At 46.1% G+C, this 141,739-nt stretch overlaps 9 protein-coding genes, 1 long non-coding RNA gene and 1 pseudogene across 23 annotated transcripts; 5 read left to right on the forward strand and 6 right to left on the reverse strand.

Annotated features, from left to right (window-relative positions):
• Window positions 1–32,014: 32,014 nt before the first annotated feature.
• Window positions 32,015–34,904, forward strand: LOC136472545 (lysine histidine transporter 1-like). Of its 9 annotated transcripts, none has more exons than XM_066470242.1 (8): window positions 32,015–32,124; window positions 32,256–32,458; window positions 32,549–32,941; window positions 33,043–33,439; window positions 33,593–33,702; window positions 33,799–33,890; window positions 34,039–34,107; window positions 34,207–34,904. In XM_066470242.1, exons 2-8 carry the CDS (start codon window positions 32,406–32,408, stop codon window positions 34,344–34,346), a joined length of 1,254 nt encoding a protein of 417 aa, XP_066326339.1. In that variant the 5' UTR covers window positions 32,015–32,124; window positions 32,256–32,405; the 3' UTR covers window positions 34,347–34,904. The 9 variants fall into 9 exon arrangements, with proteins under 9 accessions (XP_066326339.1, XP_066326341.1, XP_066326342.1 ...); XM_066470244.1 differs by having other exon boundaries at window positions 32,256–32,443; window positions 34,207–34,903; XM_066470245.1 differs by having other exon boundaries at window positions 32,256–32,408; window positions 34,207–34,903.
• A 12,800-nt stretch (window positions 34,905–47,704) lies between these two features.
• On the forward strand, window positions 47,705–50,894 carry LOC136476659 (lysine histidine transporter 2-like). The gene is made up of 6 exons (XM_066474581.1): window positions 47,705–48,004; window positions 48,774–48,997; window positions 49,113–50,011; window positions 50,122–50,213; window positions 50,344–50,412; window positions 50,530–50,894. The coding sequence occupies exons 1-6, from the start codon at window positions 47,744–47,746 to the stop codon at window positions 50,650–50,652; spliced, it is 1,668 nt and encodes a 555-aa protein (XP_066330678.1). The 5' UTR covers window positions 47,705–47,743; the 3' UTR covers window positions 50,653–50,894.
• Window positions 50,895–51,612: 718 nt separating this feature from the next.
• LOC136476658 (transcription factor GTE9-like) lies at window positions 51,613–58,254 on the reverse strand. The gene is made up of 10 exons (XM_066474580.1): window positions 56,336–58,254; window positions 56,211–56,259; window positions 55,980–56,135; window positions 54,404–54,474; window positions 54,210–54,249; window positions 53,083–53,151; window positions 52,868–52,989; window positions 52,710–52,776; window positions 52,506–52,648; window positions 51,613–52,417 (listed from the first exon to the last, which is right to left on the reverse strand). The coding sequence occupies exons 1-10, from the start codon at window positions 57,719–57,721 to the stop codon at window positions 52,181–52,183; spliced, it is 2,340 nt and encodes a 779-aa protein (XP_066330677.1). The 5' UTR covers window positions 57,722–58,254; the 3' UTR covers window positions 51,613–52,180.
• A 5,466-nt stretch (window positions 58,255–63,720) lies between these two features.
• On the reverse strand, window positions 63,721–71,836 carry LOC136472547 (uncharacterized). The gene is made up of 4 exons (XM_066470251.1): window positions 71,536–71,836; window positions 70,716–71,091; window positions 64,737–65,085; window positions 63,721–64,657 (listed from the first exon to the last, which is right to left on the reverse strand). The coding sequence occupies exons 2-3, from the start codon at window positions 71,082–71,084 to the stop codon at window positions 64,795–64,797; spliced, it is 660 nt and encodes a 219-aa protein (XP_066326348.1). The 5' UTR covers window positions 71,085–71,091; window positions 71,536–71,836; the 3' UTR covers window positions 63,721–64,657; window positions 64,737–64,794.
• LOC136472548 (uncharacterized) lies at window positions 69,407–70,698 on the reverse strand. Its single transcript, XR_010762376.1, has 3 exons — window positions 70,011–70,698; window positions 69,714–69,924; window positions 69,407–69,629 (listed from the first exon to the last, which is right to left on the reverse strand). It is a non-coding gene; the product is annotated as an uncharacterized lncRNA (long non-coding RNA).
• Window positions 71,837–72,453: 617 nt separating the features above from the next.
• On the forward strand, window positions 72,454–74,976 carry LOC136472549 (uncharacterized). The gene is made up of 5 exons (XM_066470253.1): window positions 72,454–72,774; window positions 72,883–73,039; window positions 73,914–73,964; window positions 74,300–74,392; window positions 74,628–74,976. The coding sequence occupies exons 1-5, from the start codon at window positions 72,635–72,637 to the stop codon at window positions 74,697–74,699; spliced, it is 513 nt and encodes a 170-aa protein (XP_066326350.1). The 5' UTR covers window positions 72,454–72,634; the 3' UTR covers window positions 74,700–74,976.
• Window positions 74,977–77,213: 2,237 nt separating this feature from the next.
• LOC136472550 (protein CHLOROPLAST J-LIKE DOMAIN 1, chloroplastic-like) lies at window positions 77,214–81,650 on the reverse strand. The gene is made up of 10 exons (XM_066470254.1): window positions 81,401–81,650; window positions 81,186–81,294; window positions 81,002–81,106; window positions 80,828–80,905; window positions 80,281–80,336; window positions 79,835–79,892; window positions 79,140–79,265; window positions 78,634–78,729; window positions 78,435–78,506; window positions 77,214–77,783 (listed from the first exon to the last, which is right to left on the reverse strand). The coding sequence occupies exons 1-10, from the start codon at window positions 81,529–81,531 to the stop codon at window positions 77,718–77,720; spliced, it is 897 nt and encodes a 298-aa protein (XP_066326351.1). The 5' UTR covers window positions 81,532–81,650; the 3' UTR covers window positions 77,214–77,717.
• Window positions 81,651–95,107: 13,457 nt separating this feature from the next.
• LOC136469367 (uncharacterized) lies at window positions 95,108–95,981 on the forward strand. Its single transcript, XM_066467583.1, has 2 exons — window positions 95,108–95,883; window positions 95,960–95,981. Exons 1-2 carry the CDS (start codon window positions 95,108–95,110, stop codon window positions 95,979–95,981), a joined length of 798 nt encoding a protein of 265 aa, XP_066323680.1.
• Window positions 95,982–97,094: 1,113 nt separating this feature from the next.
• LOC136472551 (pre-mRNA-splicing factor SLU7) lies at window positions 97,095–101,188 on the forward strand. The gene is made up of 9 exons (XM_066470255.1): window positions 97,095–97,252; window positions 97,538–97,701; window positions 97,803–97,915; window positions 98,123–98,533; window positions 98,652–98,787; window positions 98,900–99,199; window positions 99,972–100,188; window positions 100,650–100,753; window positions 100,844–101,188. The coding sequence occupies exons 1-9, from the start codon at window positions 97,237–97,239 to the stop codon at window positions 100,997–100,999; spliced, it is 1,617 nt and encodes a 538-aa protein (XP_066326352.1). The 5' UTR covers window positions 97,095–97,236; the 3' UTR covers window positions 101,000–101,188.
• A 2,422-nt stretch (window positions 101,189–103,610) lies between these two features.
• On the reverse strand, window positions 103,611–104,809 carry LOC136472552 (uncharacterized; annotated as a pseudogene).
• A 30,755-nt stretch (window positions 104,810–135,564) lies between these two features.
• On the reverse strand, window positions 135,565–140,883 carry LOC136476660 (disease resistance protein RPM1-like). 6 transcript variants are annotated; one of them, XM_066474587.1, is made up of 5 exons: window positions 140,637–140,883; window positions 140,434–140,502; window positions 140,189–140,249; window positions 137,076–139,884; window positions 135,565–135,974 (listed from the first exon to the last, which is right to left on the reverse strand). In XM_066474587.1, exon 4 carries the CDS (start codon window positions 139,798–139,800, stop codon window positions 137,077–137,079), a length of 2,724 nt encoding a protein of 907 aa, XP_066330684.1. In that variant the 5' UTR covers window positions 139,801–139,884; window positions 140,189–140,249; window positions 140,434–140,502; window positions 140,637–140,883; the 3' UTR covers window positions 135,565–135,974; window position 137,076. The 6 variants fall into 6 exon arrangements, with proteins under 6 accessions (XP_066330684.1, XP_066330681.1, XP_066330683.1 ...); XM_066474584.1 differs by having other exon boundaries at window positions 140,189–140,316; XM_066474586.1 differs by having other exon boundaries at window positions 140,189–140,355.
• Between the last annotated feature and the right edge of the window lie 856 nt (window positions 140,884–141,739).

The raw sequence follows: 141,739 nt of genomic DNA on the forward strand, positions 1-141,739 counted from the left end.
CACATCACTACGAACACACTGTCGCGAGAGGCACGCTAATCGAAGCTACAGTCCACAAATATATAATGGGATTCATGAGGCTCAAAAGGCTGACACTGGTTTAACTATGATTAGCTTTTAATGAGTCATCTTTTAGCAATTGGGTGGCAACAAGTTTATTCACAAGCCCACATAAACACATGATCAGGTAAACATGAATAATGAATAGCAAAAACAATAATCATTAGTGAGCATCTTTATCATCAGTGTTCATCATCTATTCCGTAAGGGTTGTAAGGCCGCTCGTGACCATGAACACGGCTGTTATAACTATTTTAAACTCTGCAGAGGTTGTACACTTTCATTATGAGTTGTGATTTACCCTTTCACTCGAGGTTGTGAGCCTCTTAACCCCCTACCAAGGAAGGTCGGCAAGGTTCACTATGAATCTTTTCAAAGGTTCGTCTAACAAGTTAGGGCCGCTAGGTTTCCCCATCAATAAGCATGAACTCCCCTCCAAGGAGTGATTGACAAAAGGTTTAAGAATCCAAAATGCACTCAACGCGGTAGACAGCGAATTGACAACGGTGAGCACCGAGATGGCGGCACAGGGATGGCGGGGAGCAGGGCTGGATCTTTGGTCTTGGTGAGTTCCAAAAGTGGCAGCGGTTGGTGCTAGGCGAAGCTAGGGTTAGGGAATAGGGGTTGCAGCATGTGCGCGACCGCTATTTATTAGGCCAGGCTGCTTGAGGCGCACACTAAGGCGAAGAGACAGGGGTGCGGTGGATTCCTTCGATGGTGTTGGAGTACGGTGCGACGATGACTCAAGGTAGGAGAAGCCGATGACAAGTGGGCCTGGGCTATCAGGGACAGAGAAGGAGAAGAGGGCACCAGTGCCAGTGGCTGAGTAGGTCGAGCGCGTGGGGAGAGGGCAGAGCAGCTGCTGCAGTGGGCCTGGTGCGGTGGGCCGACGAGAGAGAGAGGGAAAGCGGCAGCCAGGCCGACTAGCTAGGGAATGGGCCAGTGGCAGTAGGCCATACCAGAGAGAGGAGAGCAGCGGGCCAGGCCAGGGGAAGGGAAATAGGCCTTCGGGCTAAATTGAAGAAGAAGGTGATTTTCCATTTTCTTTTCTAATTTCAAAACAAAATTCAAATATAAACCAAATCAAATTTCAAATATTATTTCAAATATACCTTCAATTCAAAAATAGGATAACAACTCTTGGTAGGTTTTCAAAAATGAATTTTATAACTTTTTAAACTCTTTTATTTTCCTATTATTTTTTTCTTTTCTTTTATTTCAAAGCCATTTTCAAACTCTTTTCAGAAGCGATTTGAATTTATTTTGAATTTTGGATTCAACCACTCATTGCAATAAATCGAATGCACCAGCATGTATGCACATCCATGTTCCTACTCCTTATGATGAATTTTAATTTAATGTAAATTATTATTTTTCCTATGTTTTTATGAGCACAAAAATACAAAATTAACTCAATTTACATCTTTTAAAAAAACAAATTTTAGGGTGTTACAATTCTACCCCCCTTAAGATGAATCTCGTCTACGAGATTTGGAAGACGTCGACTAGGAGTAGAGATACTACGTGTTTGGATTCTTCTTTACTTTGCATACATGTTAACCTTACTCCAAGTATCTTGCTCTACTAATTCCAAAATTTTGACAGGTACTCCAAACACCCTTCAAGTAACTCCAATCATTAGGCCACCTTCCCTTTTTAGTCCATACTATCAATTCTCTTTCTTAAAATATCCACCTTCCAATAGAGTCTTCTTACTTTCTTGGTCTTAAGTAGGTTCTATTACCAACTTTAAAACATTAATGACTATATATGCTTAGGTTAAGTTGCTCAACTCCCAAACACAATTCTTAATCCATGGTGTTGTTCGAATCTTCTTAGCATAACTCTCCTTTGCTAAGGGCATCGGCAATGACTTTTGCTTCTCTAAGTGATAGCACTTTTCCAAGTGAGAGCTAGAGAGCATAACTGAACTTCATATGGCACCTTGAGCATTTGGACCCTTAGTTGGATAGTTTGCATAGGCGTGATCATCTATCTTATTGATCTCCTCCAAAGGGGTTTGTTCCTCTACATTGACATCTGAAAACTCACAGTCCACTTTACTTTATTCACATGACACCTTCTAGTAGGTCATTCTCGTCTTCCTTAGGTGCAGGTTGAACACCCTCATACTCGATTCTTTCTCCTAACGGTGTTGTGAGAAGCACCGAACATTAGGCATACTTAATCACTCCTTTACAAGCAGATAACCATCCCTTTCCAAGGATAACATCAATGTCCATTAACTCCAAAACTATAAGGTTTGCCTCGAAGTTCTTCCCTTTTATGTTAAGACTAACTTTTGGTCATATGCGGTTTGCCTTCTTTTCTCCTCCTAGAGAGTTAATTATTAGGGTTTCCTCATTGGAAGCATAGTTATCTTATGTTATTCCACATATTCCCTAGAGATGAATGAATGTGATGCACTGGGGTCAAACAACACCATAGCAGTGTCTGAGCTTACTGTAATCAAACCATAAATGACCACCTTAGCTCCATGAGTGGTAATTAGATCCACATTGTTCAACCTGCCTTGAATGTAGTTTCGCTTTAACTTATTGCCTTGCACCTGCTCCTTATGGACATTCTATTTTGGCTCCTGCCGCTGTTGATTCTGGCTTTGATTACTCTCAGTAAACTTCTCAAGACAATCGTTCTTATAGGGTTCAATCTCCCCACAATCATAACCTTCCTCACTAGTAGAAGTATTTGTCATTATCAAGGTGATAGTGGGAGATGACAAACATGGCTCTTAAGAGCTAAAATGCTGCACTTCATCACTAGGTTGATGATACTGATCTTGATCATTACTTCCAAGCAGATTCATAGGGTGTGACTGATATTCTTGTTGTGTAGCGGAACAGAGACGAGTATTTCTTAATTGGCATTGAAGGTCACGCTTTCTCTTCTTCTCTTCCATCTCTCGACGCTTGTCCTTAGTTACAATTGCTCTATCCACCAATGTTTGATAGTCAGCATACACAACGGTCATTAGCTGTAGTTGCAAACCATCATTCAGTCTCTTCAAAAAGTGTTTTTCTTCTTAGCATCACTATCCACCTCTTTTGGAGCATAGCGTGACAATTGAGTGAACCGGTTACGATACTCACACATTGACATAGATCCTTGCTTCAAGTTGAGGAACTCTTCTTGCTTAAGTTCTACCTCACCTAATGGGATATGGTAGGACCTAAAATTCTCCTTGAATTCCTGCCAGGTGATAGCAGGAGCATTGTTGGGACGCCCATACTCAAATGACTCTCACCAATCTTGGGCAGTTCTTTGTAGTTGATCGGAAGCATAAAGCACCTTTTCATGGTCATCACACTGAGCTATGTCCAATTGTCGCTCCACAGCTCTAAGCTAGTCATCGACTTCTTGTGGTTCGCTTGTATTAGAGAATGTCGGTGGGTGTCCCTTCATAAATTCACCATGCTTGTCAATAGGTGGCGCTTGATGCGGGTTGTTCAACACACTTTGAGCAATAGTCTATAATAATTGAGTCTGCATCATCAAAGCTTGCTCTATAGATGGGGAATTGGATGGTGGTGGATTAGAATTGGTAGGATTCCTTCCAGCACCTTGTGAAGCACTTCTCCTGGTAGCAACCATCTATTTTGAACATATATGAATTAGGACTCAGTCATTCGTAGCATTCTTAAATGTAGCTTTAAGAGATAGCAAGATAGGATTGATAGTATGAGAGACAAGACAAGACCCCCACCACAGAGATAATTGATGCTTCCAAATGAATAACTAGAACGTATGAAACTTCATCTTGCTAATTCTTTAACTTGGCTATCCCCTTAAGATGAGATCAAACAGGGTAGCTTGCACCTTCTTCTAGATGGATCAACCAGCATAAGGGCATCCTAACATCCCAAAGAAACTCATGTGCAAAGGTGTGAACAGACAACTCAATTTCACTCGCGGGACAGAAAAATGGCAGCACAGTAAAACAGTTGTAACTCTCATTATTTTAATCCAATGAAGTTGTAGCTTATACCATTGGAAAGCTTATAAAATTCTCCACAATTTCCTTATAGAACACTTTTCCAAATTTTGCAGTACAGGTAGTTGAAAACAGTGCATAACAGAAACTGCTCCAGCTTTTAAACAACACATGTGTATCGTCTTGTGATTTTCATAACTCCATAACGAAAATAGCTATAAGGGTCATTCTTATGGTCAGAGAAAGATATTGAAGTCTACTATTGTCCAGAATTTTTTCATGACTTTTGGTCCTAAAAAACAGAGATATAAGCCAAAGAGTGCAGGCTGCTCTGAAAAGACTGGATAGAGGAAATAGGAGAAACTAAAACCCAACTATATATTGCACTGATCCTTATACCTTAGGCCTATAAACTAAATGAAATTATGGACAAACCCCATAAGATCATTGCATTCATTACAAAGATCCAACACAAGCATAAGCATAATGACAATTCAACAAAACAATAAAGGTGCACAACTCAATCATTGACTTGACTTGCGATACTAACATTTTTATTACATAAAGGGCACAAACTCCTACTCCTTAACTAAGGTGTGGCCACGAGGGCATCTAGGGCAACATCCCTTGCATGTTAGTAAGGTCAACACATCCTCCACTTCGTTGATCTTGGATAGTCTGTCATGACTCCTTCATTCGTCATCCTCATCAAATGCTTCTTTTGGGTTGGGCATCACTAACACTTACTGGTGGCAACCCTATAATGATCTGACTCTGGTCACTTCCATGGTGTAATTGTTGATTATTCCATGGGAAAATTTAGCATAATGTCCTTCTTGTTGGCAATGATAACACACGATCTTAGCTTGACCTTTTGTGATGTCATACTCCACAGAATTGTTGCTTAGTGTGTTGTCAACTTGCTGACTCTGAAGGTTCATCTTTGTTTGACTGGACCGCTTTCTAGCTCGCTTGATCTTTCAGGGTTGAAACTCCTTATAGGTGATTGTCCACCTATCTATGCATACCTCATGTGAAGCAGTCTTAGCTTGAGAAGCATCTAACTCTTTAAAGTTTGAATTTATCTAACTAGGGATTAGAGCTGGATGTGACAATGTAGTAGAACTCAAATGTTGGTCACTTCCCAATACTGGCTCTAGTGAGATCGCCTTCCTCTTCATATCCACATTGGCTTCACAACCTAGGTTCACCTTGACTTCCTTCTTAGTTGGATTGTTTCGAAGATAAGGAAAACCATAATGTTCACAATAATGACATTGATACTGACTTCCGAGCGTATTTCTACCAGCACCTTCATTGGACTTTATTTTCTTTCAAGCTTCTACCACTTGTCTCTTCACTGGTCCCTTTGGTATGTTGGTTTGACCTGTGGCAAGCACTGTTGAGAACTCCCATGTTGAGTCATTCCTTCTAATACTTGTTGTTGCATAGCTAAAAGCTTCTCCTTGTCGAATGCAGTCAAGGACAATGTAGCTTGGTCCTCCTGACCTCTGATGCTGGTGGTCTCCTCGTTACGACCCATCTATTTAGACGAAGAGAGAGAGGATTGAGAATAGAGACAAGGTTTTCATAATAGAATAGAGGCCGAAGTGAGCATAACCTTTAGCAAATAACAAGGTTGGAGAGAATGCAAGAACTAAGTAGAGATGAAAGCATGCTAATATGTCTAGTTCTAACTAGGCTTTCGTCCTACAGTCAATATTGCTCTAATACCACTTTGTAGCACCCGGTTTTAAGAACAAAACCAGATACGCACCATATGTGAGCCTAGGAAGTCAAATCTCACATATAGCTACAAATAAGGGGTAATATCAAAAGACAATGCTCAATATAATGTAGTATTACAAGAGATATAACCTTAGACTACAAACAATGGAAAGACAACTCCGATCTTCAGGTGGAGACTCCAATTCCACAGGGACAACTGACTGGTTGATCACAAGCCTAATTCCTCCAAACTCGAGCAATCTGGTACCCATCCAAGATTTTTATCCAAATAATTGAAAAATAAAGCAAGTGTAAGTATATGTCGTACTAAACAAATATATCATGGGGTTCATCAGACTTAAAAGGCTGACACTAGTTTAACTGCGATTAGCTTTTAATGAGTCATCTTTTAGCAATTGTGTGACAACAAGTTTATTCACAAGCCCACATAAACACATGATTAGGTAAACATGAATAATGAATAGCAAAAACAATAATCATTAGTGAGCATTTTTATCATCAGTGTTCATCATCTATTCTGTAAGGGTTGTAAGGTCGCTCGTGACCATGAGCACGGCTGTTATAACTATTTTAAACTCAGCAGAGGTTGTACACTTTCATTATGAGTTGTGATTTACCCTTTCACCCGAGGACGCGAGCCTCTTAACCCCCTACCAAGGAAGGTCGGCAAGGTTCACTATGAGGCTTCTCAAAGGTTCGTCTAACAAGTTAGGGCCGCTAGGTTTCCCCATCAATAAGCATGAACTCCCCTCCAAGGAGTGACTGACAAAAGGTTTAAGAATCCAAAATGCACTCAACTCGGTAGGCAAAGGTCATACCTGACGGAGCCCCTCTTGTGCCATAAAGGTAACCACTAACAAGCTAGAAGAGGTCCTCATACTGAGCTAAAGCCAGAGCCATGTAGCCCTCATAGTTGTACTGTAAGTCCTGGATGATCACTTACAAATAAGTCCTTAGGAAGAGGAATCTAGAGCACCATAATAATAGCCCAATGCTCTAGCCCCCTTGATTCCATGTTGCTAAAAACATCTTTTAGTGTTAATTGCATATATCATTAGTCAAATTACAAGATCATGGTTCCAGTTGAGCACTAGCATTATACTACCCAATGCAATACAACATAGGTGATAAGGAATCCAGGATATCAAATAGCTAAGAAAATTTGCTACGGTTGCCAAGGCAGGCACATGCATATGATTAAAATGGTATTAAGGTGAATAGGACAATAAGGATGATCCCATGCTATACTTGCCATAAAACACCGATCCTTTGGTAAGCTTTAATCTTCAACGTCCTTCTTCTTCTTCTTGATCACCACGTATATCTCACCGACTGGACATAATCATAGAACACCACACAAACATCCATACACATACATGCATAGCATACAATTACATCTACATTAGAACAGTACACCAATCATAGAAAAATAAGTAAAAGAGTTTGAAATATGATTCTACGCATCACTATGAACACACAGTCGTGAGAGGCACGCTAATCGGAGCTACAGTGAATAAGGTACAACTACCGATAGATTTGCTTTTATTCAAGAATTAGGAAAACTACAAACTCCATTTATTTTAATTATAAAACATATATAAGATACTCTAGAGAATTATCTAAATTGTATTAAGTCAAATTTAGATTCAAATATGAAAATCAGAGTAGAATAAATCATATTTTATTTATAAATCTAGTTGCATGGTTATTAATCAAGTTAGGATTTAAGCCATGAAATTCTAGAACTCTTGATATGAAAAACATTATTACTAATGCATAGATTACGTCTTTACGAATCTAATGCAACTTGAATGGGTCAAATCGGAGTTAAAATGGAGAAACTACGCATAAAATAAGATCAATGGAAATTCTATAAATATTTGGAATCAATTTCGTATTAAAAGCCAAATTTAAAATGCCAAATGGACGTGGCCTCATTTTTGGAAAAACACAAGGGACAAAACAGATAAATCAAGAGCATATTTTGAATTATTTCTGAAAGGAAGTGGACGGAGGGTTAATTTCATAGAAACTCGGGGTCTCTTTAGAGAAAAAAATTTGTAGTTGTCGGCGCTGACCAGGTCGACGCCGACATGGCACCACGTGGCAGCTAGGTGCCAGACTCCAATTGGCTGGCTCATGGTGAACTGCTTGCATGGCCTGCTGACTGGTCTGGTGGACTCGATCTTTACTGTTCTTACGGACCAGATCGAAGGGGTACGGCTCGTTCTAATCATGGCTGTTGACAATGGATCGAACGACAGAGGGGATTTGGGGAGGAAGAGGTCATCGGGGCGGCGGTATCCACGACAGCAGCCATTGCCGACGGCGAGGAAGGTCACCGATGTTCATGGATCTACCTAACCAGAGCATCTTGCGCAATATCAAGAGCACAGGGAGATAGAGCGGGCAACAAGGAGCACGCTCAGGGGGTCAGTGAGGGCAGCTAAAGCGCAGAGGCGATCCAGTGCTCAAGATGGCGGCTCGGCTGCAGCGGCGCAACTTCGGTGAACATGTGTGCTCAATCAGAGAGTAAGAGGGTGAGGGAGATTGATACTGGCATGATCCTTACCTCAGCGTGAAGCTTGACAGATGGCAAATTGACAACGGCGAGCACTGAGACGGTGGCATAAGGATGGCGGGCGGCGGGGCTGGATCTCTGGTCTTGGTGAGATCCAAAAGTGGCGTCGGCTGGCGCTAGGCGAAGCTAGGGTTAAGGAATAGGGTTGCGGCAAGTGCACGACCGCTATTTATGAGGTCGGGCTGCTTGAGGCGCACGCCAAGGCAAAGAGATGGGGGCACGGCGGATTCCTTCGACGGCGTTGGAGTACGGCGCGACGACGACTTGAGGTAGGAGAATCCGATGACAAGCGAGCCTAGGCTATCAAGGACAAAGAAGAAAAAGAGGGCACCGGTGCCGACGGCTGAGAGGGCCGAGTGCGCGGGGAGAGGGCAGAGCAGCTGCTGCAGCGGGCCTGGTGCAGTGAGCCAACGGGAGAGAGACGGAAAGCGGCAGCCAGCCCGACCGGCTAGGAAATGGGCCAGTAGCAGCAGGACAGATCAGAGAGAGGAGAGCAGTGGGCCAGGCCTGAAGGGGAAGGGAAATATAACTTGGGGCTAAATTGAAGAAGGTGATTTTCCATTTTCTTTTCTTATTTCAAAATGAAATTCAAATATAAACCAAATCGAATTTGAAATATACCTTCGATTAAAAAATAGGATAAGAACTCTTGGTAGGTTTTCAAAAATAAATTTAACAACTTTTTAAACTCTTTTATTTTCTAATTCTTTTTTCTTTTCTTTTATTTCAAAGCCATTTTCAAACTGTTTTCAGAAGCGATTTGAATTCATTTTGAATTTTGGATTGAACCACTCATTGCAATAAATCAAATGCACCGACATGTATGCATATGCATGTTGCTACTCCTTATGATGAATTTTAATTTAATGTAAATTATTATTTTTCCTATGTTTTTATGAGCACAAAAATACAAAATTAACTCAATTTACATCTCTTAAAAAACAAATTTTAGGGTGTTACACTTATATAGTGATCATCATCATTAGTAAGTAGGAATACATATGCTCCATCTTACCATATATTGTTCTTCATTAGTCAAAGATTTTTGACACATGTTGAAAACAGAAATATGGTCTAATAACTTGGTGGCATGGTGCAACACACCTACAAGGGAAATGCCATCAATAATCGATTAATCCATTAGAGCAGTTGTTCCATTAGGAACCGGCTCAGAGCTACGAGGCCACATTATCTAGGGTCCTATTTGTAAAATCCGAGGACTCATTTAAAATTCCAAGCCTTACCAAGGGAGTATATGAAAACATATATCCCCTCCAATAAATAGAGCCCTAGGGCTTGGAGAGGAGGGAGGACTCTTGGTCATTCACTCTCTTGCCCACTCCTCTCCTCTCCACTCTCTTCGTCTAGGGGATACCTAATAACAAGTATCATAGTAGTGTAGAAAAAAATAAAATAGTTAATGTACTGATATCATAAGTTTGAAAATTATTTTTTGATAGTGAAAAATTTGCAAACCATTGTGCAATTTAATACTTTATTTAGACAGTTATATAATTACTTGAGAAGCATAGATGTGGGGTGATGAGCCACATAACTCTACCAATCGCTCCAAGAAAACGAGCCACACACCACACATATTTTCATGACCACTTGGGTTGTCACGATAATTCTATGTTTAAAAAAACAAGATAATTTATTTCACACCATATGGATGTCACAAAAAATATATAAAATTTGAATGTGTGTAGCTCCCATCCTGCAGAATGAATTAGAGTGTAAAAGAATTAATCAATCATATATCAAAATTATGAACAAAGAGATGTACAAGTGTCAGTTCATTACCTTATCACCACAAGAATTATAGGAGAATAAAAGAATTACCTTATCACCACAGTAGCCCAACCAAGGAGAATAAAATAGAGCACTACAGGTTGCCACAGTACTCCAACAAAGAAACAGAGCACTACAAGTAATAAGATGACCACATATATAGGAAAACTAGACAAATCTGCTGATGAACAGTCCCAAAAGTAAAACACCCATACGAAATAACCCCAAGTACTTACTGAAACAAAGATGCCACCAGAATAAAGTGTCGTCCCCACTGCGGCTCTTCCTTCTGAGCCTCCACACACGTATGATACTGAAAAAATAGACCTCATTGTAATATTATATTGTCTTTACTAATAGAGTAATAGTATGTATAGATGAAGTCATTAATCTTACGCTGGCACCGCGAGAATCACATATATGATTGATGAAATAAGAATAATTGATCATGCCCCAAGTTTGGTAGAGTTGCAAGCAACTGTACGGACATCACTACAACAATAATTTTTAATTCAAAATTTAGCATTTCCATGTGACATCCAAGGATTTAAATAGTGGGCCAAATATCCATTATTTCAGTCATTCATTTAATTAACATACTTATTGTTGCAATCAACATTCATTTTTATCCAGCATTCAACAAATAAACAACTCAACAATTTTTTTCTTCAATACCCAAGAGAGTTGTGTATCATTGTATTAAGAGAGGAAAAAACGGTCACATACAATTATACCCCCTACTCCGGACCGAGCTGTAGGAGGGTGTTGAAACAAAGTTTTTCTAACCGTTTCACTCTGGGTGAGACCTGACCAATGCTCTAACCACCTACCTACCATGTCGCTAGAGCTGAACCTAAGGCATCAAGCTTCCGTGCACCCGCAAGACACCACAAGTGGTGTTTATCGCCAAAGGCACGCAACAGGTCATTATGTTGGGACTGGTACCCTCAAAGACGCAGGCATTCCTGTGCTTCCAAATCAACCATGCACACATGACCACAACTCAATAATTTTGAATGGTTCATTATATCATTTATCAAGGTAATAAAGGTGACAATGATGAAGTATAGATTATATTAAGTTAAAGTAAAAACATAACATTTTTCTCTGGCAGGGTTAGGGGCACTAAAAGATTTCGTGGCTAAACAAAATAGTGATCTTTAGTAGTGCTAAAGAGTCCTTAGCTAAATAGCAAACAATTGATTATAACTTAATGGCATGCCCTTTGAAAAAGCTATAGAAATGCTATATTTGGATATTTAAAACAATAGTGACATTGATAATTTATCACTGTAAACCAAGTCCAAACTATTTTTTCTTAAAGATATACTAAAGTTTGAAAGTTATCAAAACATGTCATGGATCCTTGATAGTGGTCGCTGTCTCGACAAACATATCATTGGTTGTACCACCGGTAGAAATGCCAACACAAAGTGAACCATCAAGATCTTATCGCTAAAAAGAATAGTGCAACAGAATATAGTTCAGAAATATATGTTACCAATTTGACTAACCAACACATTATTATTCCAAGAAAAGAAAAATAAAGTAAAAAAATATAGTTCAACCAAATGTCCAAACATTCAGGATAATAAATGACAATGTGCACACTAGTTAATAATTACGTGAGCATGATTTTTTTGCTTTTCGTAACATTATTGATGGATAATAATCATTCTTATCTATACTTATTGCTTTGAGTTGAACTACGAGCTTGTGCCACTATTTTACACATATACGTGTTATATGCACATGTGCGCTCCACGTTAAAGCTGAACCCTAGAATGAAAACCTTGCATTCACACCTTAAAAGTTTAATGAAATCGACTGGAACTTGCTAAAAATGACTCATTATAATATACTGCAATTTTGTGCAGACTAAAAAGACTATATCCATATGTGGGACCGACATAAAAAGCCGGACCTTAAAATTAGGACCCTCACATTTACACTTAAATATTCGAGCAAAATTGGTTAAAATATTTTAGATGACTTGGTACAATAGTAGGCTATTTTGTGCATATTGGTGCGGCTACATTCAAATGTGGGTCCCACATTAAAGTTGCACCCACAATTTAACACCCGTCTTCACTCCTTAAATTTTCATGAAATTGACTCAAATTATTTGGAGATGACTCGTTATAATGGGTGACTATAGACCATAGAACTAAAATATCACATTCACATTTTAAAATTTTATTGAAATTAAATAAAATTTGTTGCAGATGATTCAATATAGCAATCGGTACTTTGTGCATATTAAATGCAGTAGTATCAACATGTGTGTCACACATTAGAAATCCAAAACTAAACAGAACTTTGTGTCATCAAATCTAATCATTTCTACTTACAGATTGGGTTAAAGACTTACCCATAGATAATCCAATGCCTATACCCTACCCTATCCATTTGTAGTGGATTAAAAAAATATCCGTACCCCATCCAAATAAGATGGATAATATTTTGATTGTGGATAATGGGTACCGTACACACCAATAGCCCAATAGGTATACTAGGTAGCTCTATCCACCATCTCCCTGAGATTACTTCTGGATCTCCTTTAAGAGAGTCTCGACTTGGTTCCTCAATCGTTTGGGCTTCTCCCCCCCCCCCCCCCCCCCCCCCCCCCCCCCCCCCCAAAGACTCCTGACAAGCAGGAGGCTTGCTGGAGTACTTCGACAAATCATCATCATGGATATAGAATCACTCCTAATGGCATCCCCTATTTGATGATATAAAAGGAATATAGAAATATTCCCTTGTCAACCTCAACTGAATATTCACTCCACCAACCATTGTTGGGTTGACCTCATCTGGTAAAATCCAAGTAGTTAAAAGCTTCAACCAAATGGCGAAGTGGGGCTCAGAACCCAAATAGCATTCACACAAGTCGACCAATAGCATTCACACAAGTTGACGAATGTTGACATATGAAAATCCAATTTGGGTTCAAGTGATGTGTCTTTATCCCATAAGAACGAACAAGATCGTGGAAGAAGGAATGCCATGACATCGAAAATACATGCTCAAAGAAGGAGGTAAATACGATGGATACATCAATACTGGAGGAAGGGAAACACTCCTCAAATTTGGCATGCCACCTGGGGAGCTCCTTGGGTTACAAGATCCCATCCTTAAACACTCAAAGGTGGCACTCCTCCATAACCATAGAGGTTATCCAATGACTCATGGGGTCAATCAACTTCTCCCCAAATGGCAAGCACCCAACCTTCGACAAGGACGTTTTTTCCACCATAGGCATCCGGCGGTAGATAAAAGGTTAGGGATTTAGCCTTAATTTGAGAAATGTGGTGATAGATTAAGGAAAAGAATAGTGGGATTGCGAGTGATGGTGACTAGTTTAGGGTTCCTACACTGGCAGAGCATGTGAAGAAGACGAAGGATCGAGAAATTGGAAAAGGGGTGTGACGCAGTGCTCTCTTCCCTATCTTAAAATGGGTACGATGGAAATGGGCCCTAGTCGTTCAACTTTAAGCCGACGAATGCGCAAGGATTGAGCTGTTGTCCCATGAAGGGATTCTACAACCAGCTCAATATTAATAGAGTAATTGTGGCATGATGTCAATCAAATGCTTGCTGGGTTACTCAGAGAACATCGATGCTACAATATGTAACCAAGTTTCAACTCAGACTCTTAGGAGTGCTCTCTATACAAAACTTGGGTGACTCTTAATCTACTCAAAGAGAGATGACGCATGTTGGAATTATTAGCTCTGGCAAAGAAGGTCAGCAAATGATGCACAGGGAATCAGGTGGGTAGCACATGGGTCACAGATTTATACTAGTTTAGGTACGCGGCCCGAGTGGAGAGTAGATCTCTCTTATCTCGTATGCTATGTGTTTACAAGGGGCGTTGATGGCTATTGGAGCCAAATAAGGTTATGTATTGGGAAGATGTCTTGTGATACTGATCAAGGGCTCCCCACCCCTCCTTATATAGTCCATGTAGTGGGGTTATATATAGATAGAGTCCCAATCGGTTTAAAAAAGGTTTCCTAATTCGTTATAAGGAAATCTAGTTGGATAGAGTTGGCTTCCAAGTATATCTTGATATGCCTTGTCCTCCAAATAGATGAGGTACCACGTCAGGGTTGGGCTTCTCGTGTAGCCTACTCAGTGGACCCCATCCTATTTGGGTGCAGAGGTTGTCTACAGCTGAACCAAACCACCAGCACTAGCCAACCGGACACGGTAACATCACGAGCGATGCAACGCGAAACTATCGCCTAAAATCTCAGTCGTTTTCAGGCATATGAAGTGTAGAAAAAGTGTAAAATTTATTATGACCAGCCATATTAAAATTCCCCTCGGCACCCCCATGGAAAAGTACCTTGCAGCGCATGGAAAAGGAAGGGTGCGGCAAGGAAGAGCCGCCTGATGAGATTTGAAAATATTATTTTTTTCTATATTAATTAATTCAAAAAAATCTAAAAATGAATGACTCATATTTATTTGAGTTATTATCTCCTAATAAGTAAAGGAGTATATCATAGCATTGTCCTACCCAAAATTACATTTTTTTTAAACAGGGGTAGTACACAACAATTTATGTTATTTTTTTGTTAAAATCCTTACCAAAACTGTAAAATTAATGTATAAACCTTTGTAGCCAAACTGCAAACCTATGCAATTTGCGAGCCGGGTTGGACCGAAAAAAAACCTAGCTGTTTCGATCCAAAAAAAATCTTGTCTACAACCGTCCACTAGACGAGTTGGGTCGGCTTAGGACGAGAAAAAAATTTCTAAGTAGCAGAACCTGTGTCCAGGCCTGTCCACTAAGGCTTGTGTGCTAGGCTACGAATGAACTCGGTTGAGCCAGACCGAATTTGCTAAGGTCTACAAAACATGAGTAAAACCGTAAAGAACTAACAAAAGTGAGAACAAATCCACAAAGGCAAAGTGGTCTTTCATCTCTAAATTGACATTGTTAAAATGCTATAACAGAGTAGGAGTAAAATTTGCCTTCGTGTTCAAATAACAAGGGCCAAAACATAAAGTTCAAAAGTGAGGTCAAAATCATCATATCATAACATATAAAAGTGAAAGTATATGCATAACACCCCGGAAACCCCAAACACCCCGGGATGCTACTAAACTTCACAAAACATTAACCGCACATAAGAAATAAAGATTTTGGCAGCACCTTCTTGTATTTATAAACAACACGGAATCAAGATACATAGATAACCAAAGAAGCACCAAACTAGAATTGAAGAACAACCTAACAAAAAAATATGGGCTACTCCAACAAGAGTAAGTTTAAAGACCGTACTTTTGACATTCGTTCTTAAGTCTAATAAACAAAACTAAATTATTAAGCTTTTAAATAGGAAGTCTCCAAATGTGGAAATGTGAAACGTGCAGCTAATCCCCTTCCCTTCCAAGCAAGTATCAAGTACCTGGACTGAGTAAAGAAGGGTGAGATGAAACATCTTAGCAAGCAAATTTGTTTTGACAAGCTATTTAAACCTCAAGTTGAATTAAACAACAATTTAACATGGAGTTCCACTTATAGAATAAACAAGATATATAATATCAATATAAAATGAATGACTTCCAATTTTGAACATAGCTAGATAATAGAGCTTCATAATAACATAGACATATCACTTTAATGTACTTCGTGAATGCATATGAATGCAATGCAAAATGTCTCATGCCTGCACACCCAAAAAGGTGTGGAACTGCATCGTCCCATGATGTTGTACCGGTACGGTCGTGACCATAGGTCAACGACATAACTTCCAATGCACATGAATGATGCAATGTACATGGCATGCTGCAATAAAACCACATAAACCACCAATGATACTTTGACTTCATCTTCAAGGGTATGGATTAACCACATATGCCAATATGGAATAATAGCAACACCAAAGATAGATAATTAAGATATCCATGAAATAAGATCAAATGGACAAAGATCACAAAGTTTGGTCATTTTATTGGTATGCCATTATTATAAACATTATGGTGTAGGTGATGAAAATAGCAAGCCAAAATGGTAGCAAACCACTGCTACATTCACTTCCCTCTTTACAGAAGATCATAAAGGCACTAGTGATGCTCCGAAGCACTACAACCTATTGTGCAACATACAACTCAGTACATAAACTCCAAATATTACTTACAAACAACAAACAAAGCGCTCCTATGTTCAACCAAGAACCAGCAAAGACATCCCCCGTTTTCTATAACGGAAGATTAAAAGAAACTGAACAATACAGCCCACCACACTGATCCTCCTATTGCAGTCAGTCCATTTGTTATTTTAATAACTATTTTTATATAACAGAGAAAACCATGATTGAGAACACTAAAAACATCTACATAAAATTCTCTACTGACTTCGGTATTCACCGCGAAATTTAATTTGGTCATCTACTATTTTAATTTCCAGCTGCAAAGTAACCATCTAATCCTGAACCAATCCACCACTTCGAAATTCCTTATGCCCTGACGTATTACCCTTAACTGCTCTTCTAACACTGCTGGAATATAAAATATAATTAGCAATACTCCAGACTGTTGAACCCCTAATTCAATCTTTAACTGAAGCATAAAGAAAAGAAGATTAAATCCAATTAACACTGATTGGATTAAACAGCCACGTATCCAGTCTAACGAATTAAAAGCTGTAGGTTTCTGACACAACTCATCCCTCACTTCCAGAAGCAGCAGAGCAACCAACGCCAAGAAAAACTTGGGCCTTATTTAGATTGGGGTTAGAAATTAGTATTTGACACTGTAGCATTTTTGTTTGTATTTGACAATTATTGTCCTAGGCTCAAAAGATTCGTCTCGTAATTTACAATCAAACTATGTAATTAGTTATTTTTTTATCTACATTTAATATTTCATGCATGTGTCTAAAGATTTAATGTGATGGAGAGAGAGTGAAAAAACTTACAATCTAAACGAGGGGTGTTCACGCTGATAGCAGCGACAAGGAGACCAACCTCCCAACGACGACAGACCCAAGCGATGCTCCTCGAGGAGGCGAGAACGCATTTGAATGGAGCGATCTGTTATTAGCGCCGGCAACAATGAAGATGTGGGTTACGTACGTTTACACCTCTTCGTTTCCCCTTCTTCAGGTTGGACTGTAATTAGGCCTTTCTTTCCTCTACTCTAAGCCCACTAAGCCCAAAAGACATTAAGTTAATTAATTTTTTTCGGGGATGTTACAATATGTGAATGCCGAGGCTCCAAAAAATTGCTTAAACAGAATTTGTCCAATCAAACTCACCGTTTCATTGATGTGGTCGACACACTATCGTGGATTTGTGGTTCGTGTGCCCGACATGCGAAAGAAAAAAAAATTACACACGCAGTGAATTAGCTATAGACCAAGGTCGGTCATGTGAATTTTTATATCATTAAAAAATGTGTGTTGCACGGGTATTTTGTCAAGAAAAGATGGAATTGGAAAACAAAAAAAATTGAAAACAGAGATGTCGGTGTTTCGGACCGGGGGTCCTCAACCAACCAGTGAATTTGAACTGCGTGTTCCCAATCCCGGATGGTGATGCAAACAGACACAGGGCTTATACTGGTTCGGGCAATTCGTGCCCTACGTCCAATCTGAGAGATCGATCTTGTATTCCTTGCACCGAAGTGCTTGTAGTAGGGGGGTTACAAGCCAGGTGAGAGAGAGAGCTAGTCCGAGGTCTCGGCGTAGAGTGGTGCGGGCTGCTTGAGACGCTGCTCTCAGGCAGCGGGGGAGCGTGCGTGAATTGAGTGAGTGCGTTTTCCCGTGAGGGTCGGCCTGGTCCCCTTTTTTTAGAAACGGCCCTGGCTGCTTCCTTTTATAGCCGCAAGGAGGGAGCCAGGAGTACATGAGAGAGCTACATGTGGAGCCTTAGCGAGGAAGGAAGATCTAGTACTGTGGCCTATTCCTGTAGCAGCACAGTGTCAGGAATGGCAATTGGTACTTGATCACTGGTGCGTCATGCCGGCCATGCCCGGGGCTGTTGAAGTCGTAGGGGTCCTCGTTGACGTCTAGTCAGCATGGCCTCCGCTGTAGGTGACATGCCGTGCCTTGTGAATTTTTGACTTGGTGGCGCGCCGGGGCCTGGCAGGTGTTTGTGGCTGACTGCGCAGAGGCCTGGGAGGTGACCTGAGTATGATGCGGGGGCCTCGGTGGTCAGCGTCGTACCCGGTTTAGGTGGAAAAGTGCAGGGCATGTGGCCACAGGGCATGGTAACCCCTGCACCGTCAGTAAGGGATGGTAAAAAGGAGATTTGACCGTTGTCCCATCGCTCTTGTTGCTGTACCCTGCTGGTCGTGGCTGACGTAGTGGGTGCATTCAGGCGCATTAAATGGATGGGACAGCCTGCCAGAGGGACGGCCTCGGCGAGACGGCCTCGGCGGGGCGAATCGGAGAATCGACTGAGGCCTCGGCGAGAGGGCCTCGGCGGGGCGAATCGGAGAATCGGCCTCGGCGAGAGGGCCTCGGCGGGGCGAATCGGAGAATCGGTCTCGGCGAGAGGGCCTCGGCGAGGAGGCCTCGGCGGGGCGAATCGGAGAATCGGCCTCGGCGAGGGGGCCTCGGCGAGACGGCCTCGGCGGGGCGAATCGGAGAATCGGCTGAGGCCTCGTGGTTGTCCTTCGGCTTTGATATTTGTAAGGTCTAAGCAATTTTTCGGTTCTTGCTTAGGGTACCCCTTTTTATAGTATCCAACAAGAGAAAACTAGAGAACATAAAAAAAAGAAATGAGGGACAAACGTGACCAAGGGAAATTGAACTGTTTGACCCATAGAGCAAGTCACTAGGCGCTGTTATAAATAGCACGAAGAAAGCAAGGAAGAAATCTTCCAAGTTTGTTATTGGGGTGGAGACCTTCGGTGCGCCATCCTTTTTCGCCTATTCGAATCGTCACGCCATTACTATTAAGGTATGATTTGCTTTGATCGGCATTCGGTTCTCCATGCTTGAAAACCGACACCAAAGCCGAACACCAAAGCAATTAGAACCTGCAACCGAAACAGACAACCAAAAAAAAACGATAATTCGACTAGGTTCTCGGTTCTTGGCCCTCGTTTAGTTCTCAACTTTGGCACTATGTAAAAAAAAGATTCTCGTCATATCAAACTTGCGGTATATGCATGGAATACTAAAAGTAGACGAAATTAAAAACTAATTGCACAGTTTAGTTGTACTTTGCGAGACGAATATTTTGAGCCTAATTAGTCAACAGTTGGACAATTATTACCAAATATAAACGAAATGCTACGATAGAAAATCTGGCACTATGCAAACTTTGCACATCCAAATTCCGGCCAACTAAACGCGCCCTTGGTTCAAAAGTGCCTAGCCCTACCAAGCAGTTCTCAAAAGTTTCCAAAGATCCGAAAGATACACCATAAAGTGGTCCACTGGCCCCGAAAATATACTCTAGGAGGTTCCTGAAGGTACGCCACACCTTTGATTTTGATTTAAGTTGATGTACGTAATATATAAGTGGTCTAATTCTCCTGGTCATAAGGGTTGAATCCGATGCTTATATTTCTTTATCTTAAAAAATCTGCAGAGAAGTCAAAGTCGCCGTGGAGGAAGACTTGCCTGCAGTCGGAAGTCTCCATGCAAATTCCCATGCGAACCAGCACGGTATAATGATAAACAAAGTACAGTGGCATTCACTATTTCATTCACCCAGCTACTCATTCGGTACAAGCTTGAATGAGTAAACTGAGGAAACTAGCAGCGGTAATGCTCCAATTAAAATGTCCGCAACAGATGGACGCTTCACTCCGCTTGCTCCTGCACTCAGTCTCTCGCTTCCTCCTTCCTTCCACGCTCGCGCCCCGCGTCTACCCCGACGCACGGCCATGCTTGCCTCCCTAGCCGGCGGCGGCGTGCTTCCCTACCCGACGTCTTCCTCCCCCACCCCGGCGCCACCCCGGCGCCACGTCCTCACCCACCAGGAGCGTCCAACATCCACGGATCTGGTGGCCCTCTCCTACCCCAGCGAGATCTATGGAGGTGACGCGGCGATGTTGCAGGGGAGTGGGCGGCTCTACCCCACCCCGACGCGGCGCCCTCCCCTCCCCCGGCTGAGCCCTCTCACCCTAGTGACCGAGCTCCCCCTCACCCCGGCGGCCGGAATCGACCGGCCAGTCTTCCCCTCCCCTATATATGTTGCATATGTATGTTTCAAGTGTTTCAGGCATTTCAGATAAATGTTGCATTTATTTTATATGGATGTTGCAAAAGTAGATCGGGGGATGTTGCACATGTTGCATATGTTGTAATTGTTTCAGAGGCATATTGCAAGCGTATGTTTCGAGTGTTTCAGATGTTTCAGATGTATGTTTCATCTATTTTTCCGGAAGCATGTTGTAAGTGTATTTATCTGGATGTTGCATATGTTTCACACGTATATTGCATGTGTTTTATTTGGATGCTTACGTATGGTTGCAATGGTTTTCAAGTGCAGTTTAGGTATTTTTTTAAGTGTTTCAGAAGCATGTTTTAAGTGTTTCAACCGCCTTCAGACGTATGTTAGAACTGTTGTATTTAGATATTTTAAAAGTAGATCGAGTGTTGCATCTCTCCTCCCCACCTTCTGTTGCATCGTCTCTCCTGACGCCGGCAGGGCATCCATATGACGCCACGGCTGGGTCCTTCCAAATCAGAGGCACCGCACGCCCTTCCCTTCTTGTTGCTCGGGCGGCTCAGGCCCCTGTACAGCGCGAAACAGAGTATAGCACGCGGGCGTCCTGTCTAGACATCTGGACGCTAGTACTTCCAAACTAGCAGTAAAGACAGGTTGCTTTAAGCATGATTGACGTTAGCAAGTCATGAATTAACAAGACGTGTTTTTTGACTTCAATCTCCGGGTACAATATGAAACGGGACGTCTGACCAGATCACCGCGCCTCAGCCGCACAAATTTAATTTCCTCGCCTATTCGAGTTATTATTTCCAAATCCCGCGCCTATTTGTGACGTTTCATCATGTAGGTAAGCTCTACGAAATTTGCCAGGGAAACGAAGATACTGCTTGAAAACTGAGCTACCTAGATTGACCGCGTGATAGGCATGTCCGCGCTCGCCCGGACCATCCGATCGATAGGCTGGCTGGCTGGACTCCCCGGGTCGTCCTCGGCAAGTGCATCAGCTGAGCTGGAGTCGCCTGACACCTCGCTTTCACTTGCACAGTTGCACTTCCATTAATCAAGGAAGACTTCAACTCTCCGCTACATCCTTCTGCTCCGATCTCGCGCGCGCGCGCTCTCTCTCTCCATTGCTAGCTAAAGGCGGCTCGGTGGCATCTGTCGCCGTCAAGCTGAGGCGCACGGACCGGTGTTTCGAACAGTCGATTAGTAAATTAGTATATTACGTGTCTAACTCAGATGGTATGATAAAATGACATGAGGATTATACTAGTTTGGGCCGAATATTCCTACGTTTAGTTTTGGGCTGCTCGTGTTACCAACACTGAGTTTGTAGTAGGGGTTACAAACTGACAAGAGAGGAAGGAGCTCTCCCAAGTCTCTGTGGTTTGATTGCTCGATGCTTCTACTGCTCGATTTATCGATCGATCGATCTTTTTTTCTAGACGGTGCACTGTCTTCCTTTTTATAGACCAAGGGGGGAGAACAGGATATCAGAGACCGAGAGAATGGAAGAGGGAAAAAAGAAAAAGAAATAAGGCTCCCGGAGGTGTGCCGTCCTTCTCTTTGTGAGTCCCGCTAACCCTATAGATCGTGGTGGCAGCGGCGTTGCACCGGGGTCCTGTTGGCCGCTGCAACATACGTGCAGGTTTCGTGCGCCGTTCTTATCTTCCATCCCATCCGAGTGGACGGAATGGTCAAAGAGTCCCCTAACAGAGGCCATAAGGGGGCTGGCAGTATAGTGTCAGTTAACTGACGCCGGTCGACTGACGTTGGACGGTGGTCAGGTAGGGAGTTGGCAGCACAGTGCTGGCCTATTGACACGGTGGGCGACGTGAGTCTCCCAGCATGGCCCGATGCGACCGCCAGTCGCATCAGGACGCGCCCGAGACGTGCTCTCGGGCATGCGCCTCCACGCCGTAGTGGTTGAAGCGGTTCGGGTCACACCCTGGGCCCACTCCTTTTGTTCGGTAGCAAATCCGACCCCCGGAGAACCGGTGGGGCGGAAATCTCGCCTTGGGGGCCGGGCGAGACAGAATCCAACCCTCGGGGGTCAAACGAGGCGGAGCCCTCCTCGTGGGACTGGAGGAGTCGGAGCCCGTGCCCTGGGATCGGAGGAGTCGGAGCCCACGCCTTGGGGTCGAACGAGGTGGAAACCTTGTCCTCGAAGTCGGACGAGGCGTGGCCCGACCCCTAGGAGTCGGACGAGGCTGTAGTTGCATTCTTAACCATCAGATGTGGCAACGTGATACTCATTAATCCTTTGGCTCGGATACTCGGGTATAGATATCAGACAGTAGCCCTCGAGCCTTTGGAGGAGTGAGACACTCCTGCAAAGGCTTTTTGCGATCCGTCGCTTGAGGGCGCATGGGAGTACTGTTCGTTATTGTCGCTTTGCACGATGGCGAGCTGTGTATGAGCACTGGCTCCAGATTCTGGACAAGGACCAGCCTCATAGGGATATTGTGCCATTGTCTTGCGCTCAGGCACTTTTGCTGTGCAACCACGGGCGTGTGCTGTAGCGCCCTGGATGGTACCTTGTCTCCCCGGCCATAAATAGAGCTACCTCTGCCTCAGAAGCTATCATGGCTCGAGTTATAGCGCTAGTTGGTTTGAGGCTCTTGCTTTTCGCCAGGGGTGACTTTGCTCACTCCTGATGCCAAAAGATTTCTTGTAAAGGATATCCCAAGCTCCTTCCCTCTAAAGCCTCTCCGGGCATGTTTGGAGGCCACGATGCTAGAAGATCTCTTGTAAGGAGAGACCATCGTGCGTCTCGAATGAGCCCCTATCCTAGATTTTGGATCAGAGAACGGAGAGAGGGAGGAGAGCATTGGAGTGGGAGAACAAGGATCTTGGCTCCCTTGTTTCGCTTCGTGCCCCGAGGCGCGGAGCATGCTCTAGGATTTCAAGCCTAGGGCTTGTGTTTTTAGCTTAATGAAAGCTTGTATTCGCTTTGTTGCTCCTGTGGCCATTGTGCCGTGGAGGCGGATTGTTATTGGAACTTCAACGTCTTTTCCCTTCATACTGCATAGGGTAATCGGGTAGGATTTAGGCGCCCAGCCTCCATGAGGAGGACTGGCAAAGGCCGCAGAGGCACGCTGAGCAGACATAGGATCCCATGCTCCTGAGCCCGTGGCCGACTAGGGAGTCAGTCCGAGGCTGAGCATTTCAGTACTTATCCTTGGGCCACGGACTCTTATCTCTTTCGGTCTGGGTGTTTGCCCATGTATGTTCCGACAGCAACCAGTACGGCCGGTCGGTTTCTCGAGTGGGGATCAGGCGGCCCGAGCCCCCGAGCCTCTAGGGGTTGGTCGGGGTCGGTCGCCTGGTTTCTTGCGTCACTCTATCCATGGTTTCCGAAATCGGAGGTGACTCATCATTTGTCTACGACCACGTGTTTGGTCTCTTTGCGATGCCGAGCCCCTGAGCCCCCACGCGTAGCAGGGGTTCGGTCGGGGGGTTGGTTCATCTTGTGATCGCCGTCCCTCACACGTCCATTTGCTAGAACAAAGGGGCTGAGCTATGCCGTGCTTTCCTCGCTGGACAGAGCACGGTGCTTGGTGAGTTATTAACGGGCTTGTTCGAGTGGAGCCCCGGCATCCCCTTCGTGGGGGCCTGGTTCAAGATCAGCTAGTGACTGACTCTAGATTCTTGGCGGCCGGTCTATATAGTTCTCGGATCTGTTCGACCGGTCCGAGGGCTCGATGCCTTTCTTTGGAGAAAAACCATGGACCTTGCATCATCCAAAACTCAAAACGAGGGTTGGGACATCCGTGTTGCTTCATGTGCCTCGGGTATTGGCCGCTAGTGGGCTCGTCCTAAACCTCCCCTCACTCTAGGGTGCCCTGGAGCGGCCGTGAACCCACTGGTGGGCCAGCCTTCGAACTCCTGGGCGTTAATGGGTCGTGGGAGTGTTTTTAGCTCCGTGTCCCACTTACCTACAGCGGCTCGTCGCCTTTGAAGGTGAACCATTGCCCGACGGATCCTTTATGGGGAAGATTTGGATAGGCATGCGCTCGTCTCTCGAGGCAGCGATGCGACTGATGTGGCATGGAACAGTGAGGGCACAACCCCTGAAGGAAGCAGATCTGGTGAGGCATGGGGCGCATTAATTTAGGCGGATGGTTCGCCCCTCGCCCATTCCACCCTTACCTTATAAACGAAGCCGTTTCTCCCCAGCCTCCGCACGCGTAGCCGCATCTTTGCCCCTCCAATCTTTCTGTGTTTCACTCTCAAGTTCTAACCTTCGTTCCCCTATTTTCGCTTCGCCACCGGAAAAGTTCTCGCTCTCTAGCCCTACGCCATCGCCAGATCTTCTGCATCGCCATCCCCATTCCTCGATGGAGCCATGGCTTCGCTCTGACGTTCTCCACGTGTGCATGGAGGGTCTAGTTAAGAAGGGCCTTCCCCACGCAAGGACTGCGGTGATGGAGTGGATTGTACCTAGTGGCGAGGATGAGCCATCACCGTCCAATGGCTACATCGTCTCCTTCGTCCCCTTCCACGAGCGTGGGTTAGCGACTCCTCCCCACCGATTCCTCTGAGGGCTGCTGCACTACTACGAGCTTGAGCTACAGCATCTGAATTCCAATGGGATTCAGCACATCTCGGCCTTCATCATGCTGTGTGAGGGGTATCTAGGGATCTAGCCCCACTTTGAGCTGTGGAAGCACTTCTTCACCGTCGAGCTGCAGAAGAAGGAGAGGAAGAAGTCAAACCTAGCGGTGCCGACGGGATGTGCGAGCATACGCCTTCGAGGCAACCGGTCATCAAAGTACATGTCCATCCCATTGTCGAAGTCCAACAAGGGGTGGCATAAGCTCTGGTTCTACCTAAGGAACGATGATGCCACCCCCTATAGATCTTCACCGGCCACCTAATCGGGGAGGCACCTAACGTGTGGAGGTACGGGCCCGTTGTGAAGGAGCAGAAGTGGCTCGGTGACCTTCTCAAAGCCATCGCGACTCTGAAGGGATGCGGTCTTTGCAGGACCAGTGTCATCGGAGCATACCACGTCAGGAGGCTGGCGCCGCTGATGGCGCGTGCTCTTCCGATGTACAAGATGACACCGGATTCTGAGCCCAAAGGGACGGTGATGGTCGCCGGTGAGGCCCTCAGCATCGACAAAATGGCACAACGCATCAAGGAGGAGATGGAGTGCCCAACGGATCCATCGATGGATCTCGCCCTAGTGTACCCGGTCCCGGGGCATCCTGCGATGCAGCCAGACATGGGTTTCATCGAACTGGTAAGTCTTCTTTGAGTTTCTTTCCTTGGCCGACCGTCCTCTGTTCTCAGATTCTAAGCACCAGGATTTGCAGCCCGACCTCTTCGCCCATGAGTCTGACCTGCCACTTCCAGAGGACGCAGCCAGGAGGGCGGTGAACCACACCACGACTAAGGCGGTGAAGGCGAAGAAGCAGCAGAAGAAGGCGAAGAAGGAGTGAGCAAAGCTGCAGCATGGAAAGTGCCGGCAAGGCTCGGAGAAGAGCGACGATGATGAGGAGGAGGAAGAGGAGGAGGATGAGTCTAACCCCAACATCCCATGGGGCACGCTTGTGCGCAAGGATGAGCAGGCTGACACGGGGTAGGCCAACATGACCCCGATTCTGCAGCACGCCCTAGCGCAAACTGAAGAGGATGCGCCTCAAAGATCAGCAGGGGGACGCGCCCCCGAGGTCAGAGGAGCAAGTCCGCCCCACTCCGACCGACCCCATCAGGGGATCGAAGCGGCCAATTGCCGACGTGGCAGAGTCGGAGTCGAGCGATTAGCCCCCAAAATGTTCTCGAATAATGGCATCCAGGTGAGTTAATGACTTCTTCGCCCTTTCGTTGTGTTCTTGGATTTCGTCATGTGACGTTGGTGCTTTTCGTAGGACCAGCCCCAGCAACCTCCTGGCGTTGGCGCTGTAGAAGATCCTAGCACATCGGCCAATCCCCTAGGAGCCGACTGGCGTGGTGCTGGGGGCGCATCATGATGGCACCGAGGTAGACACGGCGTCGCCTGAGGAAGCAGGGGAGGTGGAGGCGGAGGCACCGATTGTGCCAGAGGAGGTGCTCGTGGAATCGGTGCCCGCGTCGGTCGACGCGCCCAAGGTGGGGTAGATGGGAGGAGGTGCGGCCGAGGTGTCCCCTATAGACACGGCGATGGCTCAGACTTCGGCGCCTGAGTTGCCAGCCTCCTCTACCATCAGAGGGTCCGCTCCTAAGGGTGTGCTAGTGACAGAGGAGGTATCATCGACTCCCATCAGGCCGACGCCGACGATTGCGACGGCCGACCCCTCAGTTGGGGCTGGGCCCTCCTAGTCCCTTGTCTGGCCGGGCGATGATCCACTTGCATGGGGAAGAAACCAGCTCCATTGGGCCAGGCGACTGGACCTGAGTGACTTGGTGTTCATCCTCGATGACCCAGCGGAGGTGAAGGACTGGATGAGCGTGGGCTTAGGACTTGAGTCCATACTCTGCTCTTTGATCGACGCGTTGGGGGTGTTGAAGGATGGCATCGCCCCAGCTGGCCAGGTTTGTCATGTCTTCATGTTTTCTACTTTCGAGCCCTGTTTATATAATTTAAACCTATTTTTTTTCATAGTCCCTTGTGATGCGCAGTTGGGAGAAGTCCCTATTCCTCCATTGTGAGAGGGAGGTCTAGGGGCTTGCTACCAAAGTGTCACGGCTGCAGGAGGAGGTGGCAAACCTCCAAACCAAGGAATGGGAAGCCCGTCAACACGTCGACGAGGCCAAGGACAAGCTCAAGGTTGTGGTCGCCAAGGCCGGGGAAGATGTCGTGGAGCTTGGACAACTCCACCCGACCCTTGACCTTGCCCGTCAAGAGAGCGCTGACGCTCGGCGCGCACTAAAAAATGAGCAGAAGTTGAAGGAAGAAGCTGAGGACCTAGCCGCCGCCTTGGGCGGGGATGTTGGTGTGCCTCAGAGGGAGAAGACAGTCCTCGAGGAGCAAGTGAAAAGTGATTCTCTAGTTACCTTTTTGCTTGTCGTTTGCCGTTGGTTTTTTTACGCTCTTTGATGTTTGGCTTAGGCAGTCCTACAGAGCCAACTCTCCGAGGTGCGGGGTCAACTCTAGTCAGAGAGCGACGACCACGACACCTTGCGCGCTGCCGTCAGGTTGGTCTTCAACGACCTCAGGGTTGCCCCGGCCGTGGAGACGAGCTCGCTCGCAGTCTGGGTTACCTAGATACCAGATCGGGCACGCGCACTCGCAAGGGAGGCCCTGTACACCAGAGTCCATCATGCGTTCACCATTGCCCGCTCCCACTACATTAACATCGACCAACCAGTGATCAGTGAGGGCTTCGCGCCTAGCTACACTGACGGCGAGCTAGATAAAATTGAGAAGGAAGCGGCTCCCCCAGCGTAGGACCTGGCGGAGAAGGTCAGAGAAGAAATCTTGCCCAAGGATGTTTAGTTAGATAGCTGACTCCGGTGTCGGTCTTTTTGTAAAGACTTTTATTATGGTCGAAAACATTGTTTGGCTTTATATATATATATATATATATATATATATATATATATATATATATATATATATATATATAAAGTTTGTTGTGATCCGACCCTTGTTTTATGTTAAGGCATTAGAAACTTAAGTTGCGAGCGACTAAGTAATGATCACGCCTGTGAGCAAGCAATGTCGTAGCCGTCGGGGCGTAGGCTTTTTGCATTCTGACCAGTTTTACTCATCGTTAGTTTTTGGCAACTCTTATTTCTAGGTATTGTCATAAAAAAGAAGGGTCGGATGGGAAAATATTTCTGAGTATACGTACTCCTATCAGCCCCCGAGTAAAACCTGACCACAGGTAGTTGCTGGGGTCATGTGTTACTAAAGACTGATCAGATCAGAAGTGAACCCGATAGGAGATAACATTTTTTGGTTTTTGCAGAAACATTACTTAGTTTGATAAGCATATTGGAAGCTTTGGATCGGGAAGACTAAGGGTAAAAGCGACGTAGCTGCTCGATATTCTAGGCGTTGGTGATGGCTTTGCCGTCATCGGTCTTGAGCTTATAGGTGTCGGGTTGGAGTACTTCTGCGATGATGTACGATCCTTCCCACGGCGTCGAAAGCTTGTGGCGATTTTTGTTGCTCTGGATGTGGTGAAGGACTAAATCACCTACGCCGAAGGCGTGACCCCACATGTGTCCGCTATGGTACCGTCATAGCACCTGCTGGTATTTGGCCAAACAGAGCAGGGCGATGCCGCGTGCTTCATCAAGCAGGTCCATGGCGTCTTTCAAAGATTCTTTGTTTCCCTACTCATTGTAGGCCTTGACCCATGGCGCTCCATAGTCGAGGTCAGTTGGGAGGATGGCTTCGGAGCCATAGACCATGAAAAATGGCATGTAATCGGTTGCCCGGCTACTGGATGCCCTTAGGCTCTAGAGTACCGAGGGGAGCTCCGTGACCCACCGTCCACCAGCTTTGTTGAGCCGATTGAAGATCCTGGGCCTGAGGCCATGGAGGACCATGTCATTTGCGCGCTCGACCTGCCTATTTGTGCGGGGGTGCACTATGGCAGCCCAATCAACGCGGATGTGGTGGTTGTCGCAGAACTGGAGGAATTTCTTCCCTATGAACTGTGTGCCATTGTTAGTTATGATGGAATTTGGGACCCCGAATCGGTGGATGATGACCGTGAAGAACAACATGGCCTGCTCGGATTTTATCACGGTGATCGGCCGAGCCCCTATCCACTTCGTGAACTTGTCCACGGCGATAAGTAAGTGCGTAAAGCCCCTGGGCGCCCTCTTAAGGGGCCCTACCAGGTCGAGCCCCCAGACCACGATCGGCCATGTGATGGGGATCGTCTGGAGTGCTTGGGCCGGTAGGTGAGTTTGCCGAGCGAAGTACTGGCATCCTTTGCATGTGCGTATGACCTGCTCGGCATTGGCCACCATGGTTGACCAGTAGAAACCTTGTCGAAATGTGTTTCTGAGCAAGGTTCTAAGTGCGGGGTGATGTCCACAGACTCCTCCATGGATGTCTTCCAGCAGGTCCTTCTCCTGCTCGGTGGGGATGCAATGCTATAGGATTTCAGTGTGGCTGCGCTTGTAGAGCTCCCCTTTGATGACGACGAAGGACATGGCACGACGTGCGAGCCATCGGGCCTCTGTCTTGTCAGCATGGAGCACCTCATGGAGGAGGCAATCAAGATAAAGTGTTCTCTAGTCAATCGGAGGGTCGGGCTCCACCACTGGGTCTTTGACGAGTTCCATGACCTCGGGGTCAGATGGAACTGAGGGTCGGTTAGCCCCCGAGCCTAGAACTGGTGGCTCATTGCCGGTCTATTCTGGTTCCTTATATCGGACCGAGGGCTTGTGTAGGTCACTAACGAAGATGTCGGTGGGGACCGGCTCTCGGATCGATGCCATCTTTGCTAATGTGTCGGCTGCTTCATTGAGCCACAAACCGGGGTTTATTTCCCCAGAGTATTTCAAGATGTTAGTCGGCGGGCGGTATCGGGGCGGGAGCGCCGCCTTGAGGATATGCCAACTGAAAGCCTAGGCCCCATTGGTTTGGGGTAATGACTTCGGTCCTCCTCGCGGTCGTAGCACCCACTGTAGCGAGGGTGGTAGCCATGGTCGGCTGCCTCCTCTCTATCACCCTATGCATGCCTTCGGGCATTTAGGGTGAGCTGAGCATCATGGTCATAGTCGAGATGCCCTTGGATCGGGGTCATGGCGGGCCTTTCGCCACCCTACGGTGACGGCGCCTTTTGGACGGATATGTCCCTGGTGCAACATCTCGAGGACGCGCGCTAGCTAGCATCGACCTCGCATCATCGAGACATCACGCTCTCTGCCTGCTACACCGCTGCTCGCTCAAGCAATGTCGTATCTCCCGATGAGCTCAGCGCTCATCGAGCGTTGTGGGCTCTGGCATGCCTCGGATCATAGCCGCCACCATGGCTATGTTCTGATTGGTGCAGGCAAAGTGTGGGAGGCCATCATTGTCCTCGATGATGCTCCTGTGTATGTCGCAGGCCACGGCAGATGTGTGCCCACCGTCCGCGTGGTGAGTGATATCGTGCTCGAGCTCCGCTTGCTCCTGCTCCAGCTGGAGCCACGCGTCCTCGAGCTCCTTTTGCCATGCCCGCAACTGCTCCATGCGCAAGGCCCTTGCGTCCCCCTCGGCCTCATCGTCCTGGCCATTCGGGGGAGTGGCTTCCCGACCGTGGACACCTTTGTCGTGCACATCATGGATTTCTGCCACGAAGCACTCGCGCGAGAGGTGGAGGCTCCCCTCGCCGGAGTTGAAATCAGAAACGGTCTCGGAGCCTTTCGCTATCAGGTCATAGAAGGACTCCGAAACATAATCCGTCACGCCCAAGAACTCGCTGTTCACGGCGGACGGACGTAGGTCACTCCTGGGAGTGTGGGTTCCTAGGGTGTGCAGCCGTAGCTCCCCGAGGGTCTCGATGACCGCATCGAGACTAACGGCCTAAGGCGGTGTGGCGGGGTCGTTAGTCCGCGCCAGTTCTCCCTCAGTGGAGACGATGAAGTCTAGGCTCCTGAAATGCATGTGCGTGCCCGGGACCCAGCTCGCACCGTGGTTAGCCATCCACAGCCTAGTGGTGTCGACGTGACGCGCAAAGAACCCCTACCTAGCACACCAACTGTAGGTGTTTCGAATAGCCGACTAGTAAATTTGTATATTGCGCGTCTGACCCGGATAGTATGCTAAGAGGACACGAGGATTATACTGGTTCGAGCCGAATGTCCCTACGTCTAGTTTCAGGTTGCTCGTGTTACTAGCACTGAGTTTGTAGTAGGGGGTTACAAACTGGCGAGAGTGGAAGGAGACCCCAAGTCTCTGTGGTTTGATTGCTCGATGCTTCTACTGCTCAATCTATCGATCGATCGATCTTTTTTCTGAATGGTGCCCTGCCTTTCCTTTTATAGACCAAGGGGAGAGAACAGGATACCAGAGACCGAGAGAAGGGAAGAGGAAAAAAAGAAAAAGAAATAAGGCTCCTGGGGTTGTGTCGTCCTCCTCTTCGTGTGGGCCCCGCTGACCCTGTAGATCGTGGTGGCAGCGGCGTCGCACCGGGGTCCTGTTGGCCGCTGCATCATATGTGCGGGCATCGTGCGCCGTTCTTGTCTTCCATCCCATCTGAGCGGACGGAATGGTCAAAGGGTCCCACAGAGTCCATACGGGGGGCTGGCGGTACAGTGTCAGTCAACTGACGCTGGTCGACTGATGTTGGATGGTGGTCAGGCAGGGAGTTGGTAGCACAGTGTTGGCCTGTTGACGCGGTGGGCGACGTGAGTCTCCCAGCATGGCCCGATGCGACCGCCAGTCGCATCAGGACGCGCCCAAGACGTGCTCCCGGGCGTGTGCGTCCATGCCGTAGTGGTTGAAGCGGTTCAGGTCCTACCCTGGGGCCACTCCTTTTGTCCGGACCCCCAGGGAACGGGCGAGGCGGAAATCTCGCCCTAGGGGCCGGCGAGACGGAATCCAACCCTCGGGGGTCGGACGAGGCGGAGCCCTCCCCGTGGGACCGGACGAGTCGGAGCCCGTGCCCTGAGGTCGGAGGAGTCGGAGCCCACGCCTTGGGGTAGGACGAGGCGGAAACCTCGTCCTCGGAGTCGGAGCCCACGCCTTGGGGTCGGACGAGGCGGAAACCTCGTCCTCGAAGTCAGAGCCCACGTCCTGGGGTCAGACGAGGCGGAAACCTCGTCCTCGGAGTCGGATGAGGCGTGGTCCGGCCCCTGAGGTCAGACGAGGCCGCAGTTGCGTCCTTAACCATCAGATGAGGCGACGTGACGCTCATTAATCGTTTGGCTTATATAGATCTCCGACACATCCACAGCCCGCCGACTGTTCTCCGGACAAGGTGCGTCATATATTTGCAAATTAAAGATCCTTGTTACAAAGATTTGTGGAATAAATTAATGGAAGATAAAACTCGAGATCAATCTGCTTGTGTCTTGCTTGGTGATGACTGATGAAACTAGATCTCTGCAGCTCGCCAGCGTCCCTCTTACACCCAGAGGGCGCCCGGACTCGCAGGAAGGCCGGTGGCCCGCGCAGGAGAAGGCCATCGACGACTGGCTTCCCATCAACGCGAGGAGGAACGCCAAGTGGTGGTACTCCGCCTTCCACAATGTCACCGCCATGGTCGGCGCCGGCGTTCTCGGCCTTCCCTACGCCATGTCCGAGCTCGGCTGGTGCCTCCGTGCCATGACCATATCTACCTTCATGGCGATCGTGTTCTGAATACTGATCGATTCAGTCATCGATTTTCCCATGTTTCGCAGGGAGGTTGGCATCGCGGTGCTGCTCCTGTCATGGATCATCACGCTCTACACGCTGTGGCAGATGGTGGAGATGCACGAGATGGTCCCTGGCAAGCGCTTTGACCGGTACCACGAGCTCGGCCAGCACGCGTTCGGCGAGAAGCTAGGCATCTGGATCGTCGCGCCGCAGCAGCTGGTGGTGGAGGTGGGGCTCAACATCGTCTACATGGTCACCGGCGGCCAGTCCCTGCAGAAGTTCCACGACGTTATCTGCGACGACAAGTGCAAGAGCAAGGACATCAAGCTCCCCTACTTTATCATGATCTTCGCCTCCTGCCACTTCGTGCTCTCCCAGCTCCCCAACTTCCACTCCATCTCCGGCGTCTCCCTCGCCGCTGCCGTCATGTCGCTTTGGTATACAGTTTGTATTATTTCTTTCACTGCACGTTTACTTCGTTCGTCTCTGCCAAGCATCAAGATCACTGATATGGCGCATGAACGCCTCATGGGCATAGCAGCTATTCAACCATAGCATGGATCGCGTCGGTGCAGAAGGGGAAGCCGGCGGACGTGCACTACGGCCTGCGCTCGACGACGACGCCGGGGAAGGTGTTCGGCTTCTTCGGCGCGCTCGGGGACGTGGCGTTCGCGTACGCCGGGCACAACGTGGTGCTGCAGATCCAGGCCACCATCCCGTCGATGTCGGACAAGCCGTCCAAGAAGCCCATGTGGAAGGGCGTCGTCGTCGCCTACATCATCGTCGCCGTGTGCTACTTCCCTGCCGCGCTCGTCTGCTACTGGGCCTTCGGCAACGGCGTCGACGAGAACATCCTTGTCACCCTCAGGAAACCCAAGTGGCTCATCGCCCTCGCCAACATGATGGTTGTCGTTCATCTCATTGGCAGCTACCAGGTATATATATCTATATATACATATTTCTCTAGACTAGATAATATATGAAATAATTAAAGATATCCTAGCCTCTAATTCAAAAAATGCATACATACATATATGTTTTTCCACAAGTCTTGGTGGTATGGACAGTGATTGTGGTTGTTGGCTCAGGTATATGCGATGCCGGTGTTTGACATGATAGAGACGGTGCTGGTCCGGAAGTTTGGGTTCCGTCCAAGCCTGATGCTCCGTCTCATTGCCCGGAGTGTACGTCTATGTCGGTAATGGCTCTACCATCTGAACTCTGAACCAAAGTCTTCAGTCTGAACTCAGAAGGTCTGAAAACCAGACTGATGAGTTGCAACCTGTACGTGCAGGGTTCACAGTGTTCGTAGCCATCACCTTCCCGTTCTTCAGTGCACTGCTCAGCTTCTTTGGCGGATTTGCCTTCACACCGACGACGTATTTTGTAAGCTCCCATTGATCCATTTACCTTTTTTTTCTTCCTTTTTGCTGCTACAATAGTTTCTTGCAATATCTTTGTCGTCAAAATGTATATATAATCAAGTGCAGAAATGTGACATGAGAGTTGACTAATTCATGCTTGTTTCTGACAGCTTCCTTGCATCATGTGGCTCACAATATACAAACCCAAAACTTTCAGCATCTCATGGTTTACCAACTGGGTAAGAACAAGTGGATAATCCAAGACTATTTTTCTCCCTTCAGTAGAATGGACGTATCTTCTTAGTATAACCACTATCTTTGTTGTCCATGTTCCTCAGATCTGCATTGTCCTAGGTGTTTTGCTGATGGTACTGTCACCGATCGGTGGACTTCGGCAGATCATCTTGAGAGCCAAGACATACTACTTCTACCAGTAAACATGATTAATTCAACACAAAACCCAAGGTTTGTGTCGTAGTTAACAAATGTTCGACATGTCCCAAGTTTTGAATGAGACTTAACGTTTATCTCCATCTTGGCAAAAGAAAAACTCGATTTGGGTTATGCCTTCCCAAGCTTTTGTCATGCAACAAGATGGCATGTGTCATATTCAAAGCTTTGTTCCTGCTCGTGACGATGTTGGTTGTTAACCTAGGAGTTTGTTTTGTGATATCATATACATGTGTATATCTTGTTTGTATATATTCTAGGAAAGAGTTAGCTTATTTGTGCATTATTAGGGAGAATGAGTGAGGTGGTTTGTATTTCTTTCATCCATAGTTCATTGATAGTTCCTAATTAATATCACATTACAATTCAAACAACCTTTATGTATACTAGTCCATCAATCCATGCTTCTGAACGGGCCAATAATGTCAAGAAACAATTGTAAGAAGTTCATGGGTAAATTTAAGGACCATGCCTAATCAAATTTTTTGACATTGTTCTATTGTTCATATATATTTCAACGCAACACTCATGTTGTCATCTTGTAATCTTTTTCGGTTGTGACAGGATTTACTTATCAACTGTCCTGTATGTTTTTCCTTCAAATCATAGTTTTCCTCATTAAGTATCACTCCCCCATGCATGTAAATGTGTTTTTCTCAAAAACACAGTATAATACACATGTCTACGCTGCACACATGACCTCATGGACATACATACACATCCTACCCCAATATATGCCTCCGAGGTACCAACCGCTTAAACCTTGAGATTGGCAAAGTGGTGGCACTCATTATGCACACAATCTTACCTTTATATTTGAATTTCATACTAATACTATTGATTATATTTCATAACCCCGACATGTTTCACTCTAGATTTGATTTTGTCTTATGGTGTATAATCGGGAAAAAAAACTAGCCCAATTTAGATAGAAGAAGACATGGTTCCCTTGAAGTGGATTAAGCTCGTGAAGGATAAGCCTACCCATGCTCAATTGATCCATAGGCAAAGCATATGGACTATGTGGGTCGGCTAGAACCCAACTTGTTCTTCACATACCCAAATCAACATATCATCGGCTTAGGATGCTTAGGCACGAAGCAAGTGAGGTTGATAGTTTTATTTTGAAGACAAGTAGAGATTTCACTAGAAAAGGAAAAGGCAAGAAATGTATTATCTCTATGGGGTATATTTGAAGGTTTCAAGGAATGAGCCCACTTGTAAGTGGCTCTGGAGACTCCAAAAGAACTCTGGAATCAATATCGAATTTATCTGTGTCGAAGGATGCAAGAGAAGACAAATGGAAGGTGAGCTCATCAATGCAACCCCACCCGTTTGAGCCAATTGACTCCTTCCATAAATTGACCATCTTGGTTTTATTTTTAGACATTCCCCTCCCTTGACACACTTGTGGAATCTACAAGAACTCACATACACATGTGCGCACTCATTGTATCCCTACAAACACATGCATGCACACTCTACCTCTATGGATGCCCCTGAGGCCACTTGGATCTTGAGATTGAGAATTCATCACATGCACCTCATAGTTGTTCGTACATTAGCTACCAATGAAAGAGTAATTATCAGAGAATATGATCACTGTGGACAAGTCTAGCCATAAGAAACCTAACCTAACGAGCTATGCTCCTAATCAAACTATAATTTCTGTGGAACAAAAATAGTGGAAATAAACTCAATCCACTGATCAAGGCCCATGCGCTCAATAAAGAAAGACAAAGATTATATGAGCAATAAATTTGTTGTGGATTGCTCTTCCTTTTATCTACAAAGCTATTCACATACACGCGTGCAAACTTATCCCTACAAATGCTTAAGCGTATACTTTATCCTAACAACTTGCACACCATTTTGTCCTATAAACACATATGAGAGACTTTTTTATAAAGTAAGTTTGATTTATATCAGTCGGTTACACCAAGAAGATTCAATAGCACTAAGATCACTAGCAGCCTCTACACATTGTTGGTATTTCTTATGCTCATGTAGAATATTCTACAAACGCACAGAATTACCGTTGTAGCATTTCACCCAGGGAGTATTCTAGGGTATCGTATTTATCTTCAGGGAAGCAATGGTTAAAGAATGTTATAACTAACCATCATGTACCTACTGACTAATATACCAACTAGACTAGAGTAGGGGTAAAGGATATATATGATATGGGCAATGACACACACAGGAGAAGTCCATACATAAAGGTAAGCAATCTGGATAGTAGGGAGGACAACGAGTGAGTATAGGGTTTCCAAAGGTTCAAACTCTACTCATGGTTCTTTCCTAATCATGTAATTGCAACACTGAGATTGGGTCGACACAACATGCATACTAGGCAGTAGTTGAGACAATAGGAGACAAAACCCCTATCCGAAGCAGCTACTCTTTTACTGGAGCCTTACCGATTTAAAAGCTTGCCTATAAACACGTGGTGGAATACAAAGACTAGACAGGGCTGTCACCACCTGCTAGCTACCACAAACAATCCGTGTGACAAGTGGCAATCAAGGCAAGATAATGTATAAGCACCACGCTTACACCCTCTCTCACTACTTTAGTTGTGTATACTCAGCTCAACCAGAGCACCCTATGACAGGCGTGATCGTAATACACGTGTGGGCTTCAATCACAATCTCATATGCAACAACTATATGCTAAGATAAACCATAACAACAATATAATGTTGCACAAAGCTTAAACTAAGTAAAGTAGAGTAAGAAATGTAAATATAAGAGTAAAGCCTTACAAAGAGAGAGAGAGATACAAGATTATACCAGACCTCCTAGAAGACCAGATCAGGAACCCAGAGCCTAAGCTCACTACTCACTCTAACTCCCAACTATACTAGCACTACTACATCTTGAGAGAGTGGAGAGGCTTGCTCCTTGTGTGTGTTGAGAGTGAGGGGGTACCCCTTGATTTATAGTGGAGGTGGAGTAGGGGCTACTCCAACGCCACGTCAGCAATCCACGTGATGTCTTCTCATTGCCGTTGGATCAAACCGCCATTAGATCAATGGTTGAGTGCAATTGAGCATGTGCTTGTATGCATGGCGGCATGCAAATGGTGGTGAAGGTTGGATGACCACCTAGGGAGGTTGGCCAACCTCCCTATGGCAGGTGGGGCCACCCTCCTCCTTCTAGAAGCAGGCCCACATGTCATGGAGGATAAATGAAGGGTGTTGGTTCACTCTTGTAGGTTGGCCGACCTTCATATGGTCCTTTGGGTCCGCCTCCGCTTGTGGGGTTCTTGGTCCACATGTCATAGTGAAGTGTAGGCTGAGTTGGAGTGTTGTCACATTGAGTTTGTGTCTTGTGGGTCCATGGATCCATGTGAGGTGCATCCTCCACCATTGAGGGAAAACACACTCTTGTTGGGAGGATCCTGGCTAGCTTGCAGTGGCTGATAGGGTCCATGGGGTGGTCACCCGACCTCCATATGGAGCGAAATCATCCCATCTTCTACCGGTGGCTTCCAAAAGCATTGCTCATCATGATGGTGGAGTTAGTTTGTCCATGTGCCAAACTTGGGTGGTCGGGATACGTGTCAAGTTGGGCCTCCAAGCTTGGTTTTTCATCCATTTTGTACCTACATTCAAATAGAGGACATGTACATGTGGAACCAAGTTATTTGAACCAAAATCATTCATGGTTGGCTTATGTCCTTTCCTATGTCACAGATTTGTGACATTTTTTACCAACCAGAATGTTGATGAAATCATCGTCAACACACACCTAGGGTGCACACAGCCTAAGACAACAAAATAAGAAAGCTTGGTGTCTATCATACCATAACACGCAACAACACACAACATAGTCTTTATTCTATCCACTAACATGGCAAAAACCGGATCACGATGAAGACTCCCCAAAAGCAATGCCTCCAAGAAAGACAAGAGACATCGATGAAGGCCAGACCATAGTTTTCACCCTAGAGAGGCTCGTATTTCACAATGCCCTCAACAAGGCCATTACCATATACAACCAGCCGTGATTTGTCCTAGGGAATTCTCCACCCAAAGTCAAACAATAGGTGCCCATGAGTACCACCAAATCAGAGATCTCCAATGATGCCTCCACCCTCTTTCACCAAATCAGATATCGCCAATGATGCCTCCACCCTCTTTCCAAGCCACATAGTCTTAGCCAATGACTAATGAGCACTTACTTTACAATAGAATGATCTTTAGGTGTTCCACTCTATGATACATAGTCACGAGGTAGCTAATAGGAAAATTACTAGAATTATCAAGATCCGTTTAAAAATGGGATGTGTTGCTCATGTAAGCGATTACATGAATATATAGATGCCAGAATGACACCAGTCCTAGAGCTTGTATGTACGACAAGCAAGGGATGAAAATGTCAAGGCGAGTAGTGGTCGCACTGACCAGAACACCAACCCCAATTACCTGCAAGACTATCCTACACTCGAACTGATGATAGTCGTGGTAGAGCATATGAGAGACAAGTGAGGACAATTTGAGCATGGTGAAGCGAAGATGCATCTAGTCCGATAAGGGAGGTATAGCGGTGCCATAGACAAGAACCAGACCGTCTAAGCACTTTTTTGTGGTAACAAGCTAATGGCTAGGGTGGATGGCTATATATATAGGTTACCACTCACTTGCTTAACATTATTCAAGTGTCCCAAGGCTGCTAGAAGCTAGAGCAAGTGATCCTACACTCCATCCACCCTATCAAATGCATATTGATGAAACCCAAGGCATAGGATATAGTCATTATTCATGTGAGGGCTAGACCTTAGATCTTGAGAGCTTCAATAATTGGGATGTTGTGCCCTTGTAATTTTGGTAATAAGCTTAAGCACTTGAGGTTTTGGTGAGCTTTCGGCGACATCGACCCTCTGAGCTTAATTAGTGTATACAAATGGTGCGGTGACTTGGTATACGAGGGACGAAGAGACCCCTTCCTCGGTGGAGAAGCTCTATAGTGAACGACATCTTGGTGATCGGTAGAGTCAGGCAACAAGTGTGTGAGCCTTAGTGGTTTATGGCACTTGTCTTGGTTCACAATGGACTTTGTGGCTTGCCTAACACCATGACTAGGAGGAGCTCCAATGTGCACTAGGGGTTGCATTTTTGTAACCAATGCCACTGGATAAATCTTTGCCTACGGTTGTGCTCTTTTGATTTGCGTTGTACCTTGCACATTTAAGTTTCCGTATTGTGCTCGTCTTGTGTGACTTTTAGCTTTTCTAGAAGATGGTAAATTTAGCTCTAGATTGCAAATAAAACCCTTTGTGACTTGGTTTAGGAAGCACACAATAAAAATCTAAGGTGCATATCATGCTAGCTAGTTTGTTTATGGTTTTTTTTTCTTTTTGGTCACCGTTTATCGTTTTCTATTATAGAGAAAGGAGGGTTTAGGCGAAGTTTAAGTGACCTAATTCAACTCCGCTTTTTTTGGCTCGCACTATAGACTAGCGTATCTTGGAATTGACAAACTTCCCATGAAAGCGCGTAGTCCGTGAATTTGAACCTAGGTAGTTCCCACCACCGGCGACCTAACAAACTGACCCAGTTCGGATCAGCAGACAGATCGGTCGTTTGAACTATTCGATCATCAATCAGAACAGTGAGTCAAGTGGACGATCCATGGAACAAGACTTGTCAGCATCCGGAAATCTCCGGGAAAAATCGCATGCCATCGCTCGATAGTCCGCTGGACCAGCTAAACCAACTGTCACTGTTTCTGTTTCATTATTCAGCTGAACTCCTTTGACCGAAACTCCATTCAGCTAAGCTAATTGATAAGATGAAGCTTGAGGTAAAATGAGGAAAACAAGCTTGACGTGTCGCTTTCGCCAGCAAGAATGGCTGGGGCTTGGATGCTAGACGAGGAAGCCTCAAAAGGCCACGTAGCAAACACAAGACCTCTCCTTTTTTATCTCTTTCTCTCTCTAGCATGAGCAATATAATATTTGCGTGTATTTCATGAAGAAAGACGACAGCATTTATGACTGACTATTCAGGTTAACGTGACATCGATCTATCTGACCCGACTGGCGCGCACTGAACCTCGTAAATCCTACCCCTATTTTCAAAAAAAATTTGCTTATGGCCTGTTTGGTTTCTTCCCCTCCTCCTAAAATTCTTATCACATTAAATATTTGGACACATGCATGGAGTATTAAATATAGATTAATTACGAAACTAATTATACAACTTGCGACTAATTTGCGAGACGAATCTTTTAAGCATAATTAGTCCATGATTTGACAATGTGGTGCTACAGTAAACATATGCTAATGATAGATTACTTAGGCTTAAAAAATTCGTCTCGGAAATTAGCCTCCATCTATGTAATTGGTTTTGTAATTAATTTATATTTAATACTTCTTATTAGCCTCTAAATATTTGATGTGACATAAATTTTAGGAGCAACTAAAGAACCAAAAATCAGCCCCCTTAGTTTGTCACGTTATTGTCTTCGATTCGACTCAAGCGGACCCAAGCGGGCTCTTCTAAAAAAAATTGACGTGTGCAGAGCATTTACGTGTTGGAAAAAAAAGGTCGTATTTGCATTTTTTTTTGCATGTATTTCCTAATAAGTGTACAGTTCGTATTATCAACTGTGTAATATGAAAACTTTAATCTGTTTGTTAATTCTATATAGACCTTAGGACCCTCAAAAAAAGCGTGTCATTTGTAAACTCTTCTGCATTAACTACAATGATGTGTAAATTTTTTTGCGTATTTGAGAAAAAAGAAGTCAAAATTTTTATAAAATATATAGTATCAATATTTTTAAATAGTATCAATATTTTTAAATAGGTTTATGAAAATATATAAAGTGACTAATTTAATAATACTTATTTATTATTATAAAAATAATATTTTTTGTATATTTTTTTAATTAAACTTGAGGTTAGTTGATTTATTTTAGAAAAGAGGAAGTAAGCTCTGAAATTTCTGAAGACAAGAGACTGTGGGAGAAATTTGTAATTATAGGACGCGAAACAATGCGCTTCGCTATTCAGTCTATTCGGTTGGCTGGTTCGTATCGTTGCTGGTTCGTTTACGTGAGAGAAAAGTACTGCTGGCTAGTTCGCATGAACAGTGTTTATGTGAGAGGGCTGGCCAGCCAGCCGCTCCTAGCCGATAAGGCTGATTATAGGACTCCAAACATCGATTTCGCTAAAACGACCCTTGAAACGTTAGCACTTTGTTATACATAACATTTGTCTTTTTAATAATTTTTCTCAACTAAAATACATTTATTTTATTATAATGTGACCGTATTATCCTTGGGACTTCAATTAACGTGGAATGGGGCTGCTGGCCGCTCGCCTAGCCTGGCTGGCTGGCTGGCCGCGGTCTGGGCTGGAACACGGGGCGTGCCGGCGGTTGTGATGACTTTGTGACTGCGACAGCACGAGTTGCCGGGACGGACGGTCCCTGCCGCCTGCCGGCCGCGGTAGAGTAGCAGAAAGCGACGGCGCTTTCTTTAGGTGAATCGGGACTGCCGGACGGCAGCAGGCAGTCAGGCAGGTACCAGAGGGTTCAGAGTCCGCCGCGGTAAATCTCGGGTAACCGAACCGAACGTAACGGAAGTGATGGCGCTTCCCTGTTCGCAACTGTTGGCTTGTTTGTCGCTGATTTTATTGTCGCTGATTTTATAAAAAAATATTATTAGTTAGTTTGTACGAGAGAAAAATATTATTCCTGCATCTGTGTGAGAGGGCTGGCTAGCCTCTGCCAGCCAGCCGCTCCAGCCAGCGGCGGATCCAAAGGGGGGGCTGGGGGGCTCCAGCCCCCCTAATGGTTTGATTTCAAGCCTAATCACTAATCACTGTAGTAAAAGCTTGATTTCACCATTAAATCTTCATGCAAATCAACATCTCCATTGTTTTAGCCCCCCTTATCCTGCATCGCATCCGCCACTGGCTCCAGCCGAACAGGCGGTAGAGTCCCATGTCACGCAGATTTAACACCGGCCATCGCAGTCAATAGCAAGGGCCGGGTGGTTAGTGGTGACCAAAGAAACACAAACACCCAGCAAGCAGAGCATAGGCCAGCCAGCCCAGACCGCGGCCAGTAGCCCTATCCCACGTCAATTAAAGCCTTGAGGGTAATACGGTTACATCATGGCAAAATATATGTATTTTAGTTAAGAAAAGTAATTAAAAAGACAAAATGTCATGTATAACAAAGTGTCAACGTTTTAAGAATCATTTTAGCGAAGTCGATATTATAATAACGAAACTAAAGAAGAATAGACTCAAGCCACACACTGTATTAATTCACTGGCATGTACATTTATACAACAGGCGAGGCTCAGCTCGTGATCTCCCTGATCCTACATACAAGGAGCGGATCCTACATGCAAGGGAGACTAGGCCGGCTTCTGCCGTTACTCGAGCACATGCTCGTCGTGGGCTCGTCGTGAGCGCGCTCTGCGCGCATGCAGCGGCGACTTCGTCCTGCTGTGCGCGCTCCGCGCGAGGCCGTTGGCGATCAGTCCCTCAGCGACGCAGTCTCCGTTATCACCCCCCCGCAGTGACAGCGTCGGGTGGCCCGACGGTGAGACTGGATCGAAACGTCTCGAATGTCGCCGTGGGCAGACCCTTTGTCATCACGTCGGCGAACTGCTGATCGGTTGGGACATGGACGACGCGCAGATCACCAAAGGCCACTCGTTCCCGGACAAAATGAATGTCCAGCTCGATGTGCTTGGTGCGCCGATGGTGTACGGGGTTCTTGCTCATGTAGACCGCAGAAACGTTGTCGCAGTAGGCGATCGTGGCGCTGGGAACGTTGACGTTGAGCTCGCCGAGCAGCTGCCGCAACCAGATGCACTCGGCCACAGCGTTTGCCACAGCGCGGTACTCCGCCTCCGCACTCGATCGTGATACCGTGGCTTGTCGCTTGGACGACCATGAAACCAGCGCGTTGCCGAGGTAGATGCAGTACCCGGACGTAGACCGCCGCGTGTCGGGGCAGCCGGCCCAATCGGCGTCCGAGTAGGCGATGATCATCGGTGTCGAGGTCGTACCGCGAAGATGAAGCCCGTAGGAGGTTGTCCCGCGCACGTAGCGCAGAAGGCGCTTGATGATTGCGAGATGACACTCTCGCGGATCATGCATGTGCAAGCATGCCTGCTGGACGGCGTAAGCGATGTCGGGGCGCGTGATCGTGAGGTACTGCAGGGCTCCGGCGAGGCTGCGGTATTCGCTCGGGTCGCGGACGGCTGCGCCAGAGGTAGAAGACAGCTTGGCCTTGGTGTCGATCGGTGTCGCAGCGGGCTTGCAGTTCACCATGCCTGCTCGGTCGAGCAGCTCTTCAGCATACTTGGTCTGCGACAGGAAGAAGTCGGAGCCACGACGGCGCACGTCGACGCCGAGGAAGTAGCGCAGCGGCCCCAGGTCCTTTACGGCGAACTCGGCTTGGAGCTGGGTGATGATGTCCTTCAGGAGCGCGTCGGAGGAAGCACTCAGCACCATGTCGTCGACGTACAGGAGCAGGTACGCCATTGACCAGCCTCGACGAAGGACGAACAACGAAGAGTCCGACCGCGTGGCGACGAATCCGATGGAGCGCAGGAAGCCGGCGATCCGTGTGAACCATGCCCGTGGCGCCTGACGTAGGCCGTAGAGGGACCGGGAGAGGAGGCAGACGGCGTCGGGCTGCGTCGGGTCGACGAAGCCGGTTGGCTGCTGACAGAGGACGCGCTCGTCGAGATGGCCATGAAGGAATGCGTTCGAGACGTCAAGCTGCCGAACCGGCCATCGTTGCCCTGCAATAAGCGTCAGAACTGTACGGATTGTCGCCGGCTTCACCACGGGAGTAAACGTCTCGCTGAAGTCGATGCCGGCGCGCTGCGTGAAGCCGCGCACGACCCACCGTGCTTTGTAGCGATCGAAGCTGCCGTCGGGGTTGAACTTATGCTTGAACACCCACTTGCCGGTGACGATGTTTGCTCGCGCGGGACGCTGAACAAGTCGCCATGTGTGATTGGCTTGCAGGGCGTCGAACTCCCGCTGCATAGCTGCCTTCCAGTTGGGGTCGCGGAGAGCAGCGCGCGCTGAGGTGGGGACTGGGGAGACTGCCGGCGCCACGACGGTCATGGCATACCGCGGGTTCGGCTTGTGGATGCCGTCCCGGGCCCGGGTCACCATATGGTGACGTTGCGGCGCGGCAGCTGGAGGTGGCTCGCTCGATGTGGTCGACGCTGTGCTGCCGTCGGTGGACGACGTCGAGGAGTGCGGCGGGGTGGCGTCGAACCGGGGCACTGAAGGGGAGGAAGACGCTGACGATGTGGGCGATGGAGACGCCGCCGTTTCCGTCGCTGAGGACGACATTGAGGTAGTCGAGGACGAGGACGGTGTGACGTCGAAGCGTGGAGCCGAGGGTGCGCTGGACGGAGATGAGCTTGACGTCGTAGTAGAAGGAGCACGCTGGTGTGCTGGTGCGCGTCCTGCGGCGGGCATTGGGGAAGCAACCACGTCAACGTCGCGGATGAGCACCGTAGAGGGTGCCGGCGTCCGGTGTGATTGGCGAAAAGGGAACTGTGACTCGTCAAAGACGACGTGTCTGGAGGTGATGACACGTCGCGTGGCCGGATCGTAGCACCTGTACCCCCTGTGATCTGCAGGATAGCCGAGAAAAATACAGGGTACAGAACGCGGGCATAGTTTGTGCGCCGCGGTCGCCGCCTGGTTAGGAAAACAGAGGCTGCCGAAGACGCGCAGGTGATCGTAAGTGGGGGGAGTGCCGAAGAGAAACTGATGGGGTGTCATGGTGCCGGTGGCATGGCAGGGACGTATGTTGATCAGGTGTGTGGCCGTGGCTAGAGCCTCGACCCAGAACTGTGGCGGCGCGGACGCGTGCAGGAGCATCGCGCGCACGCTGTCGTTGATCGTGCGCAAGGTGCGTTCGGCCTTGCCATTCTGTGCCGAAGTGTAGGGGCACGAGAGACGGAAGGCCATCCCATGTTCCTGAAGGTAGCGGCGCATGGCGTAGTTATCGAATTCTCGGCCATTATCAGTTTGCAGAGCAACGATGGGCAACCGGAACTGAGTTTGAACGTATGAGCAGAAATGCAGAAAAGTGGGAACAACATCAGCTTTATTCAGTAGTGGGAAAGTCCAAACATAATGTGTGTAATCATCTATGAGGACTAAATAAAACTTGTATCCAGAGATGCTAGGTACAGGGGATGTCCAAACATCGGAATGCACTAACTGAAAGGGAAAATAACTGATGGATGCAGATGATGAAAAGGGTAGGCGGACATGTTTGCCTAACTGGCATGCAGTGCAGACATGATCAGAGGACTTGGTGCAGGTGAAGTCGAAGGAGCGCAGCGCGGCTGCCAGCTGGTCACGCCCAGGATGTCCCAGCCGTTGATGCCAGAGATCGGCCGTAACAGAGGAGGCATGAAGAGCTTGGTGCTGTGGCGGCCGTAGTGGATAAAGGTCGCTGCGGCTGTCACATCGGAGCTTCTCCTGACGGGTGTGCAGATCCTTGATGGAGAAACCATGGGGATCAAATTCAACCGAGACATTGTTATCACGAGTTAGAGAGCGAACAGAGATCAAATTCTTAACCAAAGAAGGAGTAATAAGAACATTGTTGAGTGAAAGGGGAGTGGAAGAGGTGGGAATGGAAGATGCCGCGAGGTGGGTGATGGCATGCGAGCACCGTTGCCCACTGTGACAGAGGAAGATGGAAGTAGACGTTGCAGATGATGGAGTTTACCAGAACCAGAGGCCATGTGCGACGTCGCGCCGGTGTCCATGAACCAGTCGGAGCTGCTGGTGCCTGCGGGAGGAACGCCAGCGTTGGCGAGCATGGCGTACGGATCAGCAGCCGCGCTCGCGTAGGGGGCCGCCTGGTTGAAGCCGTCGTATGGTCCGGGTGTTGGATACCCAGCGTAGAAGGCCTGCTGAGGAGGGGTGCCGGGCCGTGGGCCGAGCACACCAGCGCCAGGTGGGCGGAAGGGCATGGGCCACGCCTGGACCATGCCCTGCCAAGGGTTGTATCCGGCGGCCCACGGGGTGTTGGCGAAGGCGGTGGGCCGCGGACCACCACTGGCGGCTGTGGTGTTGTTGGGGGCGCTGTTGCCGGTGTTGGCGCCGCTGCCGCGCCCGCGCCCGCGGCGGCGGTTGCGGTTGCCGCCCTGGTGCTGGCCGCCGGATGGAGGAGTCGGTGAAGGTGCAGCACCGGTCGAGGAGGAGCCGCCAGCGGGAGGGTGCACGCAGCCACCCTGGGCGACCAAAGCCTGCTGCGCCGCCATCTTGCCGTGCTGTGTGGCGTAGAGCTCCTCCAGCAGGAGGAAGGAGCGAGCGGAGAGGAAGTCGTGGGGCGGCTGCTTGGAGGTGATGGTGGCGATGCAGTGGCGGTATTTGTCGTTGAGACCGCGCAGCATGTTGAGGACCTGGGACCGAGCATCGACCGGTTGGCCGAGATCGCCGAGCGCATCGGTGAGCTCCTTCAGCTTGGCGGTGTAGTCGGTGATGTTGAGGTCGCCCTGGAGCAGACTCCGGTACTCGGCCTCCAGGTACACGGCGCGGTGAAGCTGATGATCGCGGAACTGGTTGACGATGGCAGTCCAGATCTCGAAGGCGGAAGCGCCGGGAACGCGGACGATGCGCATGACGTCGCGGGTCATGGTGTTGAAGAGCCAGTTCACGAGGCACTGGTCCTTCATCATCCACTCCGGATCAGCGCGCTGAGCAGCAGTGGGAGGGGCTTGAATGTGGGGAAGAAGGCCGAATTTGCCGATGACGGAGTCGAGGAAGCAACGCCACTCCTGGTAGTTGGGCTGGACGATGTCCAGGACCACCGGGACATGGGACTTGATGTTCACCATCATGAGGGCGGTGGCAGACGGGGGCTGAGGATGTGGCGGTGGGGGATTGTGTATCGACGCAGTGAAGGATACGGAGGAGTCAGTGGGAGAGCCATGGGCAGACTGCTCGAAATCGAACAAAGGATTGACGTCCATGGCGAGCAGCGGAAGAGGAAGATGAGCACTGGATGAACAGGGGATCAGACCGTGCTAATAGATACCATAAAGAAGAATAGACTCAAGCCACACACTGTATTAATTCACTGGCATATACATTTATACAACAGGCGAGGCTCAGCTCGTGATCTCCCTGATCCTACATACAAGGAGCGGATCCTACATGCAAGGGAGACTAGGCCGGCTTCTGCCGTTACTCGAGCACATGCTCGTCGTGGGCTCGTCGTGAGCGCGCTCTGCGCGCATGCAGCGGCGACTTCGTCCTGCTGTGCGCGCTCCGCGCGAGGCCGTTGGCGATCAGTCCCTCAGCGACGCAGTCTCCGTTATCAGAAACGATTGCAATTTTCTCGTGCGGAACCAAACAAATGAGAAATCGACACCTGATTGATATGGCCGTGTTCACCCGGAACGTCCCATGGGGATCGGACGCCGGGGCACGCACGACGCCCTATCCCGGGTCGTCGCCCGTCAGAGCTCCCTTTCACTGGTGCTCCTTAAAGAAGAGACGAGCTTGGAGCTTGTCCCTGCCGCCGCCTCCGCTACCTCCCTCTCCATTATTGTCCAAGAGTCTGCTGGCCGCCTCTGTCCCTCTGCCATGGCCATGGTATCCACCGGTCAGGCACTCTCGCCGCCGGCCATGGAGATGCGACCATTGGACAACTATTCTCCGGCCAAGGCACGCCCACCACCATACACCATCTTCTTTACTCCAATTTCTTCATCATGTTTGCCGCCTGGACATATCAGCACTGCTGCTGCTTCCTTCTCCTTGCGATAATCAGTGTCCCATTTTTATTGTTTTTATTTTACTACTTTCGTCCATTCTTTCATTTTGACAAGATATATATATATCTAGCTTTCGAAACCGTTCCAAACATGAAGTTATTAAAAATTCAAGTCCTTCAAAGAAAGGATTAGAGCTAACAAGGTACTTATTAGTGTCGTTTTACAACGGAATGATTGGATTTTACTGTCAGATTTGTGCCAAGATTTCTTATTTGGACGTAGTGAATACGAGAGGTAAGAAAAATTCAAGCGTTTTATAGCCTCCTAAGTCCTAAAACCTGAAGTTTTGTTTATGCCTATATTACATTTAGTTTGTACTGAAACTTCATATATTTTACATTTTAGTTACAGTCACATACAGCCTGCCTGGTACATGACAGAAGGGGGGTAACAACAATTCGAGTGCTATAGTACAAAGTTAAATCAGTTTCTTCAAAATAGTACAAAGTTAAATCAAACTCTTTTCTGCAACAACAAAAGCTAAACCCAATCTGAACCCAAACTTGATGTCTGAAAAATCAAATTTTGGAGGTTCTTGGACAGTTAGATGTTGTATAGAGTATAGACGCGACAATTTTGGAACAAAGGAAGATCATTCAAGCTTGAGATTTGCTTGTGTCTCTGCCCTCTGCTGATCAACCAAACTACAAACTCTGCAGCTCGCCGCGGTTGCTCTTGCACCCAAAGGGAGGCGTACGGCGTCAGACGCGCCGCAGGAAGGGGAAGGCCGGTGGAGCGCGCAGGAGAAGCCGACGACCGATGACTGGCTTCCCGTCAACGCGAGGAGGAACGCCAAGTGGTGGTACGCCGCCTTCCACAATGTCACCGCCATGGTCGGCGCCGGCGTGCTTACCCTCCCCTACGCCATGTCCGAGCTCGGCTGGTCCGTCTCGTCATCTATCTTCCATCCATAATATAGGCTGTGTCATGTCATGAATACAGCAGTTTTGATGGCTCGTCGTCTTCCTCCCTTCCGGCCGATCACGACTTGTTCGCAGGGGTGTCGGCGTCACGGTGCTGGTCTTGTCGTGGATCATCACGGTGTACACGCTATGGCAGATGGTGGAGATGCACGAGTGCGTCCCGGGGAAGCGGTTCGACCGGTACCACGAGCTGGGGCAGCACGCGTTCGGCGAGAAGCTCGGCCTCTGGATCGTGGTGCCGCAGCAGCTGGTGGTGGAGGTGGGCCTCAACATCGTCTACATGATCACCGGCGGCCAGTCTCTGCAGAAGGTCCACGACGTGGTCTGCCATGAACGGTGCAAGCGCATCAAGCTCCCCTACTTCATCATGATCTTCGCCTCCGTCCACTTCGTGCTCTCCCAGCTCCCCGACTTCCACTCCATCTCCAGCGTCTCCCTGGCCGCCGCCGTCATGTCGGTCAGCTACTCGGCGATCGCGTGGATCGCGTCAGCGGTGCACGGGACGTCGGCGACATCGGAGACGGAGGCCGACTACAGCCTACGCGCGACGACCACGCCGGGGAAGGTATTCGGCTTCCTGGGGGCGCTGGGCGACGTGGCGTTCACGTACGCCGGGCACAACGTGGTGCTGGAGATCCAGGCCACCATCCCGTCGACGCCGGGGAAGCCGTCCAAGAAGCCCATGTGGAAGGGCGTCGTGGTCGCCTACGTCATCATCGCCGCGTGCTACTTCCCCGTCGCTCTCGTCGGCTACTGGGCCTTCGGCAACGGCGTCGACGAGAACATCCTCATCACCCTCAAGAGGCCGCCCTGGCTCATCGCCGCCGCCAACATGATGGTCGTCGTCCACGTCGTCGGCAGCTACCAGCTGTACGCCATGCCGGTGTTCGACATGATCGAGACCGTGCTGGTGAAGAAGTATTGGTTCAGGCCAGGACTCAGGCTCCGTCTCATTGCCCGGACTGTCTATGTTGGTAATGCCTCTGCCTGAAATCTGAACTGAAAACCTGTAGTGCCAATCACACTGCACTGCACACACTGACACACAAGACTGACATGAGATGCAATGCAACAACCTGTGCAGCGCTCACAATGTTCGTAGCCATCACCTTCCCCTTCTTCAGTGAACTGCTCAGTTTCTTCGGTGGATTCGCCTACGCACCGACAAGCTATTTCGTGAGCTCGAATGATCCATTTTGATTTTCTGCTACAGTAGTTTCATTTCATCAGGATGTGCAGTACAGTCAGTCAGGTTCAGGTTTCTTGCATCAGAGCTGACCGAATCTCTCTTGTTAATTTCTGTCAGCTTCCCTGCATCATGTGGCTCATCATCTACAAGCCCAGAAGGTTCAGCCTCTCATGGTTCACCAACTGGGTAAGAATAACATGGATGCAATGCAACTGACTATCCAGAGTATTTTTCTCTCTTCAGCATCAAAATGTGTCTGCTTGACCTGTACTTTCTTTCCCCTGTTTTCTACATGTTCTTCAGGTATGTATTGTTATTGGGGTGCTACTGATGGTGCTGTCACCGATTGGAGGACTCCGGCAGATAATTCTGAAAATCAAGACGTACAAATTCTACCAAGACTACCCTGGTTTAAGCCATAATTAGCAGGCGCCATCATCAGCTAAAACTAGTTTCTGAATCTGATCGATGCCATGAAATTCCATTTTTTTTCTCAAGAGTTAGATACATGTACAGTCTCATGAGTCATGACTCAGTGATGATCCGTGACCTGCTGTAGTTCTGTTAATTTTGTCTTGAACCACGAGATGGTTTGGGATTATCATATGCATACATGTATGTTGTACGGAGTATGTCAATATTCTAGGGGAAATGTTTGTTTGTGTTCAGTTTGGACTTTGATAGAGTAGCTTCTAGTTGGGACCTTGAGAAAGATGTCTGGGCCTTGCATGCTCTTTATTTTAGATGTTGGCCTTTTCACTCGCACCACGAGTAAAAGTTCCATTCTTTCTCCATAACACTGTGTGTTCAGTATTCTGATGTTCTTCAAATGATTCTTCTTAACATATTACTCCCTCCATCTAAATTAAATTATAGTTCACTTTAGCTCCATCCCAAATCAAATTTCTATAACTTTACTCAAGTTTTGTTAAAAAAAATCAAACAAACATATTACCAAACAGCTTACAATTTTTTCACAGGCATCTCACTGAACCCTTATGGAAGAGGGAGTAGAACTTACGAGGGAACGAGGACAAAAATTAGTTTATCCTTCACACCAATTCACATGTACTAGGAGAACGATTTTATCCAAACAAGCAAATGTATTATCAAATTCTAGGCGGACAGACGAATTCAAGACCACATGGAAGGTCAACTACCCTCCTCGCTACAACATTATCTAAGCGCCTTATCCACTCTACAGCCTTACATAATTCTACACTAACGGCGTCAGCCGTCAAAGACCCATGCATGTGACCTACGATAATACTATTATAAACAGGTCGGTAAATATCACTACTGAAAGATCCCGTGTACATACATGACAAGCTACATATCAAAACTTCTGTGTCAAAGCAATAAGCAACAGGATCCCAAAGCAATAGGAAAGAGCAACATCTCATGAAAACTTGTACTCCGGAAAAAAAGTGAACTGATCGGTGAAGAACAGGCACTGCATAAATTAAAGGCAATGTTTTCCATCTATCAGGCTAACTTTTGTACAGTTTCCGATGTTACATTCACAACACGGAAATGGCTCTAAAACTACCCCTCAAAAACGGCTCGCACCTGCTCAGGAGCCAAGAACCATCACTATCCCCCAACCCTCTCTCCTTTTCATCCCCCTTTTATGGCCTCATCATATATGCAATAAACTCGCCATTCCATTTTTATGGATATGGAAAGTCCAGAGAGATTCTCAATCCAAACGATTGGGACGCTCCATGCACTCCTCACATGCAGCACGACGAACTTCCGACAAGTTTGAGGATTGCTACACCATTAGCCAACTTGGCTCCAAAACTTGGGCAGTTACAAAAATGAATACCAGACCCTTCAGGTTCGATGCGACACGATCTTTCGTCAGGTCCCTTTGTATACCAAAGAAAAGCTATGCAGATCAGTCATGCCAACAGGTCTTCTGTAACGTATCAAAAATGGTCCAAAAACACAGTTAATCTATTTCTCCCTCTTCAACATCAGCCACTGGCTCATCTGTGAAATCAGCATCCTCGTCATCTTCATCATTTTTCATGTACAACCCGAGCTTTTCTAGGGTGTTGCTTCCCATTTGAAACCCAGGACTTGTTTCACCAACCAAGTTGGGTATCTGTTCACCTGTGACACTTCCGAGCATTTCAAGATCTTTCAAAAACTGGCTACCTTCATTGATGTCAACAGTTTTCTCCATCTGCAAGCCAACATTGTGGGTACACTTCAAGTATGGTAAACAACAGAGCATATGATGTTGCATGTGGGGAGCATACAGTAGATATTACCTCTTGCAAAGCTTTGCGAGCTGCTTCTCTCTCAAGTTCTCTTTGTCGTTTAGCTTCTGCAGCAGCCTCAGCAGCAGCTGCTGCTTCAGCCCTCTTGCGAACATCCTCTGCAGCTTTAGCCTCAGCTTGCAACCGAGCTCTCTCTGTAACAGAAGTTCTGTCACACAGCTGTTGTCAGCTAAAAATGATTCTATTGCATCTCACCTTCTCTTTGTACCCTCTCAAGTTCCTCCCTTTCACGTCGAAGCTTCTCAGGATCCTTTTTTGTAGTCTGATATTATTACCAATCAGGTGAGCTTACAGCGAATAACACAAAACGCCCAGACAATAATGCGCTCAAGGAATCATTTTCACATACACACCTGATCAAGGGTCTTTTCACGAGCCTTAAGAATCGTATCGGCAAAGCGGCTTCTCAGAAGGGCAGCTCGGATTTGCTTGTCAGGGTTGTCAGGGGAGACCTGCTTCTCAGATACAATTCCCCCTAAAATTTTCATACATAGACCTGTAAGGGAACCCATTTTCTCTACCACAGAAGATTGGGTATTCACCGGCCATCATGAAAATTCATGCTTACCCTCACCATCAGCAGAAACAGGTATAGGGTTTGTACTTTGCTCTGGTAAATTTAATGTGTTCAGTGAATCTGCAAATTAAATCAAGTGTGTAAGATATAAGTGATTATATATTCCTGGGTTGCAAAGCCCAGGAAATGTTATCTGCAAACATTTAGAGGTGTAGTGTCAACTGTCCTTTCTTTTCAATAAAACAAGTTATGTATAGGAATTGTATAGAAAGAAAAGGTCCAGTTCAAAGGCAATAAGGGAATGATCCTACTCAAAAGACATGCACAATTATCGACCTCTGAATATCACACCCAATAATTGACCCATGAAAACAAACTCTGGACCTGCCACTGCTAACAGATTGCTATTCATCAGATTTAAACAAATAAAATTTGGATGGGCAGTTCAACCAATTGGTTCAGTAAATCTCAGGCCAAGTGTAACCTGAATCACTGTCTACAACAACAACAACAACAAAGCCTTTAAGTCCCAAACAAGTTGAGATAGGCTAGAGTTGAAACCCAGCAGAAGCAATCAAGGTTCAGGCACATGAATAGCTGTTTTCCAAGCACTCCTATCTAAGGCTAAGTCTTTGGGTATATTCCATCCTTTCAAGTCTCCTTTTATTGCCTCTACATAAGTCAACTTCGGTCTTCCTCTGCCTCTCTTCACGTTACTATCCTGGCTTAGGATTCCACTACGCACCGATGCCTCTGGAGGTCTCCGTTGGACATGTTCAAACCATCTCAACCGGTGTTGGACAAGCTTTTCTTCAATTGGTGCTACCCCTAATCTATCACGTATATCATCATTCCGAACTCGATCCCTTCTTGTATGACCGCAAATCCAACGCAACATACGCATTTCCGCGACATGTCTAGGATACAAAAATCAAATCCATCAGCTCACACAACACAAGACAGTAATTGCACATGTACTAATTATCTCATCTAGAAGAAAAGTGTTAAATACTTTTTTTTTTAAAAAAAAAAGGTAGGGTTTTGGACATGTATGTATCATTGCATCATTATTCTCACTGAGTTTTGTGTTGGGTTCCATAAGGTTATGTTCGTAGGCGAAAAACAGGAGGGTTTGATTGAGATTCCAAATACTGATACACCTATGAAGCAAAACTTACCCCTTTCCTTATCCAAGCCATCCACAGGTAGAATTTTTTCCTGCATGTAGACAAGAGAATACAGAGAGAGAGAGAGACAACAACCATTGAGATAGTGTCTTAAAATATCCTTCGCATCAACAGAAAGAGATAAATTTGATTGAAACTTCTGCTACTCTGAAAAGGATTCAGATTAAAAAGAGATATATAAGAACCTTTGATCCGCTGTTTTGTTGAGGAGCTTTGGCATCTGTATCACTTCCAGAAGAGCTACTTGAATCTGAGTCTTCAGAGGTAAAAACAGAAATATCAGCAGTGTGCTTGACATGACAACTCAGGCAAGTTAAGGACATTGGACACAACAAAGAGAAACAGTATGCAGCAGATGTACATGTTGTCTCCATTCTTGTTCTATAACCCTTTACATTAAGGCTAAGCAAGACTAAAAGGAAGTATATAACCACAAATATATATTATTTGCATTTTGATTTTTTTATGGCTTGGCTCTGAGACAAAAAAAATTGGAAAGCAGCAATTGGTTGGCTACATAGAATCCAATTTTTAGATTTGTACTTGAAACTAAATCGTCAAATTATAATACACCCCCATCAAGATAATGCCATACAGATAAAATGTCACTTTTCAAATATGAACAGTTAGGGTCCTGATAATTAATTGAATGGATCCAAAGAGAACCTTCTAAAAGAACACTGGTTTTTTCCATCAGTGGTATAATTCACTCTGAACTAAAGACAAATGTTTCATCTTTGTGAATCGTAACCAAAGAATACCCACAATTGTTGTAGTAGAATGCACAGAACAGTCCAGAAATACAGAAGGATAATCAAATGTGTTGATTTATCAACTGACCATGCTAATAAACAAATGAACGCATATCAATAGCAGAAGCTAGATCCTATTATTCAGTGAAATACTTGTGAAAAAAACGTTTCTTTATGGACTTCATAACAGTTGTCAGCATTAATAGTTAAGTTTTTGTAACTGGTTAAAACTATTGCATTCTCTAATAAATTAGAGCTACTGTGCAAGGATAAAGATATGCAGGTGAGAAGGAAGGTAGGCCATCACAAAGAAGCATTCCAGTTTCTATTCCGTTATAATTCATGGATTTATGAAATTGTTTTAACTCCAATGTAGCTCAGAATCACAATTAAGTAATATCATGAGGGGGCATAACTAAATGTTGCACTGTCCCATATACTGTTGTGCCATCATGATCTGGTGTTGTCTGCTATTAAAAAGTGCACAATATAAAAAGGTGCAGGCCAAAGAATAAACCAAACCATGGTCCTGTAAGCCTATAGCTTTTGTTTCCATTGAATTGGTTGGTGTAAATTTCTTATGGAACAGTACAATATGTCCTACCCTGAGCTCACTTCTAGCAGCACAAACACGCAACTACACAAGCATGTTGGCTCCTTTCATAAGCAAGTCAATGAAGTCCTGAATCTAACACGGGATTACTTCCAATAACATGTAGCATTTATTGGATAACTATTTTATGGAACTAGAAAAGAATAGTCAGCTGAGAAAAAATGAGAGAGGAGTAATACTGCCAGTCTCAATTCAATATGTCAAAAGTAAATCTATCATTTTCTCAACTATGACTGCTTAATTAACCAGCCTTATGAATGACATAGTCAATAAGATTGCTAATTTGCATCATGCAGCAGAAAGCTAGCAGCATATTGTGCCCAAAGTACTTTGATGGGTCCAGTACCATAGTGGTGCCAATAGGAAATTTGGGGTGAAACTTGTGAAATTACATACCACTAGAGGATGATTCTGAGCCACTACTAGAACTGCTAGATGTACTATGCTTGCTGCTTCTGCCTGCTGTTTCATCTTCAAGTACCACATGAGGAAGAGTCGAAACTGGAGGGTCATTCTCCCCAATATCAACATCCTCGTCAATGAGCTCATTGCCTGAAAACATGCATATAATATTTTAGCTTACATGAAAAATCAGTATCATAAATGAGCAATGGATGAGAAACAGACCTTCATCGTTACACACTGATGGATTGATGAGTTCATATTGACTCCGAGACTGTTGAGCAGAGTATAAAACAGTTATTTACAAAATGAAACAATGGAATAGCAATCTCTAATACAGCAGCACCCACCTCAACCTCATGAGGCTCCTCTTCTGTAAGGATTCTTGACGGATTAACCCTGTCATAGTCATCAAGTAGCTTCTGTAATTCAAAAAGTGTATCATCTCCAAGAGCATCCATATCAAGCTCTAATTCCTCTTCGTCGGCATCGCAATCGTCAGCGTGACTCCTTATGAACTCAACTACATGATCTGGAATGAATGCACCATATGATTGTAATCTTGCACTTAAATCGTATTTTTGCTCACTCGTCATCACTCTCTTTCCAGCTGGAACAATATCCTCTACCAAAGGAGCATCTTGTACCAAAGGAGAGGTTTTCCTCTTCTTTGGTTGCAAAACTGGATTGTCTGCTGAATCTTCTTCCCGAAAGATGTCTTGCTTAGGTACACTTTTCTTTGAGGGTTTTTTCTTGGTGGGGTCTTCTTTCTCAATGGCAACTCTCTTAGTTGAATTCTTTTTTGTGGGCTCCCTCACAGGAGGCTTCTCAACTGGCTGAGGAGGCCTCTCGTCTGGTTGAGGCGGCTTCTCATCTCGTGTAGGCTTCTCATCTGTTTTAGGGAGCTTCTTCTCAATAAGCCTCCATCGAGTCTCAAAGTTCTTGCTCAAAGTTTTGGCCATTAAATGAACATCATTATTGACAGGGTTATAATTCATAGCATTGCTGAAAGTGAGCCTCACATCTGCAGCGAATTCCCGAGGCGTAGAGTACATGCCTGCCTTTATCTTTTTCTGGATCGTACCCAAATCCATGGGCTGCTTGACTATTTCAAAATAGTCAGGGATGTTCAACTTCACAATGTCAACCGGAACAAGAAACGGGCCTGCCCATCCATGGCTCATAAGGGACTTGAGAAGGTTGGCACATTGTTTAAACGATGATGTGTAGTTAACAGAGCTGGCAACAGGTGGGGCAACAGCCACAGCCACTGGTGGCGGCGCTCCCCTGTCTGTCTGCACCAAATCGCTCCGCTTGAGCTTCTCAACCTTTTTCTTGGGCAGCACATCGCCTGCGGGAGGCGCTGACACGGCCGCCACACCATTCATGCTCACCGCAGGCCCTCTTGAAAACAGCCTACTCTGGAGATCCCTCACCTGCGCGAGCTCGTGGCGGAGCCTCATCTCCAGGTCTTTCTTGTCCAGAGCAGTCATCCGGGGCAGCGAGAACACCTCCCGGGGCACGCTGAACCCCGAGGCGCCTTCCCCGTCCTCGGAATTCACGCTGGCCACGCACTTCGTCTTGGGCGGAAGCGCGCAGGAGCTCCCCGAGTCGATCCTCGCGGGGCTAGCCCCGAGCCCCTTGGACTCCCCCACTGTCTCCACCACCCCGTGCCGGTAGTCGGGCACGAAGCCGAGCGGGTGGCCCTTGGAGAACCTATGCGTCTTCCCCATCATTGCTGGCTGCCGGGGGGCGGAGACGCGCTGCGCCGGTAGCAATGCGCCACCTTGGCCGCGGAATTCCGCCCGCAATTCCGGAAAAAAGACCTAACCCTAACCCCCCCGAGGCGAGAGGCGAGAGGGGGGCTAGCTTATTCCGCGGTCGCCGGGGGAGCAGGAGGAGACCCCACCCTACCAGAACCCTCGATTCGAGGGGCGAGGCAGCTCGGGTGGACGCTCCCGCGGCGAAGGGATCGAGCGGACTCACCGAGCACCACCAGCACCGCCCGCCGCCCGCCCGCCGCCGCACCCCCGACACACCAGCCGGCGGCGGCGCCGCGAGATCTCGTGGCCTTCCGCAGGCGCCGCCGTCCGCGGCGCGAACCCCTTCCTCCCTCCTCCCGCTGCGCGGAGGCGGAGGCGGCGAGGGGGAAGGGGAGGCGAGGCGGCTGGAGACTAGGGGTTTCTCTCTCCTCCGCCTCTCTCTCGCCCTCTCTCTCTCCTCGCGGGCGGCTTCTCTCCTCGCTGGTGTGCCGCTCGCGAGCCTTTGGGACTTTGTCAGGGCCCGGCTGTAAGCGGCGGGGGGGCGGGGGAGCTGCGCCCGTGACTGGTCGGTGGGGCCGGATCGTGCCGCGGGGCCCTGGAACAGGGACGGAGACGCGACGGGCGGGACCGGGCGGGACTCGGGACGGGCGTGGCGCTGGCGGCGGTTGCGTGTCCGCGCGCCTCCGCTGGGGGGGCCCAGGGCTTCGCTTGTGTTAGAAGAAGCACGTGCGGATTCTAACACAGCAGCTGCTGCCTGCTGCGCTCTGCGTCCCCCATGTGGAAAAATGTCGTCATGCATGTGTACGAAAGGAGACGGTGATCATGCAGGTATGGTGTAGGAGTAACGTTTATGGAAAAAAAAAATCTGATGTCTTAAATATCTATTGCAAATGCCAAAAGAACGTGTGATTTTAACGATGAAAGAGAGAGGAAGGCCCTGTCTAGGGCCATGTTTAGATTGTAAAAAATTTCAACCCGATGAATAATAGCATTTTCGTCTTATTTGGTAAATATTGTCCAATTGTGGACCAACTAAGCTCAAAAGATTCATCTCGTGATTTTGAACTAAACTGTGCAATTAGTTATTTTTTTTACCTACATTTAATGCTCCATGCAAGCGGCTAAAAATTGATGTGATGGAGAGAGAGTGAAAAAACTTGAATTTGGAGGTGATCTAAACAAGGCCTAGTTCCAAAAAATTTTGTGCAGTACCCATCACATCGAATCTTGCGGTATATGCATGGAGTACTAAATGTAGATGAAAAAAAATTAATTGCACAGTTGGGTGAGAAATCGCGAGACGAAACTTTCAAACCTAATTAGTCCATAATTAGACACTAATTATCAAATACAAATGAAAATACTACAATAGCCAAACCCAAAAAATTTTGCATCTAATAGCGCCCGAAGGCAAAGGAGCTCTGGCTTTTACTCTGTTATTACTGTAACCAAGTGCAATGATGAGCATCATTCTAATTGTGGGCATACGGATGGGACAGAAAACAGCAAATGAGTCGTACAGATAGATCATAGGTTGAAATGCGCCAAAGCAAGTGGTGTTTTGGTTCTTTAGTCGCTCCTAAAATTTATATCGCATTGAATGTTTAGATATTAATAAAGAGCATTAAATATAGATTAATTATAAAACTAATTACATAGATAGAGGCCAATTTACGAGACAATTTTTTTAAGCCTAATTAATCTGTCATTAGCATATGTTTACTATAGCATCACGTTGTCAAATCATGAACTAATTAAGCTTAAAAGATTCGTCTCGCAAATTAGTCGCAAGTTGTGTAATTAGTTTCACAATTAATCTATATTTAATACTTTATACATGTGTCTAAACATTTGATACGATAGGAATTATAGCACGCCCCGTCCAAACCAATCCGGGCCTAAAAAAACGTCACCGCAATGACATCATGCTATTGGGAGCTTGCTACCACGGAAAGCACTACGGTTCTTGTCGCTGTCTACTACACAGCATCCATGCAAGATTTCAAGTGTTTTTAATTTTAAATTATTACATATAGAATACACCCTGATCGGCAAAAAAGAAAAAAAAATATAGAACACACCCTACCTCAGTGAACATATCTGAGATTTTCTTTAACTATACAGTAAAATATGGACAGCCATATTTGCACATACTCACACTCTAAAGAGCAAAGCTACTAAATCTCGACACCACATACACACGCCTGAATAGCAAAAGGGGCACGTCGCCTACCACTGACAATGAAGAACAGCGTCGTTAAATTCTAAAATACATTAAAAAAGCGCATCACATGTCACTAAAAGTGAAGAATAGTATCGTTAAAGCCTAAAATACAACTAAAGAAGCATGCCACCTACCATCGAAAGAACAGCACCATTAAATTAAAGCATGTGAAATAAATCTAAAAAAGTGAGTATTTGCATCGAGTTGAGGACTTAACTTGGATAAATCCACCACAAGAAAGCTAATCAGCTGAACTACACTCGGTTACAAGATCTTGAGTTTGTTGGATAAAATAAAACAGTACAAACATATGTGTTTAATTCAAAGCAACAACAAAAGCTATCCTGTTATATCTTTAATATATCAATAGTTTAAGGGTCGGTGGACATCTTCAAAAATTTAGCGGATAAGATATAGTGAGCCTAAAAATTAATGGAGCCAAAATATATATCTCAAGCATAACGAGGGCCAATCTTGGGCATGAGCCAAAGGGGCATCCGTTATAGGCCTTTGGAAGGAAGGGGCTCTCCCAAGCACATAATATATAGTACGCACTATATAGCCTAAAGGTCCAAAAACTCAAGAGGACAATAGTCCACCGTTGATAATTGACATCACGTAAGTCGTGACGACTTGCCTTACCTGGACTCCAACAATGTTGTGACTCGCTTATCGTCCTGATCCTCCGACAGCCATCATCGCGAGACGTGACTCCGTGCAAGCAAGTGACTTAACGACAACATGGCGCTAGTCCACACAAGGCTAAAGTAAGCACCATATGTTCCATTTTTTACTTTAATTTGTAAATTTATAATTGAGAATCCATGCGTTCGGTAACATACCGGACACTGCATAGCCATACATGACCAGATCTAATAGTAGTTATGTCAAATGTCTAATAGATGGTTTTGTTGGCCTAAAGACTATTTCTCAGTCTTTTATTTTGCATTTAGTCTCATCGGCCACATCAAGTTGTGATTATTATTATTATTATTATTATTATTATTATTATTATTATTATTATTATTATTATTATTATTATTATTATTATTATTATTCTTATTCTTATTATTATTATTATTATTATTATTATTATTATTATTATTATGGGCTTCTGAGTTTTATCTTGGTTCCAACCTCATAAAACTTAGTACCGCGGCTGAGCATAACCTTAGTTAGCACATGTAAGTTTCAACTCTATAGGGATAGGTGTTCTTCTATACCTTAAACTACTCCCTATGCTTTTTAAACTTCTTATAACCACTAACTTTAACGAAGGGCATGGGACATGTTTTTTTAACCTATGAACTGAATTTCTTTTTTATAGGAAAATACCCAAGGTTAAAATCCTGCCAAATGAGCATCCACGATAGCGGTTTGTGAAATCAAAAACAAATTAAAAACAGTGAGTGAAGTCTTATAAATTTGGAACTGAGTGAGTAGTTAAGAAACAGAGTATTTGCATCTTTTGTTGACGGGCTCCGAGGTCGGATCAGGGAGGGAGTGAAAGGTCCTAATATAGCTAGAGGGGGGGTGAATAGCCTATTTAAAAATCTACAAATCGACTAGAGCAATTTAATTAGTATAACAAATAGCGAAATGCAAACTTACTCTGGCTCTACAAGGATTGCAAGACACCTATCCAATAATTCTAGTTGTTATGATCATTAGGCACACAATTTACTAGGTCACTACTCACTAAGAGCTCTCATAATTGCTACACTAAAGAGCTCCACTAGATGAACTTAATCCACAAAGCAAGCTCTCAATTCTAGCTACACTAAAGAGCTTGTTATAGCTAGTTTGCGGAAATATAAATGAGTAAGTGAGGTGATTATACCGCTGTATAAAGGAGTGAACCAATCACAAGATGAATACTTTATCAATCACCAGGAGAATACCAAAGGGCAAGAGACAATCAATTTTCTCCCGAGGTTCACGTGCTTGCCAACACGCTACGTTCCCGTTGTGTCGACCAACACTTGGTGGTTTGGTGGCTAAGTGGTGTTGCACGAACCTCGTCCACATAATTGGGCACTGCAAGAACCTATCCACAAATGAGGTAACTCAATGACACGAGCAATCCACTAGAGTTATCTTTCGGTGCTCCGCCGAGGAAGGTACAAACCCCCTCACAATCACCGGAGATGGCCACAAACAATCACCAACTCATGCTAATTCTCCTCCGCTGCTCCAAGCTGTCTAGGTGGTGGCAACCACCAAGAGCAACAAGCGAATCCCGTAGCAAAACATGAACACCAAATGCCTCTAGATGCAATTGCTCAAGTAATGCACTTGGATTCTCTCCCAATCTCACAAAGATGATGAATCAATGATGGAGATGAGTGGGAGGGCTTTAGCTAAGCTCACAAGGTTGCTATGTCAATGCAAATGGCCAAGAGTATGAGCTTGAACCGGCTATGGGGCTTAAATAGAAGTCCCCATGAAATAGAGCCGTTGTACCCCTTCACTGGGCACAACACGGGATGACCGGACGCTCCGGTCATATTGACCGGACGTTGGACCTCAGCGTCCGGTCACATGATGTGTGCCACATGTCCCTCTCTTCAATTACTGAATGCCCGATCTCAACGGTCATATAATGATCGGACGCTGTAGCTCACAGTGACCGGACGCTGAACTCCCAGTGTCTGGTCGTTTCTAGTAAGCATCCAGAGACGATTTTCTTCGACCGGACACGTCCGGTCACACTTGACCGAACACAGTCAGCGTCCGGTCAATCACCTTGATCACTATGCTACCACATTAGCTGGACCAGACGCAGCCTTCCAGCGTCCAGTCAGTTTGTGACCCAGCGTTCGATCGAAGACCGACGCTAGCATCAGCGCTGCTACTATTGACCGGACACGCCGGTCCTTCAGAGACCAGCGTCCGGTCACCTTGTGACCAGCGTGACTAACTCCTTTTCACCTCTATCTTCTTCACCCTTGCTTAAATGTGCCAACCACCAAGTGTATCACCTTGTGCACATGTGTTAGCATATTTTCACAAATATTTTCAAGGGTAGCACTCCACTAGATCCTAAATGCATATGCAATGAGTTAGAGCATTTAGTGGCACTTTGATAACGCATTTCGATACGAGTTTCACTTCTCTTGATAGTACGGCCATCGATCCTAAATGTGATCACACTCACTAAGTGTCTTGATCACTTAAAACAAAATAGCTCCTACTATTTATACCTTTGCCTTGAGCTTTTTGTTTTTCTCTTTCTTCTTTTCCAAGCTCAAACATTTGATCATCACCATGCCATCACCATCGTCATGATCTTCGCCATTGCTTTATCACTTGGAGTAGTGCTACCTATCTCATAATCACTTCGATAAACGAGATTAGCACTTAGGGTTTCATCAATTAACCAAAACCAAACTGAAGCTTTTAGGGAGGGAACTCAGGTGGCGTTTAGATGGAGCCTGGGTTAGGGATAGGGAAATGGGTAGGGATAGGAAGAGGTGGGTATGGGATAGGAATATAAGACTTTAAACCATACCCTTGTTTGGCATGAGTGGGATAGGGAATGGAAATAAAAATTTTAGTGACCATAATACCCTTATTCAGGACAAAAAAAATAAACCATCACAAAGCTATAGCTCACTTCTAATCAATCGCTCGACATGTACACAAAATAAAAGCGCAAAGGCTAAAACAAGTTTTTGAAGCATCGATTCATTAAGGCATAGTACATGCATACACTCCATCTGTACATATTCCAATGCCAATAAATTTCCACCATGATGCCAGGTCTCTAGAAGTCATCTTATGATTTTAGCAACAAAGTATACAGCTTAACAAAATATACAAACTTCCAGCAAGGCTCCTAGTAACTGAAAGTCACCTTTGCTTCTGACTTCACAGCACCAAAATATACTCCACTGGATTCCAAGTGATTGCAACTCACTTGGAATTTTTTACTACACATATCAAAATATATAGATGACCACCATCCAAAAGGAAGTTCATAGTTTTGGTCAACCATGGTTGACCACTTCCACTAACTAGGAGTTCAGCGTGCTACTTATATACTACACAAAAGAGAGCACACGATCTCCATATGCATGACTAAATTATAGTTTCTTTTTAGATTTTTTTCAGGACTTGCCGAACAAACTCAGGTTTGAATTCATCTGGAGTAGTAAAGAAAAGATTCAACATTTCCTCATTCTGACCAATCATTAGAGCAGCCTTCACGATTTGATCTGAAGTAAACTCAGTAAACTTTGTGAGCACAGTGAACAATTTCTCCCTCCTTTCAGCAGTCTGCTTTTGAGCCTCAAGATCTGGGTGAATGCACACCGCTGTGCATTCATAGCCTCTGCATTGGCTGCTTCGACTTGAACAAGACTATTGAGTGCTTTAGAAATATTAGAGAACTTTGATGCAACCATGCCATCATCTACAAATACCCTCTTACGACATGCTGCAGATTTAATTCCACTTGCTCGGATGCTACCATGGGATGATGGTTGTGAATGGGAGTCAACTGCATTTTTGAACTGGTGGGTTGCTTTAGTCACATTTCCTAAGGATAGTTTTTCATGCATTTCAAACTGATCTCCAGGGCCTTTGGCCTTCACTCCTTTTGCTAAGTCACTAGCATAAACCTTAAATAGCTTATCAAAATTCACAAAGGGCTTTCCATACAAAGCTGCTGCTCCATGGTGACTCTGCATACATATTATGCTATTAGCAAAAAATAAATGTGATTGGAAAAAAAGTATGGTACATGTGCATGTCCTTGTATACCTTTTGCCCAACCCATGAATTGCTCTTTGTTTCCAACAACCATTTTTCTTTCATCATCCTAGCCAAAGCCACTACCAGATTGTTGAATATCCAATATATAGGACAATAGCTTCTTAAGTGTCTTCACTTTAGAAGCAACACGAGGATCAGCTTTGATATTAGCATTTGGGAGTCTTGTAGCGAGCTCTTTCTCAATAAACTGAAGGTACCTAGACTTGTGACATGTGTTCACCTTCCAACCAGAGTCATTCATTTCATACAATACATCAATAAGTACCTTTTCCTCTTGTGCAATCTGTCTCTTGTCTCGCCTCTTACTTAGCTTTATAGTTTTGCATCCCTTGTATGTCTATTTCATACAAAAAAATAAAATCCAAAGATGTATACAAATGATTAGTGTATGAAACGAAAATTGCATTGAATACAGACATAGGGTACTAAGTAAAACATTAGAAAAAATGAGATGTGTCGATACATGTAACACCCTCAGTGTTACACTGTACAATTTTTGCTAAAACATTACATGTGCATCATGTTCATATGATAGTGTATTAATTATAGAGTGTAAATCAATTTCTGTGGCTTGAAACGTTCATCGAAAACGTGAAACGAATGTTATGTTTCATGTCGCATTATATCACTTAGGGTTTTAAATGAATTTTTATTGAATGAAAATGCTATAGAACGCATACCCGACACTTTAATAAAGTTTGTGGCACAAACTTCGTAGGTGGCGGTGAAATACTTGCGGTCGAGAATGGGATTCGCTGGCTAGCATAATTGATAGCTTGGAAATCGAATTCGACGCGAAACCGATAAGAACTTAGTTAATTTTCGTAAGTCGGAAAATGGTTCGACGAAGCTAAGTTCGACAATTTTTGTAGGAAATTTGGGCTAAGCAATGGTAGGGTATTAGGGCTTATTTCAGTAGTTTAGCATACCCTATTGAGTGTACAAAAACTGGTTTAGCAATTGGATCATCGAGTTGGGTTTTAGGACCGCTTTTAAAAAGCGTGCACGACATGGTTTCTGCGTCTGGGCGTGGTCACCGTGCTTGGCCCTCGACGCTGCCGCGCCAGCCATCGACGTGCATGCGCTCACACACCGTACGCGTGCCACCGCGCTGGCCAGGCCTGCCGCTGGTCCCGCGCTACGGGCCACTGTCACCCGTTGCCACGCCTTGGCTCGTGCTCACGCTCGTGCAGGCAGGCACGTCGCGCCCAGTGACCTGGCCACTCGGCCACCACTACCGTCGCCGTGGGCCCACTGCCCTGGCTAGCTCACTGCCGCCACTTCGTCGTGTCACTGACTCCGCGCGTCGCGACACCCTGCTGCTGCTGGCCGTGGCCGCTTGTGTGAGGTCGCCTACGTATGCTCTACCACCGTCATCGCGTCCGCCTGGCCATGTTGCCACCTCGTGCTCACCTGGCAGTATCGTGCGTGCATGGACATGCTTGGCCCTACCCGCACGTCGCCTTGCCCACCTGCCTTGCCATCGCATTCGCGCTCATTGTGACATTGTGCTGTTGTCTCCCCTGATTGGCGCCATGCCACTACGGCGCGTAGAGCCGGGCTACCATCGTTGGCTTGCGGTTTATGGCCATGCGGCCCACCGTTGAAAGCTCTAGTTTGGTTTTGGTTAATTGATGAAACCCTAAGTGCTAACCTAGTTTATCAAGATGATTATGAGATAGATAGCACTACCCCAAGTGATGAAGCAATGGTGAAGATCATGACAATGGAGATGGCATGGTGATGGTCAAATGCTTAAACTTGGAAAAGAAGAAAGAGAAAAACAAAAGGCTCAAGGCAAAGGTATAAAATGTAGGAGCCATTTTGTTTTAGTGATCAAGACACTTAGTGAGTGTGTTCACATTTAGGATAGATAGCCGTACTATTAAGAGGAGTGAAACTCGTATCGGAATACGGTTATCAAAGTGCCACTAGATGCTCTAACTCATTGCATATGCATTTAGGATCTAGTGGAGTGCTAACACCCTTAAAAATGTTTGTGAAAATATGCTAACACTTGTGCACAAGGTGATACACTTGGTGGTGTTGGTACATCTACAAAGGAGGTAGTGTTGGCGCTTTCGGGAAAATAAAATGCCTATTTTCTATTGCGCCGGATGCAAATTCTTGTGGTTGGCACATTGGATCAAGGGTGAAGAAGTTAGAAGTGAAAACGAGTTGATCGCGAAGACGCTGGCGTCGGTCAACTGATCGGACGCTGGGTCTGAAAGCACCGGACGCTGGTTTCTGCGTCCGGTCAAACTGACGGGTCTGCACAGTACCGAGGGTATTGCACCGGACGCTGGTCTGTGTCCGATCAAGGTGGACCGGACGCGTCCGGTCGAAAAATATGCCTCGGGGAGCTTACTGGAAACGACCGGACACTGGGGCTTCAGCGTCCGGTCAGTTTTACCGGAGCGTCCGGTCAGCTTCATAGCCGTTGAAATCTGACGAACAGTGTTTGAAGCTGGTGACGCGTGGCGTCCATCGGGCGACCGGACGCTGAGGGCCAGCGTCCGGTCAGTATGACCGGAGCGTCCGGTCAGAGCGCGTTTTGCCCAGTGAAAGGGTATAACGGCTCTATTTGATGGGGGCTCTATTTATAGCCCCATGGCCGGCTCAAGGGAAATCTCTTGCACATTTTCATTGACATAGCAACCTTGTGAGCTTAGCCAAAGTCCTCCCACTCATCTCCATCATTGATTCATCATCTTTGTGAGATTGGAAGAGAATCCAAGTACATTGCTTGAGTGATTGTATCTAGTGGCACTTGGTATTCGTGTTGCGCTGTGGATTTCGCTTGTTTCTCTTGGTGGTTGCCACCACCTAGACGGCTCGGTGCAGCGGTGGAGGATCGGCACGAGTTGGTGATTGTTCGTGGCCATCTCCGTTGATTGTGAGGGGAGTTGTACCTTCCCCGACGGTGCGCCGAAAGGTAACTCTAGTAAATTGCTCGTGTCATTGAGTTACCTCACTTGTGGGTCGGTTCTTGCGGTGTCCAATCGTGTGGACGAGGTTTGTGAAACACCTCTTAGCCGCCGAACCACCAAGTGTTGGTCGACACAACGGGGACGTAGCGTGTTGGCAAGCACGTGAACCTCGAGAAAAAATCGATTGTCTCTCTTCTTTGGCATTCTCCCGGTGATTGGCTATATATTTATCTTGTGATTGGTTCATCCCCTACATGTCGGTATAATCACTCTACTCACTCATTTACATTCTTGCAAACTAGTTGATACAAGCTCTTTAGTGTAATTAGAATTGAGAGCTTGCTTTATTATTTACATTCATCTAGTTGAGCTCTTTAGAGTAGCAAGGTTGAAAGCTCTTAGTGAGTAATTACATAGCAAGTTTGTGTGCCTAAGTATTCATTGCAACTAGAATTATTGGATAGGTGGCTTGCAACCCTTGTAGAGCTAGAGCAAGTTTGCATTACGCTATTTGTCATACTAATTAAATTGCTCTAGTTGATTTGTAGATTTTTAAATAGGCTATTCACCCCCCTCTAGCCATATTAGGACCTTTCAACCGTCCTGTGCACATTGGCCGTTTCCCCATCACCCCGCAGCCGTACGTGTTTGTGCACTGATTGACAGCCACGTCCCGCCATGCCAAGCCATGCCGGCCGTCCCCCTATTCCGCTGTCGCCATGGTTGCCGGTCTCGAACCTCTAAATTCGCCGTAGTGGAGCCACCTCAATCCAATTAACCCCATCCCCGGCTCTGCCGAGTAGCCACCCACCCACCCGACCCCACCTTTTAGCGAGCCTCACCGTGCTGTGCTCCAATTTAGAGCTGTCGTTCCACCGTGTCAATAAGACTGTGTCGGTCTACATCGAAGGCAAGCTCCATATCCAGTGCAGCTCATGCCAATTCCTTGCACTGATAGCTTTGTCTCCACCTGCTAATCACCCTACGCACCTTTGCCGAATCGCTACCACCGCCTAGCCTCCCCTGATGCAGCCTTGCCACCATCGTGCGTCACCACACCGTCCGTGCGTGCGTGGCCAGACTCGCTCGGTCCATCTCCAGTCAATCCACCATGTCTGGTAGGTTCGGAGTGAGTCGTTGATGCCCATCCTTGAGCTCGTTCACATTGTCTGCGCCTTGGCTCATGGAAACGTGGTCGCCGTCGTGGAGGGAGCTCGGGACAGCATCTCCGTTAAATGCGTTGCCGCCCATCACTTCGGGTTTACACCTATGTGAGCATCGGCTCGCATTTAGGGGCGAGAAGGGTCCGATATGGCCGGCGTAACCGCCCTGTGCCAGCGCCGCCGCGTCGGTGCATGCATGCGGGTGCCGACGGTGTCACCGTTGCGAAGATAGGTTCTTCCGAGGGTTTATCTATGAAATAGCTGACTGTAGGAATAGTGTCGTGGGTCCTAGGGTGATTCATCGGTAGGTCAGGGTCGTTTTCGTAAAACAGCCAAAGCGCGCGGGCCTCCCCGTCGCGGGCTACTGTCGCGTGGATGGGCCATGCCGGTGCATCACATGCGCGCGCGTTTGCGCTGGACTAGGCCTAGCCGTCGCGCTTTGGGCCGCTCTGTTGCCTTCATGCTCCAAGAAAGCATCAACTTGTGGCTCAAATGGATCAGCACTCATTTGTTGTCGGATGAGATTGTGCAGATAGCAACAGGCTAGGACTATACCAATTTGGGTATCTATTGGGTAATAAGAACCATTTCTAATTATACCTCAACGTAGCTTCAGTAAACCAAAGGTTCTTTCTATCACATTCCTTGCTGAAGAGTGCCTCATATTAAACAATTCCTCCTTTTTTGTAGGTGGGTTGCTCCATTTTTTAGGTGGTAACGCTGTCCTCTATATGGAGCGAGGAATCCATCATAATTCTTGTACCCAGCATCCACAAGATAATAGGAGCCTACGTTGCAAAAAGCACAATTTATTTTCTAAGCTTTAGTAGGTGTATATGGACAGTAGTCTGTACTTAACTAATATTGCTCACCACGAGGAACGTTGAGACCATTTGGCCTAGCCAAAGCATCTCGGAGAACCCTTGCTTCGGCAGCAGACCCTTCCCAACCAGCTAATACATATGTGAATTACATGTCAGGTGCACAAGCACCTAGAACATTTGTGGCAATTTCATTCTTTCTAGATCGATACCTTGGTTTATCAACTGGATGGAACTTTTATATATGTACCATCTAAAGCACCTAAACAATTATATGAAAACAAAAACAAATATCTTGTTAGTCTGGAAAAAAATTATAGGACTGTTTATTATTTAATTTAGTTTTACCTTAAACCATTTCCATATTTTGTCCTTATAGTTGTCTGTGATTGGTTGTGGGCTCTTAAGCAGCACCCTCCAAAGCTTTAGCATTGCTCCTAGCACATTATTAAAGTGTCGACTTATCGTCTCTTGAGACCGTTGATAATCTGTCCTCATGGAGCGACTTTTCTCGTCGTAAGCTAGTATATGTAGAAACATTGCAACCATCTCCTCCACCTTGACATTTCTAGTATCCCTTAATCCTCCAATATCTGTGACCAAATTAAACAAAGTCCAAAAACACCGCCTATCCATCCGTAGTTGCTCAACACACAGGATGTCACTTTCATAGATGATATCATTCAAATTCTTTGATCGACTTTCTAGGTCAAACCTACAAGGTTCCCTAATTAGCCTAATCTGACGCTTTCTAATCAATAGGAGGCAATGCAGTACTAGCACATGTAATGCCATCAAAATCCTTATTCTAAGGCGTCCCATTTGTTGGCACAAGACTAGGATGTCTCTCTTTGCTGGAGGATGGGCCATTTCTGTGAAATAAAATTTGAAATTAATAATAGCTTCAAGTTTGGGTTCGCTACACTTAAAACACATAGGAGCAAAACAAGGCATGCACGAGCAAACATATACACGCAATCAAACAGTGCGCAAACCATAATTAATTAAAATATGCATGACAAGATTATACGTACACTGAAGCATAAATAATACCTCGTCAGTGTTGACTTGTTGGGCCGCGTCATCACAAGTTGGATAGGCGCTAACAACATTTTCATTATGCTTAATGTAAACCTCTAGAAACTTGGCCTGATTCGACTTCATCATGTCATAATCAGAAGCATCATCTTTGAGGTGGTCAATACCAGCGTCATCAAGTCTATGGCCAGGAATGGCATAGTAGAGAGTATCGCCTTCCTTGAAGCCTACAGTTTTAGCCAGCTGCACTAAACGGTAGTAGGACATTTTGTCCATCTTAATTTTTGGAAAAAGTGTGATATCGCCTCCATCATAAGTTAGTTCACCGTGCTTTGAAAAAGCACCTCCTTGATGCATCAAGATATTGATACACCCTGGAGCCATTATCTCTCTGTATTTGTGAAGTCAATGTTAGGTAAAAAAAATTAATTCATGCATAAAATGGCATATCCCTATAGATGCAGGCTAATTACACATGTGAGGATACATTAGTGAAAATTACTACTGAAATAAACTGGCGTAATGTACATACTAGCGACATTGGTAGGCAAGACCAAAAGCATGCATATATACTATATAAGATCAACGCACTAGGCTAATAAAGTAAGTAAGAGAGCACTGGTACTTATTATTAGTTAATCTAGAACGCATCTGGGAACAAACCGATGAACAATGATTCTTTCCCACCTAATTTTTCTATACACGAAACTTCAGATTCGTTGGACAGGATGCACAACCAATCATCAAGCATGGGGGAGAAAGCAGCCATCTATCAACGAAAGAAGTAAAATGGAGGGCAGGAACTGAGACGTTATGGAAGAATTAGAAAAATCACCTGCTCAAGTTGGTCGACGGCCACGTTGCTGGAGCCAAGTAGGATTCAGGCGGGAGATTTAGCGAGGGCCGATCGTGCTTGTGGACACGAGACCGAGCGGCGTCGACGCTGCCGTCGAGGCGATAGGCAAGGGTTCGCCGAGGCACTCGGGTGCGCGGCTGCTGGGGTGTCGGGACGCGAGCGCGTGGAGGCACGGGAGCGTGCGGCCGCCGGCGCGCGCAGTGGAGGCTGTGGACGGTGGTGGCGTCCACGTAGGAATGCGTGCTAGAGGCCGGGGGATCTGGGATGAGGGAGACGAACAGAGAACCCAGCTTTACGCAGAGTCACTTTTGATGGCAAAAAGGTAATTTTGCATGCCACTTCACCGTATCCCGTCCAAACCCACCCGCGCCGGTGAGTTTCGAACGATGAAGCACGAAACCCATATTCATACCGTGTCTCTTCCGAAACCACGTACCCAAACGTGAGTTTAGATTAATTTCTTCTCCTATTTCCTGATCCCACCCCCTGTTTCCATATATCCAAACGCCACCTCAAGGGTTCTAGGTATCCATAGCAGTTCACACAGTCATGACCGCACCCCGCCTTCCGTGCGTCCGTAGTAGGGACGAAAACGGATCGGATACGGACGGATATCATCGATATTATATTTATTTTCATATTTCTGTTCGAATTTAGATTCGAATACGGATAGTGTCAACTATGTCTGATAGGATACGATTGGATATCGACATCATAAATATACGATTTGAGTATTCGGATACGGATGCAGTATCGGATGTTGGATATCCGGACTTGGATACGGACAGATCTCAACTCCTCTAAACGGATTCAGTTTCAAATACAGTCGGAAAATATGAGTACCTTTTTCATCCATGGTCCGCAGCCACGAAACCACAAAGCCCACCACGGCACAAGTGGCCAACACCACCAAACGGAAAACGGGAACGGGGCAGTTGGAGTTGGGACTTGGGAGCCGACGCGGTCGGTGTGATCCAGTCGCCCCCCGGCGAGCGCGCCCCTGCCGAGCCTTCCCCTTCCCGGGAGGAACGGGAAGCTTCCACTCCCAGAGCCGGCCGTGACCGACCGTGAGCGAGCCATGGCGGAACCCATCGCCGCCGCCGCCCCGCCGCCGGGCGCGCCGTCGTTCTCCTACCTGGCCGTGTTCTCCAACTGCCCGCTCGTCGCCGCCGTGCTCGCCTTCGCCATCGCGCAGTCCATCAAGGTCCTCACCACCTGGTACGCCCTCCTCCCCCTCTCCCTCCCATGCGGGCTCGGCCGGTGCCCCGGATCTGAGCTCTCTCCCTCTCTGACGGGATCTGCATCTGCCGCCCGCGCGCCGTGCAGGTACAAGGAGAACCGGTGGGACGCGAAGCAGCTGGTGGGATCCGGCGGGATGCCGTCCTCGCACTCGGCCACCGTCACCGCGCTCGCCGTCGCCGTCGGCCTGCAGGAGGGGTTCGCGAGCTCGCTCTTCGCCATCGCCGCCGTCTTCGCCTCCGTGGTTGGTTCCCCCTCCCCGCTCGCTCCCTCTCTTTCGACACCCAAAACGCGTTGACCATCTTCGGTGGGCACTGGATCTGATAGGTAAACCTTATGATTTTGGGACGCGTTGTGGTGAACTGGTGATCAGGGAGAGTAAATGAGTGTCCTTTGCACTTAAAAACTTCGGCTTGGTTGTAGCCCACTTCACTTCAAGCCTGGGGGGCTCAGTTGTGGAAGGTACATTTTGTTGTGTAGATTGTGGACAGAAGTACAAGTACAGTACATACGAGGAAAAGACCTAGGAAATTGATGGGAGTTTGTAAGTACACTAAAGACTAGGAAGAGACTGTAGGACATTAGTGTTAAAGTTTGGATTTTGGTGGAACTAAACATGGCCTTGATATCTACAGAACGATAAATTCAGTTGGGGATATGGTGGAAATCTGACAGCTAAGATGTACTGTCAGATCAATAGTAGGAGATTCTGTACTTTGTTTAGTGTGCATAGTTCTTACATTCAAAGCTCACCTAGTACCTGACTTTGTTTGGAAATTCAATCAAACCTGCAGAACAAAGGATAACAGCTAAACTGTGGAAAATTTTCCATAATTGTACATATAAGTGTGTCCAAAACCAGCTATGCAAAAATGCAAAATGATGGCATACAGTACCATAACACCTACTCCTAGGCATGTGTCATGTGCTTTAACTCCCACAATCCGTCCCCACTTGTCCCATCTTTTCATTTTGGCATCTCGAAATACTGATTAGTTCTTGTGACCTTTTTCATCACCTTTTTTTTTCTTCAGAAATGCAACATTCTGCACTCTGATTTTACTATATGCACTGCTTCTCATTTTACTGACTTGGCTAGTTCTTTCAATACTTTGCAGGTGATGTACGATGCTTTTGGTGTTAGGCTACATGCAGGGAAGCAAGCAGAGGTATTACCACCTTTCTATGTTATATAGCCACTGACAAGAAAAATTATTTATGAAGGCAAAAAAGTTGTGAACCAATGAAAAAAGGAGTTCCCTTCTGAAATCATGTGAAAAACAGTGGCAAATAGTGACCAACCACTAAAACTGGGTTCTCTTTTTCAGGCAGAATGGCACCTAGCTTGTAGTGTTGCTCAATCATTATATGAAACCTCATTGATTGTGTGAACGAAAATAAAAAAACTAGATCTGACAAGTAAAATACTAAAATGGTCTTTCGATTGAGAAGCATTATGTTGCTCACCTGCTGCAGTTCAGATCTAACTATTATAAAATGCCAGGTCTTGAATCAAATTGTGTATGAGCTTCCATCAGAACATCCACTGGCTGAAACAAGACCACTGCGAGAGCTGCTAGGGCACACACCTCAACAGGTTTGGTCTTTTTCTCCTAGATTGTGCTGTTGGGGAGTTCATATGATATACTAAACCTCTGCTGAAGTAAATTTTGTTAACCAGCCGATTGCTCCTCGAATCATATTTGCATCATCCTAACATCAAGTGCACATTATGCAGATCATTTCACTAGAAAATCTGTCATGCGTGTGGATATTTGGTATCCTTACTCTCACATGCCACACAGATTATTAATTACAAGTTTTATCACCAGGTATTTGCCGGCGGAGTGCTTGGATTTGCAGTAGCCACATTTACAGCAATGATAGCTGGGCTTGGGAGTTGACTCCACATTTAAAGGAATGATCCACATTTGCATTGAAGTTCTGGAATCCAAATTGGACACATGTTTCCAGCCAGCTTATGATAGATAATGAATTGTGTCTCATCTGCGTGTTCAGAGGAAAAAAAAAAGATAATGCATTGTGTATAGGTGTATTTAATATGCAAAACCACTGTCAATTTGTTGAAGAAAAAATGGCGCCATTCTTTTGTAGCTAATTGATGAGTGAACTATATGTTGTATTCATTTTTTGTCCAAAGTATTTGGAGTGATTGAAGTACGTCGTGATAAAGCATCTGAGGAGATTTCTGCTCAAAACTCTTGTGATTGATTTCAATTTAGTAGACAACAACGAAAATCCTTTTGTAACTATGTTCTTCAGCCAGCTGGTACACTTTCGGCTGATTTCGGCTGATTCAATAGTGTTATGTGAGAGAGAATAAGCTGAAAATATACCAGCCAAACACTATTTGATTACCAATTTAGTAGAAAACCGACTGAGAAGTATCGATGTGGCACTGATCTTGTTTTTTGTTGACTCTGTTGAAATTTCATATATTTGATTACCAAACCTTATATTCTACTACAGCAACAGTCAACAGCATCAACAGCTGCCAATTGCTACGAACGTGCCCAGCCAGGCAGCCACCTATCCGGCGCTCCGCCTCCTCTCCTACACGCGCCGGCCGCCGTCTCCACTCCTACCGCTGCCTGCACCGGCCACCTTTCTCTCTCCTCGGCAAAGATCCCATGATGCTCCGTCCTACTGGAACTGCAAGGCATTTCCCTGCATCAGCTTTTCCGTCGTGTGTCCGTCTGCGCACCACCTCTTCAGTCAGCCCAGAGCCCACTCTGTATGACTGTATATCTCTGGCGTCTACAACCGTGCCAAGGTGAGGAACGCAACTGAAGCTCAGTGCTATCACATGGTAAAAGCTGATATTTGAACTAACTATACGGTAATCACAGCTAAGTGATATCCATGAGCAAAATGTTCAGAACCATAAATGGCATGGATGAGATATATTATGAGTAAAACGGCCAATTACAAGAAGCTTCAAAAGTGTAATAGTAGCATAACCCAAACTGATGTCATGTAAAAACTGAAAAAGAAGAAAGAAACATAGAGCTGAAAAGTTCAAGTTAGCCGTCTTCATATTAAAAACCGTACAGCTCCTCACATAATACAATAATTAGAATAACATCAAATTCCATTTTCATTCACATAAATAGAAGTCAAAATGCAAATCATGATCTTGCTGTTTCCCTATTGTAGCAACTTTTGCCTATTTGCAGATGGGTAATAGTGATTAGTTGCGGCTACAAAATCATTGCCACAATAACAGGAAACTGTCGATCCTACCTGTGTAGTTGATATCTCGATGAAAATATAGCAGGAAAATTAATCAACCAATGTATTAAGGTTCAATCCTCACATATGCTCAGTAAAAAATAACCAAAATCTAATGGCAAGATTTATAGCAGTATTAATCTCTCTGCCCAAAAATTTAGTAGACAACAAAGCAATGTAGAAAAACTCCGTTGATCAATCATTAAAATTAAAACGCAGTAGCAAAGGAGTACTTAGTTATCGGGGGGGGGGGGGGGGGGGGGGGGGGGGGGGGGGGGGGTTATCCATGACATTACAAATTTTCAAGTCTAGAGATACACAGTATCAATATAATTCCATCTCTCCGCCACGCATGTCATTTTCGATACCTCCCACGTACATGCCCACTGCTCGCGAGGCGGAGCGGCGGCGCTCGCCCGTGGCAGGCAGTGCGCGAGGCGGAGGGCTTGGTATTTTGGTGTTGTTTGGTTAGCAAGCAAGGATATACCTAGATTTTTGTGCTGTCAAGATTTTCTTGCTGCTCTGTGCTCTAGTGAGCCAAATTGGATGGCCTTGATGGGTAAGGTTCTTGTGGCTTGTGCAAGCTTAGCAAAGCAAGGCAGCTGAGAAACCAAGCAGCCCCGAAGTTGCTCAGCTCAGTACCGGCGACGGCCTTGAGAGCCTTCATCCACGCCCGGACGGCGGCGTTGGTCTCAGCCTCCGCCTCGGCGTCGGCCAAGGACTACACGTACACCAGCAGGCGCTCAAGGCCTGTTCGCTTAGAGAAATCCTGGATGAATCTAAAAAAATCTAAATAAATCTGGAGGAATTCGTGAGAGAAAAACACTGTTTCGAATAAAAAAAAGCGAATCAAGCCAAGTTTAAAGGCACGCAAACGGGGCAAGTACCCAGCGTGCATGGCTACAGGGCAGGAGAGGACATTTCACCTGGAGTCAACTGACTGCTAATTACTGCAGTTATTCATGGATGTCCGACAAATGGGAGGTCCGGAGAGGCAGCTTAACACAGAAGCAGCAAGTACTTCCATTCATTGGCCTCGTTCGCTCGGAGAAATTTTGAAGAAATCTAGATGAATCTGGAGAAATTTGTGAGAGAAAAACACTGATCCGGATGAAAAAAAAAAGCAGATCAAGCCGGGTTTAAGGGTACGCAAATGAGGCCACTCATTGAAAGGCAAAAACAAAGCACAAGCACATTGCAGCTAACCATGTTGCCTAAGCATGTCCAAGATCTAATAAAAAAAATTCATACACAACACTGCTGTTGAAATATTCACGTGAAATGTTTCTCATCAGCCATCTGCGTTTGCTACTGAATCCATAACTGGTCACATAAGATCCTGCACTAAGAACTCTCTGCCTCAAAGCTGACAGATGCTGGTGGAGGTATGCTAGCAAGCCTGTTCGGTTGGCTGGTTCGTATCGTTGCTGGTTCGTGAAGAAGTACTGCTGGCTGATTTGTGTGAGAGAAAAAATACTGTTCCGGCTGAAAATTTATGATCGTTTGCGACAAGCCACAGCCAAACGAACAGGCTAAATCTGTGGATTCTCGGCTATCCCTTGACGCACAAGGCACCGCCAGTCCACAAGTTGGTCTCCAACTGAAACTCCAGGCATGTCCTAACATCTCAAAGTCGTCTAAGCCAGGCAATACTTGCTCGCCGTGTGTGTTTATCGGTAGTATGAAGCTGTGATGTACAGAAGAACGGAGGTAGCCGCAGTAGTAACAATCAGCTCCTGGGGCAAAGCATCAGCCAGTTAGTTACCCTCCTCACAGAACACAACAAGAATAACAAGAAGGGTTTGTTACATCAAAAGCATGCAGTAAGTACTGCAATAAAGATGATATATACCATGCAACAAAGGACCAAAGGAGAGCTCATTCCATGAACTATATACCTAAACCAGACACATACCATGACTTACTGCTATGTACCCTATGCGTTCAATTGTTTAGGCTGTGTAGTTTACACATCAAAAGGGCGTACCCAGTGCAGAGAGCTCCCGCTCTGTGCAGGGTCTGGGGAAGGGTATCAATGGCAAGCCTTACCCTCACCTGTGCAATGCGAGGAGACCGCGACTCGAACCCAGGACCTTCCGGTCACAGGCGGTAAGACTCTACCGCTTGCACCAGGCCCGCCCTTCATAGTTTACACATCAAAATGGGCACAAATATAATTTAACAAACTCTATTTCTTCCTAATGCAATCACATACAGTTCTGTCTATTTGAGTGGAAAAAAAACTATGTGCTCATTATTTTCTAAGGACTTGTACCCTATATACATTATACTGAAGCTCTCAATAATCACATTTTCTAACCATGTTAACAGAAAGATCTGCAGGCACTCTGATTTTAAAAGGGGAATCGGGCTAACAGTCATCATACCTGGTAGTAATAAACAATACGGGGAGTATACTGCATTGAAAGCTCAATCAAGTTAATAGCTGCTGTATAACCCTGAAAATATTAGGAGAGGACAATTAAACCAAAATGCAATCAAACATACCACAACCAGAGACATAAAACTGGAGGATATGGACTGAGAAAATTTTAGCAGAGTTGCATCAGATAAGAATCCACATACCAGGGATGCAGTGAACACACATCCAAATATCAAACCCAAAGCACGGACTACTCTTTTTGCCATTCTTATCCCTCGTCCTTCAACCTCACCATATTCCTGTTACAAACACCAGATGCGACTATCTTACTAATCATTTAAAAAAAAAACCTAAACGGCAGCCCAGGTCCCATCATCAATAAGAACCATCCTATGTAATTTTGCATAAGCTTTTAGTAGGGCACATAATTAGTTATCACAAGAAAAATAATGAACTGAGTCAGATTAACTTTATATTTGGATGCCCATCATCAAAGAGATAAGACATGAGAAAATGAAATGCGGGCCACACAGCGCCATGCTATGTGAATACATATTATTTCTGCGTCAATAGAATCACCATAACGAGAAGAGAAAACTTGGATAAGCAAAAAGTGATTGATAGCAACATCATCAGATGACAACCATAAAAATTGTACAAACTGTAAGCTCGTTAGATGACAAACATGGAGCATCAGAAACAGTCTCACATTGTATATTGGAGTTATTGCTGGTTCAGTAGCTCTTAGCTTCTGTAGTATTCTGTAGAAGAAAGCAAAACATAGGAACTGCAAAGGCTTCCAGTCTGCATTGCCCATAATAGCTATCCAAACAACCTGGATGTAAAGTGTAGATAAATATCTTTTTGACAAATACAACATATCAACAGCGATAAGGATAAGTGCAAAGCCTTATTTGGGATAGAACAAAAAGGTTAAAAACTACTCCATCCAGTCCATCATACATATTATTCAAGGTGCCTATGAGTATATTGCATACACAATTCCAAAAAGATAAATGCCTTTCGTATTTTAACAAGTTTGCCCTCTTAAAATAAACTTATGGAAAAAATATGGATATGGTGAAAACAGTGCAGCAGTCACTTGGCCCAAATCCAATTACGCAAAATTGATATTTGTTTTGGACTCAAGTAAGTAATAAAGCATAAAATCAAACTTAAATGCTCGGAACTTATGATTTAAGCTTCCAAACACGATTCAAGCTTTCATTTTTTTTTAACAAAAAAGTTTCAAGCTGATATCTTAAATGATAGCTTTTCTGACAAGAATAATCATGCGAAACCAGTGGATAGCCAAGATACTAGACATAGAAGTGAATAGCCATAAACAATGAACATGTTAGCAATAGCTGGGATATTTTTATGGATTGAGAGAAGAGTACATACAAATGCTGCTGATATCGCCATATTTATGCGCATGTCCTTCACTGTTGATCTGGAGAATCTGCAAGATAAGTAGACCACCCATTAACAGCTTCACACTGTGTTTCTGTTTAGTAGTCTTAACTCATAATAAGAATTCAGATGTAGATTTCTGTAAACAAATGTTTCTGATAGACCATATACACATAGAATAAGAACACTGGTTCATAAATCATAACCATCAACAGAAAAACAGGGTACTCCTACAAAACAGTTAGTATGTTGCCTACCAGAAATGCTAACCCATTCCATCATGTTTCCATATGACAAAAAGGCTAACTCATTGATTATAGTGCCCACATTCACAAATAAAGTCACCAGTTCCTAAAACATGCTTCACACAATCATACCCACTAAAATTCTGAGTTGACTTATGAAATGAAGCCTAAATTAAGTTGAGTAAAAAGTACCTTGGTCCCCAAGGAACCATTGGTTGATTGTCAGCATACTTGATATCCTTGGACACCTGATAGTGGGAACAAGGTTAGATAACAAATGAATAGAATCACCATAAGGGGGTAACTGAATGAATTAGATAGTTTCACCAATGCATTTTAGAAAAAGCAACCATAGATGCTTGAACCACATAAGCTCACTGTACTAGGTAAGTAGAGCCAATAACAATATGACCCTTCTTGATGATCTATGCAATAGATATTTTGATGCAAAGCTTATCTAATATTCACAACTATGACCTATAGTGCCATTTATAACATTGCTAGCTAGCTAGCGACCCCAATTTAATGTGTAACTCTGTAAGGCTCAATCAATGACCACGATTTATGTTGCATAACTCAGTAAAGCTCATTATTAATACAAGTCCAGAGTGTAATAATTTTTACCTTCTAATTGATGATGAAGGATCATATAACGAACACAATGTACGTATTGCAATTACACGACAGTGTTTTCAACCAAGGAGAATCATGTGCATCCAAGCATGGCCTAGCAACTGACCTGAACAGACCCGTATGTGACTCCTTTCTTACGGTACTGCAGTTGCTGCATCATGACAGTGTCGTAGGCCCAGTCCAACTATCATAACCCCAATAACTCAACCATTAGTACAGTTTGCAAAAGCTAATGCCATATGGTAGCCTAGAGAACTCAGACAAGAACACTCTTCCCTACCTTGGCAAGGAACTCGTCGTCTCCAGTCTCCTCAGCGTCCTTGCGCTTCTTCTTGTAGGCCATCTTCATGTGGTCGAAGCTATCAAGCGGCCTGATGCCCAGAAGCTAACACCCAAAGAGCACAAAATCACAACACGAATCGAAAAAGATAGAATCTCTGCCCCCCATTTCACTCAGGTTCTACCTCATACGGGTTCTCCTCATCGCCAAACTCCGCGCTCCCGGCCGCCGCCGCCGCGTCCGCCGCCACCACGACCACGCCGCGGCGCCGCGTCACGGCTGACGCGACGAGCCTTCACTTCCCGCGAAAAAAAGAGGAATTCAGAAATTTTCTCCACCCAAAACGTACTAAAAAACCTCCTCCACAAGAAAAACATAGCTGGCCGGCGCAGGAATTACCGCAGCGACTGGGGCACGGGCCGACCGGCGCGACGAGAGAGCGGGAGGAAACCACGGGGCGAGAGGGACGATGCGAGAGCGAATGCGGGCGCTGCCGCAGCGGCGGTCGCCGTCGCCGTCGCGGACGCCATTGGGGGTCTCAAAGCCTAGGGTTTTAGCGCAGTCTCACGCGTCGGCGAGGAGAAGAAGCCGGAAGCCATGGGAGCCAAGGGCGAGGTCTATCTGGGTGGATCGCCGTGGAAGGTGGGTAAGGTGCCTTGGGCCATAATTTGGATAATAATGGGCTTTCTTTTATCTATGGGAGCCACTGGGCCCATGAAGCCCATGGAACAGAGGCGGTATCGGGCTCTCAAAGAAAACCCAGTGGCGGCTCGCCATCGTCACGCGCGCCCTCGCGCGCGAGGGTCAAGGACCATGGTGAAATTTATTCACGTGTGCCCACGTTTAGAATTAGCTGGCAAATCTATGGACAAAATATGAGTGTCTAGTGCTCCAACGATAATAGCATCGGGGAGAGAAAGTCAACATGGACATGTCGTAGATAGGTTCATACATCGTACAGAGCAATTATATATAAATTATTTATTACTGAGTAATAGGGAGCAATCCTGTTTCTGAAGTACTTTGGGTAATAGCAAACGTTGTTGGAGCATACAACTATTGCAGACCGTGGTTCCTGGAGGACCTGCACATTTGGATTTCCCATTTGCTGATGTTGAGGAGGTGGAGACAGTGTTTTGAATAATCCTACCCGCATACTCATTTATTACCGCAAAAGGGGTAGCACACCCTAAGGGCACCTGGATGTTATATATAATAAAAAAGTAAAACACATTAGCAAGTATTTTAAAAAAAAAGAAGTACTCATTTAGATTCGTAATAAAACCAGCATGCACCTAAGCTCAAGTAATCTCGGCACTGAAAAGAAAAGAAAACAGATTAACTTATGTTTGTGTGTTCAACCAATTAAATAGTAAGAAGGCTTCACTACAAACAGTTCGTTTTAACTATGAAGTAAAACCTACAACGACCGAATGAATAGCACACTATTGGTAAAGATGGAGATTTGTACATAAAAACATAGGAGTTCCTGACTCAACTAAAGATAGAGACGATGATGTTTATATTCTAGCAATCCAAATAACAAAGTTGATGTTCTGAGAATCTAACGAAGCTGATGTGCAGAAAAGAAATGGAACATGGTGACATCATATTTTCCTGGATAATTGGTTTATGTAATATCAATGTAGAAATAAATCACTACGATAAAAGCCTAGACATTTGGTTCTAAACATACAATATGTTGAAATTACTGTATCTCCCAAAAAATAAACCTCCATGGACTCACATAAATTGGAACGTATCCCTGGCCCCTGGGTTTTCTTTGTGCCATTCCTCAAAATGCAGTGCCCCTATAGGTGGCTTTTATTTGAGAAGGGGAAGGGGAGGAGGGAAAATTGTCAGAAAGAAAATTAGACAAAAGAAAATAGAATGTGTGGAAAAAGGGAGCAAGAAGGAAACTACATGGATCATCCATCAGCCCACTAAAAGAGAGGATTTTTTTTGTTTGCCTCTTTGCTTATCCTTTTATTAAATATAAATTACAAAAACCATAGACCGCTCTGAGTCGCTCACATCACAAGGGTCGGGCAGAGTATTTAGAAAGCAAGAGTCTTAGATAGTCGATACATAAGCAGGCACGCCGATGACAACAATAAAAAAAACTCAGCTACAGAGAGCCAATATTCGGACAGAAAACAGCTTATAGTTTAGTAATATGATTCTGTAGATAACATTTTACCGTCCCATAAATTAGCAGAAGCATCAGCAGTATTGCTTGAACTACTTCAACAGTACTTTTCAGCGAACGAACAGTGTTTTGCTCTCACAACAGATCAGCATAAGCCAAATTTCAGCGAAACAAACAGTTCATGTCTCGATAGCATTATAAGTCTATTTGCAAGTGTATATATTTTTTAAAATACATTTACCTATATATGAGAATGTGTGTGAAAGAGTACTGGAGGTCTGCTATGACGCTGTCAGCTCTGAACCTTAGATACTTCAGCCCTGTTGCAATGCATACCGGCCGGGTTTTGTCCCAGGAGGTTTAAAAGAAAATATAAGAATATGGACAGTAATGAGATTGGAAAAAAGATAATCAAAAGAACTTATGTGAAATATCGATAGCAGACTATCAGCACGCTCTCTGAGTTAAAAATTGCCACGCGAAAAAGTTAGCTTTGTATTGTCATCCGCAAGTGTATCACCGAGACATAAAAAGAAACTAAATCACATAATGTCATTCAGAGTAATAAAGAAAATTTAGGATTTAAATTTGAGCATCCGATCGATGGTTCAATAGGGATAGTCTATAATACATCAATTTAAACACCAAATATACAATAGTATTCCTCGCTACAGATGCTTTGTAGAACGGTTTGAACAATCTGAATTTAGAGCAGGTAACTACCCTAAGCTTAGAGGCGCCATGTAATCATTGCAACAAAAACTGACATGATTTTTAATTGGGTCAACCACGAATAATCCATGGTTTTCTTGCTGCTAGAACACTAAATCTAACCCAAAAAGGAAACTGAATTTCATATATTTGCGAATGATTATAGGTACGGGAGTTTTAACACTAAATTTAAGCCAAAAAAGGAAACTAAATTTTATATCATAGCGGATAATAATAGGGACGAGAGTTTTACCATTAATTTTATATTTTTACTTCCTTCAGTGGTCTCTTTGTTGGCAAACAGTCCAGTGCCCTCTTTCAGCAATAAGAATCGAACACATGGCCATTTGCTTCATTTTATATAAGGTTCAGATGATCTGGTGAGCAGGAAGAACTGTAGATGGCAAGGCTGCATGTATAGAACAATATTTGTGAACATTTAGTAAATTGAAAGGTGATATGAAAACATTAGTTGTGACTATTATACCAATTAGGGATAAAAAAAAGTATGGTTAAGCATTGAAGTACTTATCTCTAGAACACATGATGAAGCTGCTTAGGGACTTGGACAAAGAACTAAAATATCTAGCATCCTAAGAATAAATCAGAGTGCCTGCAGCGAGCACAAATCTATTCAAATTTGACTGAGGATGAAACACTAAATGATAAGCAAATCATTTTTGCTGTGCAAAACATGATGCATAACAAAAGGGTAAATAAACATTATATTAAAGGGAAATTTAACTCTCTCCATCCTCCATTTGTAGCCAACAAATTTGTGACATGAATTATTTGGGGCCATTTAATTTAGGAGGAATTCTATTTAACTGTTCATAGTTTGCTGAAAATATTTTTAGCATAGCTGGCGCCTAGCAGGTGTCTGCCTTTTCAGAACATCTACACTCTGATGATGGCATTCCAAATGCTTGATTCTCGCCGTCCTCCATTTGCAGCCAACAAAATTGTAGCAAGAATTATTTCGGGCCATTTAATTTAGGAGGAAATCAATTCAGTTGTTTATAGTTTGTTGAAAACATTTTTAGCATAACTGGCAGGTGTATGCCTTCTAAGAACATCTACTCTCTAAGAATTATGCACACCTCACTATTTCTTCCAGCAAAGCAATATCAAATTCCAAGATCCAAACGAATAAGCCCAAATATGCATGACTATCTAAAAATTCACTTAAGTGAGTCAAATATAATTGAAATTAGAGCAAAGAATAGAGGGAGAAAGTATGTAACAAGATTGTGATACCGTGGCTCCAAGCAACCCTATTTGGATCAGCTAACTAAAATATCACAGAGGTTTAGTGATGACCATAATTTCCCCCTTAACCTATAAAAATAAACACTTCTTTGATAACTCTAGACCAGGGAAGAGCAATATTCCATTTCTTACAGACTTACCAAAGTTTCTTGTTTTTTGGGACACAAACTATTTGATTTCTGAACTGTGTGGACCATTGAACTCCAGACCTTGTAAGTACAACAAAGTATGAGTCTCAGGTTTTATCGCCATATAAATCTACCTCACTGGAACCTAGCAAAGGTACACATTGCTTTGTTTCTAGTAGCAGCACAATAATGCATTCAGGGCAGAGGAGTCATCACAAATGAGAAAAAAATACAGTTATGCTCATTGAGCATGTGCCCTGATTTAGGTTTGGATCATAAACAGTGTGTAACCTTTTTTGAAAATGAGAAAAGCATGAATTGGGAAGTACACAGAGAAGAAATAATGGAATTGACATGCAGATGTAATCCACGCAGGCTTAGCTGTAGATCTGCTTGTAAGGACCAAGTGTGATGCTTCCCCAACATGCATGGAGTCCAGGGTCCCTGCAAAATCACCTTCATCAGTCTGCCAAACAACCTTGGAGAGAAGTGCAAGTAGCATAAACATGAGGACATGCTACAGTGGTAGCACCTGTGTGTTATGCACCATAAAAGAATCATCCATGCAACCATAACACCCTGCTAGAAAGGGTAGCATAACTCGAGGACTACCAAGGAGCCCTGAAGCACACAGTAGCATCGGTAAGGCTAGAGAAGGAAGCTGTAAAAAATGGAATATCAACAGCTCCTCCTAAAAATTAAGATTGTGTTTGTTTTCATTTTCTATTACATGTTCTGTCTTCTCTGTTTCATTACACAAAGTACACTGGTTGGTAAACACGTTTCGAAAAATATTCAGTACAGAAAAACATATGACAGGAGTCATATCTAAGTTTTGGTCAATAATTGCTCAAATGGGTAGAGAGAAATACATAGTTACTAAACTTATAGCAGGCTATTGTTACGTTGTGGGCATCCATGAGTTAAAATACTATGATGCATGAATAATAAAAAGTTGTGGACTAAGGAATGCCCTTGCTTACCTCAAGCTCTAAATTGTCCACTGTAAGCACTGCTACTGCACATGGAAGCTCATGTTTTAGAACTCTGAACTACAGTTTAGGACACACGAAATCAAGGTGATGAATTGAACAAATCAAGATACCTCCACCTAAAACTGAGTACACATTCACAGAATTAAACTCTAAGTTTGCCGATTCGATCAAGGAAGCACAAAATCAGACAAAAAAACAACGTTTAACCCTAACCCTAAAGCACATCGTGGACATCACCTGCGAGCTAGTTGCTCAGGAAGGACAGGCTGCGCTGCTAGGCCCATGGCTGGCACGAGCCACCGGCACCTGACCATGCCAAGGTGGCCTGGGGGGCACGGACATGGTTAGCACAAATGCAGAATATAAAACTAAAGGTTTATGATTGCACCAACAGAATAATATAAAATCATAGTTGATGTAAAGTAATCATGCAATTAACCAAAAAGCTTAAGTTTGCTTGTAACAGTAACTGAATAAAGTGGAACAAATACCCTATGTGGCCTGGACATGTGACAATAAGTTGTTCAAATAATGCATTCTAACACTTTTAGGGGCTCAGATTTCTCTTTCAGCAAGCTATATTAGTGACATGGTAATTTGTGTCATCTTAAACAAAATATGCTTCATCTATGCAATGGAACCTAAAGTCCAAATATTTAGGAAATTATTATATGCAAGTGCAAGTAGGTGATAAGTTGCATATTTCAGCAGGCCTGAGTCCTAACCTGTGTTTCTTGCTTGAAAAATAATATAAATCAGACACCTATGTTTTCATCTTAGTATAAGAAATGAAAACTACATGCAAGAATTCAGTAAACACGAATTGAAGTGTAGTAAAAGAAGATGTGTACTCACTCTGTATAGGCCTGCAGTCGAACCTGAACTCTGGTGTATTTAAGCATGTGCTGAGAAAAAATGGACATCGTCACAGTGAAGTTCAGAATGGTTTGATACATGGCAGCTTTCATGAATAAATAAGAAGCAAATTTAAGAATGAGATAATGACACAACTAAAGTCACTGGTATGTAAAAGGCATTTTTTGGATCCGTTAATCTATGTCAGCGTGAAAAGCAATTGAGGTCTGAACAATGCAAAATATTTGAAGCCTGAACAGTACAAAGTAATTGAGGCCTGAACAAAGGCAATCGTCCCATAGTTAGTAACCTAAGTGGAAATAGCTAATTAAATTGGCAAAGTTTTTTTTGTTCAATATAGTACCAGCTCGGTCCACGAGGGAGAGGGGATCTGGGGTAGAGGAGCCATGAGACGAGGGAAGAGAAGAGGGTGGAGTACCGACAGATGCGGTCGCTGAGCGGAGTCGCTAACACAACCAACGAGGAAGAGGCAGCTAGGGGTTTGTCGAGCCCACATGGATCAGCTGGAGAAGGTAGCGCTGAGGGGAAGCCATGGCGGCAGCCATAGGCTGGGCCCGGTCGCGCTACTCCGTGGCTAGGGACGACCGCCGTGGGGGTAGGCGGCGTCACCACCACGCGTTGGGAGAGAGAGAGAGATCGAGTGAAGAGGAGAAGGGTCGGGAAGCAGAAGTTTGGGGAAGGAGAAGCAGAAGCCATTGTATATATTTGTCTGATCGGATTCGGACGAGAAGCTGCTGAAGCAAAAGTTAAGCAGAAGAGAATCCATGAAAGTGAAGGAGTAGACCGGGAAGCCGCTCTCGACAGAATCCGCTCTAAGAGATCTAGGTCGTCGAACTAAAGATCTGACGGTGGTGAGAATTTAGGGTGATGTGGAGTGGTGTTCTATTGAGGAGCCCTACGGGTCTACTCCTTCACCCTAGAGTGGTGTTCTAACACTTTTAGGGGCTCAGATTTCTCTTTCAGCAAGCTATATTAGTGACATGGTAATTTGTGTCATCTTAAACAAAAGAGGCTTCATCTACGCAATGGAACCTAAAGTCCAAATATTTAGGAAATTATTACATGCAAGTGCAAGTAGGTGATAAGTTGCATATTTCAGTAGGCCTGAGTCGTAACCTGTGTTTCTTGCTTGAAAAATAATATAAATAAGATACCTCAGTTTTCATCTTAGTATAAGAAATGAAGGCTCCGTTCGCTTTGCTGGAAAAACAAGTCGAAACACTATTCTGGATGATTTATTGTGAGAGAAAAACACAGTTTCGGCTGAAAAAACAAGCTGAAAAAGACGGATTATAAGATAAACGAACAGGGCCAAAAACTACATGCAAGAATTCAGTAAACATGAATTAAAATATAGTCAAAGAAGATGTGTACTCACTCTGTATAGGCTGCATTCGAACCTGAACTCTGGTGTATAGTGTATTTAAGCATGGGCTGAGAAAAAACGGACATCGTCACAATAAAGTTCAGAATGGTTTGACACATGGCGGCTTTCACGAATAAATAAAAAGCAAATTTAAGAATGAGATAATGACACAACTAAACTCACTGGTATGTAAAAGGCATTTTTTGGATCCGTTAATCTATGTCAGCGCGAAAAGCAATTGAGGCCTAAACAATGCAAAATAATTGAGGCCTGAACCGTACAAAGTAATTAAGGCCTGAACAAAGGCAATAGTCCCATAGTTAGTAACCTAAGTGGAAATAGCTAATTAAATTGGTAAAGTTTTTTTGATGAATATAGTACATGCTCGGTACCACGAGATCCGGACGCTAAGCTGAGTCGCTGCTAGTGGCGACGGCGAGGAAGAGGGCATGCCCAGGCAGGGTCAGTCATGCCGCATGGTCGCGCCGTGGACAGGAGCGGCTCACGATGCAGCTAGGGTCGTCAAGCACACTTCACCTGGGAGACGGCAAGAAGTGAACGGAGCAGAGGGGGCCCTACCATGCACACGCAAAGCAGAGGAACCGGCCATGGCATGAGGAGCTGGCCACGTCTACTGTGGGCGCTGCGGCGAGCACCGCGCTGGTGCGTAGCCATGCCGGGTCCATGAGGGGGAGGGGATCTAGGGTAGAGGAGCCATGAGACGAGGGAAGAGAAGAGGATGGCGTACCATGAGATGCGGCCGCTGAGCTGAGCCGTCGGCGCGACCAGCGAGGAAGAGGCAGCTAGGGTTTTGTTGAGCCCACGCGAATCAGCTGGAGAAGGCAGCGCCGAGGGGAAGCCGCGTTGTCGACCACAGGCTAGGCCCGGTCGCACTGCTCCGTGGCTAGGGACGACTGTCATGGGGGTGAGCGGTGCCGCATGGCAAGGGCGGCGTCGCCACCGCGCGTTGGGGAGAGAGAGAGATCGAACGAAGAGGAGAAGGGTCGGGAAGCAGAAGTTTGGGGAAGGAGAAGCAGAAACCATTGTATATATTTGTCTAATCAGATTCTGATGAGAAGCTGCTAAAGTGAAAGATATGTAGAAGATAATCCACGGAAGTGAAGGAGTAGACCGGGAAGCCGCTCTCGGTAGAATCCGCTCTAAAGAGATCTAGGTCGTCGAACTTAAGATCTCACGGTGGTGAGAATTCAGAGTGACATGGATTGGTGTTCTATTGAGGAGCCCTATGGGTATTCTAGGTTAACTAGTACGTGGCGTGCACCCTCGCGCGCGTCGTACATGGGCCAACAATAGATAATTTTTACTAGGATGTGGTACGTGGACATGTCAAAAGATAAGTTACGAAGCTAGAAACATAATACATTATTATATACAACTTTACATACAAGCATGTAGTGTTACTAGGATCATAGATTATGTAAGCACGGTGTGGTATAACATAGTGACATAGTAGGAGAAAAGAAATAGATAAGTTTAAGGTCCCATGTGCACACGGTGTCATTGTTTCTCAATGATCTTGATAGAGTCTCAATTTTAAATTTCTAGCATAAACAGTACAACAATATTGATAACAAGCTGAGGGAGCAATTCTATATGACCACTAATCTTTGAATATACATACAAATAAATATATATGGCTGACGATATGGTGATAACATGAGTATGGCATAAGAAAATGTGAACATATTTGGTTTCTCTAAGTTCTAAGATGCAGGTGTTGGCCTCTTTATTTGTCTCGGTGTTTATGAACTCTTGGCATCTTTTTATGTCAGCGATTTGTGCATTTGGAGGAGGAACCTGTAATCATAGATATTTGCTTTATTCTTTAATATGTTGCATGAACACGAATCATTAGGCAAAATATATCATTTTGCACACATATTTAACTAAATAGCGAGGAAAACACTAAGTAGGATAGCTTACTGAGGAAAGCCAACCCAGAACACCACATCTGCTTTCAATAAACCAAAAAACATCACCAATGTAGTGCATATGGTGTCAAACAAATATCACCGACATGCTCATGTGCTCAGATCTATGTCATAATAGATGCCTGCTCTCAGATCCAGTCGAACCGAGCAGACCAGGACTTAAAGACCAACAAAAATTTGCAGTATGCCACATCAGAAGAGAGAGAGAGAGAGAGAGAGAGGAAGAGAGAACATCAGATCTATGGCGAAACGGAATCTGCGTCAGTGCATATGCCACATTAGGAGAGAGGGAGAGGGAGAGAGAGAGAAAGAGGGAGAGAGAGAAAGAGAGGGGAGTAAACCAGCGAGCGAATGGGTCCAGGGACAACAGAACCACACCGACCGTCTGCATAAACTCACACGGAGGGGGGCTGGCCACCGGCGGTGGCCACCCGCGCCGCGCCATGCCACGGGGACCACCCATAGGAAGGGGTGGGGGGAAGGGAGGGGGCCGTCGTGTCCTGGCCATGCCGGCGTGTAGCTCTAGCTTGCACCGTCGCCTCGTGGCCATTGCTGCTTCGTGAGGGAAGGAGAGAGAAACAGGGAGTGAAGAAGATATTTTACGGTCTACAGCATTAAGAAGGGATCATGGACGTTGAAGCTGTTATCCAATGGCCTAAAATGAATTTGCTATCGTGGATAGCGCAGTTAGTGGTCAAAGTCTCCTGCTTTAATATATTAGAATTAGAATTAGAATGAGGCTTTTACATGTATGCCATTAAAAAAGTTTGTAAGGCCATTAAAAAAGTTGGCTGCACACATATGCCACCGTTCTAAACTTCTTTACTCTCCAAGCTATTCCATCGGTGTTCTGTTCGGTTTTCACCATTTGGGAGTCCTGACAAGTGGGCCCGATCAGTCAAAACATCCATAATACCCCTCTCATCCTTATCCTCTCTCTCGCGCACGCACGCCCCTGTCCTCTCTCTCTCTCTCGGAGCTCGCCCATGCCCGCCCTGTCCTCTCTCTCTCTCAGAGCTCACCCATGCCTGTCCTCTCTCTCTCTCGGAGCTCGCTCACGGCAGCTGGCCGGGGCCGAGCTCACCCACGCGCGTTCGCGCCCGCGCGCCTACGGCAGAGCTCCCCCGTGCCCCTGTCCTCTCTCTCTCTCTCAGAGCTCCCTCGTGCCCGCGCCCACGGCGGCTGGCATGGGCGGAGCTTGCCAGCACGCGCTCGCGGTGGAGCTCCCCTATGCCCACGCCTGCGGTGGCTGGTCGGGGTGGAGCTCCCCTGCGCCCCACCCGCGGTGGCTGGCCGGGGCGGAGCTCGTCCACGCGCGCCCACGGCGGCTATCTGGGGCGGAGCTCGCCCCGCGCACACCCGAGGCGGTTGGGGTGGAGCTCGCCTGTGTCCGCGCCCACGCCCACGGCGGCTGGCCGGGGCCGAGCTCGCCCGTGCGCGCCCGAGGCGACCGGTACGGAGCTCGCCCGCGTCCACGGCGGCTGGTCAGGGCAGAGCTCGCCCGCGCCCACGGTGGTTGTCGGGGCTCGTGCCGCCGCTGCAGCTCCCTGCCATCTCCTTCTTGGTCACGGAGGCGCAGGAGGCACCCCTGCCGGCTCTTTATGTCGATGACTGGACATCGTGGGGAACATGTTCACCGATGAGATATCGCTGGACTTCAATAAGGGGCGGGAACTCGGCATGGAGCCTATGGATGTCGAGCCGAAGGGACAGAACGGCTCAGCAGCGAGCGCAGGCGGCCATAATGGCGCTGCGCGTGGCCGTGATAGTTTCGAACGCTGTGGCCTCTGCGGCTATTGCGGTGGCAGCTCATCTTCTTCAGCCCCATGGCGGTAGCCCTGCCGTTCGACCTGGAGGACCTGCTGTGCGCTTCTGCGGAGGTGTTGGGCATGGGCGCACTCGGGATGGCGTACAAGGCAATGATGGAGAACGGGTCTGCCGTGGCGGGGAAGCAGCAGCACACCGCCTGCGCCGCGATAGAGAGTTTGGGTGGCTGACAAACAGACCCACCGTGGATAAAATGGTCATTTCACCTGTCGGTTTGACACCATTAAGTAGAAAAACGAACGGAATGACTTGGAGAGCAAAGAAGTTTAGAATGGTGGCATACGTGTGTGGTTAACTTTTTTAATAACCTAGGTGTAATTACAAACTTTTTTTAATGGCACACCTGTAAAAGCCTCGATTAGAATTTGTTTCGCTCTTATCTTCATCGTTTCGTTATTGAGACTTTTACCTCTGTACCATTATAAAAGATGGTCGTTTCCCACGTGCCACTAAAAAGTTAAGCCGCACCCATGCGCCATCCACCTAAACTTTCTTGTTCCCCAGGCCATTTCGTCCACCTTCTATTTAGTTTGTAACGTCTGAATGGTCTGACATGTGGGACCGAGCAGGAGAACTGACCATCTTACCCCTTGAGACTGGAGTGCATATATGGTGGGCAAATTGATTGGCATTGACCGCCATCTCACTTCTCTCTCTCTCGATTCCTCTCTCTTGTCTCTTCCCCAAACCCTAGCGGCGGAGTCCAGATCAGCGGCGGCGGCGGGTGAGCAGCGGCGGCGGTGGTACCCTAGAGGCATCGTGGCTGGGAGGCAAGAATACCCATCCCAGGTGCTTGTGGCGTCGATTTTTGGAGCTCATGTGTACTCTGTTCGTCTGCTCATGCAGGTAAGCAGCAGGGCAACATGTTTTTGGTCATGATAAATATGCATGTCATTGTCAAGCTATAGTGATGCAATAATGAATATCCTTTCTTACAATCTTTATCTAATGATTTAAGCTTCAGCGTATTTCCTCTAGCTTGAGCTAATTTATTTGCATGAGAAAATTTACACGGCTTCTACTCTGAATGTTTAGTGTGTCCAAAAATTACGTGCTCCTATGTAAGATGGACGCAGACAGTAGCTTCAACCTAGAAATCCGGATTGTTGCTCCCAATGCGCGTGGTCGGTGGTACTCGTTGGACATGGTTGTGGATGCTGACCGGACTAACTTTAGAGATTTGTTTGGGTCCATTGTCAACAAGTGTCCTCCCACGCACGGTGATGTAGCTCGAATGTTTTATTTGTGTCTGGACAATAAGCTCCATGTTGAAGTCTACAAAGACCAAGACTTGGTTGAAATGTTTGCCAAAAACAAGGCTTCGAAGTGCTGCTACTTGACATTTGCATATACTAGCCCAACTAGTGAGCCTCAGCTTCCTGATTGGGAGTTTGGTGACAATGCCCACTCTATTCAAGCCCCAGTCACCCCTTCAGTCCACTATCCTAGCATAGCTGAACCAAGCAAAAACACTCAGAGCATGTCTATAGTGCCTGAACATGAATCACTTGAAAACCCAAATCCATCCTATGAGCATGTGGGTGTTGATGATGAAGGATTGTATCTCAACCTTGGTCCTAATTATCTCGAACCTTCCAATCCTCATAAGCCAAGACAACCTGCTACCCCTGAGGCCTCTGAATCAGACACTGATGAAGAGTCTGATGTTGATGATCATGATGATGAGAAACATTATGAAATAGAGGATGTAGATGATATTGTTAAAGATAAACAGCCTGAACAAATGCCTGATGTTGACTATGACAAGAAGGACCCTCCTATGGCAGTAGGCACTGTGTATTCAGACATTAATGCTTTTAGATTGACTGTAGCTACTCATGCTGTGAGACGTGAGATCCATTATGACATTGAGGCTAGTGACACAGGGAGGTTTAGGGCAAGCTGCAGTTTCAAGGAAGAATGGGCTATCGGTGGAGAATTCATGCATCAACTACCAAGGATGGGCATACTGTAAAGGTATTCTATTTTACCAAATGTACATTCATTTTTTTTGGGCCTAATGATTGTAAGGACTATTTCTTTTTTTAGGTGAAGAAGAATCCATTTGGCCATGACTGTTAGAGTGCCAGGAGGACTGGAGTCTATGTAGGAGTCACACAGTTTTGGGTGTGTCATCAAGTGATTGATTGGCTGAAGGAAGATGGGACTCTGGGTGCCAAAGAACTGTAGAAGAAGTTGAATGCTGAATTTGGGATCTGGGTGCCCTACAGGAGAGTGTACAAAGGTAAAAACCTTACCATGGATAAGCTGTATGGGCCTTGGGACAAAAGCTTTGACAACCTATTTAGACTTAAGGCTCAGTTAGAGGAAAGCAGTCCTGGTACTTTTTTTTGTCATTGATCACCACACCATCAACAACAAGATAAGGTTTAATAGGCTGTTTTTTGCATTAAAGGCTTCTGTTGATGGCTTTTTTAGAGGTTGCAGACCATATCTTACAGTAGATAGTACATTTTTAACTGGGAGGTTTAGGGGCTAGTTGTGTATTGCCTGTGCAGTAGATGGGCACAACTGGATGTTCCCAGTAGCAGTTGGTGTCATTGATTCAGAGACTAATGAGAATTGGGTGTGGTTCATGGAGAGGCTGAAGGAAGCAATAGGTAGCCCAGATGGACTTACTTTCAGTACAGATTGTGGATAGGCAATGATGCATGGAGTTAGTGAGGTTTTTTTAGGATGTGAACATAGAGAGTGTATGTATCATCTAGTACAAAATTTTAAGAAGAGGTATAGTGGAAAGATTTTTGATGATCATTTATAGGCAGCTGCATATTCATGGAGCCCATACATGTTTAATAAACACTATCAGGCAATGGCTCAAGCCAAATTAGAGGCTATGGTATATCTCCAAGAGACTCACAAGAAAAAGTGGATTAGGAGCCAGTTCTTGACTAGTTCAAAGGTGAACTATGTCACTAATAACTTGGCTGAGTCCTTCAATAATTGGATAAAGCCTGAGAAAGGGAAGCACCTAGATGACTTGATGGACACCATTAGACAGAAGATATTGATCAAGTGGAATCATAGGAAGAGGGTGGTAAGGACATTTGAAGGCAAGATTTTACCTCATATTGTGAAGAAGCTGAGAGAAGACAGTTTCAACCTTAACATAGAAGTGATCACAAGCTCACTTGAAGGTGTTGCAGAAGTTTGTGCTAAGAGGGACAGTTCATTTAGGTTTGTGGTTGACTTAGGTAATAGAACATGTTCATGTAATGCTTGGCAAGGGTCAGGAATACCCTACAAACATGCTATTGCGTACATCACTTCAATTCCTGGAGCAAAACTAGAAGACCATGTAGATGAGTACTTTTCTATCCAGAAATTCAAAGAAGCTTATGCAGGCTCTGTTCTATGTATTCCTGACAAGTCTATGTGGCCCAAAGCTACACATGGGTTCTTCATGCACCCTCCATTGCTTAAGTCAACAGCAGGAAGAAGGAAAAATAGGATGAAAGGGGCTCTGGAGGGAGGAAGTGGGAAGAAGAAGAAGAAACATGAGTGTCCCATATGCCATGAATTGGGGCATCACTGGTATACTTGCAAGAATGGGGATCCAGCAGACATAGCTGCAATGGAGGCAGAAAGGTAATCAAATATATCTACATAAATGAAACTATCATTTAACTGAACTACATTTTCTATTAACAATTGTCTTTTGCAGAGGTCTCCTAAAGAAAAGGTAGAAGAAAGCAACTAGTACCAATACAGAGACTAGCCTTGTGGTGGCCACTCCATCAACAGGGATGGTATTCCCACACAATGAGGCAGTGGCTAATGCTGCAGAAAAGAAGAGGAAGAGCAAATCATCTTCTTCAACAACTTCCAAGAAAAAGAAGGCATCAGCTAGCACTACACCATCAACAACTCCAAACACCCTATCTGGCAGGTATGTTTTTCCTATAGTTCTGCAATTTCCCATTGTAATGAAGCTTGTTCTAATAACTGGTATTTGATAGTAACAGGTCTGGAACTGGTTCCAATGAACTAGTCTCCCTCCAGGCATCAACTGCAACAGTGCAGACACCATCATTGGAGGATGTTCTGCCCCAGAGTTCACCAAGGAAGAAGATAGCAGTGAAGAAGAAGCTGACACCTAAGAAGCCTCCCCTTGTACCAGCAAGCCCAGCCAGCCCAGCTTCAAATACCAGGAGCAAGAAGAAGGTAATGCTGGAATAAAAGGTGTCTACCTGATTATTGTGTGGGGATGTCTTTTGGCCTCATTTGCTTTTGTGGCTGTTTTGCTAAAGCTGTGCCTGGTGCCTGCTTTTGGATGAGTAGTACATGAGCTACTGCTGTTTGCTGTGCCTGCTAGCATCATTTCATTTTGGCTTGACTAGAACTTAATGTCTGGATGAAGCACTTATGTGCCTACTGTAATGTTGATGACATGTTGAAAACTTTAGCTAATGTGTTGAAAACCAGTGACCAAATGTTGGTCTATAAACCATATTATTATTATATATTATGTTAAATATTATTATTATATATTGTGTTCATTTCTTGTGTTGGCATTACATACATACTCTAGTTTTTTTACATTAAAAAAAGGTGCACATTAATTTATATGTTCATGCATCACGTACATATTTTAGTTTTTTTTGCGCCAACACAACTACCCAGCTCGGTCAGGGAGTGGCACATAAGGACAATGGTGATTTTGATCAGCCTATTGCCTCAGGGCAAGCATGTCTTTTCTCCATGTCGTTTCCCTCCATTAGAGTGCAGAGTGGATGGAATGGCCTGGGGGACCAGAAAATTTAAATGGATGGCGTATAGGTGTGGCTCCTTTTTAGTGGCACGTGAGAAACGACTATAATGGTACAGAGCTAAAAGTCTCTTCGTTATTTCGCCGCCGTTCGCCGTCGAACCGCCGCGCCGCCCCCGAGTCGAGCCGGCGAGGCGAAGGGAAGGAGAGCGGGGGAAAGAGGGGAGGACGCCATGGCGACCGCTTCAGGTGAGTAGAGCATCACGTAACCCTAACCCTAGTTTTCCGTGGGTTCGATTCGATCCTCCCAAAACCGCGTGGATCGACCGTTGCCCTGGGCGGTTGTCTCCATACCCGGTTTGTTTCTCCCCGATTCGACGTGAATTAGGGTTTGTTCGGAGGCGGTGTACCTCGTGTTCCTCCTAATTTGAGGATCGACGCTTCTGTGGGTGCTTGTGACCCGCGAATTTTTGGGGATTTTTACTGCGCTGTTATGAATTAGCGACTTATGATGTCTTGTATCGTTTGCGGCAGTGACTTTCAAGTCACGGGAGGATCACCGGAAGCAGCTCGAGCTCGAGGAGGCGCGCAAGGCGGGGCTCGCGCCTGCGGAGGTCGACGAGGATGGAAACGAGATCAATCCCCATATCCCCCAGTACATGTCCTCGGCCCCATGGTATCTTAATGCTGAGAAGCCGGTAAGTCATTGCTTCCACTATTTAGCTTGTTGTTGCCTAAAGCTGTGAATGAGGATCTGGGTGATTAGAGGGTTGACTCCTTGTTGTTTTTATGAATTCAGAGTTTGAAGCATCAACGGAAGTGGAAGTCAGATCCGAACTACACCAAGTCGTGGTATGATAGGGGTGCAAAGCTTTTCCAGGCCAACAAGTACAGGAAAGGCGCTTGCGAAAAGTAAGTGGTGTTTGTTTCACCATATTTCTTTTGATGAGGCCTTGCTCAACATGTACATATTGCTTGTTATTAGTATGGCATCGTCTTGTTGGTTCTAGAGTTGGGGTCTAAGTTTTAGAGTTTGCAGTCCATTTAGTAGCCAATATGCATGAATAAATAGACTGCCAGTGTAGATTTGCAAACAAACGGTTTTCCTTGATGTTTTAGCTGTGGAGCCATGACTCATGACAAGAAGTCTTGCATGGAGCGGCCTCGAAGCGTGGGAGCTAAATGGACAAATGTCAACATAGCACCTGATGAGAAAGTTGAATCATTTGAACTGGACTATGATGGAAAGCGTGATCGCTGGAATGGTTATGACCCATCCACCTACACTCGTGTAATCGCTGACTATGAAGCTAGAGAAGAGGCTAGGAAAAAGTATCTGAAAGAGCAGCAGCTCAAGAAACTTGAGGAGAAGGATACTGAGAAGGATGATGAGAATGCGGGTAGTGAAGATGATGAAGAAGATGGCCTAAGGATAGATGAGGCCAAAGTTGATGAGAGTGCCCAGATGGACTTTGCTAAGGTAGAGAAGCGTGTGCGCACAACCGGTGGTGGAAGCACCGGTACTGTTAGGTATGTACTACACTACTACTCAGAAAATAGATCATGTTCCTTCTAGTACTGGGGTTCCTGCGTCAAGGATTTATCAGCAACCAATTTAAACGCTGATGGTAACTTTTTGTCTCCACAGGAACTTGCGTATCAGAGAAGACACGGCAAAATATCTTTTGAATCTTGATGTCAACTCTGCATATTATGATCCAAAAACCCGCTCCATGAGGGAAGACCCCTTGCCAGATGCTGATCCAAATGATAAGTTCTATGTGGTAAGTAACTGACGACATATGACTTTAATGCTTTATACACAATTTTAAATGCGAAAACCCTCTGTTCTCTAGGCTCTTGGGTTCTGTTATCTGATGTGATATTATGGTGCAGGGTGACAACCAAAATCGTCTTAGTGGTCAAGCTCTGGAGTTCAAGCAACTCAATATCCATGCATGGGAAGCTTTTGAAAAGGGTCAGGATATCCATATGCAAGCAGCCCCATCTCAAGCAGAACTTCTGTACAAGAGTTTCAAGATCAAGAAAGAAATGTTGAAGTCTGAACATAAGGATAAAATTATGGAGAAGTATGGGAATGCTGCGTCAGAAGATACAATTCCTCGGGAGCTGCTTCTTGGGCAAAGTGAGAGAGAGATTGAGTATGACCGTACTGGTCGAATAATCAAAGGACAGGTTGGTAAAAATACTGAGTGTTGTTAATTATGCCTGTCAACTTTCTGGTCTCTTGTTCTTATAACCGCTCCTGCTTCTTCTTGTTGTCAGATTCTATATATTTTGTGTCTGGTAGGGCTTTCTAGCTAATTGTGTCTGCATGTTACAACATCAGAGATGACGATAAGCTTCACTTCTTTAGAAGGAATCATATTCACAGAGGCATTGTGGCCATTAGATACGATGAAAATAATCTGAAATCTTGTGTCCAATCTTAATAATGTGAATCAATAAAAGTATGGCCTACTCTAGCCTCCACAAACGCATGTGCATTTTGTGAAGTTCTTGCAATTGAACTTGGAACTAGGACTGTGCTATAGGGGCTAGTCATAATATTGGTTGATTTTTTTTGGCCTTGTTTCAAGTATGTTGGGATAGGCTAGAGATCAAACCCAACAAGGACCATAAAGAAAGATTATATATTGAAGTAAAAGGTTATTAATAGTACCAACAATAGTAAAAGGAGAACGTTATCCTAGATCATGGTTCAGCTCATGTTTTCCTAGTTACCACACACTAGGAGCGCATGCAATCGCGAGTTAACTTTATGTTTGCATGCAATTAAAAATACTAAGAACCGTATCCTCTTTCACTTTGAATGAATGGTTAGTCTGTGGCTTTAGACTGGAATGCCACCAATTCAGTCTAATTATTGGACTGTTGGCATTATTTCCATGTTTGGTATGGTCATGAGTGCTAAATGCTAATGAGTAACCTTAATTTATATCTACAGGATGTATCTCTTCCCAAGAGCAAATACGAAGAGGATGTATTCATTAATAATCACACGACTGTGTGGGGTTCATGGTGGAAAGATCATCAGTGGGGCTACAAATGCTGCAAGCAGACTATCAAGAATAGTTACTGCACAGGCTTGGCTGGAATAGAAGCTGCTGAGGCATCAGCAGATCTGATGAAGGCCAATATGGCCCGCAAGGAGGCCGCAGAGGGTATTTTGTCGAGAAAATACTTCTATTTATTAATTTATAACTGGACAACTTGCATTGGGTGTAGGATAATTGATGCCATTGAGTAAACCTTTACCTGTTCAAAAATTCGCACCTGCCATTGATAAAATCATAATTGGTGCTAGCTTTTTATCAAGCATGACATCACACCTAAGTGCCAGTTTTATTTGCAACCAGTTAACTATTCTCCTAATTGTGTGAACAGTGTATTGTTAAAGTTAGTGTGAGGTACTGAGGTCTCAGGTCTTGTTAGTTTCATACTTTCATGCTGGCTTCTTTCAAGATATAAGTTGAAGCAGACAATAAGATGCAAATATAGCTAGGTGCAATTTGTTTTTTGTTTATGAATAAACTTGTTTAAATGAGATGGCTCACCACTCGATTTAATTACCATGCGCGACCACCGTTGTGCATTGCATTAACTTTAAAATTGTTCAATGCAGATGTACCTGTACAACATGAAGAAAAGCGATTAGCCACTTGGGGAACTGATGTGCCTCAGGATCTTGTTCTTGATCCGAAGAAGCTTGCAGAATCTCTAAAGAAGGTCAGTGTCTTGTATTTGACCTTTGGTATTTTTTTGTTCATATAATTTCCCCCCTATTGTATACGCTGAAGCTTGGTTTTAATCCTGTAGGAGAAAGCAAGGGTAAGGGGGAAAGAGGAGGAGAGGGATGAGAAGAAGAGGAAGTATAACGTGCACTTTGACGATCAGGTTACTGTAGAAGACATGGAGGCCTACCGTATGACGAAGATTCACCACGACGATCCTATGAGAGCTTTTCTCAAGTGAAGTGTGGTAAAATGTTCGTGCTGTTGTATCACATTGGTAGCACCCTGCCTTGCAGCGATGTTGTGTAACTGTAAGATGGCTATGCTTGTCCAAACCAGTGTGGTGCTGTGATCTAGTAGAATGTAAAACCTGGCTACACTTTTTACAAGCTGCGTGTTGAAAATGTATAAATGCCACAATTTCTGATAATCAGAATCCTTGCATCCATAGTTTTGGTATTTATGACGATTGACGTGCAAAACGAATGGCATCCCTATATGTGAGCTGCCAAAATTTTAGTCCGTGAGGAACAGTTGACGAGAGCAGAATGAGTACGTGTGCATGAGTTTGTGTGGTTTCTTATTTCTTTTCTTTTTGGGTGAGCTGTATGCTTTGTTGTTTGGTTGGTCACCAGTTCGCTCGAATCTTGGATAACTGGTGAGGCACCAGGGTCATCCAAAGCCCGAACAATTCTATATTTTATCACGCGGTTCAGGTGCATCCAGATCAACCTGTGGACATGGATACATATATATTTACATCTTGGATTAAGTCCACTTTTGGCCCCTCAACTATGAGGTTCATCTAATTTTGACCCACAACTACAAAACCGTCTAAAGCAAGTACCTCAACTGTCAAAACCGTTCACTTTAGCACCTGGGTACATGTGAGGCTGTTTTGTCTAATGTGGAGCGGTTTTGTCCATCTCAGTGACATATGGGGCCCACGCGTCATCAACTCAACCCCTCCCTCTCCATCCTCACGGCCACTCCCCCGACGCCTCCTCTCTCCACGCGCAGCAGGGCGGGCGCGGCTCCCTCGCGAGCGCTGCTCCCGGCTGCGCTGGCGCTGCTCCACGCCGCGCACGTAGGCATGGCCCGCCTCGTCGCGTCGGCGCTGTCCCGCGCGCAGTAGTGCCGCGGCGGAGGCCGGCAGCCCCGTGGCCGCTCCCGCGCTCGCGCCCGGCGGTGGCGCCGGGGTGATGATGCCGGCAGGTCTGTGGCCGCGCCCGCGCTCGTGCCCGGCGGCGACGCCTGGGTGATGATGCACGAGTTCCGCCGCGCGCGGGCGGCGGTGGAGGAGGCCAAGGACGCTGTCAAGCCCGGCGGCGATGTGGCGACAGCCGCGGTGGAGGTGGGACTGCGCGCGGGCGCGCTCCAGGCCGCACGAGGGAGCAGCGCCGTAAGCTCTTCAGAACACGTCGGGCCCGTGGAACGCCTGGAAGCGGCAGCTGTCGGTGCCAAGCATCCGGGCGACAAGTGCGTAGTTGGTCGCCTCGAGCTCCGCCACCTTCTTCCTCAGCTCTGCCGCCTCGCGCTTGGCCTCCTCCTCGCACGCCTTCGACTCTGCCGCAGCGCGCCGCGCCGTCTCCTCGCGCCGGTGGAGCACCGCCACCCCGTGCTTGAGCACACTGTTGTCGCGCTCCAGAGCCTCCTGCCGCCTGTGCTGCTCCGCCACGCCGGTGTGCTCCAGCGCTGGTCGCCAATAGCCACGTGCACGAGTTGTGCGCGGACGGAAGGTGACAGAGCTGGCCATGGCGCTCCTGGCATCTGGCGGAGCTATGCGCATGCGCGGACGGGCGCACGACGGTTTCCTGCAGGCGAGCTGCAAGATGGTGGCGCAGCGGCCGGAGTTCTGCGCGAGACCACCGTGCGTGTGCCGGAGGTGTGCCTCCCGGGCGCCGACATCGCAGCCGCCAACCCCGGCGCAGGGCATGTCCGAGACGGCTGCGCCAGACGCAGACGCGCAGCAGCAGCACCTCCTGCTGTGCCAGCTCATCATTGAGCTCCCGTCGACGCGGGCCAGGGACGAGCGCTGTCTCCGATGGCCCTCCCCGGCGACCGTCCCCACGCCGTCTCCGGCGACCCACCTCGTGCTCGTGCTCGCTCCCTTCTTCCACCTCATGCTCGTGCCCGCTCCCTTCTTCCACCTCGTGCTCGCGTGCGGGCGAATCCGTGGCGGCGCCCGTAGCAGCAGTGGATGGCGGACCACGCCACCTCGGCGCCGGACGGCATGGAATCGAGATGGACCGAACCAGAGCCAATCCCCGGTCCCGCCGTTGCCCGCTGAGGAGCTCATCATGCTCGTTGGGGTGCCCGCTGAGGTGCTCGCTGACGTCCTACTGGCCCGCGCGGGGCCTCCTGGCATGGATGTCGCATCGCTGCCGAAGATGAAGCCGTGCTGCCGAGCTCGCCGAGGTGCCGTGCTGCTGTGCTCGCCGTGCTCGGTAGTCCCTCCTCCTAGCGTAGCCGAAGGGTGGGCTCGCATGGCAGTTCCTCCTCCCAACTGCAGTGAGCTCGCACGGCGGGGCCGGACGGCGTGGCCAACGGGAAGAGCTCCCTCTACCGTCGTGCTCGCCGAGGTGCTGCACACCCATCGCTCGAGGGAGTAGCGCCCGCCCTGCCGCACGTAGAGAGAGGAGGCGTCGGGGGAGTGGCAGTGAGGATGGAGAGGGAGGGGTTGAGTCGATGACTCGTGGGCCCCACAGGTCATTGAGATGGTCAAAACCGCTCTACATTGGACAAAACAGCTTCACCCGCGTCTATGTGCTAAAAGTGAACGGTTTTAACAGTTAGGGTACTAGTATTAGACGGTTTTGTAGTTGAGGGTCAAAATTAGACGGGGCCAAAAGTTGACTTAATCCTTACATCTTTTCTGTCTTCATCAAACTATGTACACTTATTATTACACAAGCGAGACGCCACCAATGAATGGAGCAATCCTGTCTCTACATCCAGAACACGAAGAAAACCAAACTCTCAACCAAAGCCACAGCTAAGAGTTTAGTAGCTTATATTAGCACACCTCTCAACCAAATCATCTTCTTTTTTACCAAATCACAAATCCAAACTAGCTTAAACCTTCGACCAAATCCCCTATGCTACGCTATGCTATGCTAGTAGATAATTAAGAAGGATATCGTCATGTTCATGTCATAGGCCTCTTGCGAGCATGGCCTGGAACTCCTCCGCCGAGCGCTGGCTCTGCAGCCGCATGTCCTCCCTGAACTTGCGGATGAAGAACTCGGCCCTGAGGTCCACCTCCCCCATCCCCTTCACCACCCCGAGCACGCCCCGCGCCGCCGCCTCTGCCGGGGCTCCGCAGCAGCACATTCCTCATCGCGCCGACGCCCGCCGCCACGGCGCGCGCCTGCTGCTGCTTGCCGCTCCCGGCGCCTGCGCTGGCAGTGGTGGCCTTGCTGCCCGCGGCACCGGCGGCGGGGGCGTGCGCGGGTGCTGCAGCCGCCGGCGTCGGCAGCTTGTCGCGGGCGCGGGCGCGGGCGCGGGTGCTCGGCTCATGCTGCTGATGCTCCCGCTGCACGACGCCGCGGAGGGCCATGGCTGCTGGCTGCTGCAGGTGGTGGTGGCTGTAGAGGTCGTCGACGTAGACCGGGGCGAAGCTCCGGTGGTGGTTGTGGTGGCACCACCCGTTCTGCGAGTAGTGCACGGAGGACGCCGTGCGCCGACGGCGGCGGACGTCGACGCCCCCGATGACCGACCTCCGGAGCCTGGACCCGACGGCCGCGGCGATGCCGACGCACTTGGCGCGCCACCACCGCCACGGCCTCCTGCCGCCGCCGCCTGGCCGCCCCGACGACGAGGACGAGTAGTAGTAGCTGCCGCCCGTCGTCGGCGGCGGCATGGCGCCGAAGCAAGACATCGATGTCTGGAACTGATCCGGGACTGGGAGAGCGTGCGTGTAATTGGTGTGCAGGAGGGAAGGGAGGCGATTGCTTTAGCTTGTGAGTTGGAGGAAGCGGGGAGCTCAGTATCAGTCGTAGACTTATAGGTGGGGTTGGCGTGAGAAGAACGGAGTGGGCAGCACTTTCGGTGGTTGGGCGGGTAAGACTCACGCTACCTGCTTCTTCTGGTTGGCAGTTGACCGCGCTGCCTATTTCCCACTAGTTGCATTGGCCATTGGTACGTACAGGAAGTTGGAATGGATGGATGCCACCAGGACCAGGCACCAGCATCTTCTTCCTTCCCATCGCTGCCTTTCTTTTCTTTTTTTCTTTGCTTTGCTTGCGCGCGTTTTAACTTGCAGCTGGATGCTTCTTTTCTTACCTGAGTGGGTTGTGATTGTGATGATATCAATGTGGGCACGATCTAGCTAGCTTTATGTTCTTGTTTTTTTTTCTTTTTCTTTTTCTTCTGTGAGCAGCAGTGTGGGGTGGGGTGGAGACTCGGGCGACAAAGAGACACGCGCAAACACCCTCAAAACTTAGCTCAAGACCATTCAAAGCTGACAAGGGCTTTCACTTAAACTTATCAGTCGGCTTATCAGCTAGAATCTATAATATTTTTCTCTCATAACAAAACAGCTACAGTCAACTTATCAACCGACTTTAATACCAGCTGAACAGGCCCTTATGCCAGGGGAGTCACAAATCTCCAGCCTTGCTATAGTTTGGCAGTCACAAATCCCTAGGCCCTAATGCCAGGGGAGTCACAAATCTCCTGTCTTCTTGCGATAGTTTGGCAGTGGCAGGGCACACATATATATCAGGTGTAGGTAACTTACAGGAGTTATTATCGACATAATATCGTCGGCAGTCCTCCGAGGGGTATCCCACAAAGATAGATTAATCGACAGAGATGCGTGTAATCGAGAACAAGAAGACAATAGAGACACAAGAGTTAGACAAGTTCGGGCCGTCAGCACGATGTAATACCCTACTCTTGTGGTCTGTTGGATTGTATTGGCTTCGTATGATGTTGCGTGTGTTTGGAGGGGATCCCTGCCAGCCTTATAAAGTCTGGAGGACAGGGTTATAAGTCAGTTAGATCTAGGAGATAACCGGAAAGTAATAACAGATTATAGGAATTATGGGATCATGCGTATCCTAACAGATCTCGTAGTATCTTCAGGATATCTTTCCGGTGTCTTGCGGGGCGCGCCGAGCAGCGCCGTGCTCCGCAAGGCTTCGTCTTGTGGGCTGGACCACCCCTGGGGGCGCAGCCCATGTAGTCTACCGTAGGGTATCCGGGGTCGTACCCCCACAGCTAGTCCCCTGAGAGTCTTGTATCTGTTGTGCAACGCCGTCTTGAGCTTGTCCGAGCAGGTGTGAACAAGGCCGAGCAGTGTAATCCAAGTACGGCTTGCCATAAGGATGTAAGGAGCTCAAACTCAAAATCAAAAAATTTCCCGCTGTGAACCAAATGTGCCCACTTAGAGTCCGACCACGAGAAATGGAGGTGATCGTCTTCAACTTTAGGAGACACGGAGTCTTCCATATTAAAGCAAACGCACTCACCTGTAAGGTGAAGTGTGCCCACTTAGTCCCCGAGCCTGATAGTAGGTGACGTAGTCACGTGGTGCTAGGGTCTAAAGTAGAAGAAAAGCAGAAGACCAGCCGAGCAGGCAGCTAGTCTCCAGGTGAAGCCCTGAAATGAGAAAAACACATTCACCGTAAGGATGAAGTGTGCCCACTTAATCCCCGAGCCTGACAGTAGGTGACGTGGTCACGTGGTGCTAGGGTCAGAAACAACAGTAAACAGAAGAAAGTCCGCAGTGTGGTGAGGAACCAAGTCGTAGTGATGACGTAGTCCATGAGCCACAAGTAGAAACCTTAGAGAAATCAGACCTGTGGAGAAAAATCTAGAGTAATGGCTGTACAGTAGGAGTTACTAAGCCTTATTGATATTGCAGAGAAGTCAGCGAAAATTCAGTGTGCGGTAACAAATTGCGGCGAAAATGGGTGATATGGGCTACAGTTGCGCGAAAGCCCAGGTAACAGCCCACCACGCCGTTTCGAAGAATTCGGAGAGGCGCAAATCGTTGAGTGGTTTCCCAAAAACCCTTAAATATGAAAAGTGGGGAGAGTGCTTTATAATTGCGTCACCGTACTCCGCGCTCCCACCTTTGCCACTTCGTCTTCTTCCTCAACCCTAGCGCATCCCGATTCACATCCACACGCGCTTCCGCCGCCAGTCCCAATCCAAATATGAGAGATGACGTCGAAGAGGGGAGTTGGTAACCCAAAGAAGGCGATCGCCGGAGCAAGCCATGACAATGAGTGGGTGTCGTCGCTCATGGGGGATACGAAAATCAACAGGATGGTGGAGGCGAGAGTTCTTCCTAATCGTGTCACCGCTGGATGGCGTCCGACCAACGGTGAGCCCTATCCGATGCCGCATACCAACGAAGTTGTAGTATCTGAAGATTATTTCTGGTGCGGATTAGGATTTCCAATTCATCCTTTCTTGCGGGATCTTTTGGAGTTCTGGAGAGTGAGTCTGTGCAATCTCCATCCAAACACCATCTTGCACATCTCCATTTTTATCCATTTCTGCGAGGCGTATCTCAGGGATTCTTTCCCACTTCAACCTCTTCTGACACCTATTCTAGCTAAAGAAGAAGGGCGGGGACGGTTCTAGAGTGGTCGAAAGCGTGTATCTATAGCTCCATGATGGGATGGTAGGGCGAGTATATCATTATACCGCTAAACACCTCGCTGAAGGGGTGGAATGCCAGGTGGTTCTACATGAAGCAGAGCCAACTTGCCATCCGGTGCGATGTTGACCAGGTTTCGGAGAACTAGAGGAGCTGGTCAGAGAAGCCTGAGCAGCACTGAAATGGATCAGGTGAAGGAGCTCCTCGGGCTGATAAGGGGTATTAGGATGAACGGAGTTGCTGTGGCGGTGAGCTTCATAGTGCGCCGCATCTAGCCCTATAAGGAGAGGGCCCATCTAGACTTTGACTTCAAGGGGGACACTAACGGCACCTAGGAGAGGATGGAGAGGCTGACGAAGGAGTACGTGCTGCATCAGGCCGCTGAGCTATTCGCCCTAAATGCACCGTACAGCAGTGCCTAGGGCAGCCAAAAGCCTTCAACTGCACGAACTCACTTCCTCAGGTAAAAATCTCGACTGTTGGTCCTGATGTATTTTTTCCCTGTGTCGTGCCGAGTAGTAAATTGATTCGTTTATGGAAAGATCCACTTGTAGGAAAGAGCGGTGTACTTCTCGGGCGTGCCGAGGAGCGATTGGCCGAAGGCAGTGGATGCCCGGCTAACCACTCAGCCAAAGAAAGGTGCCATCAGCGCCTCATCGAAGTCTAGATGCGCAGGTGCTGGTTGGATAGAGAGTCCCCCTAGTGTCAGAGAAAGTATGGGGGAAAAGGGCGGCGATAGATGAGCCAGCCTGCAAGAAGAGAAAGATGGCGGGTGTAGCTCCCCGTAAGCCTGGTGGCATCTCGCTTGGTGGCGATCAGACCACTCGGACGCAGAGTACGGCGATGTCTGAGTGGTCGAACGATGATAGGGCTCCAGTAGCTCCTCCTTCGAGCACTGAGGTGCCACCATGCAACACACGCGTGGAGGTGCAGTCAAAAGGAGGGGAGGGAGTCCCTGAGCAACAGGCGAAGGGAGTTCCTGAGCAACAGGCGGAGGAGAGGCCAACGGTGGGGGCTATAAGACCTCTAGCCCAGGGCATGCGGGTTGACCCTAGAATCGTGCCTAAGTGCTTGGGGAGTGTGACAGAACTGCCTGAAATAGCATACTTACGGAGGCGCTCGTCTTCCACCAGACACTAAGCACCCCGAAAGCAAGCTACAGCGAGTGGTGTCCATCGGGCACACCTTGAGGGAGAACCCGAAAGGTCCACATTTTTCCCAAGGATCCAATAATGACAACGAGTTACAATACAAGTCCATTTCATACAGCTGAGTTTCTTAAAAGTACATTATTACAATACCAAATACGAGAGTATGGAATGATAAACAACGGAATTTAAAAATAACATCTAGCGGTAAGGGGCGAGAAATCAGTCTGAGCCCACAAGAAGGATCCTCCACACAAAGGTACTCTTCAAGCATCACCTACAACAAGGGTAAATAAACCCTGAGTACACAATATACTTGCAAGACTTATCCGACTAGTGGGAATGATTTCTCGACTCCAAGGAATATGATAGGCTTTATGGTTTGCTGGTTTTCTTTAGCAGAATGCAATACTAATAGGGAATCCTTATTTATGTATTATTATTATCAGCCGTATTAAGTTATCATCTAGCCAGTCTATATAAGCACATGTTCTACTTTCAAGCAAGAGTTGAGCAGTCAGTTATATTTCTTCTCCTTTCCACTTTTAGTTCTTACTACGGTGCTAAACTGCAGACAAGCCGTACCGAATTTCCTGGTGATTCACAAATCAATGTGCCCAGCTGGGTGCCCTGAAAACACACGCCTCGCTTGTACCCCAGGCATAAGCAGGACTAACCCATCACTCTCCTGTCCTGGGTGTCCAGGTCCTCGTCCAAACTTGGACTCTAAGCCCCCACATCTTGAGTCCCGGACTCGGTGTGGTGCAATGACCTCCTCCACCTCCTCTTCCCATCAGTCGGTCTGGAAAGAGCCAGATCCATGACAAGAGAGCAACAAGTCTTCCCTGCGCCCATACCCAAGTATGCGCTCGGGACAATAAATATGTGACTTGCCTAGAGCCATATACAACGACCAGTCCTTAATCGACACGGATAGGGAAAAAGTGTAACCAAGTCATGCCCTAGTTGGCCGCAGGACACAACTCCTTACACCCACCTAGTACCCAATCCATATCTCTGCCTGGTCACCATTTTCCTTTCCACCATTTTATCATGAGTGTTCATATTTTATTATCTATTTGTGAGTAACGGTAGGTTACTCACGCTACCGGTATATCTTGAGCATAGTAGCTACTTGGCCTGTACTAGTAGGACTCATGGGTAAGTAAGTTTATGTGGGTAGTTTCCATAAAATGCCTGTAACTTAAATGCACATCACATATATATATATTCAGTGATCATAAAAATATGGGTTATGCTCCGGGGCTTGCCTTGGGCAGGCGCCGGGTCAGCAGGGTCAGCACCAACAGGCTCCTAGGCTCCCTCCTGCATGAGGATCTCCTCCTCATACTCCTCGATCACCTCACCGTACTCTAGCTCGCCGATGGGCACAAAGTCTACCAGTTCGTGATCTACATGAAATAATGATGCAGTGTTTAATAATACGACAATAGAAATTCTTAAAGTAAAAGTACATCAATTTAACTCCTAAGCTAATGATACCAACCATGGTGATAAGTCATCTATTGTTACTAATAAGTTTGAGGTATGACATTTAGTATTATTATAACAACTACGGTTATTCTTACTCCTAATACTAACTTACGTTAAATACGATAAAACAAGAGTAATAGCTATTTTATTTATCATATCATTCTAAGGCTACAAAATTTACAACAAGTACATGACAACCTAGTGTACCTACTGTAAAATTTTTGTGGCTTTATCTATCACCAATTATCCACAAATATTCCTACAAGTATTAACCTACCTAATATTAGCTTTCTAGTTTTGAATTTATGACCTAATACTCGTCATAGCTAACTACAATCCAACTATACTATCAAGTAGATGGTATTTTTGCGAACCTAACAAAATTAGTCTTACTATTTTTGGACAACTACGCAATTTACTATGATTTATCGAAGTTCGACTCATAACTAAAACAAATAAACATTTCTATTCTTCTAGAAATTAAGAAAACTGAATCCTACCCTCGGCCCACACGCGCGGCTCGGCCCACCATGGTGCGACGCGCGCGCTAGCGCAGCGTGGCCCAGCCGACCACGGCCCGCGATGAGGGAAGACCCACGTGATGGCCATTATGCATAGACACCCTAAACTACTATGTATTCACAGCGAGCCCTAAGGACACTATTTCCACCAGTCTATGGTTTTACAGCTGCACCCTCCCCTTTTAACTTCTTTACCGTGGCGAAGTCCCCCGACTCCCATGCACGCACTAGCGCGACAACATGGGCACCGGGTGGCCACGCTGGCGTCATCCGGGCCTCTACTACCTAACTAAGGGGCCAATGATTACCTTGGGGACAAAGCGCCGCGACTAGAGGCTTCACGGTGAACAGGGGCGTCGTGCCAAGCCCCCTCCCTGGCGGTGGTCCCTTCCCTGCAATGGTGGGCACGTTCCCCTGAGTGACAGCAAAGACGGAGCAAGCAACTAAGCTAGAGAGCTCAAGGGACTACCCACATATACCTTCGTGTTGACGGTACGGCCGGAGACATCTCAAGCCAAGCTGGCCACGTGCGCACCGATGCCGTAGTGGCGCACGGCGATGACATGGCCACGTCAGGGAAGGTTGGACTGCTGCAACACTATGACCGAGGTGCGCAGGATGCTCAGGAGGGTAAAGCGGGGCTAGTGGTGCACTGAATTGCCACGGGGTGCCTTGGTTGCGAGGTTAGTCGACGGCACAGACCACCCCGGTCTTATGGACCCGATGGCATGGCGTTTCAAAATTGAAGCCTAGGACGGAGCTACAGGCAGCGATGTGGGGTCGGTAGGACTGTAGGCTACCTAGCAGAGTTGAGGACGTAGTCAATTTGTAACAAGGCACTGCTACCACGGCGAATTTGAAAGAACCGTCCTGGTGGCCATGGAGACAGCGGAGGCAGGGGAGGTCCTAGCATGGCTTGGCTTGGTCCGGCTATAGATGTCAACGCAATAGACAAGCATGCTCCACGATGGGGGATAATGGGACATGCTCTAGGTGACTGTTCACACGGCTACGGCTGCAAGCCGATGAGGCTCGGCACGGCAACATAGCGGTAGTGCTAGACAAGGAAAACATAGTGCGAGTGACGTGGAGGTGATGGTGGAGTAGGCTGTCGTCCTTTGCGCGAGCAGCCAAGGTGAGTCAGTGGAGCAGTGTCGTGCGTGGCTGCTGGCGGCGTGTAGCGCGAGACCCGACGTGCCTCCGGCCAAAGTAGGGCAGGGCAAGGCTCGGCAGAGCTTGGTCGGTGGCCTAGGCGTAGCGCGTCAGCCGCGGTGCTATGACCCATGCGCCAACGAGTGCCCACAGGCGGACAAGGCAGCCGCGCCAAGACCTTGTGTGCGTGTGCCTTCATGGTGGTAGTGCGGATGCGGCCAGCGCATCAGCGCACACGCGTTTGGGTGAGCCAGCAGCGGCGAACATGGCCAGCAGCGATGATGGCCACGGTCAGCGTGTGGTGGGAGACGGCCTTGGCACGCAGCGCAAGGCCATGCACGCACAGGCGCGGCGGTGGGCCGCAACCAGCGGCAGCGGGACATGGCCGGCGCGGCAGTGCGCTGGCAAGCCAGCAACGGTGCCAGGCCAAGTGGTGACCGTGCCCAGAGCCCAGTCATATGTCGTGCACGCTTTTTAAAGCAACTTGAAAACTTGTACACGATGCTCTAAAGGCCAAACCAACTGTTCGATGCACAAGAGGGTACGTTGGGCTATCGATCAGAGTCCAGATATCGTACCACTTCCTAAGCCGATCGCTCTACAATTATTGCCAAAGATGGCTTCGTCGACCTTTTTAAAACTTACGCGGAACGACGTCGATTCGAACGAGTTTGCGTCGAATCCCAAATCCGACCTATGGGATGTACTAGCGAGTTATCCTTGTCCTCGACCGCACATGTTTCATCACCGTTCACAAAACATTCTATACATTTTTGTTCGACAAAAATTCAATCAAGTGACATGACGCGTAACATTGTTTCATGTTTCGCATAAATGTTTCAAGTGCTGAACATTGATTTATAATTCGTGTTATACACAGATGCACATAAATATGATGCTCATGCGATGTTTAGCAAGAACAGTACAACATAACACTGAGGGTGTTACAGGGAGGCAGCGCCAGTTTAGAACCATCTATCAGGAGGCCGACGTATAAGTATCCTTGCGTTGGATTCATTTTGCTGTCGGATCCTTATAGTTGCAGTGATTGACAAGCTAATCTGATGCAAAGCGAGGCGTATGGAGTCTCTGAATCCATCCGTCTAGACTACCGAGTAGCCTAGGGCTGGTCCCAGCGTAGAGGCAATGCCGGCAGACCCCGTCCTAGAGTCCCTAGGCGCTCGGCAGCTTGCAGAGGAGTTGACCGCCGCTGCTGATGGAGTTGGCGACAGAGAATGGTTAACGATGACAGCGGCTGATGCAACGGAGATGCCAGGAGCGACAGCGGGAGCCACCAAATCTTCTAAGGCGAGAGCTAGAGCTGCCAACATCGCGCCGGAGTCTAGGGTGGGGAGGTCAGTGGTGCCAGAAGAGCAGGCAGCACTCCCTAAGACGTCGGAAGGCGTGGTCGAACATGTTGTACGGCCACCGAGCCCCCAGGTGGTGCCACCAACTATGAAGGAAGAGGATGAGGTGGAGGAGATTGAGCGTGTGGAATCATGACCTCAAGCCGTCCAGATCCTCCGCAAATGGGGGGATGAAGTGGTGGTCGTGGAAGAGGAGGACACCACCAGGGAGGTTTAGGAGGCTAGAGTCCACCCTTTCCATAGCCATGAAGCAAATCAAGGTTAGTATTGCATCGGCAATGTTCGTCTTTGATGTTGGAGATTTGGGTTCTTTATAATCTTGATGCTATTGCAGGGCATAGCACGAACTGCTGAACAACGACGATAGCTGATCAAGAGGATGGAGCCCCTCACCGAGAAGAATGCGAAGCAGAAAGAAGTGACGAAGCTTATGGAGAAAAACGTCCAGAGGGCCTAACGTGAAAGGGATCTTATCGAATCTAACGTGCGGGACCTGGAATACCAAAAGGGAGCTTTATCCGAGCAGCTGGCGACCGTGTCTGAGCAATTGAGGCACAACTTCAAGCAGCTAGAGTGCAGTTCTGAGCAGCTAAGAAGCGTCTCCGAGCAGAAAAAAGGTACTACGGATCGGTGAACTTGTTCTGTATTGCCGAACATCTTTAATGTTGCTAACGATCGTCACTTTTGTAGAGCAAGATACAGAGCTCGACCAGTTGCATCAGGTCGTCAGTCAGCCCCAGGAGGAGGAGAAGAAGGTGTCTGGGTGAGTGGAGAAATTGGATGAGGAGCTAAAAGGTGAGCAGATCATGGTCGGAGTTGTTGCTAAAGTGACTTCTTCGCTTGACGGGTCTTCTCGGTGCATGCAGAATACCGCCAAAGGACCAGGGCACAGTTCGACGTGCTGGAGCTAGAGGCTAGAACCTAGAGGGGGAAACTTGATGCCATGGTTGCCAGGGTCAAGCCTATGCTCGACTGCATCGACATAGAGGTGGCTCCTCAGCCCAACGATAGGCTGCCGTGTCCAGACACCATCATCAATAGATGCAAGGCGGCGTGGAAGAACTTCAAGAGCTTCAACCGAGATGCCACTGTCTCTGCCTGTTTACACCAAAATTTGGAAGTAGAGTCACAGGGACCAAAAGCTCCTAGGATCGTATCATCAAGGGATTAGTTACGGGCGGATCAGAAACAGTTGATTCAGATGCAAAAACTAGGAATCGGCTTTCTTCGAATAACGCCAACATATAACGATAGAGGCTACGCTCGATGCCAGGACAAAAACGTGTTGGACTCTACAAAAAGGGAAAGATTTGAGTCCAAGTTATCTTAAATTAGAAATGTTTTCATTTTATGCCAAAGGTTGTAACAAATCGTGCTCGAGTAGGATTCATGTTTAGGCTCTAGGTATAAATACCAAACCCCAGCTATTGTAAAAATCAATCAAATACAAGTCAATTACTTTTTTTGGCTTCGGCCACCCCTTAGGAGTAGGAGTAGAGTAGATCTCGGTGAGTTCTTCAGCAAGTATGGCTGTATCGATTCGGTCGACCTCCACTGCTTGTTGTAAGTACCGTTATGGTTTATACCTCTGTTTGTATGGCAGCATCGATCCGATCGACCCCCACTATGGCTCTGGTATAAACTAGTTATCGACTCTTGCCTAATTCAAGTATGGCCTGTGTGATTCTGCCTCACACCCCACTGCTTGAATTGAATTAAGGTCAAGTTATCGGCTCTATCTTAGAGTGACAGTCTTTGGTAGATTCATTAAGTTATCGATATTGCTTATTGCTTTCATTGTTTATCTAATTACAACAATATCACTCTGCCCGATTGAGATTGATCTAGATTGGCCTTATATCTTGTTTAACTCATCGTTTGCTAATCTAGAACTGATCTAATCTACATCTTAAGTGATGAGTCATGTTTTTATCAACTATTTTGCATCAATCTTAATCGTGCACAACATGCGGTTAAGGCATGTTCGATCTTGAGAAGATCTATCAGTTAGCGAGAACCGTTTCATGGCCTATCATCATGGCTTGTGGGATTCTGCCTCTCACCACACTGTTGGCACCATGGAGTGGGGATCATTGGTTGATAGATCCGTTCCTGAGAAGATATGACCTTAACTGTGCGCTATGCCTGAATCGGCTGTTTAGCCGATATCGAATGCTTTCATGAACAGTTCACATCATGAGATCGTTGAAGTAGAGATAAGTTGAAAGATGTGTTAGCCCCATGATCTTGTTATTGTATTACGGCCTGTATGATTCTGCCTCATGCCCCACTGATATTAGTAATGAGTTAGGGTCGTCGAGTCTATTGTTGTTTCTACAGCCTGCATGATTCTGCCTCATGCCCCACTGGTCATGGCGATAGATGAGATCTAACATGTTCATTAGATTTATCTTTATTAAATGATTAAGTAATGTTGAATTGTTTCTTTATATAAAAAGGAGTTCGGTTACTCGTAATCATTGGCTCAGCATGGACCGATCATCATTGATATCTTATTGCCATTGATTAATATTCATTTAAATGATGTTTATCCTGAATGATAACCGATTCTCTTTACATGACCCCATGAGCTCTAACTGACTTATTCTCATGAATATACTGAAATCGGCTATTTCCTTTCATATCGGCTCTCATAGCCGTACATTCGGGACTGTCTGGTAACATCGGCAAGTTTCGCCCTTAATTACTGATGAACTTTCTCTCCTTGTCAATTACAGAGTCAAATTGACTGGCAAGCCTTAGGAGGATTGTGCAGGATCGACCACCCCTACGTTGAAGCTAGGTGGATCTGCTCCATTGAGCGGACCCTTCTAGCTTGCAGCGTGTGTCCTCGGCACGGGACAAAATTCTGTGTCGACACACGTTTCTGGCATGCCCGGTGGGACACCACAATCGTCATGGCGGTTCACAACAATGACAACATCCTTATGGTACATTATGAAGACATGCCTGATGAAGATAAGGATACCATCAACAAAGCTACGGAAGAATTTTAGAAGAAGTGTTTGTTGTCCTACACCAAAACACGTGACAACACAATTATTCAGAAATTTCCACTACCAAGAGTTCTACTACATGGGCAGACAGATACGGTCGAAACTGAAGACAGGCATTTCTTTATGGAAGTCATAGACAAGTCTGTTCGTGATGCCATATCAAGCCACAATGAAGCTTTCGTTGACGCGTTTCACAACGCCATGAAAGAGGCAATTCATGGAATTCTAGTTGATCAGGTTGGATCGACTTGTTATAATATTCCACATCCATCGACCTAAGGGACTAATCAAGTCGGTACCAGTCATCAAGAAGTAGCACCAACTGGTAATGGTGACCGAGAAATCTAAATCCGCAAGCTGATGAGTTGATGCTCAAGGTGACCGAGATGATGAAGAATCAGTTTGGTCTGAAGCCAAAAGGAATGACTTTTTTATACAAACGCACATATCTAGAATGGTATGATTTGGTCGCCCTTCCTACAAATTACAGGCTCCCAGAATTCACCAAGTTCACTAGTCAAGACGGTACAAGCATAATAGAACATGTCAGTCGGTATCTTACACAATTAGGCGAAGCGTCAGTTGAGGATGCCTATCGAGTTCATTTCTTCTCCTTGTCCCTATCAGGGCCAGCCTTCACTTGGTTCTCGTCACTACCAGTCAACTCCATTGCCAATTGGGCTGACCTTGAGAAGAAGTTTCATACATATTTTTACACTGGAACTGGAGAGAAGAAAATAACCAATTTGACAACCATGAGACAGAGGACTAATGAATCGGGCACTGAATTTCTTTAGAGATTCCAAGAGACTAAGAATCTGTGTTTCTCGTTGAGCTTGGACGATGATCAACTAGCTGCTTTAGCCGTCCAAGGAATGATGCCAATGTGGAAAGAGAAACTACTGGGACAGAAATTTGACAACTTGGGTCAATTGGCTCAACAAGTGGCAACACTTAATAGCCAATTCCAGAGCATACGCAGAGATACCCAATTCTAGAAGAGTACCTTAGTGGCTGAAGCTTACGATCCATATTCAGTCGATGATGGCTATGAAGATGAAGAAGAGGTTGATGCAGCTGAATAGAATTGGGGCAAGAAGATAGTGATGGTGCCAAATCCTTGGGAAAGAGGAGTTGAGGAGAGTTATGACTTTGATGTTACCAAATCGGACAAGCTCTTCGATTTCCTGCTTAAGAAGGGGCAGATCAAGTTGCCCGATGGTCGTGTCATGTTGCCCCCTGATCAGTTGAAGAACAAGAAGTTCTGCAAATTCTATAACGCTACTTCTCATTCCACTAATGAATGCAGAATCTTTAGGCAGCATATACAAAGAGCTATTCAGCAAGGGAGGCTCAAATTTGATACACCTTGGAAGATGAAAGTCGATGATAATCCTTTCCCAGGAGATTAGAACATGGTTGATGCTGAGCTGTTCAAAGGAAAAACCAAGGTCCTAACATCAACCAAATCGAGAAAAGCTAGGATAGTCGATCCCGAAATGCAAATATCGGCTGATGAGTACAGAGAGATTAGAAGACGTCGTGCCGAACAAAAGAGCCGATACGAGCAGAGGAAGACGTCGAAAGCAGAGACGTCAAAGCCGCGGGTCACATCTCGAATTCTGTTGAATAAATGGTAGTGGCAGAAGGAAAAGGATTATCAATGTTGGTTAAAAGATCAAGCATACCAGCATCAATTAGAAGAAGAGAGGTATGAAAAGGAACAAGTTGAATTACATTGGAATTATCCCTTCTTTAGGCATTGCTGGAATGAAGGTTTGAAGTTGTCTACCAGACACGACTATCCAGAATGTAGCAATCAATATCAAGAGTATAGGCAACCTCGAACCAACCACTGGTCTATCTATGCTCAAGATGCATATCATCATAACAACATGGATCAGCGCTTAAAAATGAAAGTGTTCATGATCGGTTGGGAAAAAGAGTCATTGGACAGGACTGGGCTGATCATGAAGAGGAAGGCACTGAAAGAAGATACACGTGGTAGGAAGGCTAGTGGTGCCCAGGAGATTTGACGAGAAGCCAAAAGAGGAGGGTGCAACACCTAAGGAATAGAGAGATGGAACAGGCTCAGGCACCCGATAAAACTCAAGTGTGGCGTACCAAGCAAATAACCGATAGAAAGCAACCATCGGCTAATATCCAAATGATTTTTCTATTACCACCCGAATTTAGAGCTCCGGCAGATCAGGAAGTTTATTTAGACTTTGATGAGTCAGAGTATGAAGAGATGGTTGCCAATTTAATGGTTGTGTAGCAAGCAATATTTGATAAGCCAGTCAAGCATCGGCACTTAAAGGCTTTATATATGAAAGGTTTTGTTGATGGGAAGCCGATGAACAAGATGTTGGTGGATGGAGGTGCTTTTGTCAATCTTATGTCATACACCACTTTCCGTAAGCTAGTCAAGGGACCATGAGATTTGCTTGAGACCGACATGATGCTTAGAGACTTTGGAGGAAATACATCCAAGACCCGAGGGGCAATAAACGTCAAACTGACAATCGGGAGTAAAACTCTGCTCACCACGTTCTTTGTCATTGATGGGAAAGGATCATACAGTTTACTCCTCGGTCGTGATTGGATTCATGCGAATTACTGCATACCATCGACCATGCATCAGTGTTTGATTCAATGGCATGGAAATGATGTCAAACTGGTTTGTGCTGATGAGTCCGTAAGTATCACAACAGCCGATCTAGTCTTTTGGGAACTAGGAGATTTCGAGTGTTTTTCTGGCAAGTCATGGGAAGGAGGCTTCATTAAGATCAGCAATGAAAGCCAACAGCCGATGCAAGTGATTGGCTCTGAGAGTTTATTTTAGTAAAAAAGGTTATGGCTTCATATCGGCCATTGGAATAAAGGAAAGCAAGTATTAGTTATGAGGTTTAGGCTGATGTATGAATGCTAGATAAGGTGGCGAATTCAGAGTTAATGGATTTGAAGAAGTCATGTTTCACTTAACAGGATGTTCGACCTGGGTTGATTGCTCGTTTGACTTTTGATGTGAACGTTTCTATGGTACGTTATCTTGACACTCGGGCAACATTCGATAGCCGATTCATTCTCGGCTCTAATAGCCAGTAACAAAGGAGTATCGCCTCTAGTTCAAAAAATAAAAATCTTCAAAAACAGTAAAAGCCGATACGATATGTATCGCCTATAGAGCAAAAAACAAAAGATAGAAACAGTCATACACAAGAGCATTATACCGAGGTGCATCCACGGAAAGAATAAGAGTCTTTCTTTTTCAGGGTTACCCTAAGCACAAGCTAATCAAAGACCTTGTTCACCACATCCCGCGCGGATGTGATGTCAATTATGGCCTCTGCTGCCATGATGAATTCTTTGAGCAGGTCTTCATGCTCCTCAGGGCCATCACCAATTGGGAAACCAACCTCCATAGTATGAAGATCGTGCCCGGTCTGGACTTACGCTGCAGTTAGAGCCACTGATGCGCCATGGCGAACGCCATGAAGGCAACCTCTTGGATACGGGCCAGGATATCTTGGAGACAAATGTCGATGGGGGAACCCCAAGCATTGATAGCATCCACAACTACGTTCGCCGCCAGTTGGAGAGATTCCAACTGGCTGTCAGGGCTGATAATCACAAAACAATAAAAATATCAAAATAAGAGTAATAAAAAAATCAGAGTAAGAGGCCTTCATGGAATTCATCTTACCCGCCACCATGGCATATGATTCGGCCAGTCGCACTCGGATGGCACTGGCCTCCTCCTCAGCCGCATGAAGGGCGGCCTAAGAAACCCCAAGGTGAATCTCCAATTAGCCATTCTCCCAAGTCACCTCAAAATAACGATTCTGAGCCATCTTCCACTCATGAAGGTAACGTCGGGCATCGTCTCTATTATAGGAGTCGGAGGAATCCAACGATGAAGCCGGGATGGAAGATGCGGCGTCAGATGGCCCACCGGCCCTTGAGAGAGGACAAAGGCTGTCATTCATAACAAACCTGTAGGCGAGTCAGAACTATTCATCATCATGAACAAGAAATGTTGATCTCACCTCATGCGTCGGAGATGCTGGTTCATTAGCATACTCTCCTTTGGGATTTCCTCCGCCACGCGCTTACCTCGGTTATCTTCACTAGCCATGGAAGAACGATTGGATCTATGAGAGGGAGAAAGAGAACCGCTATAGGGTTTCGACAGGCGGAGAAGAGCGGAGAAATAGTTGCGAGTAAGGATGTATTTGAGGCCAAAACCACCAACCGGTATTTGAAGACCTGAAGCAAAGGGACAGGCACCTCGGGACATGTAAAAGGCAACAACAATTAATGGAAGGCAAAGCGCCACTTCACTAATGTCAATGGAAATACAACACGAGCAACTGAAAGGCAGAAAATCGAAGGGTTCTCTTAATAAAAGACGTGTTTTTAGACTTGGTTAAACCAAGGGCCTAGATCGGCTATATCAAATCGGCTCTTTAGCCAAAGAAGGAAGCATGAGTAAACAACATAGAATATGATTGGTTCTACACAAGATCCGCGATGACATGCAGATCTCGAGTCTGGGGCACCATGGGTCGCTCTCGGTATTTCTAGTCAAATGACATCAGCTCCCGCATGCTATTGACTTCTCCAGCTGATCTAGAAATGCTCTCAAAGACACACTTATGACGACCAAAAAGCGAGACAACCGGTATGGTCGCCTAATCAGGGAAAACCTTATCGACTCAGGCATTGCGCGCCTGGTACATTTTGGAGACGCTGGGAGGAGGAGAAGGATTCAGCAGATCAATAGGGAATATTTGAAGGAATATTACCCTAACGTTTGGATTAATACTCAATGACCAATTCGCTCGACTGACAACTCTAATGGCTGATACTAGAAAGGTATCGCTGCTGGTGCAAAAATAGACTCAGAAGAGTAAAAGCCGGTACAATGTGTATCATCCGTGGGGGAAAAGCAAGCATAAACAAAAGTAATGCGCATGGTGCCAAGACAGGAAAATTATCTACTAAATATCGCCTATTATAAACTACGGGCCGAGGAAAACCTTGCCTACTATGTCATCGGCCAAGGTATTAAAAGCTATAGAATGGGCGGCACTCATGAAATCCTCAACCAAGCGCTCCTGCTCCCTAGGGTATGCTGTGTCTGGAAAACCATCGGGAAGAAGCTAAAGATTTTGGCCCAAATGGGCTTGGGCGGCAGCCAACGCCGTGGCAGCGCCATGACGAATGCCATGGAGAGCAACCTCCCTGACACGATTTGGGATGTCATGCAAATGAACCACCAGAACGGCGCCCCTGGCATTGACAAATCCCGCCGCATGATCCGTAGCTGATCGAAGGCTCTCCAGTTGGGTAGATAGATCTAAAAGATTCAAAGGGGAGGTGATCAGAGTCTCAGAGACAAAATTGAAAAGAAGCAGAGGTTATGACAAGTATCTCACCCGCAATTCTAGCCTCAACCTTGGCCAACCTATCCTCCACCGAATCAACCACAGGAGGTGATCGGCATCAAACCATGGCTAGGGCTGACTCTACGAGGGATAAACACTCAGCGAGACTCTACCCATGTCGATCAATGGAGGCAAGCAGATCATCATTATCAATCTGCCTCATCTGATGGCAAGGGGGCTGGTGGCAAGCCGTCGACGAGGAAGGCCCTGAAGGCCAAATGGAGTTGGCCCTATTCCTCGAGGTAGCGGAGGCATCATAGGATATACCTTCCTGACGATGAAGGCACTGACGCGATGATGTAGACCCGATGAAGACCTTCTCATGAAACCTCTTGCTGTTCTCCATGATCTCTGACCTATGGAAAAGCAGGAACTATGCTAAGGGTGCAGAAGGTTTGAGGCAAAGTGAGTTATCCTTAGATCAACTACTGAGGCCCGTTTATATAGCCCAGGAAGGTGAGAAGATAGATTTCGCCAGGGGTGTGAGGCTAGAATCAGAAACGAAAGCGGAACAGCACTTTGGAAGTTTAGGAGACGGATAATGAAGAAATAACAGATTTAGACTTACTGCTTCCTCAAATTACAAAAGATCTAAAAAAGATTTGGAGATTTTACCAGAGATCAGCCTATCCAGTTTATTTTGGATTGAAGAGAGTCTGGGCCCCAAAAAGGCCAAAGTCCGTCATGAGGTGAGTTGACGTTGGCCCATTGCTAACATTATGCCCAAGGAGAGAGGAAATCGCCCACCTAAACATAAATTCAACCGATTTTTCGATAAATCGGAAAACTATGGGGAAGAAGCCTGTGGCTTTTCCAGTGGGCATTCAGTGGAGTAAACAAGGAGAAGGTGTCCACACATTTTAGCCCTTGCAAACACTAGGATAGCTTTGCGAGCATGGAGAGAAGACTCAGGTGATATCACAAGAATTCTCCTAACTGCAATAGCTGATCCTCTTGCTCAATAGGACGCTAGAATGAGCGACACAATCGCCCTATTCACAAGAATTCTCCTATTCACTCAAAATCTACATAGCAAAAGGACAAACCACGAAGGATCCAGCAGGATCAGAAACACTCGAGGAGGCAGATAGAAGTAGAACATGGCTAAATCGTTGAGTTTGCTCTCACCAAGGTCGGATAGCCATTTTTATAGCCGGCTTGGAAGGATGAATCCAAAATGCCCGTGAAGCAATAATGCTCTAAAAAAGTTTTGAAGCATGGGCTCATGAGTTGATATGGACGGCGATGAATAGTAGACCCTAGGTCAAGATTCCTTGCATGTGGCTATGGGCCTATTGGGAGCACGGACATGGTAATTTTGGAAGAAAATTTCTTTTGTCCCAAAATTGGGGGGCATGTGTTTACACCAAAATTTGGAAGGAGAGTCATAGGGACCCAGAAGCTCCCAGGATCGTATCATCAAGGGATCAGTTGTGGGTGGATCAGAAACAGTTGATTCAGATGAAAAATCTAGGAATTGGCTTTCTTTGGACAGCGCCAGCAGATAACGACAGAGGCTACGCTCGACGCCAGGACAAAAACGTGTTGGACTCTACAAAAATGGAAAGATTAGAGTCCAAGTTATCTTAAATTAGGAATGTTTTCATTTTATGCCAAAGGTTGTAACAAATCATGCTCGAGTTGGATTCATGTTTAGGTTTCGGGTATAAATACCAAACCCCGGCTATTATAAAAATAAATAAATCAATCAAATACAAGTCAATTACTTTTTTTGGCTTTGGCCACCCCTTAGGAGTAGGAGTAGAGTAGATCTTGGTGAGTTCTTTGGCAAGTACGGCTGCATCGATCCAGTCGACCTCCACTGCTTGTTGTAAGTACCGTCATGGTTTACACCTCTGTTCGTATGGCTGCATCGATCCGGTCGACCCCCACTGTGGCTCTGGTATAAGCTAGTTATCGACTCTTGCCTAATTCAAGTATGGCCTGTGTGATTCTGCCTCACACCCCACTGCTTGAATTGGATCAAGGTCAAGTTATCGTCTCTATCTTAGAGTGGCAGTCTTTGGTAGATTCATTAAGTTACCGATATTGCTTATTGCTTTCATTGTTTATCTAATTACAGCAATATTATTCTGCCCGATTGAGATTGATCTGGATCGGCCTTATATCTTGTTTAACTCATCGTTTGCTAATCTAGAACTGATCTAATCTACATCTTAAGCGATGAGTTATGTTTTTATCGATTGTTTTGCGTCAATCTTAATCGTGCACAGCGTGCGGTTAAGGCATGTTTGATCTTGAGTAGATCTATCGGTTAGCGAGAACCGTTTCATGGCCCGTCATCATGGCCTATGGGATTCTGCCTCTCACCCCACTATTGGCACCGTGGAGTGGGGATCATTGATTGATAGACCCATTCCTTAGAAGACATGACCTTAACTGTGCGCTATGCCTGAATTGGCTGTTTAGCCGATATCGAATGCTTTCACGAACAGTTCACATCACGAGATCGTTGAAGTAGAGATAAGTTGAAAGATGTGTTAGCCCCATGATCTTGTTATTGTATTACGGCCTGCATGATTCTGCCTCATGCCCCACTGATATTAGTAATGAGTTAGGGTAATTGAGTCTATTGTTGTTTCTACGGCCTGCATGATTCTGCCTCATGCCCCACTGGTCATGGCGATAGATGAGATCTAACATGTTCATTAGATTTATCTTTATTAAATGATTAAGTGATGTTGAATTATTTCTTTATATAAAAAGGAGTTCGGTTACTCGTAATCATTGGCTCAGCATGAACCGATCATCATTGATATCTTATTGCCATTGATTAATATTCATTTAAATGATGTTTATCTTGAATGATAACCGATTCTCTTCACACGACCCCATGAGCTCTAACCAACTTATTCTCATGAATATACTAGAATCGGCTATTTAGCCGATTTCCTTTCATATCGGCTCTCACAGCCGTACATTCGGGACTGTCTGGTAACACCAGCTAGTTTTGCTTTTAATTACTGATGAACTTTCTCTCCTTGTCAATTGTATGGTCAAATTAACTAGCACGCCACGGGAGGATTGCGCAAGATCGACCACCCCTACGCTGAAGCTAGGCGGATCTGCTCCATCGAGCAGACCCTTCTGGCTTGCTGCGTGTGTCCTCAGCACGGGATAAAATTCTATGTCGGCACCACCGTGACCCATGCTCTGGCGGTAGTCTGGTCTCATTACCCTGCCATCGATCTTCAAGCGATAGGGGCCAGATTTGCCAGAGGGACGGGTGCGATGAAGCAGTGGCAACTAGAAGATGAGGTGGAGGACGCGGCGAAGAAACTGGTCGGTGATGTCGATCTGCTCGGCGAGGCAGACGGAGAGGGCCAAACATAATGACCTGCTCGGAGATTAACCTGTACGTAGCAGCTAGAGAAAATAGTTAAATGCACGAGGGCATAGACAAACATTTATGTATGTGTATAAATGTTGTAAAGTGACATGTGCATGTTTATGTAGTTTGCCAACACTTTTGGTGAAAAATCGATGTAGTGCTAACCCTAACGCAATTATACGTGGTATAAGTTGAGTCCGAGCAGTTAGTTCGTTACTGAGCTCTTGGCCTTGGCTAGCCCGTATTCCATAACGTCGAGCGCAGAACCCATGCACGTGTAGGAGGAATAGACATGACCGAGGAACCACAGCTGACCACCCACAACACAGAGTGTAGAGCCCGTAGCATGTGTAGGGAGAGATCGAAGACTGGGTTTTCTCCAAAGAACACAGAGCAGAACGTGTGCTGCTCGATAGTTGGTCAAATATCTTGGAGATATTTTAGTATGGAGAAACGTGGCGGAGCTTTTATAGAGGTCACGTATATTTGTCAGAGTTTGTTTAAGGAGTAGCTTAGAGCTAGCGACCGCAAATGGAGATTAAACCGTAGTGGAGAAATAATGGAGACAAATTATGGCGACAAAAACTTCATTCATTATGGAGTAGAGAGTACATATCTGGAGCGTTTCAAGGATAGAAACATATAAGGTGATCGATGTGCCACGAATTGGAGATATCGATTCTGTCCAGGTTGCATAGCCGGTAAGACCCTGGTCGGGTAACTTCATTCATTATGGAGTGGGAGGAGAGCTTGTGCATCCCTTCGGTTTTCTGTTTTCTATGGAGAACGAGGTTGTCGACAGTAAATGAATGACCTTTGATGTTGTGATTGTAGTATCTTTGCAAGCCTTCTAGGTATTTGGCTATGCGGATGCAAGTGAATAGGCATTCTTCTTTAGCCGTATCGACATCCTCTGTCTGAACAGTTGTGGCTTGCTCTTCATTATATTGTTCCACCCTAGGTGCTCGAAAGGCAATGTCCGCTAGAAGTATGGCTTCTGAACCATAGACCAAAAAGTATGGAGACACACCGGTGCTGTGACTAGCTTGAGTGCGCAGTCCCCAGACCACAGCTGGGAGCTCTTTGAGCCATCTACCCGGATGCTTTTCCTCTTTCTGATATAACCTCTTCTTGAGGGCATCAAGGATCATGCCATTTGCCCGTTCAACCTGGTCGTTGGCTCTAGGATGGGCAACGGAGACATATTTGATGGTGATGCATCAATCTTTGCAGAAGTCCCAAAAATGATGACTAGTGAATGTAGTTCCGAGGTTGGTGATAATGCTATTTGGGAGACCGAATCTGTGGATGATATCTTCGAAGAGCTCGATTGCCTTCTTTGCAGTAGCCGAAACAAGCGGTTTGTATTCGATCCACTTGGAGAACTTGTCAATGGCGACGTACACGTACCGGAAACCACCTGGCGCTGGCTTGAATGGCCCGATCATGTCCAGTCCCTAGCATGCGAAAGGCTAAGAAGCTGGGATGGTCTGCAATTCCTGTGCCGGCATGTGTGTCTACTTGGCGAAAAATTGACATCCTTCACAACGTCGAACGAGGTCTTCTGTGTCGGCGATGGCCGTGGGCCAATAAAAACCAGCTCAGAAAGCTTTGCCGACCAGGTTTCTCGAGGCCACGTGATTGCCACAGGATCTAGAGTGAATTTCAAGTAGTAGTTTCACTCCCTCTTCTTGGGTGATGCATTTCTGCAGTATCCTCTCCTTGACACTTTGCCTCATCAAGTTTCCATCTACCAGCATGTAATGCTTGCTATGATGGATTAGGCATTCAGTTTCGGTCTTGTTGGCGGGTACATCGGTGCTGGTGAGGTACTTGATGAACTGTTCTCTCCAATCGGCGGTCGGCGAAGGTACTGCAAGTACCAGCTGCTCAACGGGGGGGGGGGGGGGGGGGGGGGTTCTTGAACTTCCTTCTCTTCCTTAATGGATGACATAAAGAGATCTTGAACGAAAACCCCAGGCAGAATCACGGCGCGAGAAGATCCTATCTTAGATAGGTGGTCGGCGAGCTAATTTTGATCTCATACCACGTGGTGGTACTCGATATCGTAGAACTTACCCTCGAGTTTCCTGATTTCAGCGCAATATGCGTCCATCTTCTCACTAGAACAGGACCAGTCTTTGTTGAGCTGGTTGATGACTAGCGCGGAGTCTCCGTATACCATGAGACATTTGCACACCAAGCTCAACAGCTATACGTAGTCCATGGAGACATGCTTCATATTTGGTGGTGTTGTTGGAGTCTAGAAAATGAATTCAGAGAATGTATCGGAGCTTGTCCTTGGTCGGCGTAATGAATAAAATGTCAGCACCAGCACCGTTGATGTTGAGGGCACCATCGAAGTACATCACCTAGTGCTCGGGGCAAGTAGCGAGGATGGACTCTTGGATCTCAGTCCACTCAGCGACAAAGTCAGCCAGCGCCTGTGACTTAATGATAGGCCTACTTCTGAATTCAATGGAGTAAGTGCTGAGCTCGATATCCCACTTGATGATGCGGCCATTAGCTTCTTTGTTGCAGAGGATGTCCCCCAGAGGGAACTCGGTGACCACGGTGATCTTGTAGTACTCGAAGTAATGGCGGAGCTTGCGCGACATGATCAGATTAGCGTACAACAACTTCTGAACCTGAGGGTAACGAGTTTTGGACTCATTAAGAACCTCGCTGATGAAGTAGACCGAACATTGCACCTTATAGGCGTGTCTGGCTTCCTCGCGCTCGACGACGATAGCTGTGCTAACGACGCAAGAAGTGGCAGCGATGTAGATCAATAGGGTTTCGTCTAGTCGAGGTGCCATCATGATCGGAGGCTTCGTTAGAAACAACTTGAGCTACTCGAAAGCTGTATCTGCCTCCTCCGACCAGGATAAGCACTCGGAGGCCTTGAGGAGTTTGAAGAGAGGTAGTCCCTTTTCACCGAGGCATGATATAAAATGGCTGAGAGCAACCATGCAGCCTGTAAGCTTCTATATGCCCTTTACGTAGGTTGGCCATTTCATGTTGGTGATGGCGGAGACCTTGTCGGGGTTGGGTTCGATGCCATGGGCGCTGATGATGTAGCCCAGGAGTATGCCGGATGGAACTCCAAAGATGCACTTTGAAGGGTTCAACTTCCATCTGTATCTTTTCAAGTTGGTGAACGTTTCTTCGAGGTCGGTGATGAGATTGTCGACGGTTTTAGATTTGACGACCACATCATCAATGTATGCTTCGACGTTGTGGCCTATCTGTTGGTCAAGGCACATCTGGATGGCCCTTTGGTAGGTTGCCTCGGTGTTCTTGAGTTCGAAGGACATGGTGGTATAGCAATATGCACTGAAAGGCATGATGAACGATGTCTTGATCTGGTTGTCTTCTTTGATGGATATTTGGTGATAGCCGGAGTAACAGTCGAGGAAGGAGAGTAGTTGGTAGCCGGCGGTGGAGTCTACAACCTCATCTATCTGAGGCAGACTGAAGGGGTCTTTAGGGCAGTGTTTGTTAAGATCAGTGTAATCAACGCACATTCTCCATTCTTTATTCTTTTTTTGAACAAGAATAGGGTTTGCTAACCACTCAGGATGATACACTTCTTTAATAAATCCGACAGCTAGGAGCCATTTTATTTCTACCCTAATAGCCTCCTTCTTATCTGGCATGAATCGTTGGAGTTTCTACCTGATCGGTTTGGTGGTCGGTGAGACATTTAAGGAGTGCTCGATCTTCTCTCGTGGTACCCCCAGCATGTCTGTAGGTTTCCAAGCAAACTCGTCGGCGTTGGCACGTAGGAAGGAGATGAGCATGCTTTCCTATTTGGGGTCAAGGTGAGCCCTAATCTTGATGGTCTTGAAGGGGTCATCGAGGCCGAGACTGACCTCCTTTGTTTCCTTGGATTTGGTGGAGGCACGTGGAGGCTCCAGTGCTAGGATCTCTAGGTTGTCGGCGGGCACTGTCTTGGCGTCGGTGACCATGCTAGCCATCTAGATGGAGAGGTCGGTGGCTTCATCGAGGATGAGACTCTCTGTCTCGCAAGCGTAGACGAAGGAGAGGTTGGCCCATAGGGCCAGAACTCCTATAGGTGAAGGCATCTTTAGCACTAGATAGGCATAGTGTGGTCGGCCATGAACTTGGCTAGAGCTAGCCGACCAAGTATGGCATGGTAGGCGGTGTTGAAGTCAGCGACATAGAAATTGATGTGCTCAACACGGTAGTTGCTAGCCATGCCGAACTATACTAGGAGGGTGATCTCTCCAAGCGGTTTGGATGTCCTGCCAGGTACCACACCCCAGAAGGAGGAGTCAGAGGGTGTGAGGTCTCCTATCAAAAGGCCTAGCTCCTTTAGGGCTCCGGTGAAGAGGAGGTTCAGAGTACTTCTGCCGTCGATGAGTACTTTCCTGAAAAGCACTTTCCTGATGGTTGCATCAAGAATGAGGGGGAAACGCCCTGAGTAAGGGATGTTCGCCCACTGGTCGGCCCTGTTGAAGGTGATGGGGACCTCAGACCAGGGGTGATAGCTAGGGTTGGCGATGGCGTCTTCTATGTTGACGATGAGCACCCGGCGGGAGGTGAGCTTTTGATCTCGTCTGCTCTTGGTGGTAGCGAGGCCCCCGAAGATACTGGCGACCACTTTGTCATGATCCTAGAAGGCGTTGTTGTTGTCCCTAGGTGGTCGGTGGCCTCTGGCTCCGTTGTCATTGTCGTCGTCCGGCTTTTTGGCCTAGAACTCCTTAGCCAAGCCGAGGTAGTCCTTCATCTTGTGCTTGCTGTTCTTATGGAGAGGGCATGGACCTTCGAGGATCTTCTTGTACTGCTCGTCGTAGTTGCACTTGGTGTGAGGTTCGTCAACGGTGACGACGATGTGGTATGGTCGGCGGTGGCGATATTGACCAGATTTGGACCCTTCTGGCCAATCACGGCCACTGTCCTGATGGTGACTGTGGTCGTTGTAGTGGTGGTCACTGTGGCATCTATCGTCGGGTCGCTCGTCGCTGCGGCGAGTTGGGCGGTGAGTGCTCGCATCCTCGTTGAAGCGTACTTCAGCCTCTTTGGTGTCGGCATACTTATCAGCGGTCGTGATCATCTCGTCAATCCCTTTTGGCAGCTTGCGATTGAACTTGGAGCGAAGGTTGCGGTGATGGAGTCCTCAGACGAAGGTGGTGATGACCTCTGCTTCTGTGATGTTGGGAATAGAATTCTTCATCTCAGAAAAACATCTGATGTAGCTACGGAGGAGCTCGGACGGTTTCTGGTAGATGCGATTTAGATCATGCTTGGTGGCCGGACGAGTACACGTAGCCACGTAGTTGTCGGTGAAGACCTTCTTCAACTCTTCCTAGGATCCGATGGAGTCCGAGGCAAGGCTTGTGAACCAGTTTATCGCAGTTGGCGTGAGCATGACGGGAAGATAGTTCACCATAACACTGGTATCTCCTCCGGCGGCACGCACAGTAGTGGCATAAGCTTGTAGCCACTATGTGGGGTTCATCCGTCCCTCATAGGGCTTGACCCCGGTGATTTTGAAACCACGGGGCCACTGGAGTGTTTGGAGTGCCCTTGTGAATGCTCGAGGCCCTTCAGGATCATCGCCGTCGTGATCTGTGGCGTTGCCAGTGTTGAGTGGCCAGAGGGCTGAGTCCGAATTGCTGAACTCTTGCTCATATTCTTGACGCCGGCGTACATCTTCTTCATGGCGAGAGAAATGGCGCCCATTGATATGTCGGACGTCTTGGTTGACTTCTTGGTCGTGTTGGCGAGGGTAGTCGATGCGGTTACCCCTAACTCTCCCCAAGAGAGGTTGTCCATCATCGTGGTGCTGGTCAGCGAAACGACTTTGGCTAGGGCGACGATTAGATGTTGGCACGGTAGATCGATGAATCGAGCTCGTCGAGTAGAAAGGTCTCTGATCCTGGCGACAGTCTCCGTAGAGCCCTAGGACTCAGAGTCTGGATTTTCCTCCAGGATGGTTTGGAGGGACGCTTCGGGACATCGGCCGATCTGCTGCATATTGACAGTCAACGGGAGCTAGTCGGCGATCTGATCGGCGAGGGGATAGATATCTCCTGCTTGGTCGACGAATTTGCCCCTTAGGGCATCTTGATGGGTGGCGGCGATGCTGGTGAGCCCAAATGGTAGGACCACAACCCCTGGAGTTTTCTGATCAGCCTCCGATGGATCTAAATCGGAGGGTGGTCGACGCTGAACCAGAGTGGTCAGAGCTGATTCCGCGATGGAGAGACAATCGGCGAGCTTCTGGCCGACTTGATCGATGGATGCGATCAGATCATCATTGTTGATCCGCCTTCTCTGGTAGCGGGGGTGGGGGCGGGCGGCGAATTGTTGGTGAAGACGACCTTGGAGGCGGTTTTTAGATCGGATCTGCAGTCGCAGGTGTTGGGGTGGTCGGCGCAGAATCGATCTGCACCGGCTCGTTGAGCTCTCTGTCTCCGTCAGCGTTGATGACCCAGTAGATCGATCCGACCATGAAGATCTGACTGGGCCGTGGGAGGGACGAAGAGCCTGCAAAACGTACCATCTTGTTCGACATGAAAATAGCATGCACACCCCAACCTGGCGTGCCAACTGTCGACAGAATATCGTCGGCAGTCCTCCGAGGGGTATCCCACGAAGGTAGATTGATAGGCAGAGATGCGTGTAATCAAGAACAAGAAGGCAACAGAAACACAAGAGTTAGACAGGTTCGGGTCGTCAGCACGACGTAATACCCTACTCCTGTGGTCTGTTGGATTGTATTGGCTTCGTATGATGTTGCGTGTGTTTGGAGGGGGTCCCTGTCCGCCTTATATAGTCTGGGGGGCAGGGTTACAAGTCGGTTAGATCTAGGAGATAACCGGAAAGTAATAACAGATTACAGGAATCATGAGATCATACGTATCCTAACAAATTTCGTAGTATTTTCAGGATATCTTCCTGGTGTCTTGCGGGGCGCACCGAGCAGCGTCGTGTTCCGCAAGGCTTCGTCTTGTGGGCTGGACCACCCCTGGGGGCGCAGCCCACATAGTCTGTCGTGGGTATCCGAGGTCGTATCCCCACAGTTATGCAACACAAGTTAGTAATTACCAAATCAACAATGGGTACAGTATTATACTCCATTCTGTGTATAGGACATACATAGATGATATAAAAGCAGGGTATCACCGTATCAAACTAACATCCGGCCATGGCCTGGCTTGTTTCTTGCATTATTTGTCTTGCACATTGTCTCCATCAACTCACTCCGATTATGCAGTGACATCCAAACTAATTACTTCGGCTTTGCTGGGGATATCACACCGATTCTTCCATTCGTTTTGTTGGAGAGCTTAGCTATGAAGTGGTTCAAAGTGGCAAACTAAGGAGAGAATTGTCAATGAGTGTACTCGACGCATTTACTTATTATCATTATTTTTAAAGCAACGATTATTTTTATTGTTTATTTTAATTATCCAATGCATGTAGGGGCCTGCCGAAGTTGTGGCCGGGTTTCTCATCTCAACCCATAGAATTCATGAACGATGTAAATGCATGTTTAATACATGGAATACAGTGTCGTGCAACATCAGATTTTGTACATGAGGTTTTTGTTAATTAAATCCCGGATGAAAAGTTCGCATGTTCTAACTTTTTAAGATAGAGGTCTTGTATCAACACAAGTGATAAGAAAGACACATGTAGGTTTGGTCAAATATGCAAACTGCACAAAAATGACTACACCTTGCAAATGGAACGCAGAAATCTTTCTCCCACCGCACACACATCCTGACATGCGATGGGGGCATATGTCCCTAAGGAACAAAAACAACATTACCCTTACAAGTTACTCCCTCCATCCCAAATTGTAAGACGTTTGACTTTTTTGGCCCCAAGTTTGACCACTCGTTTTATTCAAAAAATTTATGCAAATATAGTCAAATTTAAGCCATTCTTGAAGAATTTTTATTAATAAACCAAACCACGACGAAAGAAGTGATATTTTACACAAATTTTTGAATAAGACGAGTGGTCAAACTTGATGTCAAAAAAGTCAAACGTCTTACAATTTGGGATGGATTGAGTACAAGTGAGGCACAACATCAAGAATAAAAGGACGTGTTTGGGTGCCCGTTTCCACCCAGGCAGCATCTGTGGATCCATATAAACTATCGGAGACCACTTATTGAATGCCAGATTATTCTTGAAGTAATTTGAATGCCAGATTGTTCTTATAGTAGTTCTCTGAATCAGACAGTACAAAAATACGCTCGAATACAGGGCTCCGTTCAGGCGGCCGAATCGTTCGTCTTTTCTCGAGCTTGCCCTTGGGGGTGCAAGATGAGGTGTGTGGTCCCACATGCTAGGCAAGTTGCACCCGCTCATGCAGGTAATATATAACCAAACAACATCCTAGTTTTTTTTTTCATGCGCTCATGCAACCTTACCGAACACCTGCTTCCATTCTGAAATAAATACGGTTCCACCCAACCTGCGTCTCCCCAGTCAGAGAATATACTCCCAAAGTGAACTCAGGGACATCCATCCGACAATCAAACACACCCAAAGTGAACTCAGGGACTGTATAATAGAGTTTTTAGTCCCAAGATGGAAGTATGGGACAATGACACACACATCTTGATATAAGAAATCAACGGTGGAAAAGATTACCCTTCCCCGTAGTTGCCTTCGGAATACTATCCCCCCTACCATCTATCCACAACATATTTGTACGTTTTACACTTTCACCCACTCTCTCATGTTGATCATGCCACTAATAGGGGCATGTTTGCCCGTAGATCATGAGGAGCCAAGCTGACCCTTAGAGCAAAAACCAGCCGAGCTGCCCCGAGCACCGACCGCCTGTGCCATGTACGTACGTGTATATATACTCCTACTTCATCTCTCCATGCACAGAACAATATAATCACCCTCTTGATAATTTCTCCCAGAGTGTAGTAGTCTCTGCTACTTTCTTCAGATCAGAGAATCGAACGAACCTTCAGATTCTTATGTAATCGCCGGGAAACTTGGCTTATCACACTCATTTTCCTCACCACAGGGAATAACTGAGACCGGGCGGCTGGCCTGGCGTGTAGTCGCTTGGAAGTTCGTACCTTGCGAACCGGCCGGCCGGCCGGCCGGAGGGGCCGACCATTTCTTCTCCTTGCAAAAAGGAGGGGAATCGATGATGATGCTTATACTCAGGCGACGGAGACTTAGGAACGGAGGGAGTATTTCTTAAAGGCTAAGAGACTGAAGTGAGGAATATATATTCGATTCTCTTGGTTCCTCCAAAAGGATATTGACACCATAAAGGATATGTGTGCATCGACATTTCTACACGGCAGCAAGAGACATTGGATAAATTTCTCTTTCCTGCAGTATATAAATCTCAATTATTTTTTCTTAAAATAAGGGCGAATTTTACTTTTCCCAACTATGATGTCTAATTAATCCTACTTAATAAATTATTAGATGGATAATTAGAAGGGACCTCGTGTACATGGGGAGTGAAGAAGCGAGCGGGAAGGGAAGCGGGCTCGGAAGACCCATCCTCGTGTACATGGGCCAAAGTGGGCCAAGTAATTAGAAGGGACCCTGCGGAATGTCCCGTCGGAGCTGACAGAAGAACTCGAACTACTGATCAGGGATGACAATTTTTACCCAAAACCCGATGGGTAATTACCTCATTAGGGCCAGGGTATGGCTATTTTTTTACCCATGGGTAAGATAATGAGACAAACGCCTTACCGAGCTGGTAAAGTGGGTAAGTGTATGGGACTGCATTGCCCGTACCCGTTAACCCATGGGTAAATTGAACCCGATTCAATATGCTAGAAACATGTGAAATTGGTCACTTGTTATCTAGTAATGGTGGATTTATCTATTAGATTATTTGATCAGGTGTTCATGTAGCTCGTATGTTTGATGATTTTATTATTGATTTGTGACGCTTTGGCTGAAATTGAGAGCTAGATATTAAAACATGTAATTTTTCTTTGTAAATATTCTTGGAATCATGGGTAAGGATAACCACGGGTTACCCATTACCCGCATGGGTAAGAGTATGGAAAAAAAAAACTCTTATCCATATATGGGTATGGATAAATTAGCAGGTAAAATATTTTTAAATGGGTAAGGATATGGGTAACACATACCCAGAGGATAATTGCCCATTGCCATTTTTACTACTGATACGCGAACCTGAACTGAACCGACCGCGCACCTTGCCGGCGGTGGCGGAGGCGGCTGCGGCCGCGGCCGTTGTCCGGTTATCTATCCAATTCCACCGATTACTAGCGATCTCGAGTTCCTCATTCAGTTCGGTAACAGCGTCTTGCAGCCCCAGTGGACACGCGGGCGACGGAATTGATACCGCCGTTGTTCAAGCCCCCGGCTAAGTGGGCGCCCGCGGCGGATCGATTCGAGTCCACGGCGTGGTCCGTGTTGGTTGTCGTCATGTAGGCACCTTCGGATCCATCGGCATCGAGCTTTTCGGCTCCATGTCATGGAATCGTCTCGCCACTTGTGGAGTGGAGCTGGATCCCCTCCTGACGGAGGCCAATGGCCTGGTCACGCCTGGTAAAGGTACGGATTCCAATTCCATTATTTTTTCCATGCGTTTTTAGTGGCCTAAATTGTGTTCTCGATGTCGTCAGCTCAGGTTGTCCTGGAATACTCGAAAATGTTATGAAATGCTCAGTACATACATACTCTGAAATGTTATTGCCAAATGCTTCGTATACAGACTGAAACATTCTCAGTTCGAAATGGTTCCGCATAATTACCGAAACAACATTATTACAGAATACAGATAAATACATACACTCAGTGTATTGCAGCAACGTTGAGTTCTGCTATTTCATCTTAACCGGGCCTGCCTTATGTTGCCTGGCGCCTGCGGTTCCTCTTTCTTGGTGCCTGTGCTGCTTTCTGCTCAAAGTTAGACCCGGTTTTGCCTATACCTCGATGACATGCCATGCCCTTCAATTCAATGCAAACAGTTTCTAGTTCTAGTGCTGCATTTCCCCACCACAGTAATGCCCAATACACCCAACATGGTCGATTCGCCAATGCATTCTTGCCAATTGGTGGCCGCCATAACATACCCGTAGACCCACAAACAAATCATACTGCAAAAGGTAATAAAAAAATGTCAATGCTTTGATATGTTACTGAGTCAGTGATTTTTCCCTAGTGATTAGTGACCAATTTGCTTATACTTTATCAATCATATTTCCAACCAGCAATATCCTAACCATTTTTCAGAGTCGATCTGCGATTATTCTCCTTTTTCAGAGTCGATCTGCAATTATGTGTTAATAATACTGAATTATGATGATAATTTGACTTGGGTATTGTACTTCAGATGACTATGCATACAAAAGCTTTTTTTTTCTTTATTACATTGTCTTGCACCGTTGCACCTACGGGCATGACTTTTTCATGTCAAGTATTATGCACATTACCCACAAGTTGTGATTCCTATTTGTGAGGGTTAATTACTCCCATATCACACTTTCCAAGATGTGTGGTTGGGTTTCACTATGAGAACTTTGTAGGAAATGTTTAATAAGATGCAACCTGTAATGTTTCAATCTAGGCGAATGATACCATATCAACTAAAGGCAGGTTAAGCACCATTCTTAAAACCTAAAGCCCCCCTCTAGCGTCTTGTAAGCTGCTATCAAACTAGAGAAACTCAAGTAATTAGTCTAGACTCAAGACCAGATCCATAGTCTTGTGGTTGCACAGTATATCCTAAGTGGCCACTCCACAAACCGGTCATTATGGCAGGCAGATATAAGCATCTCTAACAAAGACCTAGATGTTCAGCCCTCTAGGATCTAAGTTGCTAACAAAGCCACATTTTAGTTACACAGTTGCATAAACCATTAGTCACAAATCTGCACATATATCATACGTGTCGCCAAACAAAGACTTAAAAGTTATCGATGTTTGTAGCTTTTAAGGTTTGACCAAATCTTATCGGAAACATATTTTTGTGACTGGAGGGAGTTGTTAGTGAGGGGAATCTTCATTAATTGCAACGAGACTTTACACTTGTACCTCTACACAAGAAAACATCCAAATTAAAAAATTAAGTGGTGTTAAAAGCCATCTGACGCCAAATAATAAAGCTTACAAACCTTAGAAAAGACATGAAAAAGATTAATCTGTAGGTTGAGAATGTTCGAGAAAAAAAATCTGTAGGTTGAGAAGCTTTCACTTGCCTTATGCCGTTGTCCCGTATATGTATGGGTGAATGCTGCTTGCAAAATCAGGATGCATACACAAAAAAGTTACTCTATTTAGGGACTTGAGATATCTGAAACCAACTGGAACTTCCCGTAGCTCTGGGAGGCCAATCATTGCTAGACGTTCAAGGCTGGCCAAAGCTCCTTTCTGTATGCATATTTGATTGAGACGGGGCAAATTCTTCAAGTAAAGTTCCTTTAAATTCAGGAACCAGTCTGCTTTGAAGTATAATTCTTGGCCGGTGTATGCATTTATAAGAGTTAACTCAGTCAAGTTTGACAATTCAGAGAGGCGTGGTACTGGATTTTCTGAAAGGTGACTGTAAAATAGCATGAGCCTAAGCAGCACATTTCCATGATTTAAGAAAAAGGGAGATGTGAAAGTTCCTTCTGACAGTCGTCCGTTTAAACTAAGGATTTGAAGAGGATTTGGAAATGTCAAATCATCCAGCTGTAGCAGTTCATCTTCGTCACATGCTCTTATCGTTAATCGTGACAGCTGGCACATCTTTGACAAAGAGCCACACAATTGTGCACAGTAGCTACTCCTTACATCACAAATTATAAGGCTTCTCAGCTGGGATAAATTTCCAAGTTTTGCAACAAATACATCACTTGCTTTAATGGCATACAGAGTTTGCAGTTCAATCAAACTCCACAAGCCCTTAAATGGCTCCACAGCTTCCCAACTTTTGAAACTGTTGTAAGTTACATCTTGCAACCTTGAAACCAAAAGATGTCGCAATTTCTTCAGTTTTGAAAACCCTTCTGGCAACTTCACTAACTCTGCATTCTCAAGACTCAATGTTTGTAGGTTTTGAAGTTTTGTAATAGATTTAGGGAGTTCTTTCACTTTGGTGTCATCGAGGCACAAAAGCCTAAGGTTGAATAGCTCCCCAATTGAACTTGGAACAGTCTCAATAGGCAAGCCTGATAAGTCTAATACCGCAAGGTACTTCGGTTTGGAGAAAATAGAAGAATACCACGAAGATAATTCCCTGCTGGTGTCAAACGTTATGAAGGTGCGAAGCCTGGATGCATCAATGTTTGATGGAATGCCCTTGCTGCATTGGAGCACAGCCACTCGTCGAGAATCTGATCCCACTAGCATTGCTTCATTATTTCCATCATAAGTTGTACTGAAACCCTCTCTTTTAGACTGGAAAATGGCTAGTTCACGCACAAGATCATGCGTTCGAATACATTTAATCCTACCAAAGCTGTTTCTCTGTGCAACGTGAAGCATGCTCCGTCGTACAAGTTCTCTAAGATAACTTTCAGCAATGTCTTCTAAGCTGCATGTCCCTTTTTGTTCAATAAATCCTTCAGCTATCCACAATCTAATCAATCTCTTTCTGTGTATTAGATAGTCTTCTGGAAACATAGCACAATACAGGAAGCAGTTCTTCAAATAGTCCGGTAGGTATTTATAGCTTAGATTTATGATTTTCTCCACGTGATTAAGATTCTTATTGTTGTGTAGCTCCCAAATTAGTTGATCATAAAATAGCTTCCACTCATTAACATTCTTCGGTCTCAGCGACAATATGCTTCCTATTGCCACAAGGGCTAATGGTAAACCATCACATTTCTCCACAATGTTTATACCACACTGATGTAACTCTGGAGGGCAGATATGATTTTCAACTTTCGGAAATGCCTTCCTACAAAATACATGCCAGGAATCATGGACACCAAGAGGTTCTACTTTGATCTTACAACTATCCTCAGCTATTGAAGCTACCTCCTCAATTCTTGTTGTGATTATTACTCTGCTTCCAAGGCCATTATCTACAAGAACCTCTTTAATTCTAAAAAGAACATCAGCCATCCAGACATCATCCAGTATGATCAAGTACCGTTTTTTATCTAGAGAATTTATCAATTTCACTCTTAGTTCTGCACTATCCATTGTTCCAGGATCAAATTCTTTCCCGACGAGATCTGTCAGCATTTTCTTCCATATATCTTCTAGTTTATATGACTGAGAGATAGAAACCCATGCACGACAGTCAAAGTTGGATCCTTCATTTTTGTACACATTATTGACAAGAGTGCTTTTCCCAATGCCACCCATACCCCAGACAGCAATGATCCGAAGTGATGGATCTTCAAATGTTAATGAACTAATCAAGGTTTGCTTATGTTTATCAATTCCCACAAGCTCTTCGTCACTGATTGAGTAATCATGTCCAGGAAGATATATTTCCTTTTCAGTTTCATAGCTTCCTGCAGGTATATCAGTCCCACCATCTAAGGGTTTAGTCCAGCGGTCTCTACTTTCAGAGAGTTGTTTAAGCTCTTGCTTTATTCTCTTGATTTCACCAGCAATTTCATCTAGCGAAAACAGCCGTTGAGGTTTCTTGGCTATTTTCTTCATGTAATCCCACCATGATCCTATCTCATTGTGTTTACCAACTACATAAATAAAATGATCTACATTGTCTTCCATATCATAAGCCAGTCTTCGGACTTGCCCAATCCATGTTTCTATTACTTCACTTTTCCAACCCTTACGTCCAATTTCCTTAAGAAATGCCCGAATAAGCTCAAGCTCATTACTAATCAGTTTCATGTCATCTGGGAGTGCTGCTACCAACTCAGATTTCTTTGCAAGCAAAGGTTTAGCAAAACTTAGGGTCTCTCCTGCCAGAGCGATGGCAATCTTTTTCAGGACAAGAAGAACAGCAATCTCTGCCATCTCTTCTTATGCGATTGAATTAGATATCTTGGCAGATGTCAAAGCTCACTCTTTAGTACCAATACCCTTCCTTGCGCATCAAATCTGCATGAATAAAAGAAATCTCTTATTGAATAACAAATTGAAATCTCTTACTGAATAACAAATTGTAACTAGTTTGCAAGATGTAATGCAAAAGAGAGCTAGTCCTTTTGAAGTCTGATCTGCTAAAACTATTTGAAATACTTTGAGGTTTGCTGAAAAAGTCAACGTTGAGTCATAACTCATAAGTACCAGTTTCTTGTATATTGAATCTATGGATTTTTTTTATGGAACAATAAGTAGTAACAAATTTGCAAGATGTAATGAAAGTTGAGCTAGTCCTTCGTGGTCAGATCTGCTAATATACCTTAAGGCTTGCTGAAAATTGTTGAGATCTGTGGATACTTTTGGAGTAGTTGAATAAGTGACTTGTTGGAGAAAGAATATGAATAATAAGATATAAGACAGAAGGATGAATCAGTGCACAATCTGTATCTGCCATTCCGATATCAGGAGGAAAAGAAATCTTGTAAGCTGCCAAAAAAAAGGTAGTAACATGCTACTCCCAGATGACATGGGAAAATGGGAAAACAGTGTAGGCAAGAATAGTACCAGTTTCTTCCCGTGGAACAGAACAACAGATTCAGCTTTTGAGAAATTCTTTCTGTCTGAAGTCTGAACCTGAACAATACGTTGGCGCAAAAGCATCACATATTTGCTTGCTGCAGAAATGGGTAGCAAGCCATTATTTCTCGAATACGGGAAACCAGAAGAAATGAAGTGGAAGCAGGATGGAGAGGCGATGAGAGACGAACCTTCAGTGCCTTGTCAAAATGTTAGCCACCACCATTAACAAGCAAAAGCAAGCACTGATCACATGAACTTGAACCGATACATCCTGAGAGGAAAAGAGTTCAGGATAGGCAGTAAGCAAGGGGCGTCTATCATAGGAGGAAGATACTAGAAGGTCCTAGAAGACACAGGAACAAAGGATCTGGGTACAATGCAAGAGTACTAGTAGAGGAGGAAGAACGGCAGAGGGGAATACCGGAATAATTTGGTTGCTGATGCCACCAAAATTCAAAGTTTTTTCACTCTCTCTCCATCACATCAATTTTTAGCTGCTTGCATGGAGTATTAAATGTAGGTAAAAAAATAACTAATTACACAGTTTAGTTGGAAATCATGAGATGAATCTTTTAAGCCTAGTTGGTCTACGATTGGACAATATTTGTCAAATAAGACGAAAGTGGTACTATTCATCGGTTTGAAATTTTTTCAGCATCTAAACGAGGCCTGAGTAATTTGTACATCTTTGCTTATGTGACTCTGCTTGGTTCTGGCGACAGCCAGGGCCCACCTGGCAGCCACCATATGCATATAGGTTCGGGTACAAGCGAAGACTTGACTCAGAGTCTCAGAGTGGCCACTGGGCACTGAGTTGGTGGTCAGTCTACACTTGCTTTTATTCCAACAGTACGATCATCGTGCAACCAACCCAGGCACGGTGGGACCCATTTGATCAATGATTATTAGGATAAGTGAAATTTTTCTATATATATCTGGCCTGTTCGTTTCACTATGGCTTGTCGTAAATGATCGTAAATTTTCAGCTGAAACGGTATTTTTCTCTGACACAAACCAGCCAGCAGTACTTCTTCACGAACCAACAACGATACGAATCAGCCAACCGAACAGGCTGATCATTGGCTAAAACTTCCTTCCCTTATCTGCTATAAAAAGACTCAAATCCTGTAAATATTACTGTCCGTACATTTCTAATCTCTTTCACGCCGTTATTCCGATTCTCGGCTAATACTCCCTCAGTCAAAAAAAAAAAAAAATCACCATAGAACTCGTGCCGGTCAAACTCAATTAAATTTGATTAAATTTGTAAAAAATATTAGCAACATTTGTA

The sequence above is a fragment of the Miscanthus floridulus genome, chromosome 8 (assembly GCF_019320115.1).
Source record: "Miscanthus floridulus cultivar M001 chromosome 8, ASM1932011v1, whole genome shotgun sequence".
Classification (NCBI taxonomy): Eukaryota; Viridiplantae; Streptophyta; class Magnoliopsida; order Poales; family Poaceae; genus Miscanthus; species Miscanthus floridulus.

What these genes read in the sequence shown, in the direction of transcription:
- LOC136472545 (XM_066470242.1), top strand. Translation starts at nt 32,406, where the DNA reads ATGGTCGGCGCCGGCGTTCTCGGCCTTCCCTACGCCATGTCCGAGCTC. An exon ending in TCACACCGACGACGTATTTT is followed by an intron (nt 33,891 to 34,038) that starts GTAAGCTCCCAT and finishes TGTTTCTGACAG; the next exon opens with CTTCCTTGCATCATGTGGCT. An exon ending in TCTCATGGTTTACCAACTGG is followed by an intron (nt 34,108 to 34,206) that starts GTAAGAACAAGT and finishes CATGTTCCTCAG; the next exon opens with ATCTGCATTGTCCTAGGTGT.
- LOC136476659 (XM_066474581.1), top strand. Translation starts at nt 47,744, where the DNA reads ATGGGGATCGGACGCCGGGGCACGCACGACGCCCTATCCCGGGTCGTC. An exon ending in ACAACTATTCTCCGGCCAAG is followed by an intron (nt 48,005 to 48,773) that starts GCACGCCCACCA and finishes CAAACTCTGCAG; the next exon opens with CTCGCCGCGGTTGCTCTTGC. An exon ending in GCCATGTCCGAGCTCGGCTG is followed by an intron (nt 48,998 to 49,112) that starts GTCCGTCTCGTC and finishes ACTTGTTCGCAG; the next exon opens with GGGTGTCGGCGTCACGGTGC.
- LOC136476658 (XM_066474580.1), bottom strand. Translation starts at nt 57,721, where the DNA reads ATGATGGGGAAGACGCATAGGTTCTCCAAGGGCCACCCGCTCGGCTTC. An exon ending in CTCAGAATCATCCTCTAGTG is followed by an intron (nt 54,475 to 55,979) that starts GTATGTAATTTC and finishes TTACCTCTGAAG; the next exon opens with ACTCAGATTCAAGTAGCTCT. An exon ending in TGGCTTGGATAAGGAAAGGG is followed by an intron (nt 53,152 to 54,209) that starts GTAAGTTTTGCT and finishes TTTAATTTGCAG; the next exon opens with ATTCACTGAACACATTAAAT.
- LOC136472547 (XM_066470251.1), bottom strand. Translation starts at nt 71,084, where the DNA reads ATGGCTCCAGGGTGTATCAATATCTTGATGCATCAAGGAGGTGCTTTT. An exon ending in AACAAGTCAACACTGACGAG is followed by an intron (nt 65,086 to 70,715) that starts GTATTATTTATG and finishes TGTATGAAATAG; the next exon opens with ACATACAAGGGATGCAAAAC.
- LOC136472549 (XM_066470253.1), top strand. Translation starts at nt 72,635, where the DNA reads ATGGCGGAACCCATCGCCGCCGCCGCCCCGCCGCCGGGCGCGCCGTCG. An exon ending in ATCAAGGTCCTCACCACCTG is followed by an intron (nt 72,775 to 72,882) that starts GTACGCCCTCCT and finishes CGCGCCGTGCAG; the next exon opens with GTACAAGGAGAACCGGTGGG. An exon ending in ATGCAGGGAAGCAAGCAGAG is followed by an intron (nt 73,965 to 74,299) that starts GTATTACCACCT and finishes ATAAAATGCCAG; the next exon opens with GTCTTGAATCAAATTGTGTA.
- LOC136472550 (XM_066470254.1), bottom strand. Translation starts at nt 81,531, where the DNA reads ATGGCGTCCGCGACGGCGACGGCGACCGCCGCTGCGGCAGCGCCCGCA. An exon ending in TGGCGATATCAGCAGCATTT is followed by an intron (nt 79,266 to 79,834) that starts GTATGTACTCTT and finishes CTTTACATCCAG; the next exon opens with GTTGTTTGGATAGCTATTAT. An exon ending in GTGTGTTCACTGCATCCCTG is followed by an intron (nt 78,507 to 78,633) that starts GTATGTGGATTC and finishes TAATATTTTCAG; the next exon opens with GGTTATACAGCAGCTATTAA.
- LOC136469367 (XM_066467583.1), top strand. Translation starts at nt 95,108, where the DNA reads ATGGCTCAAGCCAAATTAGAGGCTATGGTATATCTCCAAGAGACTCAC. An exon ending in GCTGCAATGGAGGCAGAAAG is followed by an intron (nt 95,884 to 95,959) that starts GTAATCAAATAT and finishes TGTCTTTTGCAG; the next exon opens with AGGTCTCCTAAAGAAAAGGT.
- LOC136472551 (XM_066470255.1), top strand. An exon ending in AGGAAAGGCGCTTGCGAAAA is followed by an intron (nt 97,916 to 98,122) that starts GTAAGTGGTGTT and finishes TTGATGTTTTAG; the next exon opens with CTGTGGAGCCATGACTCATG. An exon ending in CAAATGATAAGTTCTATGTG is followed by an intron (nt 98,788 to 98,899) that starts GTAAGTAACTGA and finishes ATTATGGTGCAG; the next exon opens with GGTGACAACCAAAATCGTCT.
- LOC136476660 (XM_066474587.1), bottom strand. Translation starts at nt 139,800, where the DNA reads ATGGCAGAGATTGCTGTTCTTCTTGTCCTGAAAAAGATTGCCATCGCT.